A 140,827-nucleotide genomic window follows, 5' to 3' on the forward strand; every position below is an offset into this window, starting at 1 on the left:
CAAACGCTTCGAGGCCTAGGAGTGGCGACTAATCCCCATAGAAGTGCAATGGTATTAGATTGGAAGGATCCTGAAGGATGTGAAGGAACTATACAGCCATATGTATTGGATCATCTTCCCGTACATTTATGGGGATGAGATGTCCTAGATCAATTCGGTTTGACATTAACAAATAACATCAATCAAAATGCACCCACTATTATGGCTAGACAAGGTTTTAGGAAAGGAAAAAAATTAGAAAAACAAGAAAAAGGAATAGCAGCACCAATACAAATAGATCGAGGAACAGACAGGCATGGGTTGGATTTTCACAAAGGGCCACTGAGACAATAAAAATTACATGGAAATCAGAAAGACCAGTATGGGTTCCTCAGTGGCCCCTGACTAACGAAAAGATACAAGCAGCCTATGATCTGGTCAAACAACAATTAGCAGAAGGACACATACAACCTTCTGTATCTCCCCATAATACTCCCATTTTTGTCATCAAAAAGAAATCTGGTAAATGGAGATTATTGCAAGATTTAAGAGCCATTAATAATGAGATGGTTATTATGGGACCTGCTCAATTGGGGATTCCTCAATTGTCTGTTTTGCCAAAAACTTGGTATGTTTTAGTTATAGATATTAAAGATTTTTTTTTCAATTCCAATTCATCCTAAGGATAGTCCACGTTTTGCATTTACTATCCCTGCACTAAATCATGAAGGTCCTGATCAGAGATATGAATGGAAAGTACTCCCTCAAGGGATGGCTAACAGCCCAACTATGTGTCAAATTTATGTTAACAAAGTAATCCAGCCACTTAGAAATCAAAATCCTGAACTACAAATATTTCACTATATGGATGATGTGTTATTGGCACACAAAGCTAAAAACACATTGCTAGAATGTTATGCCACACTTACAAACTTATTAAAAAATTATAATCTAGAGATAGCAATAGATAAAGTGCAATTAAATTTTCCAATTAATTATTTAGGAGTTCTATTATCCTCAACCATGGTCCGTCCACCAAAAATTCAAATACGAGTAGATCAACTCAAATCACTTAATGACTTTCAAAAGTTATTAGGAGACATAAATTGGATAAGGCCTTATCTAGGTATTCCAACAGGAGAATTGGGACCTTTATTTGATATCCTAAAAGGTCCATCAGATCCAAATTCACCCCGAATGTTAACGCCTGAAGCAAGAAAGGCATTAAAAATCATTGAAACATATATGGAAAATATGCATTTGGATAGAATTGATATAAGTTTGCCTTTATTATTTATTGTACTACCAACAAAAAATATTCCTACAGGAGTATTTTGGCAAGAAGGTCCATTATTATGGATACATTTATCTTATTCTCCTAACACTATTCTTACTAGATATCCTGAGGCTGTAGGACAATTAATACTCAAAGGAATAAAAACAGCAAAGGCAGTGTTTGGAATTTCTCCCCATAAAATTATTACTCCATATACTATGAATCAAATTGATGAATTAGCTAATGAGTTAAATACTTGGGCAATAATAATGTGCAAATCTAATGTTTCATTTGATAACCACTTACCATCTAATCCTTTATTGTCTTTTTGGTCATCGCATCCTGTAATTTTTCCATAAATGACAAGAAAAACACCTATCATAAATGCTCCAAATATATTCACTGATGGGTCAAATAATGGTACAGCAGCAATAGTTACACCTGATCAAACTTTTACATTTTTAGTACCCAAACAATCAGCTCAAAAGGTAGAGCTTAATGCAGTATTACAAGCTTTTGTGATATTTAAAGATTCTGTATTTAATTTATTTTCCGATAGTATATTGTTAATGCTGTAGTATCCCTTGAAGATGCTGGTAGGATTTCCCCTTCCTCTACTGTTTTCTCTTTGCTTTCCACTATACAAAGTCTATTCTGGGACAGAAAAGATCCATTCTTTATAGGACATATCAGGGCACATACAGGATTGCCTGGAGCCCTTAGTTTGGGCAATGATTTAGCAGATAAAACTACACATGACATACATATTTTCTCTACACTAGAAGAAGCTATAAATTTTCATAAAAGGTTCCATGTCAATGCTAATACTTTACAAAAACGTTTTTAAATAACTAAGGAACAAGCTAGACAAATAATAAAACAATGTCAAAATTGTGTGACCTTTTTACCACAAGTTAATCTTGGAGTCAATCCTAGAGGTTTGATACTTAACCATATTTGGCAGATGGACATCACACACTTGCCAGAATTTGGAAAATTAAAATATTTGCATGTTACAGTTGATACTTCTTCTGGATTTTTGATGGGCTCCCTTCATGCCGGCGAAAAAACTAAAGATGTTATAGCTCATTGCTTACAAAATTTTGCCACTGTGGGCATTCCAAAACAGTTAAAAACAGATAATGCCCCTGGTTATACGTCTACTTCTTTTAAACAATTTTGCTCATCATTTGGCATTACTCATATAACAGGAATCCCATACAATCCACAGGGTCAAGGCATAGTTGAAAGAGCTCATCAAACTATTAAAATGTACTTATTAAAGCAAAAAGATGGAATTGGGAAGGGGTATATATTCCCCAAAGATAAACTTAAAATAACCCTTTTTACTCTAAACTTTTTAAATTTGGATTCATCAGGACTTAGTGCTGCAGAAAGGCATATGTGTCCAAAAAATGTACAAAAGCCCAGGGTACTTTGGAAAGATATTCTAACAGGACAATGAAAAGGTCCTGACCCAGTAATTGTCTGGAGTCTGGGGTCTGTTTGTGTGTTTCCACAGGAAGAACAACAGCCGATTTGGATTCCAGAGAGATTAACCAAGGTTCTGACCCAGTGATTGTCTGGAGTCGGGGGTCTGTTTGTGTGTTTCCACAGGAAGAACAGCAGCCGATTTGGATTCTGGAGAGATTAACTAAAGTTCTGACCCAGTGATTGTCTGGAGTCAGGGGTCTGTTTTTGTGTTTCCACAGGGAGAACAGCAACCGATTTGGATTCCAGAGAGATTAACTAAAGCGATTTCTACAGACCAAAAAGAAGATGATTTAGCTCAAATCCATAATAGCTGATATCCAAAACTCCAATTTGGCTATCCTTACATCTGCAACAGAACCAGGATGCTTTTTTCAATATCTATTTTATTATTGCCCTTTCCCATATCATGAAGTTCTATTTTATTTTTTTTGAGCTCATACAGACCTAGGTTAATGTTTTGCTGATCAGTTCTATTTTTTTTTGACTATAGAGTTTTTAAACATTGCAATAGAGATTTTACCTGTAAAAAGTTATAAGGCCTTTACTATTGTGTTATGTGTTGTATGTATTATATTATGTGTGCACACTTGTGTTTTGTGTTATATGTTTGAATGTACGTATGTCCAATGTACATATTTCTATATATCATATATGATGAGCGCTCATGAAAAGATGGATCCAAATATTTTTTTTTTTTATTCACGTGATTTAAATGGTTTAATTTAAATTGGGTAAATAACTGTTAAGAATTGTTTTAATATGTAAACAAAAAAGGATGTTAACAGATCTGTTTGTTTACTTTCACCTTTCCTTTTCATTATATTTAATAATTCTCTTCAAGACAATGTAAATTGTTAAGAAAATTGTTTTCTTTTAGTGCCTTCTGGAATGTTACATAATTTTTCTTTAGCCATTATTGCTGGAATTCCTATCTTCATCCCAGTGCCAGTGAAGACAAAGATAAAACTAATCTACAGCTTCTGCAATAGCCATCACTGAACTGCTTGCAGAACTTGCCTAGACTATGTGTCACTTGTATGCATTGTGAGCTCACTTGTATGCATTGTGAACTATCTGTTGGTGCATCGACTTGTGGTAGTGTTGGGGTATTTTTGCTGATGATGTCATCAGTGGTACAATTTTTCCAACAAGAGCCGTCAATTGGCTTGGTGTATCTTCCTCCCTTCTGCTTGTCATGATCGTTCAGCTATAATTTGGGGGCCAACAGAGGTAAGGCAAAGAACCTCACCGCCCTGCTGGTACAAAGACCTATCCACAGGTTGGCTGTATACTGGACCAGTAGTCAATGACGGGTAAGATCCAATTACAATGGTACCAACCTAAGACAGGAGGCTGATGCCCTGAGGTCAGCTCATCTGAAGACGGGTAAGGACCATATGTAGTATTGGACAACCTAAGGCAGGCATGGTCCCTAAGCCACATGCTTGTTATTTAAACAGAGAGGGGGAGATGTTGAGAGCCACAGCCAAAGGGGCCCCAGCAAACTTCCAGATGCCAGCAAACCTTCAGACTGCTGGCTGATGATTGGCTCACAGCGGCCCCAGCAACATCTAGCTGATTGGCTCCTCTGCCGTGATGTTCATTGGGCTGTTTCCCTGCCCTTTCAGACCACGGAGCTGCTCATTGGGGGACTTCTTTGGCTCTGCCCACACGACCCAGCCAATCGGCCTCAAGAGCAGGAGGATATTGGGAGGTGGTGAGGCTTGTGTTGGGGTGAGAGGCTTGTGGAAGCCGGTGGTGGCAGTTGGGCTCTGAGGGTTTTTCCCTGGAGCTGTTTTGTTTGGCGTTTGTAGTTCTAAAAATAAAGTTAGTTTCTTTTTGACAAGTGGCTCCTGATTTGTGCCAAGCCAGACTTCGGCACAGGTTAGAGACCTGTGTGTTTCCAGAGAAGTCCTCTCTCTCACCTGGAGAGCTGGCAAGCCCCCTCTCTGGGATCCCACCACCTGCCTCCGAGTCCCAACAGCCGTCACCTCATCTAGCCAGAAGAGGACTGGAGGAAGCCCGTGCGCTGCTGCCCAGCACAGTTAGACAGCCGGCTTCTCCAGGGTTTCTTAGAAATGGAGGCAAATCTTTCCTGGATCCAAAGACCAAACGTGGGCTCCTGTGTGAGTCCTGGAACCACAGAGGGAAGCCCAGAGTGAGGCTCCGCTGAGAGAGGAAGAAGGTTCTGGAAGTGCCACTGAGGGCCTGGGTGGACACAGGTTTAGAGTCAAGAGCAGCAGAAAGGCACCTGGCTCCAACTGGTTTCATCTTTAAAACATTTTACACTTTCTTTTAAGGAGTATTTTAAAATTTTAAATATTTAAAACATTTAGAAAATTACAGATAATAATGTAGTGTGTGTGTACATGTGTGTGTGTGTGTGTGTGTGTGTGTGTGTGTGTGTGTGTGTGTAGCTCTTTACCACCTATTTTAATTAAATAGATTAAATAGAGGGTAAAATTTTGCCTACTTCAGATATTTTTCAAGTCATTTTCAGTGTCTTTATTTCTAGTTTCTTTTTCTTTTGTTAAAACATTACAGATACAGGGGCTGAGGTTGTGGCTCAGTAGCACACTTGCCTGGCAGTGTGAGGCACTGGGTTCAATTCTCAGCACCACGTGTAAATAAATAAAGGTCAACAACTAAAAAAACAAACAAACAAAAAAAACCTATAGACAGAGCCATGGCTGTGGGCTTCAGTAGGATTCCCTGCACTGCTTTCCCTGGGTGGCTGTTGGAGACAGCTCCCACGTCCCCGTGTTTCTTGTGAGCAGAACCTTAGTTCTGAACTACCATTTTAAGGGTGTTTGCCCAGCAGTCAGTGGTAGCAACAGTGTCCCCTCTGAGCAGAGGCAGCTTTGCGTACCGTGTGCCGTCATAAAGACAGGCAAAGGGTGTGCGTTCTGGCAGTGCGTGGTAAAGCCTGGGATCTCACCACAGTGCACACCCTGAGCATGCAGAGCACCCACAGGACTGCCCTCAGCACCCCGATGCGGGAGGCCAAGGGACTGAGGCCAGGTGCAGCTCCGAGCCTCCACCCAGGAGTGCTGTCCTGTGGCTCCTGGGCAGGTGGGGGAAGGCTGACTGTCAGCCTGGAAGGGGGCAGCCTCAGGTCCTTCACTGTCCAGGAAGTGACTGCAGTCTTGGGTCGATGCTTACCATTGTCTTGTAAGCATCCTTGAACTATCCAGAGTGTGTCTCAGACTACCCATGGATGATATCACCCCAAATGTCATGTTGATACTGACTTTTGTGACTCACTGTGTTTTAAAACCACATCCATGTTTATAAACCTTGATATAGTTAATTTATTCTAATAATGTTTGAGTCATTAATGAGGTAGTTTTCATTTATGAACAGACCTTGTGTATTCCGAGTTCCCTTCCTAGGACAATCAGATCCCTTCTGTCCCCTCCTAGGACAATCAGATCCCTTCTGTCCCCTCCTAGGACAATCAGATCCCTTCTGTCCCTTCCTAGGACAATCAGATCCCTTCTGTCCCTTCCTAGGACAATCAGATCCCTTCTGTCCCTTCCTAGGACAATCAGATCACTTCTGTGCCCTCCTAGGACAATCAGATCCTTTCTGTCCCCTCCTAGGACAATCAGATCCCTTCTGTCCCTTTCTAGGACAATCAGATCCCTTCTGTCCCCTCCTAGGACAATCAGATCCCTTCTGTCCCTTCCTAGGACAATCAGATCCCTTCTGTCCCTTCCTAGGACAATCAGATCCCTTCTGTCCCCTCCTAGGACAATCAGATCCCTTCTGTCCCCTCCTAGGACAATCAGATCCCTTCTGTCCCTTCCTAGGACAATCAGATCCCTTCTGTCCCTTCCTAGGACAATCAGATCCCTTCTGTCCCCTCCTAGGACAATCAGATCACTTCTGTGCCCTCCTAGGACAATCAGATCCTTTCTGTCCCCTCCTAGGACAATCAGATCCCTTCTGTCCCCTCCTAGGACAATCAGATCCCTTCTGTCCCTTCCTAGGACAATCAGATCCCTTCTGTCCCCTCCTAGGACAATCAGATCACTTCTGTGCCCTCCTAGGACAATCAGATCCCTTCTGTCCCCTCCTAGGACAATCAGATCACTTCTGTGCCCTCCTAGGACAATCAGATCCTTTCTGTCCCCTCCTAGGACAATCAGATCCCTTCTGTCCCCTCCTAGGACAATCAGATCCCTTCTGTCCCTTCCTAGGACAATCAGATCCCTTCTGTCCCTTCCTAGGACAATCAGATCCCTTCTGTCCCCTCCTAGGACAATCAGATCACTTCTGTGCCCTCCTAGGACAATCAGATCCTTTCTGTCCCCTCCTAGGACAATCAGATCCCTTCTGTCCCCTCCTAGGACAATCAGATCCCTTCTGTCCCTTCCTAGGACAATCAGATCCCTTCTGTCCCCTCCTAGGACAATCAGATCACTTCTGTGCCCTCCTAGGACAATCAGATCCCTTCTGTCCCCTCCTAGGACAATCAGATCACTTCTGTGCCCTCCTAGGACAATCAGATCCTTTCTGTCCCCTCCTAGGACAATCAGATCCCTTCTGTCCCCTCCTAGGACAATCAGATCCCTTCTGTCCCTTCCTAGGACAATCAGATCCCTTCTGTCCCCTCCTAGGACAATCAGATCCCTTCTGTCCCCTCCTAGGACAATCAGATCCCTTCTGTCCCTTCCTAGGACAATCAGATCCCTTCTGTCCCCTCCTAGGACAATCAGATCACTTCTGTGCCCTCCTAGGACAATCAGATCCCTTCTGTCCCTTCCTAGGACAATCAGATCACTTCTGTGCCCTCCTAGGACAATCAGATCCTTTCTGTCCCCTCCTAGGACAATCAGATCCCTTCTGTCCCCTCCTAGGACAATCAGATCCCTTCTGTCCCTTCCTAGGACAATCAGATCCCTTCTGTCCCCTCCTAGGACAATCAGATCACTTCTGTGCCCTCCTAGGACAATCAGATCCCTTCTGTCCCCTCCTAGGACAATCAGATCACTTCTGTGCCCTCCTAGGACAATCAGATCCCTTCTGTCCCCTCCTAGGACAATCAGATCACTTCTGTGCCCTCCTAGGACAATCAGATCACTTCTGTCCCCTCTTAGGACAATCAGATCACTTCTGTTTTCTGTGTCTCCTGCTGCTGAGTGGCCGACCTTGCAGTGTCTGTGGGGTTTCTGCAGGACAGATACCTCCAGGGGAACTGGCTTGGACTAAGCCATTCAGCTTTCGTGGGTGTCCCTGCTCTGTGACTTGGCTGTCCTGACCTGGTGTCCCCTGCTCTCTGACTTGGCTGTCCTTACTTGGTGTCCCCTGCTCTGTGACTTGGCGGCCTGACCTGGTGTCCCCTGCTCTGTGACTTGGCTGTCCTGACCTGGTGTCCCCTGCTCTGTGACTTGGCTGTCCTTGATATCCCCTGCTCTGTGACTTGGCTGTCCTGACCTGGTGTCCCCTGCTCTGTGACTTGGCTGTCCTGACCTGGTGTCCCCTGCTCTGTGACTTGGCTGTCCTGACCTGGTGTCCCCTGCTCTGTGACTTGGCTGTCCTGACCTGGTGTCCCCTGCTGTGTGACTTGGCTGTCCTGACCTGGTGTCCCCTGCTGTGTGACTTGGCTGTCCTGACCTGGTGTCCCCTGCTGTGTGACTTGGCTGTCCTGACCTGGTGTCCCCTGCTCTGTGACTTGGCTGTCCTGACCTGGTGTCCCCTGTTCTGTGACTTGGCTGTCCTGACCTGGTGTCCACTGCTCTGTGACTTGGCTGTCCTGACCTGGTGTCCCCTGCTGTGTGACTTGGCTGTCCTGACCTGGTGTCCCCTGCTCTGTGACTTGGCTGTCCTGACATGCTGCCCGTCAGCCACACCCACTTCCAACCTGTAACGCCTTGCATCACTCAGGGCTAGTGTATTCTCAGTCTGAATGATAAAAGATGTCATCTGGCTGTTTTGGTTTCCATCTCAGGTGAGGCTGACTATCTTTTCATCGTTTCCTGACCAATGGTTCTTTCTTTTGAGAATCCTCTTCATGTTTTGTGCCCAGAGTGCTCATGAGTTCCCTGTCTGTCTTTACAGTTTGGGGGTGAAGTTTCTTTGCTGGAGGAGGTGAATCTAGTGTGAAGCTAATGAAACTCGGCTCTGGGGTTTCTTGCTTGTGTAGGTCTCCTCCAATACCCTGGGTGAAGGGCACTATAATGTTTAAATAACTGTATTTTTCTTAAAAATGCAAGTTGATTTTAGCACAGCTTGGTGGAGACCAGTTTTCTTTCCACTGCCAGGGATGCAGCTCCCCAGCCACCACAGTTTGCCTTACTTGGGTTTTCTCCTTGCTCTGGAAGCAGGAGGGCGAAGTCACTGCATCGCGCATGCTGGGTGGGTGTCTGGAGCCGCCGGCCCGCCTGGAGTGTGCTTCTGTAGCGGGCATCCTGTGTGCAGGCCGGCTTGGCCTGGCCCACCTGGGTGCTGGCCCCCTGCCTGGAAGGCTCCACGCTGCTTGCCTGGCTCCAACCCACCGGGGCCGGGGCCGCTGCTCCACCGCTCCATGGCTGCTGCTCCAGCGCACCGTGGCCGCTCCTTGGAGGGAGCAGTGGACCAGCTGCGGGGCTTGGCAGCCAGGGGGCCTGTTCTGCCATTCAGATGGCAGCACTTCTTGGCTGTGGAGGCCCGGTATCTTTCACCGACCGCACTGCCAGCAGAAGTGTGGAACTGGACTTCACCTCCACACTGGCCTTTCACTGGCTCCCTTTGTAACACCCCTTTGTGTTGGGTGATGGGTGTTTTGGAGTCTGGCTGAAGAACTGAGCTGGGCACTGAGCTGGATTTAGGGAAATGATATTCATGGTGTTGCTGGTCATTTCCTACTCCTTGCTGCTTCTCCCCCTGAGGAGCATCTTCCAGGGCTGCTCCTGCTCACAGTGTGAGACAAGGGGCCAGAGTCGGTGTTCTGGGGCAAACGTGCCCTGGGGCACACTGCCCTGGAACACTCTGGGTGAGAGAGAAGCAAGAGTGAAACGGACAGGCCCAGAGGCAGGAGAGGATTCTGTTGGATCCAGTCATCAGGTGTGCAGGTCTGAAGGAGAGAACTCCGTAATCAAATTGAAATGATCTCCTGCCAGCGAGATTCTCAATAAACAGCAAATATAGCTGTACTCGCAGCACGTGCCGCTTCTCTTTGATGGGGATGGTCAACACGGCGCTTTCCATTTTCTGAATTTGTCAGGCATAAATAGCAGTTGCACAAACAGCAAACGATGTAGATGGGGAAGAAACTGGGTACAATTTTCCAAAATTTGACAATTCTAGAAATTTACATGAAATGTAACCAGGTGTAAAGCAGAAATAAATTGTTCTAATATATATATATATATAATATTTTTTTTAGTTGTAGATGGACACAATACCTTTATTTTATTTGTTTTATCTTTATGTGGTGCCGAGGATCGAACCCAGTGTCTCATGCATGCTAGGCAAGCTCTACCACTGAGCCTCAGCCTGGGCCCCTGTTCTAAAATATTAATAGCAAAGAGGCCCACTGTTTTAGTCAGGTTTTTTTTTTTTTTTTTTTTTTTTAATTGATGTGACCAAAAAACCTGACAAGAACAAGGTAGATGAGGAAAAGTCTATTTGGCTCATGTCTCAGAGGTCCGGTCCATAGTCGGCCGCCCCACAGCTCTGGGCCCCGGGTGAGGCAGCACATCAGGGCACAAGGACATGGCAGAGGAAGGTGGCTCAGGACGTGGCCACCAGGAAGCAGAGAGAACTCCACGCATCAGGGCAAGAAACAAACCTCAAAGGCACCTCGGAGACCCACCTCCTGCAGCCACACCTGCCTGCCGCAGCCACCACCCAGGTGATCCCCTTCAGGGGGTTAATGCACTGATTAGGTCACAGCTCCCACCAATCATTCACCTCTGAACCTTCCTGCACTGTCTCCTGTGAGCTTTTGGGGGACGCCTCACGTCCAAACCGTAACACCCACCACACTAAATTCTGATCTGCCATGTTAGAGAAAAGACTAGATCATTGCTCTTGTTTCTGTAAAGAAAATAATGGTGGAAAAGTCATTTTGAAACAGTGAAGAGTTGCAGAGATGATCAGGGGCGACAGCCAAACACGCGGGCACTTTATGTCAATATTGTGTCATTTCTGGCAGCCAAGAATCCAGGCACTTTCCAGCCCCTCCTGCACCAGGGTGCCTCCAGGTAACTAAATTCTGGCCAGTAGGTGTGTACTGGCTCTTGGTCTGCTGTCACAAAGCCCCACAAACTGAGTGGCTTAAAACATCAGAATTCATTCTCCCATAGTCCTGAAATTAAGCCTTTGGCAGGAATAAGCTCTTTCTGAAGGATCTAGGGAGGAATTTCCCATCTTAATCCAGCATGACCTCATTTTAGCTAATTATATCTGCAAAGACCCTATTTCCAAAAAGGTCAGATTCTGAAGTTCTTGGAAGATATGAATTTGGGGACAGGGAACTCTTCAGCCCAGGTATAAGCAAACTTTCATATTTAACATGAAGGAAGTGCTCTTAAAGTGATGGGGGGTGGGATGGGGGGTATTCTAAGCCCTTCCCTTTACTTGTTGAGTGGAATGCAGATGTAATAACTGGAGTGTGTGCAATCGTCTTGAGCCAAGAAGTGGCGGCCACAACTTCAGGCTGGTGGAGTGACAGGACGGAAGCAGTGTGAGTTCACTCTCCTCCTTGAGCTAGCAAAGCATCTCACTTCTGGGCTTTGTTTACATAAAACAAAATAATCTTCTGTTCTGTCAGTTTTTTTTTCAGTTTTGTGTTATTTGTAGCAGCTGAATCTATTACAATGTTTTATAATGGATTGTTATTTTTTAAAAGGTAATTTAGCCGGGCTGGTGGCTCACACCTGTAATTCCAGTGGCTCTGGAGGCTGAGACAGGAGGATTTAAAGTTCAAAGCCAGCCTCAGTGACAGCGAGGTGCTAAGGAACTCCGTGAGACCCTGTCTCTAAATAAAATGCAAAACAGGGCTGGGGATGTGGCTCAGTGGTTGATGCCCCTTAGTTCAATCCCTGGTACCTCCCCAAATAAAGGTAATTTAGGTCACTTTACATAGACTTTGTGTGCTTGGGAAGCATCCCACTGTTAGTGCATGCTCTTGAGCATGATTCTGCAGCTTGCTGTGTCTCGTGACCGATTACTCACGGCTGACTGCTTACCTGGGTATTTGAGTGTGAGGGCATCTTCGGGGGGCTCTGTGACATTCCCTGGGGTGTGAGTCGTGGGAGTGTCCTTCCAACAGTGGCATTTGCTCCCGTTCTGCTCCTCTGACTCACACCAGCTCTCCAGCTCCCAGTGCTCCAAACGCACCACCTCAAGTTCAGTGGCACAAACCACCCCATTTATTGAGCTCGTGGATCTCACAGGTGAGAGTTCAGAAGGGGCTCCGGAGGGCTGGCGGTCTCGGCCCCACCACACTTCCACCTCAGCTGAGAAGCACCAGGCTGGGGTTGGGGCTGTCCCCGGCCGCCTCTTCCCACATGCCTCTGGGTGACACTGAAGGTCCCCAGGCACCTTGAGGCACTGCGCAGGCTCAGGGCCTGGGGCTGGGCTGCCTTCTCTTGCCTTGGAGGCCACATGGCCCCTCCTGCAGGGTCCCGGTCCTGGTGGGTGTGTGGAGGCTCCCCTCCTACCTTTCCACAGGGTGTGCTCACACCGTCAGAAGGCTGTGCTGTGGGAAGTGTTCTCCTGGCGTCATGAAACAATGACAATAAACAATTCCCTCAAACAGCCCAGGGCCATTGCCTTGTCTTGTCCCCCATTTGGAACCAACCCTAAATACACAGTCCCACCGAGGGATTGAAACTGAGCACCCTAAACACGCGCCCAGGCTGAGGTCTGAGACTCCGGGAGGGTGATCTTCCTGCTAGAGCCAGGAGGGAGGGAGCTCACGCACAGTCTTCTGCCTGCTGGTGGCTCCCCCCGGCTCATTTTTATTGCAACTTAAGAGTTTTTGAAAGCCCTGGATTTTAAATTGGCCTCAGTTTGTAAACAGCTCTCTCTTCCCCTGGGTGAAGCTCCCCAAGGGCAGGGTGTCTCGCCTTCATCTTCCCATCTCCAAGGACCTGGTGGGTAGCAGAGGCCCCGTGAGGCTTCTGCACTGCACTGAGCTCTTCTGTTGTGCGTCACGTTTCTCTCCTGTTTATCTAGAGTCCATTCACTTCTGCTGACCTCTTTATTCTGTGCTGGTCTTACTGTCAAAGTCATTTGTTGCTTTAAGACTCCTTGTGATTCCTGGAGACATAGGGCCATAAATATCTGATAAATTAATAATGTTAAGAGTCTATATGACTCCTGCATTTGCGACAAGGCCAGCATAAATATTTCACTGTAATGGACTTTAGCACTCCGGGGGAAGGCGTTTCCCAGTTCTGTGTCCCCACAGAGAGGTGCTTCTGGTATATCGTGTCTATCCAAATCAAAAAGAAAGAAAGAAACAGAACCACACACTGTCTGCTCTCCCTCCAGCGGATCCCCTAAAGACACAGAAAGTCTTGTCCAAGGACATGTCTCTGATTATGTGCGGGGCGCAGGGTTTTGGAGCTGTGCCCCTCAGTCCTGGCTGAGTGCTGTCTGTGATGGTCTCAGCAAAGCTGCAGGGTGCGTGTCATTTTTTGGTACAACTATGGACCTAAAAAGTGAAGCGTGGAGGATGAAGGAAGAGAGGAGAAACAAGCCACACAGAAGGTGCCTTTTAAATGAAATTTTACGGTCACTGAAGATGCACTTCCCCTTATTTATGGGAGGATCTTCAACATTTCCCAGCGTATCTCTGCCTCTCATCAGCCTCATAAAATATCTCCCATTGGTTCTGACCTGGTTGACTCTGAATTTCTTGTTCTAGTGGGGAAAACGGAAAAGATTACAAGGCTGATTGTCACGACAACTCCCCAAACCTCACTGTGGTCATTAGCTTAATCTTTGCCTCCGACTCTGACCTCTTCTGTGGGTTGTTGATTGAGCTGCAACCGTCAGCTCCCTGGATTTAACTCCCCTCCTCTTCATGTAACAATGTTAATAGTTATAGTGATAAACTACACCTGACGTCTGTATTGTGCGTTGGTGTTGATACACTTTCATGCTGTATTGAAAGCTGAGTGTGAGACGCCCATGGAGAACTGTCTGGACATCCTGGTCTTGCTGTCCTTGGACTGTGGCTGTGGTTTGCCCTCTCTGTCACTCTGCTGGTGCCATCTCCCTGAAGTCCCCGAGGACCCCTGTGCTCAAAACCCCCCATGGCGGGCCAAATCTCTAGGCCAAATCCCTTAGGATTCCCCAAGTTGAAAGCACATCCAGCAACCATTCCAGCTCAGTCTTCCCTGATTCTCCTGCGTGAAACTTGGCTCCAACCAACCCTCTGTACCTTTCCACAGGTTAGTCTGGCTCTCACTTTTCTCTTTGCATAGAACCAGCTCCTTTAAGGCTTTCCCAGTGAGACACTGTCTGACTTTTAAGGTCTCGCAGACGGTCGACTCCACGGCACTTCCGAGATGACAAGACAGGCCTTTCTCCGGCTCCTTTACCACACTGCTCATGGACTCTGGCTCTGATTCTAGAACTGGCTGATTTCGAAGGCATCTCACTTCCTCACTACTTCTATGTGACTGCTGGAGTAGACAGGGGCCCATCTCTTGTGGCTTCACCCTGTAGGAGCTGACTTTTCTCGAGTGACATCTTATTGGCTTGGGTTGGAAGGAGCCATCCTGTGTGCCACCCAGGCCCTCCAGTTTCCCACGGAGAGGGGCATTGTCTCTTTCTCCTTGGCTTTTAAAGAAGCTCCCAATACTGTCCAGTCCCTAGGAGAGGTGCTGGGTAGGAACTCTGCCAGCTCTCCTCCCTTTGCTTGCTTCTCCCCTAGGGAGATCAGCCATGACGGGCCCCTCTGGTCACATCAGGTGCACGTCACTGAGCCCCTCTGGGGCCTGGGGACTGTAACGGCCTCTTTGTATAAAAGCCCCAGATGTTTTTTCTCTTTCATTTCCCGTTAACCCCCTTTCTCCATCCCAGCTTCCTCAGGCTGAGAATGGAAACCAAGAATCTGCTCTGCCTTGCTCAGGAGAGGCCAGCAATCCACTGTCGCAACCTCTCTGGCTACCAAGCCTGGCCCAGTCTGGCTTGGTTCCTGTAAGTTCTTTTTTTTTTTTTTTTCCTTTTTATTTTCTATTTATACATGACAGTGGAATGCATCACAATTCTTTTACACATATAGAGCACATTTTTTCATATCTCTGGTTGTATACCAAGTATATTCACACCAATTCATGTCCTCACACCTGTACTTTGGATAATAATGATCATCGCATTCCACCATCATTAAAAACCCCATGCCCCTCCCACCCCTCTGCCCTATCTAGAGTTCATCTATTCCTCCCACGATCCTGCTCCCTATCCCACTATGAATCAGCCTCCTTATATCAAAGAAAACATTCAGCATTTGTTTCTTGGGGGATTGGCTAACTTTACTTAGCATTATCTTCTCTAACTCCATCCATTTACCTGCAAATGCCATGATTTTATTCTCTTTTATTGCTGAGAAATATTTCATTGTGTATATATGCCACTTTTTAAAAAATCCACTCATCTACTGAAGGGCATCTAGGTTGGTTCCGCAGTTTAGCTGTTGTGAATTGTGCTGCTATCAACATTGATGTGGCTGTGTCCCTGTAGTATGCTGTTTTAAGACCTCTGGGTATAGACTGAGGAGTGGGATAGCTGGATCAAATGGTGGTTTCATTCCTAATTTTCCAAGAAATCTCTATACTGCTGCACCAATTTGCAGTCCCACCAGCAGTTTAAGTCCCTATAAATTCCAAGCTTCCTAAAGGATGGGCCAGGTACAGGCAGGTTAGTTGCCTTCCCAGTTTTGGTCAAACAGCAGTTAAGTTCATTTTTTCTTTTCGTATAACTTTTTCCTAATTCTGATGTGGGCAGGCCCCTGCATCTAGCTGTTGGAACCATAGCAGAGGTGTGGCCTGGGTATTGATGACAAGGGGGTACCAACAAGAAAGGGCTCTGATAGGAATTTTTTCTGGTCTTGTTCTGTGGTCTTTATGTTCATGGATTTGGTTCTGCTGATTTTGGAACTCATTGCTGACACAGGTTCACTTAGGGTGGACGCAGTAAAGCCAGAGTTTTGAAGTAAAACTTGATTGCCCACTTCTGTTGCAGGTTACAGTCTACATAAGGTTAAAGGTTGCTGCAACTAGAAAATATTGCAGCTCTTAAAGGTGGGCCTTGCCCTCCGGTGTGGCATCAGACCCCATTAATTCAATGTCAAATTCTTTCTGAGTTTGAAAAATAAAACCCACAGACCAAAAATTGCAACTGTAAAAGGAGAATTTATTGAAGAACAGAAACAGACCTCTGAAAACTAAAGAAGGCAACAGGTTTTCTGTATGAGTAGGGCTTAGGGGTTTATATAGCACTTAACTCACTACTATTGGTCCAAACTTATGCTAATTAGGGTTTGAAAACGTACTAATGCTATTGGTCCAAATTTATGCTAATTAGGGTTAGGAAACCTACTAACACTATTGGTCAATTCTTGAGCCCCAAATTTCATTGAAGTCTACCCCATGCCCGTTTTCTCATGGTGGATCAGGAAGCGGGAGGCTGAGGTCCTGGGATGGGCCGATTGCTGCGCGGAGCGGGCTTCTTCAGTGCCCTGGCCTAATGGCTGAAGGGCGACAGGTTGGCGTGCTTTGGCTCCCCTTGGCCTGACTGGCCATTAAGGGCATGGCTGGCTGCTCCAGGCTGTGGGCTCTGACCCACCCTGGCCACCACTCCGATGCCCTTCTCAGCATGGACCAGCAGGCCGGCTGTGCAGCCTGGCAGGTGCGGAGCATGTCACCTGAGTCTTGTGGAGGGAAGCAAAGCCTCAGTCACCCTGCAGCTCACACAGGTTCGTTGTCACAAAAGCTGTAAGGATCCATCCCGCACGTGGAACCTGCCAAGCTGGAGTGGGTGGAGGCTGAGAGCCAGGACCGAGGCCAGCCAGGGCGCAAAGACCTGTCACCCGTGGCGCCCTGGCCCAGGCCTGGTGCGAACTCCTGCTCTGCCCAGAACCGCGGCTGTCAGAACTCACCATCCAGGACCTCAACCTCCAGGAAAGCTGGACTTGCAGGAGGCGGGGCGTGGGCGGAGCGGAGTGGAAGGCGGAGTCAAGGGTTAGCCAATCGCATTGCCACGTTTCCACTCCAACCCTAATCAGCATAAATTTGGGCCAATAGCGTTGGTTCGTTTTCAAGCCTTGATTAGCATAACTTTGGACCAATAGCGTCGACCCAAGAGCTATATAAACCCCTAGCGGAGGAGGGTATTTTCGTAGGGATTTGTTGTGAGGGTCTTTGGTCAAAGCTGGGGTTTTGCTTTATGGTATGGCAGATTATGTTTCTTTCGTGTTTGCCTTTCTCTGAGTGTGGAAGAAAGTTTGTGAGAGCGGCTGGCCCTTCCTGGAGGTGAAGGTTAGGCCTCCGGCTGTTGGGCAGGTCCAGTGTGGGGCCGAGTGCTGGGAAGAGCTGCGGCGCTGGAGAGCACCCCAAGGCCGGGGGCTGTCGCACTGGGGGGCTGACGCGCGGCAGCCGCCAGTCACGCAGCTGCAACTCTGGAAGTGTAATGGCTGCGCTCTGTGACCTGCCACACTGCGGAGCTGGAACAGTGGAGCCAGGCTGAGAGAGCCCTGTCACCGAGAGCTGGAGAGCTGTAAGGCTCTGAGAGCTGCCACCGAGCAACCATGGGTGAAGAATGGGTGAAGGTGGCGAAGAATTTCTCCCTTCCCGTGTGACACAGTAGGCATCCCCTGCTGTGATTACCTGCCCCCGGAACAGCCTGTCTTGGCTGTAGGGGCCTGTCACTTGAGCCTTTTAGCTGCTGTGAGTTGTGCTGCTGCGAACCTGGGTGTGTATTTTCTGAAACTGTCAGTTCTTTTAGGTATCTTCCCAGAAGCAGCATTGTTGAGTCACGTGATCCTTGTTCATTTTCTGAGGAAGTAGCAAACTGTGTCCACAGGAGTCGCCTCACTTTGCATTCCCACCAACAGTGCACCAGAGTCCAGTTTTTCTAGCATTTGTTTTCTTTTTTATTCTTGGAGCTAGGGATGGAACCAGGGCCACTTGCACAGCTCCCTGATCATCAGTGGTGTTGAGCACGTTAAGGACACCTGTCTCATCCTTGGAGGAAGGTCTCTGCGTGTCCTTTCCCCATTTTTGGACTGAGTGGCTTGGTTTTGGCTGCCAGGTTTACCTGGGCTCACGGTTGCTCTCTGTGTGCTGAAGGGAGTGGGTGCCACATCCAGAAGTCAGCGAAGGGGCCTTGCAGCCTGGGCCTTGTGGCCACATCTTCCTTTCTCGCTCTGAGGATCTCTTCTGTCCACAGGAAGGTCTTGGCCCTGAACAACCGGTCTCACAGGGAGGCCAGGCGGTGGCAGGACCACCACTCCACCCGAACACAGTCCTGGGAATGAAAAGGACTCCTGCTCTTGGCTTCTACGACAGCCCACCCCCATCTTTAATCTGGTTTGAGTTGAATTATTTTACTTGTCACCAAAGGGTCCTAAAACAGGAGTGAACCACTTTGTGTTGTACCTACACATAGTATGTAAAGGTAAAATTTCTAAGCTGATTCTAAGCTGCAAAAGCCTGAGTTAAAGTGTAAAAGACCGGGCATTGTAAAGCTTCTAAATGGCAAGGCCTGGGCTAAAAAGTAAAGACTAGGTATTGTTAAAATTCCTCTGCTACCCCCCGAACCTGTAATCTCTGTAGCTGTTAGGACAATGCTGGAAATGCCCAGTAAATATCTCCATTGATTTCCTGGTTGTTTAATAGCTAAGGGCTCCAGGTAGCATGGCACGTAAACATCTAGGCTCCAAAACCAATCAGTTTAAATGTGTACCCCGCTTAGGAATGACCAATCACCCCTGCCCAGATTGTTCCCGCCAATGAATGTACTAATCCCGTCTCAGAGTTGTTGTTCAATTTTCCCTTGCCTCATGATGATTTGTTCTGATGGATGCAAAGCCCACTGCCCTCTCCAGAAAGTGTACTTAAGCTCTGCTTGACCTCTGCTCTGGGCTCTGGGCTGCTCTCCCTTCTTGAGTGAGCACGGAGCCCCAGCGCGCTGGAATGGATCCCCAATAAATCCCCCTTGCCAATTGCATGAAGTCAGTCTCTTGTGTGGTCTCTTTCTCCGAAGCTCCGCCGGACCCTTACAGTAGACCTGTTTCTAAACACTTCACTTACATTACCTGGTGTAATCCTCTTAACAGGCCTGAAGCATGAAGACTGCTCTGATATTTTCACAGATTGAGGAAATGGAGAGACAAGTTACATGGTGGCAGAGCAGGGCATGAACCCAGGCTTCCAGACAGCCTGGCTCCTGAGCCTGTGGTCTCCTGTGCTGTTTCCCCAACTCTTAGGGGAAGTCAGGGTCGCTGAGGGAGCTGGTGTAGAGCTTGTTTACTGAACATGTGGAATGTGATGAGCTTCAGCTGTGCGGTCCTGCTCAGTTCTCACAACTGCTCTGTGACATAATGACCACCCTTATAGGCAAGGAAACGGAGAGATTAAGGAACTCAGATCAATACAGCTGGTAAACAGCTGAGCCAGAAAAAGACATTGGTGTGTGTGTCCCTGTGTCGTTAGGCCCACCCCTCACCCAGGGGAGGAATTCTGTCTATGACATCACAAAACAGTTCTGCAAACTATGTAACCATCCTGTCTTTCTCCCAGTGCAATTTGCTTGATTGTTTTGAACAACCATTAAAAATTTAAAAAATATATATTTAAGAATCAGGTGGGCAGTCCTACATGAGCAAATTAAAACTCAGTATAAATAGTACAGTGAAGGAGACTTTGCCAACCAGAAGCCACCGACTAGCCTCTAATAGGATCTTCCCTCTCTCACCACTCAAATGTATGTCTTTGGCTTCCTTCCGTGTCCCACCTGTGGAGGTGGCTGCCCAGCTGCGGCAGCAGAGCCCTGAACTTCTGGTTCTGATTGCTTCCTGATTCATAGGTCTTTCTTTGCTCCAGCAAGTTCTGTTGCATTTGCTGTGTCTGAAGATTTTCTTCTAATAACTTGTCCCCTGTGTGAATATGGCTCTTGGGCTTCCCCTGGTCTTCCATTCTTCCCGGGCACCTTTGGCCACCTCAGGTTTTCTTGGGTGACATGCTTTCCAGAATTTCCAGCAGTATGGCTCCTCTTCTTTTGTGTGGGAGCAGCAGAACGGAACGCAGCCCTGCACTCTGTGTTCGGTAGCACCGGCCCTCGCTGCTCCACCCTGGCCACTCCCCACCAGTGCCAACGCTGTTGGACCTGGTGATACAGAGGCCTGGGTTTCTTTGACCACTGCTGTTAAGCCAGGTTTCCACGTCTGGTATCTGTGTGGGCAACCTGAAAACAAAACAACAGAGCAAAACAAAAATCTTTAAGCCCACAGGGTTATCTTTGAGTGAAACCCTGCCCCATAGGGAGTTATCAAGCCTCCCCAGCAGATGCCACATGACATTTGTCCAGCACATCTCCCCGTCTTCTCATGCATTAACACAGATATCCACCAGGACGAAGATGAGGCCCTGAGAGTTGTGACCACCAGAAGCCACTTTCTTGGGAATGAGAGGCATTTTCTGCATTAAACCCCAGTTAAACTAGAAAATGAACTTTCTTGGACCTTCCTGCCCCTGCCTCTTCTCATGAGCTGAAATCCACAGCTTTACTATTTCAGGTTTTAAGAAGTCTTATGTGAGTGTCCCTAGTTTTGAGCACACATAACACACCAGGTGCCAGGCAGGTTTGACATCTTTCCCCTTCTGGTTGACAGAGTCCTCTGCAGCCCTTGCTTCTGGGAGGCCAGGCGTGGCACCTTAATGGTTTGCATTTCTGGGAGATTTTGGCGCTTGGGTCTTGAGGTGTCTTTCTCAGTAATTGTGGGTTAAGTACTCAGATCTCTGTAAGAGATTGTGGAGAGAGAGAAAATCACCTACTTTGTTTTTTTCTGCCTCTTGCTCCTCATGCCGTGTATTCAGGAGGGAAGGAGACCTTGTGGGTAGCAGGTGCAGGATTCAGGTGAAGGAAGAATCACCTGGGTCCCTGGGAGAGGCCTGGGGGTGGGATCTCTGGTCTGGCCCACGTGGCCATGGGATGCGGTGGCACACCAGGCCCTGGTCCGGGGCTCTGTGCCTGCCAGTGTGTGTGGTCAGCTTCCTGTAGTCAGAGCCCTGCATGCCCCATACCTTGTCACCAGTTCCCCCAACAGAGGCTGGACCTAGGATCCTGCATCCTCATTCTCCAGTTCTGTGACCTACTTGGTCCACATTGCACTGCCTCAGGATGAACACTAGGTGGCAGCAAAATCCCGCCTTGCCACATCCAGGTCTGCCGCAGAACCAAAAAAAAAAAAAAAAAAAACCAGTGATACTGCAGATTTTCCTTTTAGAGAAAGTGCTACCCATGCAAAACTGCAGCCACAGCACAAGTGAAATGTCGGGACCAGAGCTGCCTTATGTGTGGGATGAAAAACAAACAAACAAAAAACCCCAGCAAAACATCTCAGCCATCTTTTATGCAGCTTTTTTGAAGAGATTGTCATGTTTCTGTTTGGAACTGCGGAGCTTGACAGTTCCCTGTTAGAAGAGTGTGCAAGGAAACAGCTGTGTGTGTGTGTGTGTGTGTCTCGCAGTCCTGGGGATTGGATCCTGGGCCATCCTACCACTGAGCTACAACCCAACCCTTTTATTTTGAGACAGTCTTGCTAAGTTTCCTGCTGTTCTTGAACTTGAGATCCTATTGCTTCAGCCTCTCCAGTGTCCGGGATTACAGGTGTGGGTCACCACAGCCCAGCCAGAGGTGGTGGTTTCCTGAGGTCCCCTTCCGGCTGCTTGGGGTGAAAATGTGAAGATTTAAACACTGTTGCTCTGGAGGATTCGGTCCTACTTAGCATACAAGTTCTGATCTGTGATTAGGGCCTGAAAAAGTCAGTGAGAATCCTGTGGATAACACACGCACCCCAAACCTCAAGATGGGCCAGGGGAGAAGCTTTCTTTTTTTAAGTTGTTGATGGACATTATTTTATTTTTGTTCATTTATTTATATGTGGTGCTGAGGAATGAACCCAGTGCCTCACACACGCAAGGCAAGTGCTCTACCGCTGAGCCCCAGCCCCAGGCCCCAGTGGAGAAGCTTTCTGACAGTAGGATTATCATCAAAGGAGGAGGACTCCATCTGCTTCTAAGGCAGCCTCGAAGGCTGAGCCCGTTGACAACATAACCTTGTTATATTGCTGTGTCCTACAGGAAGAAAGAAAGTGAGTGGGAGACAGGCAGAGGGTGTGGTAGGGCCTGGAGCACCTTGGCCCATCTCCAGACAGCAGCAGGAGGCCAGCGGAACCCAGGAGTTAGTAAACCCTGCCCTCCATCCCTGCCCATCCCATCCCACAGGGCTTGTGTTTAGAAGGCTGTGGAAGTCCTCTAAGAAGCAAACCCATTTCCATTGAGGTAGTTACGCTTGAAAAAGTGGTCTTGCTGAGGAGTTGGGTTCTTCAGCTTGTTTGCTAGGTATTTATGGAGCTCCCGTGGCCCCAGGAAGCAGTTCAAACGGCCAGGGAGGCAAAACCCTAATCAGAGCACGGGTGGCCCCCTCTGATAGGTGCCTTTCCCCACTCTAGTCCTGAATTTCAAGGGCAGGAGAGAGCTGTCAAGTGTACAGTTGATAAGTGTACAGCTCTGTCTGGGTTGGCTTCCTCGCGTTTCAAGGTCTTCTGTGACTCACAGTGCAAGGGGAGTGTGGTCCTCTCACCCCTTGTCCTCTCTTCATAGCCTGGGCAGTGGGGTGAGACGAAGCCCCTGCTGTCCTGGAGAGCAGACCACTCAGCCCCAAGGTGCATCTTAGGCCTGCCTTTGTGGCGTGTGAAGATCCCCTGCAAACCCTGCTTCTTCAGGAAAACTTTGGCTAATGAACGAGAGTTGCTTAGTAATCAGTCTCCTAAATTCATGCACCAAATTCAATTTCTGCTTACCATGTGAAGGATTTCCTGGTGAATCTGGGTATTTACGCTAGGTTGCTCAGACTTTGCATTTTCTCTGTGCTCCTGGAATTGCTGTGTCGTGTCCTGCATTTCTGTTTGCCAAAGGGCAGGCAGGCAGGCGAGGAGCTTGGTAGGTGAGTAGTATTAAGTAAATCAACATATAAAATACAGTGTCGAAATTGTACGGGCATGGTGCTTTGTAACTTAGATTTCAGACCTAATTTGGCCTCTGCTGTAGTGAACCTGTGCTCCAGTCTAGGATCCTGCAGCTGCTAGGACATCATGCAGCTGCCCAGGCGAAGATCTTAGGGATGTTGAGCTCCTTCAGCCAGAACCCGCTGGAGCTGTGGCAGGAGCCAGCGTTTCTCCTCCTAGGCCCAAAGTGCCAGGTGCCCACTTCGGGCCTTCCCTCCTGCAATATGGCTCAGAACAGGAAGCGCCTGCCTCACTGCCACCCTCTGCCTGAGAGGGCTCAATGTCCGTTCTTACCTCTCTAGCTAGAGCCACCCTGATTATTGCCTGTATCATGTCTTTTTGGGGGGCATGTGTTTGGTGGGAGAAGACCTCAGAGCCAGTGTAGGCTCACCCCCTCTCTCCCTGAGGGCACCCCATCTCAGGCCCCCCATGTCCTGCATGCTGCTGCTCCCTGGTGATACAACCAACAACCTTTTGTGGCTTTCTGGACGGGAAGGAGAGTGCTGCTGCTTAGTGTAAGGCCAGCCTAGGGAGGAGGGATGACCATGTTGAAAGAGAACCGGTGCCTTCTCAGGAGCTGCGGGGGGCTGCGGAGACCCAGAGCTAGTAATGACCAGTCTCCAGGGGGAACCAGGTTTGGGCCGAAGAGTGTGATGCCCGGGGCATCTGCTGCAGGGCAGCTCCTCTCTGGGGCACGGATCTTCTCTGGGTAGCTTCACCGTCCAGGAGTTACACAAAATGAGAACTTAAACTTCATGCCAAAGAAATATAGGCCATGCGGACAAGTGTGGAGGTTTCTCAAAAAACTAAAAGCAGATGTCCAGCTGTCGGCTTCTGGGGAATCTCCAAAGAAAGGGAAATCAGCACGTCAAAGAGGCACCGGTACTCCCGTGTTCCTCCCAGCATCAGTAATGTTATGACCTTCGGTGGATGAGTGGATAGAGAAAACGGGGTGTGTGTGCCGTGGGATAGTGCAAACAAGGAGACCCTGCGCCTTGCAGCACTGCACTCGTCCTGGAGAGACATGGGCCAAGTGACATGGCCAGACCCAGAGAGGCACATGTACGGTCTCACAGGGAGACCCTGAAAGGGTCCATCTCACAGGGGCAGGGGAGGGTACACGAGGGGCGTGTAGTTTTAGTGACGCAGGAGCAGTGAGTTCTGGAGATCCACCCGGGAGACTGTGCCTTCAGTGGATGATGGATACTGTATTGTGTATTTGCAATTGCCAAGAAGGCGGAGCTTATGTGAAGCTCTCGTTACACACACACACACACACACACACACACACACACACACACACACACACACGGCAAAGTGTCAGAGGTCACAACCGAGGGGTGGGAGGGAACTTCAGGGGGTGCTGGGTACACGGTGACCCTGACAGCGGAGATGGTGTCACGATGTATGCTGATCCCTGAACTCTCTGAGATGTGCAGCTTTCTGTATGTTAAGCCATACCTCGATAATTAAAAAAAAATTAACGGGAGACTTTATCCCAAAGAACTTTACTGCCTCTTGCCTTCCTTGGCAATATATTTTTCTTTCTGTAAAAAAACAGACTTTTGAAGTGGCAAAGAAGGTACAGCAGGATTAAAGTAAATTTAATAAAATTATGATATTGTTTTTAGTTCTCTCACTTCGTAGGCTATATACGTATTTAATGACAATCAGTTTTTGTATTTTAAAATGTACTTTCATTTAATCTCATATTGAGCAATCGCCACATTTTCATAGTGTAGCCCATAATTTTGATGCCCGTGGGCCATTCTGTCTTGTTTCATTGTTGGAGGCCGCAATCGAGTCAAGATGGCGCCTGGCAGTTTGCCAGGAGGAGTGGTTTGCGAGGCAACGCCACGGAGCCATCAAGATGGTCGGGACTCCTTGTTGGCTGATTGCTGTATCTGTAGGGGAGCAATGCTATGATTGGATGATGCTGATTGAGTCAGGCTGTATGTAATCAGTTTGATATATATACCTCTGCTGTTCCGCAATAAAGCAGTTCCTGCTTCAACCTTCACAAGTTGCTTGTCACCTCCCGGTTATTTTGCGCAGCTGGACTGCAGCATTTCATATAGTGTTAGATTCAGGTATTCCGCCTACTGCCTCTCTGGATTCTGCCCTGCAACCTAACTTGCTGCGTGGACAGGCTGTGACCCTGAAACCTGGGGTAGTCCAGGTTCAGCCAGTCACAGGGGGTCAGCTCCTGGGGGCGCAGATCCAGCTGGATGTCTCTGCAATTCCTTACTCTGCACTTCCCTTCCCTTTCTCTGGCTATAAATATGACCTTCCCACATGGTGGGACAGGCCATTTTGGGCCCAGACTGCTGCCCAATGCTACATTAGCAAATAGAGTTAATTAAGAGCTGCACAATTAGATTTCTTTTCTGATTTTCTCTTTTAAAGGTACTAATGTTTTTTAAATCTTAAATAAGATTGTTGGACTTAACTTTTCTACAGATGTTTGAGTACATACCTGGGACTTTGCAAGGTATGCAAGGACTTGGACATTTATGCTACAAAGATTATTTTTGTGCCTGTAGATATTACAAACACATGCAGCTATGTGTTTTACTTAAGCCTATATATTCATATATAATTTTTTCCCTCTGTCCTCTTGATTTCTTCGGGTAAGTTCCTTGGAGTGAAATGAATGGATTGAAGATGTCAGTTTGTTATTGGCCCTTGCTTTACATTAATGATCCAGAATAACTGTACTGGTTTATGTCATGAGGAGCCATGAACGAGCACACTAGTTTTGCTGCAGTTCAACATTGGGTGTTACAATTTTTACCATTTTCCAAAGGTGCCATTTCATTTCCCACAAAGTCTTAAAAGTGGCCGATGAGAGCAGTTAGTGGCTGTTGTCAGTGACAGTCACATAAGGGCAGTGGCAGTGGCGTTTTAATTAGGTGATACATGTTTTTTTACTTCCTTTTTGCTGTTCTCCCCCATTGCAGGGGAAATATTCAATCATTGACTCAGCCATTGCCGTCCACCAAGTTCCTTGAAGACACACAGGCAGGGGGTGGGCAGCTGCTGGGGGGGGGTGGAGGCCCCCGTTGGACAGGAATTCAACACAGACCACACACTGAGCTGGGGAGGAGTCAGGTCTGGCACTAGCATGTGGCTTACCTGCCCATCCGGGCATCCAGGGTGCTGCCCGCAGCAGGAGCTCTGGAAGAAGAAGAGACATTAGACTTCTTGTTTAGGGAGAAGCAAAATAGGAGAAAGAGCCAGGAAGAGGGACTTCTAAAAAGTGCTGTGTGCATGGATCCAGAAATCCTCGCTGCCTAGGCAAGTCGATTCAAGATTCACAAACCAGTCTGCGCTTCTCTCCTGTCACCTTTGCCTGCTTTATCCCCCAGTGCAGCCCAGCTTCCTGCAAGCTCCCTTTCTCCGAGGGAGAGTGGAAAACAGGCCTCCACTCTCCACCCTGGCCAGGCGGTGGGGAGCCTGCTTGAGAAATGGGCAGAGATGACTCAGGGCTTTGCAGATAACAGCTGGGGACCACAGGAACTGCAGGCAGATAAGCCAAGGCCACTAAGCATTAAAAAACCCTCTTCTGAAGGAGATTGTATTTGAAATGGATGCACCGATCACTTCCTACAGGAAGAAAATATCACTTCCTACAGGAAGAAAATATAAGAAATTGGCTTCATTCTACCTTTTAAAACAGGCGACTAATTAGCAGGTTCAAGGAAATCTGTGGACATAGCACGTTGCCATTTCCGCCTGGCCTTTAGGAGTCTGGGCCGTGCTCTTGGTAGAGATGTGTCTAGCATGTAACGGATGCCCCCGCGGGCAGATGTGCCCAGCCCTGCTGGAAACAGGCCCCTTTCTGAGGTGTGGGGTGGTTTCTGGTTGAGGCAGAAGAATTGGTTTTGCCCTGCTCAGGAATTTTATCCATGACAGTCGAAGAAAGGAAGGTTTTTGTCATCAAGCCGATGAGACAAGGCTCCAAGGAAATCTAGTAACGGAGACGGAGATTTCAAAGCCGTTTGGAAGCCCGGCATTACAATGAGATGAAGAAATGTCAGTTGTCAGAAAAAGCCATTGTCTGAATCCAGACTGTTCGTGGCGGTGGGGGGGGGTGTCTGGGAATAAGAGCTCAGCTAAGGAGACAGTGAGAAGGCAGAGGCTTGGAGGGTCTAGAGAGAGGAGACACTTGCCTGACGAGGGCCGACATGCGCCAGGCTGGTGTCCCCTGCAGCCTGCCCCTGAGCGCTGTGGTCAGAGCAGACCTCCAGGATGGTAGGGGCTGGGAAGCAGCCATGCCCAGAATTCTGGGGTGCCTCATGGAAGAGCAAAGGTGAGAATGGGGGACTGTGAAAGTCACCTGCAAATCCTGGAGAGGATTTGATGAAGTGGGAGGCAGTGGTCCTGCGGGGCATCAAAAGCCAGGACTCGTTCCCAGCCCGCCTTCCCAGCCCGAGCTGCTCAGTTCACAGGAGTTCCTCTTCCTCTCCTTCCTTCCTGGATTGAACCCAGAGTGGAGGGAAGGGTGGGCTTCTCCCGAGAAGGCCACATTCCCGGTGAGAAGAAAATGCTGGACTCGGCGAGGGCGGGGTTGGAGCAACAGGGAGTGCGGCCTGCTGCCCTGGGTCCAGGTGCCAGGATGGCCGAGGCCCCCTGCTGCGATGGCCAGGAAGGGCTCTGGCCTGAGCTGGGCCTTGCACAGGAGAGGACGGCAGAGTTGGGAGGAAGCGCCTCAGGCAGATGAATAACCGGGTGCCGAGGACAAGCAGGAGGCCTGCTGAAGTGGCCAGAAGTGAAGTTGGGGTTGGGAACAACATGGGGACAAGGAGCCCCGTCCCACAACCCTTCTGGCCAGGATCTTGATTCTAACAGTCTCGGGGGCCACTGGAGACGTCTGGGAGGGAGGATGACACGGTCCAGTCACAGAGCTGGAAGAATCCAAGGAGAGCGCGAGAGCCAAACCCCTCACCTCGCAGCTAGGGACCTGAGCCAGGTGGGCAGAGATGGCTCCTCTGGGCTGTGGGTCTGGCAGCCCGCAGCACGCAGGTCTGCAATGCTTCTGCACCACGTGGCCCCCCGCCACGTCAAAGGGGCCTGTGCTTGGGGCACATCCCGGTTCTGGAGATAAAGCTCAGTCTGCTGGCTCTTTTCCCTCCTGCTGACACTCACCAACTCCATCCCAGTCTCTGCTGTCCTGGGGTTTGGACATCCTTGGAAGAGAAGCTTCCTCTGGGTGCTAAGTCCAAACCATGACTGTGTTCAGAATGACTGGGTAGCTGGCAATGAGGCTGAAGACTTGTTTACAGCCTGGACATTTGTTCCCGCATCAATTATTTATTGAGCACATATTAGGTAGTTGGCATTGTGGGCACAGAGAAGACAACGGGTAGTTCTTGGTATTGAAAATTAGAATTAGAATACGGCATGGTAAGTGCCACAAGGGAGGTAAAGATGGAGCTGTGGGGGAGAGGCCACTAGACCCACTGTGTGTGTGTGTGTGTGTGTGTGTGTGTGTGTGTAGGTCAGGGAGTGGGGAGGGCGGGAGGCAGGTGTACTCAGGTCTCTGCACCTGGCTCGGGCCACCTGAAGCACCGCGCTGACTGGGGGTTTGAGGGATGAGGCTGCAAAGTTCAGGGGAGCAGGTAGTGAAGGCACTTTCAGTCCCTTTCAGTCTTGGATTTTAAGTGGACGGTGGGGAGGAGCACACAGAATGCTCACTGTGCCAGGTGTCCTCAACCGGCCTTAAAGGAGCACTAAGGACAGCAACTACTATGAGAAACCAAGACTCAGGGTCACCCGGCAGGAATGGCAGAGTCAGGGTTGCAGGCCAGCCGCAGAGTCTGAGCCCTTGAGCTACCCTGGGCTGTGTGGCCTCACTCCAGGGCTTTACAGAGGTCTTAGAAAGGCCTCTGTTGGCCGCAGGGAGGGAGGACCTGGACCAGTGGGGGAAGTGGGCGGTGAGGGGCTGCATCCAAGAAAGGCAGGGCTGGACAAAATGCCGTGGTCTTCTGCCAGCCCCAGGGGCTGCTGCCGCTGACCGGAGGTGGAGTTGCTTCCCGCCTGGTGTGGACGGGTGCCTCTAGGCCCTGCCTGAGTGAGTGGACGGGGTGGGGGGCCCTAGCCCTGCCTGAGTGAGTGGACGAGGTGCCCTCTAGCCCTGCCTGAGTGAGTGGACGGGGTGTCCCCAAGCCCTGCCTGAGTGAGTGGACGGAGGGGGGGCCCTAGCCCTGCCTGAGTGAGTGGACAGGGTGCCCCCTAGCCCTGCCTGAGTGGACAGGGTGTCCCCAAGCCCTGCCTGAGTGAGTGGACGGGGGGGGCCCTAGCCCTGCCTGAGTGAGTGGACAGGGTGCCCCCTAGCCCTGCCTGAGTGAGTGGACAGGGTGCCCTCTGGCCCTGCCTGAGTGAGTGGACGGGTGCCTCCAGGCCCTGCCTGAGTGAGTGGACGGGGCGGGGAGGCCTAGCCCTGCCTGAGTGAGTGGACGGGGTGCCCCCTAGCCCTGCCTGAGTGAGTGTACAGGGGCCCCCTGGCCCCAGCGCTGAGGCTTTTTAGTGGCCGGGATAGATGCCCTGCCGAGGAGGTGCCAGAGGGCGTGGAAGAAGAGGGCTGTGATGGAAGCTCTGGATCTGGTCATTTGCAGGAAGCAAGGGTGGGTGGGCAGAGAAGCTGGGCTCAGAGCAGGAGGGGTTCCTTGGTGGACTCAAGGGAGGGAGGCTCGGGAGCATGGCCCAGTGCGGTGGGGCTGGGGAGAGGCCACGTCGGCGGTGGCCGGGGCAGTCAGGGAGGCCAGCCCTCGAGGGGGATCAGCTCTGTGCAGGGCGATAGTGGGCCTCAGGAGGGCGGCAGCCCTGCCCGCCAAGCCCCTCTGTGCTTGGCCTCTCTGAGGCTGCCCGTCCCTGACTTGCACTCGGCTCCCGGGCAGGGCCTCTGGGAGTCACTCAGGGAGGCAGTGGGCCTGGAGAAGACCCAGGGCAGGCGTGTCAGCCAGAGCCTGGCCTTTGCCCTGCAGGGCGCTGGCCGCTGCGGGAAAGGAAGAGGAAGGAAAAGCCCCAGGTGGCAGGGCGGGCTGGGAGGAGCTGAGGTCTGGGGTCTCTTAAGGCCTGTCACGGGGCTGAGCACGCAGCTCATGCTCAGTCCGCATGGGGGAGGGCCGCACGCAGGCCCCCAGCGCGTGCCAGGAAGTCCTGGGAGTCAGGGTGACAGCTGGGAGTCCCGAGGGACCCACAGGAGGGGTCAGGTGTAGAGAGTTCTGCAGCTGGAGCACCAGACTGGGTCCGAGTGGGGGCAGTTCCCTGTGCCTCCGGCCACTTCTGTCCTGGTGGGGAGCCTCTGGGTGTGCTTCCTTTGAAACACAAGTGGCCTGCTCTTTGGGTTGACAGCTCACCTTGCAGAAAAGCCCAGTGAGTGGGGGTGCAGTGGGGCCCACACTGCGGCTGTAATCCCCTCCCCCCGGCTGACTCATTCCTCAGGCAGACGGCGTCTTTCGTGGGAGCTGCTCTGCAGAGCTAGACCTGCTCCCTGAGCATTGAAGAATTACAGCCTGCTGACGGGCATGATTGTTCTAAATGTGTGTGTGTGTTTTTAACAGGATTTTATTCCTATTATCGATTTATTAATGAGTTTTTAAGAGGGATTAGCAGGTACACTGCAGAAAATTCTTTGCTTTTCTCCTCGGGTGCGGGGTCTGTTGGCTCTGAATCCTGAGCCCTGCAGATGGCCTGGTCTGGCTCTTGTGCCCCCCATGTCTGGGCTGGAGTCCTTCTGAAGGCTGCTGCCGTGGACCCAGAGTCTCTGGGTGTCCTCTGCAGCAGATGGCTTCGGCTGGAGCTGATGATTTAGCAGTTCCCAGGAGGCATTCCGGGTCGCTCATGGTCAGGTGTGTCAGAGCAGAGCCGGCAGCTGCTGCAGGATCCAGGCAACAGCAGGGCAGACCTGACGGGTGTCCTTTCCCAGGTGCCCAAGCTGTCAGGAGGCTGGGCAGGTGGAGTGCTCCCTGCTCTGTGTGGCCCCTCAGCCTGGCGCTGGCTTTGGTTCTGCTCCGTGGAGATGGCAAGCCCTTGGTTTCTAGCCATCTGCGGGCTGCAGAGCTCTGATAGTGTTGGCGGCTGCTGATAAAGCAGGAGGCATCCAGGTCAGTTGTGATGGTGTGGAAGTGAATGAGAGAGGCCCTGGGACAGCTTCTTTGGCTGTCAGGAGGCAGGTGCACAGTGCCCAGCTGGCCTGCTGCCCTGCTGCCCAGGGCACTTTGTAAGTTTGCTGAGTGCTGGCTGGAGAGGCAGGCCTGGCTTCAGAGGCCCCCCTTCTGTCCCTGAAGAATCTGACGAGATTGCTCAGAACACAGCTTCCTCAGACACAGGAGTCCTAAAGACCTAATGGGGTCCTTAGGAGAACTTAAAGGCACAGCATATAAAGAAAGCACTTGGCACCTAGTGGGTGAGACTTGGGGACTGTCAGAGGTGGGAGCTGGAGAGGCAACAGAGAAGGGGAGGGGGCTCGTCCGTTCTTGGGTAAGGGAGACCTGGGTTTGGGTCTGGGGCCAACATTTTGGCATTGATAGGATGGGAGTGCAGGCAGGGACAGTGTTTCTACAAGACGCGAATTATAACACAAAAAATGCTTCCTACTTCTCTAAGTCATGGGTTTGTTGGATGAAGTGAGACTCTCTGTGTGACAGTGCCTATCAACTGTAAGTTACCATGGAAACATTTTGACTAGGATGATCTTCCTCCCTGGAAACCTCAGTTCCCTGTCTGGTCCTCAACCCCTCCATCTCGGGGATATTTGACTTTTCAGAGAGATTCTAGGGGGAAAAGTCTGGATGAAGTCAGTGAAATGAACAGTGAGTGTGGAGGTACCAGGGTCTCTCGTGCCCAAGCACCGCGTGGAGGCTGAGGCCTGGGCCACCCGGCGGGAAGAGCAGTGCCCTGGCTCCTGTTGAGGCTGAGCCAGAGGCGGCAGGAGGCCCCCGGGGCTGCGTGAGCAGGGGCCACGCCTGGGGGCCAGGCCAGCCTGAGAGGGTGGGGGCCGAGGCGGGCTGTCAGTTCCTGGGTCTGCCCTTCCTCTGTCTGCTAACTGAAGGGCGCCCAGGAGGCCTCAGGCCTTGAAGAAGCAGACCTCCATGAAGGTTTCCAGCGCCCAGCGACCTAGTCACCACCAGGTGCTAGAGTTCACGCAGTCCAGGATCCACCTTGGACGTGCTCACCCCCAGGAGGAGGACGGAACCTTCTGGGAGACCACGGGGCTCACCCCTTCCCTCCTTCCAAGACATGGAACTGATGAAAGAGACACATCAAAGTTACTCCTTCATACCAATCAGTGCTCTGCCCCCAGACAGTGAGATTCCCGTCGCTCCGTATAAACCTTATGAATAAACTGAAAAGGGCACTGAGGGAAGAGTGAATGCCCTTGTTCCTGCACAGAGAAGCCTCCCCTCAAGCTGCTGGGAACACCCTCTTGTTTCTTAGGACCCCAGACCCGCTCTCCAGTGCCGATCAGCCCACCTGCAGCCTGCGCAGAGCAGGGCACGCCTTCTCTCTCAGAAGAGGAGAGCCAAGCTTCCACCTTTTACAAGACGGTGGTGAGAGACGTTTGATTCTCATGATTTAGTGAAAATGAGGGGAAAGAACTAAGGCAGCCTGCAGTTAGGGAAGAAGCACGGTCTCCAGGGAAACCACCGCGTGGGGCGCTGTGGGGTAGAGAGAAGCAGAAGGTGAATTTCAAGGGCTGTGTGGACCGCGGCAGTGCGCAGAGGCAGGAAGCACCTTGGCTCCTGTCCTGGAGGGTGCTGATCAATGACTGTGCTGGTTTGCTTAAAATCCTCATTGAGCGGCAGCTGGCTTAGAGCCTGACTTGTAACCACAGCAGAGGGTGTGGATTCCCCTGAAGATCTACCCCACCACAAGGTTCCCTGCCTTCACACCCAGCTTTAAGGAATCCCAACACAATGGTGCACAACAGTTCTGCAAGGCCCCAGGGGTGTGGAAGAGGGGGGAGGAGGCCTGGGAGCCTCTCCTGTCCAAGGAGAGGGCATGGTGCCGGGCAAGCAGAAGGGAGGAGAGATGAAGGACGGCCTGACCTCAGGGCTCCAGGCTCCAGCATGGGAGGAGAGTGGGCTCCCTCAGAAGTAGGGTGGAGAGGGGGCTGGGGGAAAGGAGGCCGGCACCCTGGCTCACCACCCCGGCTCACCAGGGGTTTCTGGAGGGACGGCAGAGCCCACTGGTAAGAGGTCAGGTGGAGGGGCAGACGTGGGCAACGGCTGCCAAACAGCACAATGGAGGTGTTGGGTCCAGGCAGCCCCCCTGGGTCCAGTCTGAGCCTTGCCTGGGGGCTTGGCCCTGGGTCCAGTCTGAGCCTTGCCTGGGGGCTTGGCCCTGGGTCTGTCCTTGGGCCTTGCCTGGGAGCTTGGCCACGGGGTCTGTCCTTGGACCTTGCCTGGGGGCTTGGCCCTGGGTCTGTCCTTGGGCCTTGCCTGGGGGCTTGGCCATGGGTCTGTCCTTGGACCTTGCCTGGGGGCTTGGCCATGGGTCTGTCCTTGGGCCTTGATTGGGGGCTTGGCCTTGGGGTCTCTCCTTGGGCCTTGCCTAAGGGCTTGGCCACGGGTCTGTCCTTGGGCCTTGCCTGAGGGCTTGGCCATGGGTCTGTCCTTGGACCTTGCCTGGGGGCTTGGCCATGGGTCTGTCCTTGGGCCTTGATTGGGGGCTTGGCCTTGGGGTCTCTCCTTGGGCCTTGCCTGAGGGCTTGGCCATGGGTCTGTCCTTGGGCCTTGCCTGGGGGCTTGGCCCTGGGTCTGTCCTTGGGCCTTGCCTGGGGGCTTGGCCCTGGGTCTGTCCTTGGGCCTTGCCTGGGGGCTTGGCCCTGGGTCTGTCCTTGGACCTTGCCTGGGGGCTTGGCCCTGGGTCTGTCCTTGGACCTTGATTGGGGGCTTGGCCTTGGGTCTGTCCTTGGACCTTGATTGGGGGCTTGGCCTTGGGGTCTCTCCTTGGGCCTTGCCTGGGGGCTTGGCCCTGGGTCTGTCCTTGGGCCTTGCCTGGGGGCTTGGCCTTGGGTCTGTCCTTGGGCCTTGATTGGGGGCTTGGCCCTGGGTCTGTCCTTGGGCCTTGCCTGGGGGCTTGGCCCTGGGTCTGTCCTTGGGCCTTGCCTGGGGGCTTGGCCCTGGGTCTGTCCTTGGACCTTGATTGGGGGCTTGGCCTTGGGTCTGTCCTTGGGCCTTGATTGGGGGCTTGGCCTTGGGGTCTCTCCTTGGGCCTTGATTGGGGGCTTGGCCATGGGTCTGTCCTTGGGCCTTGATTGGGGGCTTGGCCATGGGTCTCTCCTTGGGCCTTGATTGGGGGCTTGGCCATGGGTCTGTCCTTGGGCCTTGCCTGGGGGCTTGGCCATGGGTCTGTCCTTGGACCTTGCCTGGGGGCTTGGCCTTGGGTCTGTCCTTGGGCCTTGATTGGGGGCTTGGCCTTGGGGTCTCTCTTTGGGCCTTGATTGGGGGCTTGGCCATGGGTCTGTCCTTGGGCCTTGATTGGGGGCTTGGCTATGGGTCTCTCCTTGGGCCTTGATTGGGGGCTTGGCCATGGGTCTGTCCTTGGGCCTTGCCTGGGGGCTTGGCCTTGGGTCTGTCCTTGGGCCTTGATTGGGGGCTTGGCCTTGGGGTCTCTCTTTGGGCCTTGATTGGGGGCTTGGCCATGGGTCTCTCCTTGGACCTTGCCTGGGGGCTTGGCCATGGGTCTGTCCTTGGGCCTTGATTGGGAGCTTGGCCATGGGTCTGTCCTTGGACCTTGATTGGGGGCTTGGCCATGGGTCTGTTCTTGGACCTTGCCTGCGGGCTTGGCCATGGGTCTGTCCTTGGGCCTTGATTGGGGGCTTGGCCATGGGTCTCTCCTTGGGCCTTGCCTGGGGGCTTGGCCCTGGGTCTGTCCTTGGACCTTGCCTGGGGGCTTGGCCATGGGTCTGTCCTTGGGCCTTGATTGGGGGCTTGGCTCTGGGTCTGTCCTTGGGCCTTGCCTGGGGGCTTGGCCTTGGGTCTGTCCTTGGGCCTTGATTGGGGGCTTGGCCATGGGTCTCTATTTGGGCCTTTCCTGGGGGCTTGGCCATGGGTCTGTCCTTGGACCTTGCCTGGGGGCTTGGCCATGGGTCTCTCCTTGGACCTTGCTCAGGGGCTTGGCCCTGGGTCTGTCCTTGGCCCTGGGTCTGTCCTTGGAGCTTGCCTGGGGGCTTGGCTTGCTCACCTCACCCTATCTCAGGCTTCTCAGCCACCTAAGGTAATTTCCCAATATTTTTTTCCAGAAAATTGTCAAAATAACTGTACAGTACACAGTGATTAGGAGTGGACCCCCGCCCACCCCGGTGGCAAGAGGCACACTCATCAGCCTTGTCCCTCTGCATCAGCTCTCAAGGCCTTCACATTCTGGCCTCTTGCCTCCACTCCTTGGAGGTTTCCAAGTTGGGGCAGCACTGGCTCTGGACAGGGTGCTCCTCAGCAGAGTCACTCCACTGGACACTCCGTGGTCAGTGCCCACCAGCTCCTCCCAGCTCCTCCCAAAGTCCCGAGGTAGCCATGGCTTTGGGGATCCCCCTCAGTGCAGGGAGAGGAAAAGGAGACACACAGCTACGCTGCAGTGACCAGGCCCAGTCTTTGGACTCAGTGTAGAAGCCCTACTCCGCAGCAGCACGTGATTGTAAACGGTGCTTCACTGCGTTATAAAGGGTGCGTTTCTGTGTTTATTCTGAATGAACTCAGTTGTATTATGCAACTAACTAGCAAAAAATTGAGCTGCAGTTTCTCACCCTGGTCCCCTGCCCTCCAGGTTAGTTCTCTCTGGGATCTCACGTCTCCACCTCACATCACATCTCCACTCTTGTGTGTAAGTGTGGGGTTTTTCCTGCTTGATTGGTAGCCATCAGGAGAGCAAGAACTGCATCTGATTAATTTCCTTTTATAGCACTTAGCAGATGAAGTAGCAAGATAAGAGTTGATAATGTGACCCTACTGCCTCCTTCCATGGCCCAGGTGGCCTCAGTCAGAGGCATTTATTAATGTGAAGGCCTGGGGTAAGGAGAGGAGCTAATAGAATGTGTGTGGTGGTGGGGGGGAGGTAAAGGGCACTGGGAAGTTCTGTTTTTCTGGAAATGCCATTTATCAACTTCTTTATGGCAGAAAGGGATGGGGAGCACAATAGTAGTTAATTTAACACTGGCACGTAGTAAGATGCACTTTATGAAAATGTTTGGGACATTTCTTCCCGACCAATGTAGCTTTGGTTCTTTAGAAATATTGGGGATACCAAAGATACCTTAAAAACAGTCAAATTGGCTGAGCTTTTCAAAATCAAATAACTTAAAGCTAAATTGAAGGCTTTTTGGTAATGCAACAATGGTTGTGCTGGGTAGGGAGAAGCAGGATTCCTAGGAGTTAAGAAATGGATCTGTAGCCCTCCTACGTCACCTGCTAGTTTAATGAAAGACTATCATAGCAAACCAGTGGCCCTTGACTCCGCGCCTGAAAGCCATGTTATGACCAATTGGTCATATGGCTTAGAGAGGGGTCTCTTGGTCCCTTGTTAGGTCCTTTATAGGTGCTGTTACAAACCTCCAGTTTGCCCACTTCTGAGGTTTATTTCCCTTAAAAGTTGGAAAATGCCTTTTCATATTTAATTAGGGCACACAGCAATATCAGCACTTGAGCAGGGTGGACAACTTTAACAAACAACATTTTATTACTTTATTTTTATTTATTTTTTGGTACCAGGGATATAAGTCAGGGATGTTTAACCACTGAGCTACATCTCCACCCCTTTTTATTTTTTAATTTTGAGACAGGGTCACACTAAGTTGCGTAAGGGCCTCGCTAAGTTGCCGAGGCTGGCTTTGAACTTGTGATCCTCCTGCCTCAGCCTCCTGAACCCTCTGGAATTACAGGTATGTGTCTCTGCACCCAGCAAAAAACAAAACAGAACAGAACAGCATTAAACGGCATGGCTTTGAAATATATTAGAGTTGCGAAAGGAGAATCGACTATCACTGATAACTTATCTTACAGCATCATTGTAGACCCATGTGCCTCCCTGGCTCTCGCTGCTTTCTCAGCCACCGTGGTGTGTTTCCCCTTGACAAAGCTTGTTTGAACAGATTCCACCTTTGAGACCAAAATCTCTTGGCTCAGTGACTCAGTCGTTTTTGTCTGTGTTGCTAGGTTTGGATGTGGGGTGTCCCTGGAGAGCTCCTGCATTAGTGCAGGAATGTTCAGAGGTGTAATCTCATCAGTGGATTAATCCACTTGGTGGATTATGATTTGAATGCACTACTGGGTAGTAGCTGTGGCAAGGTGGGGGGGCTGGGGGAGGGAGGCCCGGGGGTGTGCTTTTGGGAATATATTTGGTCCCTGGCTCTTTCTCTCCCTGCTTCTCGGGTGCCATAAACTGGGTAGCTTTCCTCCACCGCGTCCTTCTGCCGTGGGGCCTGCCTGGTCTTGGCCCAGGTAATGGCCCAGCCGAGACCTCTGAAACTGTGAGTCAAAATAAACGTCTCCTTCCTTACCTTGCTCTTGTCAAGTACTTTGGTCACAACAAAAGCTGACCAACACAAGTGTCATGAATTCTTGAGAAAATTCTTGACAAAACCAGCCATGCCAAGGGACCTTACGCATCTTGTCTCGTTTTGGTCGAGACGTTTCTGTTCAGATCGACGGGTGGTGTCTCCTTCTGGATTCAGCCGTGCTGGCCTCTGGAACCTAGATCGTGGCCTGACTTTGCTGGGGGTCAGGCCACATAGGCCAGTACCACTGCTGCCACAGAGACACCTGGAAACGTCAGCTGCCTGCACAGGAGAGGCTTACTTCTGACTCAAAAAGCAGAGAGGACTGTGTTCAAGGTGGTGCCTTAGGGACCCAGGCCCCTTCCATCTTCCTGCCCTGCCGTGTCAACCCTAGGCCAGAGGAGGGGACAGAGGTGGCAGTGGCCTCCTTGTGCCCTGTAAACCCACGTCCTGCTCCCTTCTGTTGTGAGAACTGGCCACATGGGCCTGGACACAGGTTTGACTATGGGCAGAGCACTCCAAAGTGCATTCATCAAAGGCTTGGCCCAAAGGATGCTGTGTGACGGGTTGGGGCCTAGCCACTAGGGTGAGCCCTCACCGGGGACTGGGAACTGCCGCTTTCTTTCTCTCTGGGTTGAGACGTGACCGCTTGCTCCCACAGGAGCTCCTGCGTGGTCGCCTGGCACCTCACGGAGTCTCCAACCAATGGAATCTCCCAAATTTTGAGCTTCATCAAAATGTTCTCTTTAAAAAGTTGCCTCAAGTGTTTTGTTACCATGACAGAAATATAAAGGGGTTGCTGGGAAATGGGGTTGGCTGGTGAGTCAGAGCTCTCCATGATGGAAGGGGCTTGGGGATCCCCATATAGTCATGAGCCACCTAGCAGGGACACGGCAGGGAAGTCCGCGGTTGTGGGGACATCACAGAGTGCACTGTTGCTCAGATGCTGCGGTGTCACCAGAGACGGGATTGTGTGGGACCCCCTGCTGTGTGGACGGCTGGTTATGGGCTGCAGCATCCTCTGGTGGTGCATGACTAGCCCCGAGCAGCAGGCTGTGCTCAGAGACAGCTAACGGCCGCTCCAGGAGGGTGGGTGGGAAGAAGGGTGGCCAGAGAGACACAGAGTGTGGCACAGACTCCTCCCCAGTCTCCCTCTCCGATCCATTTTCTTTCCTGGAATCTCAGGACAAAGCCACAGGTAAATTCGGAGGCTGGGGAGCATTCCTGGCTGCCCAATGCTGGGTGACGATGCTGGGTGACGGATGCTGGGTCACGGATGCTGGGTGACGGGAGGAGGTGCGTTCACTGGGGCAGCCTCCCCTCTGTGGGGATGAGGAGGGGGAGGCCACGCTGCAGATCTGGAGAAGCCAGCGAATCAATAAGTCTGACAAAGCCAGGCCCACGACACCGAGGCCGCCTCTTTCCTGCGGAGGTGTGCTCCCTCGGTGACGGTGACGTGGAGGCAGCTGCGTTTCCCTGGCAACGTCACCTGATCCCAGCACTGTGGGCGCAGACACTGATTCCAGGGTTCTCTTCTTTAATGACAAAGAGCTAAAAATGAATTTCATTCCCAAAAAGCCACGGCCTATAAGGAGATACTATGCCGTGCTCATGCCCTCTGTAGGAGGAGACAGCTGGCAAGGTGGACAGTGCCGGGCCCTGAGGGCTGAGTGGGGACAGGGATGCTTCCCTTCCACCCAAGACCTGTGTCCCAGGAACAGGAGACCCTGTCTGCCCTCAGGCTCTCCACTGCCCTGTGCCACTGGAAGAGTGTCGCTGAACTATGTTGTCCATGCCTGGGACTCCCACTCTAGTCCTGGAGGGTTCTGGAAGGATTGAGCGGCACCACTGAGTGCCAGGGTGGTGGGCAGGGGAGAGCCCCCACTGAGTGCCCAGCCTTCAGGAGGGCTGCTGAGAAGTGTGGATTCCACCTGGGAAGCGGCTCCCGGGAGTCAGGGGCTGGGACTGGGCCCTGGCGGGCGGCCAGACCCACAGACCCACGGGGAGTGCTCCACGCCAACCCCGGTGCGCCACGGCCTGGCTGGGTGACCCTGGCCCACAGGACCTCATCGCTGAGCTTCAGGGTCTTGACAAGACGGCAGCAGGGTCCGCTGGGGGCGCTCCAGGGACGGCTCAGCACACTGTTGACCAGTCAGCTGCGCGAATCAAGGAAGGCGGTTTCTCCTCTCTAGAGTCGTCCTTAAGATGTCCCCAGTCCAGGACCGACATTGGCACAGGCCAAGCCTTTGCACACTAGAAACAATGCTCTGCCGGTGGCGCCTTCACGACGGGAGCGTGGTCTTCGTCCCCCGAGAGGAGAGGCAGAGGCCCGGCCTCCCGGTCAGCCTGCAGCAGGCCTGGCCATGCTGTTGGGGGCTCAGAGACAAAGCCCCAGCGCGGCACTGCGACATGCTCAGTGCTCTGAACTAGAGACACAGCCTCAAATCTGGGTCTCCCTCGCTGTCCCCGGCCTCTCCAGCACAGGCAGGGCTGTCCCCAGGTTCTCCTGCCCTGCCCAGGGGCAGCCCCTCCGGACGGGGAGGATGGACTGGCAGAGGAGGCCGCGAGTCAAGCCCACAGCCCCGCCTGGGCAGGCTGGGTCCCAGGCCTTGTCTGTCCTTCGCCGCCGTCACCCTGTCAAAGCCGCCGGCTAAGTTTTGTTTTCCTTGATAATTTTACATGAGAAGTTATAAAAGCTCTGGATGGTGTTAGCTGTCTCCAGAGAGAACCTGAGTCTGCTCCGGGCAGGCTGTGGTCTTGGTCTTGTTGGACTGAGATGATTCGGAGCCGCATTCCATTTTGTGGGGAGTCTGATGTATTTTACTTCCTGGAGTTGGCCCTTCCAGGGCACACGAGCCACCTAACGGTTCCCCAGAGACGTCCATGTCCCCATGTCCAGAACCTGGGAGTGGGCCCGTTACATGCAAAGGGGGTCAGAAGTTGCAGGCTGAATGACAGTGGCTCATCAGCTGGCCTGAGGAGATCGCTCTGGGGCTGGGGCTGCAGCTCAGTGGCAGAGCGCTTGCCTGGCCTGTGTGATGCAAGTCATGCCCTTGTTGGGGCCTCTTTTCCCTCCTTGGCACAGGGAGGGTCTCAGAAATGACCTCTGGCTCTTGCCAGCTGTACTTTGGGGCCAGCCCTGGGTTCTGGAGAGCACAGTGCAGTTGTTTGTGGGGTCTAGGAGGTGCCTGGAGGGGGCTTCTGTCACTCACTTCCATCTTGGTGAAATAAAGCCATTTATGTAGAAAATAATGTGAGAGCTCAGCTGCATGTTACGGGAGTATTGGGATGATTCAGAGCAGCAGACAGCCAAGATTCCAGTTTGGATCTAGTGAAATGAGAGCCCAACATGGTGAACACTTGTCGCTAAAAAATAATCACCTTGAGCCCAGTACTTTCTAGTCAGCATAGTTTGGTTAATTAATCCAAGATTAATCAGGAAAGTTAATTGAATTCATAGAACTTAATGAACTAACGTCATGATGGATCTAGGACCCCGAGGGAGCTGCAGGCAATCTATCTTTGGTTGTTTTTGCAAACTGTGATTTTGACCTGACAATTGAGTTTTTCTTTTCTTTTCTTTTTTTTTTTTTTTAATGCAGCATAGCAGCTAAATGAATGGCAGTCGTATCCAGATGAAATTAGTTGGTATTTTGCAAGCTCTGTAGTTCAGTTTGCTTTCTGGGAAGGGAGTCAAAAGAAAAAGTACTAAAAGCCCTTGATTATGTAAGCATTAGACCATAAGCAGGGGCTCCGCCAGGATTTCTCTTACACATCTTTGCTTCCCCAGTCTTCAGCACAGAGCTTGGTACAGAGTAGGTGATTAACTAACCGAGGGAATAAACGACTCTTTCATCCATCCATGCAATGTACATTCAATAAGCTACCCGCTCCAGGCCCTGTGGTATGAATTGGAACTAAGAGGTGAAAAGTGAGTTACAGCCCCTGACTTACAGGGTGGCTGTCCCCAACAAGTAATTGCACACAATTTGGTGTAGTAAAGGTCAGTGACAAGAATGGGAGAGGTTGTTGGGCACAGCAGGAAGGACAGAGAAGGACCACAGGAGCTTGGGGGTTCACAAAGCTGTGTCTTCAATAGGAGCAGACGCTGGCCTGGAAGAGACCGGAACCGCGTCGCTCGGGGAAGGGCGGGTGCGCAGCAGGGAGCCTGAGTGGTGAGCAGCCTCCTGGGCAAGCCGGGGCGAGGGTGGGGAGCTGGCGGGTGGGTCCAGCCTGACTTTGTGTGGACCTAATAGAAGGGTTGAAGGGTTTCAGGAGGGGAGTGTAGGGTGCACGTTTTAGGGAGGAATTCTTGTAAGCGAGTGGTGGGGGAGCTGCAGGGGAGAGCCTGGCAGAGATGCTGTAGTGAGAGGGCAGCGGGCAAGGAGGCTCCGCTGGACGGGAGGACCCAGTCCTGGTCAAGTTCATTTCTCTGAGCATCCTTTAATTCCACCTCGTAGGTTATTTTGAGTTTAAATGAGAAATGCCATGCCACAAGAATCTAGGTGTAAATATGAGCTGCTTATCATTCTCCCAGGGGCAGGCAGAGCTACGGGGAGAGGAGGAGGGACGGAGGGGACATCTGGGAGGTAGTTAGAAGGCCGAGGCTGCTGCTCCAGGAGCAGGTGGGCTGTGCCGGCAGCTGGGCCGTCTGCTCTGCTCCTGGAGATGAACTTCAGTGGGGCCTGGGCCGCTGGTCTTGGGCCAGCTCAGAGCCGTGGGCAGCAGAGAGGCTGTCTGGATGTGGCAGCTGCCCGGAGTGCCCACGAGCCTCACGGCCCTGTCCTGGCAGGGTCTGCCTCTGCGCTGTGGTGTGTGACATCCACTCCTCGTTCCTGAGCAGCAGAGCCCCGTGGGCCCCCGGGGCAGAGTGCAGACGTGATCCGCCTGGGAAGGAGCTCAGCACTGCAGATGAGCTCGTGTGAGCCCCAGCGGAACCCTGCCTACTACTGCTCTGGTCTGAACCCCACTATTAGTAATCTGATGGAGACAGGAATTTGGGGTTACAGAGAAAGAACGACATACTGAGCCTCAAAAGATCCCAGCACCTAGGGAAAAAGCAGCGAGCTTGAACTGTTGGAATGCAGCAGACCTCACCAACAAGCCAGATGTGGATCTTACAACCAGCAAGTCCTGAGCAATGGCGCCCCCTGTGGCCAGGTCCCAGCCAGCAAACCACCAGGCCCCAGCCAGGCGCAAGTGCAGAATTGAGCACTGGAGCCTGACTCCAGCCTGCCCCCTGCCACTGTCCCTCTAAACACTCTCAGGGTGCCGGTGCTCTCCCCTAACTGTGCATTCCTTGCTGGATCCCACAGCTTTCCACTCTGACAGCCCCCTGACCCTGGAGTGCATCTCTGCTTTCCTAAAGGGGTTTCTCTCTGTGCCTCTGACTTTTGCATCCTTAAGTCAATTTCTGTGATGTTTATCAAGAACCCCCTGGGTCCTGAGTTGAGGTCCCCCTCTCCTGGGACTCGTTGCACCTCCTCAGGTGACAGAATCACTTAGATTTAAAAGCTCTATGTCTCCATTGAATGCAAAACCGTCAGGGAAAGGTCTTATTATTAAAGGAAGGGTTAACAATTATAATGGAATAACATCAGCCAACATAGGTGGAGAACTGTTTGGTACCAGGCAATGTGATGGTACCTTTTATTCACTGCCTCATTTAATTTTCAAACAGTTCTGTAAGGTGATGTTGTTATGCATGCAGACATGCGGGTTCAGAGAAGTTAAGAAACTTGGCTAAACACACACAGCATGCATCTTTGGTAGCACTAGACAGAGAGAACTATGGTGAGAGAGGGAGAGTGAGAGCTGGAGAGAGGTGGATGTCTGAAGTGGGATGTTGGACAGGTGGTCCTGGAGTAGAGAGAAAAGGGGGCGTGTAGAACTGGCCAGGACTGGCCCTGCTTGCCTCCTAGTCATTGCATTTACAGGCCGGCCCTTCCCTGATTCTGCCAGCTCTCATCTTAGTCTGGAGGCACACGGGGCTCCTGAGACAGGTTGGGTGTGAGAGCTAAGACAGAACTAAGAGGGCTAAGAGATTTGGTCGTATCCATGCTCCTCCAGCCACAGTCACAGAGGCCAACAGATGCCCCGAGGGCGGGCTGGGCTCTGGTCTTCTCTGCCAGGCTCAGGGCCTGGCACTCGGCCCCACAGAGCCCTGCAAACCCTGCTGCCAGTGATGAAGGAGCCTGTGCGTGCAGGAGGGGCAGAGGAGAAGCCAACGCAGCCAAGCCTCAGGGTCTACCCGTGGCTGCTGGCCCACTGCAATCCCATCCCACATTCTGTTTCCAGCTGGGAAGTGGGCAGAGAAGACAAGACAGAGAAGGCACCCGGCCGTGGTTCAGGGTCACGGTGACACATGTTCCTCAGGGTCAGGTGGCTGGATGGTCTCCAAGGGGTGTGTGGTCCCAGCAGCCAGAGCGCCGGGGAGCAGGCAGCTGCTGCAGCTCTGAGAGGGCCTCAGAGAAGGCACTGGGGGGTCTGTGTGTGGCCCCGCGGGGACCTCTGACCTCGTGATCTTCTAGGGCCTCAGCTTACTCGGGTTGTGACATAGAGCAGGTGAAGAGTTTTCACGCTGTTCTGGGGAGACGTGAAGACCACGGAAAGGAATAACTTGTTCCCACGCCCGAGATGGCTGTGCGCGTCGTGCTGGGACGAAAGCGGTCACAGTGAGCCGTTCCTGAGGATCAGCACCTTCTAAGTGAGGGGATGGTGGCTAAAGACCTAAAAGAGATTTCTGCCTTGATGGGTAAACAATTTCGAGCCACAGCATGGTGACTTTGAGGGGTTAAGTGGTCAATCGTGTGCATGTACAGGGAATGGATTTTGGCCCAAACAAAATCGAGATGAACAATGTCATCGCCGGTCTTAAGTGGGACAGTCATTAAGGACGTGACGTGGCTTTCTCTGGTTGCATGGTGTCAGCACTCAACAGAGTCACAGGACAAAGTCACCTGTGCGACACGAGCCTGGTGTGACACGGGCCAGCTTCTCAGCATGACGCCCAGCTCCTGTTGTGGTCTGGGTCACTCTTACTGGGCGTCCTGTGTCCCTAGGCATGTCTTCCAACTTCTGTGAGCCTCTGTTCCGTCACCTGTGCGAGGGAGAACAGGAGTCCACGGCTGTCACACCCACGAGCGGGCAGCAGGTGCAGGTGGGTGTGTCTGGGAAGCCGTTGGCGCTGTCCTGCGTGTGGCAGGTCCTCCCTCCAGCTGTCCCCCCATGCAAACAAGCAGACCCGGGGCTCCGACATGGGAGGACAGGGGTGGCTTTCCCGTGGGCATGAGAGTTGTCCCACAGGCCACAGAGTTGAACCACGCTGAGGAAAAGGCGGGGCTCGGGCCAGTGTGTGGACTCACTGGGGACACTCCTCCGGGTAAGACGGGCACCTGGTGATCATCCGTGGCCTCCTTTGTGAGACTTGCTGCTGCCTGGCAGCCGTGACGTCTCATAAGACGTGGGTCAAACTTTATAATCGTGTCTTGCGCTCATTCCCATCCAGCCCACAGGAGGGAGTGGGTAGGGATCAGAACCACGAGTCTCTGAACCAGGTCTCTGCGGTTGGAGCCTTTTCTCTTCAAGGCTGTAACGCAGTGTCACTTGGTTTGGAGGGGAAGGCGTGTGGGCAGGGGTGGACGAAGGCTGGGGCTCGGCAAGGAAGGAGCGAGGCTGCACTTGTCACACACGTCCGACACCTTTTCCAACTAAGTTGTGCATTGGGATTCTTCCTGGGTGCTCGGGTTCCCTCTGGGTCTCGGGTGCCTATGACGGCAGGTGGTGGGGAGGCCCGGAGGCCCCCTGGGAGGCTCTGCCTGCAGTTAGATGACGGGGGCATCGACTCTCCCAGCTTGTAGCCTCCTAGGGGCAGTTCTGGAGAGAGGTGGCCTGGAGCCCAGTTCGGGTACACTCAGGGCTTGGGGCTGGCAACGCTGTGAGCACCTGGGACGCTCTTTTCCAGAGACCGCGGGGGCTGGTGTGGCAGAGGCACCTGAGCGCCAAGGCACCAGGCCCTTGTCTGATGTGCTAGAAGCTTCTGGAGAGTCGCGCAAGCTTTTCCCTTCTCATGTCCTCCATCTGAAATGTGTGGAGGACGCAGTGGGGTCTCTTCTCAGACGGGCCTGATCATCCCAGAGGCTGTGACGAAGTGGAGACAGGGAAACGGGAGGGCACGGGACAAGTGCCGGACACCCCAGGCTGCCGTGGCCATCTGGGCTGCTTGCAGGAGAGGAAGTGGCCGGAGATGCCACCTAGCAGGCGCCAGGGATGAGTGAGGGGTGGCAACCTGAGGCAGTATTGGGTGGTGGCTGGGACTCAGACCCAGGCCCTGCCGCCTGGGCACGTGGTCCCACCTGGGTGGTCACGGGGGTGACATGAGAGCGTGTGGGTGGCAGGCTGCTGTGCTGGGGACCCTGTGACAGCAGCACATGCATGGGCGTGATCGCTGGGTGTGAGGGGTGACCACGTGCACAGGAGACTCGACCCTTCTGTGTGCAAGACCCTCCCCAAGTCCCTCAAGCCCTAAACCACGCAGCCAGGAGGGAGGCACAAAGTCGTGACAGTGTTTGGGTTCATCACATGGAGGTGCTGACTTGTCTACGGTATAGAGGTTCCTTCAGGAAGGTGTGGCCCTTTCAGAGGGGGTTGGTCATGTTGAGTGAATTTCTTTTAGGGTGGCCTTAGAGGTGGTGGGCAAGGATGGCCATCCTTCATGTATTAATCCAGCAAACTCTTACCGAGCACGTGCCTGTGGCACGAGGAAGGCTAGGAGACGCGGATACAGCCGGGAGCAGACCAGTCTGCCCCGGAGGTGCCTGAGAATTAAGGGAGAAGACCCTACGAGAGCGCCTTTCGGGTGTCGAGTGAAGAGACAGATGCTGGGAGGACCGGCCCTGCCCTTGGCCAAAGGGCTGTGGAGCGAGGCCAGGAGGGAGCCCAGGGAGACAAAGGGGGCAGCACCCTGTTCGGGAGGGCCCGGGACAGGGGCCGCTCTGCACAGCTCACGGGGTTTGACCGCCCTCTGGCTCTCCATCATCCAGCACCCGCCTCTGCTCTGAGAAATGTCCACTCTTCAACCAGGACACAGCAAAGCCAGGCAGCCAGGGTCCCCAGGGTCACAGTGGGGTGAGGCAGAGGTGACCAGCTCCCACTGCCCTGTCCTGCCCCTGCCCCTGTCCTGGTGCGAGTGGGGCTGTTAGTGTGGGAGCCGGGTGGGGAGGGGCTGGGCACAGGGTCTGGCTCAGAGCACTGGAAACAGCCCTCGTTTGGCAGAGTGTGCGGTGACTCGGGTCTATTATCTCCACAGCTCACAGTTTCATGGGACATTTGTGCAGACGAGATTGATCAGCAGCGGGAGGAAAATAGCCGTTGCCTAGGCAACCAGCCGATGACTCATCCTGGCTTTGAAGCAGCCAAAGCCCTGAGACTGCAGTAATTTTCCGGATGCTCGGCCGCCCTCTCCCTCTCCCCCACCTCCATCCTTCACTGCCTTCTGCACACCCATGTCCCCAGGTCCCTTAACGCTGGTGGCCGCCCATGTGTCCTGTGCTCCCTGGGATGGTGCCACAGGCCCCCTCCCACCATCGTCTATGATGGGACCTGCCGCTCTCTGCTCTCTGGGTCTTGGGTGCCCGTGACTGCAGGTTGTGTGGGGGGGTGCTCTGTGGGGACAGTCTCAGCGATGGCCACACTGCACAGGCCCCACACTGCATGGGCTCCACACTGCACGGGCCCCACGCTGCACGGGCCCCACACTGCGGAGCCCTGTGACCTCTTTCAGGTCCTGCAGCAGCTCCCCCTCACTGAACCTGACCTAAGCTCAGCCTCTGTGTCAGTGGCCTGCAGCGTGCTCCCCCCGGAGACAGCTGGGCCAGGTTTTCCAGGCCCTTCTTAGGGACCCATCATGATCCTCTCTTAGGACATGTCCCCTCCCACGGCCTTTAGTTAATGAAGGACTAGGCCTGTGACCTCAAGACCCAAAGGAAGCGGATCTTGAATTAGCCCTCTGAGGGGCCAGGCAGCGGGGCGCAGGCGGCACCTCGGCCGAAGGCGACGTCCTTTGCCCAGCACCGTGCCGTTGCCCGTCCTGACTTGGAAAATCATGTTGGATGTGAGTGCCAAGCTCCTAATCCCATCTGACACGTGCAGCCCACACATGTGCGTGTGCACACGACACATCACATGTGGCACACACACTACATGCCACACACCATACATGACACACATACACCAATCCCCCACCACACACATGTGCACATACATACATACACACACCCCATGCATGTACACACAACAATCAACACAGAATACATACCACATACACACAGTACACGGCACACACCCTGCTTACCACACACTATACGTGACACACACCATGCCCACACACCACATGTGGGCACACACCACACACAATACATACCACACACACACACACCACAATGCCCCCACCACACAGGGCACCCCCACTCGGAGCACCCTGGCAGCTGGTGGAGGTCGGCGCCCCACCCTTCCTTCTGGGTGGCAGGTGTCCACGTGTGCTGACGTGGTCCTGGGGGGTAGCTGACCGTCAGAAGGTGCTGGAGCCCGGGAGAGGACAGGGTGCAGCTGCCCCAGGAGCTCACCCTCGGGTCCCTGGGTGGCCAGGTGCCTTTCTGTGAGCCCCGTGGCTCAGGCCTGTGACGTCTTTCCAACTGGTGCTCGCTCTGTCTGGCCTCACTGCCACTCTGCCTCGGGAACGACAGCCCCAAAGCCACCAGAGTCAGGCTGTGCCCACTCCCTGTGTCCCACCCAGCACATAGCTGTCCTCCTGGTTGCTGGCATGTTGGGGACCAGCCTGCCTTGGGCACCTCCTGGTCTGAGAAGCTGTGCGGCCCAGGGCGCACCCTCCAGCTCTCTGAACACTCAGGTAGGAAGCAGGAACCTCCTGTGGGCAGGACTGTTGGGTGGGGCTCCAACCCTCTGCCAAGGGCAGGCCGCCTTTGTACTGCGCCCGGTGGCGCTCCCCACGACGCCCGCAGGCTTGCCCAGGGGCGGCAGGTGCCGCTCTCACCCAGCGGCCCCCTGGGGTTTTGAACGCGTTTACAGATCACGTCTTTATTCACTCGGTTCCTCATTCAGCAGAGATGAGTTCGGTGCCTGTGCGCTCAGACCTGGGAGTGTTTCCAGAAGCAAAGGGCCGTGCCAGCACTGGGCCGTGCTCCTCGCGGAAGGCAGAACCCGCGGGCGCACAGGCCAGGGGGCTTTGCCAATGGGCAGGGGGGCTGGAGGGCAGGGAGCTGAGACTGCGAGGCAGGAGCTCTGAGCGGGGGGTGGCAGGTGGGACCAGGGGTGGCAGGGGGTCAGCAGGACGGAGGGGGGGGGTAGTGACAGGGAGGAGCTCTGGGCAGAGGGACTGGATGGAGGGGACGGTGCTCCTGAGAAGCAGGGCTCAGCTGAGCTGGGACAGGGAAGGAGCCCCAGGGTCTGTGAAGTGGCACAGGGTGCCGTGGGGGGCCCCAGGCCAGTGGCAGGTTGGCCCAGGTGCGGGAGCACGTGGTCCCTTCCCGTCTCCGCCTTTCCCCCTCCTGCCCGTCCTCCCCACATGCCCCTGTCCTCCTGAGCAGGGTGGGGAGCCACTGGTTATCTGCTCAGGAGCCACATGTCAAAGAGTCAGGTGAGGCGAGCCCTGCAGCCTGGACTGCTTTGACCTTGGTCTTGGCAGCAGTGTCCTGGTCTTCGTGGCCACGGTTGTGCTGCTGGTGTTGGTGGCTGTGGTCTGCTGCTTGTGTCCCTGGGGCCTGCTTTTCTGCCTCTCTTCTCAGGTTGGTCAGGGCCAGCGGCTGCCCCAGGACCACCTTGCCTCGGCTCCTGCTCTACCTCTGCCACGTGGCTGCCGTGGCCTTTGAGTGCCCGCCTGGGGCCCAGGAAGCTTGGCCTTCTGATCCCTGCTCCTGTGAGTCTTGCAAGCCGTTGGCTGTCGGCTGGTGCTCACTGTTTATGGGACCTTACGGAAGCTGAGGAAGGTGGCCTGGGCCTTCTGTTTCCCACCACAGAACAGAGCACATGGGAGGGGATGCGCCAGGGAACCCCGTATTCTGGGCAGCCAGACTTGGTTCTGGTTTAAGCCAATAGAAAGGATGAAGAGAGCCAGAAACCCCTGTCCTGCATGCCCGTGGCTTGCTGCAAAGCCCCATTTTCAAAGTCAAAAATCTGAACCCTTCCTCCCCAGCCACCTTGCATTTTTTCTTTACGATCTTCATCTTCGCCTGAGCAGATGGCCGCCTATAGCCATCTAGGGAGAAATTTACTTTTTTGGGTGAGGCAAAAGAGAAAAGCGTGTGTGGGGTATGGTCCAAAATAGGATTGCTGCTACTCTACTCTTCTAAGGACTGTGAGTGTTCTTCCCAGATCACTGGGAAGTCATTGAACATTTTTAGCAAGGGAGTGATAGATTTAGATTTGCATTTTTATAATAATCTGCTTGCTTCTGTAGAGAAATGGGTTGGATGGGGCATGGGTTACATGTCTACGGGTCGGCCAGCTGTTGGTGGTGGCAAAGGAGTAGAGGCAGGTGACAGAGGCACAGTGTGGAGAAGATCAGAAGCAGGTGCCAAGGAGTAGATGTCAAGACAGAAGGTTGGCTTCTGCTTCATATGGCTGCAGATATTTTATGAACATTTGCAGAGAGGGGGAATAGTAGGAGGTCAAGTTGTGAAGATGTCAAGTCCAGGAGGACATTTGTAATCAAGGTACCTCTGAGGGACACAGGTGGGCATGAGCAGCACGTGTTGGGATATTTGAGTCTGGGCCTGGGGAGCGTCATTGTGAGTGCGTATCTTGCCTGTTTGGCTGCTATGACAAAATGCCTAAGACTGGCAGCTGATAAACAAAAGACCTACTTCTCACAGTCCTGGAGCTGGACAGGTCAAGGCGGCCTGTCCCTGAGGGCTCACTTCCTGGTTCATAGACTGTGTCTTCAAGGTGGTCCTCCTGTGATGGAGGAGGGTAGGCAGCTCTCTGAGGACCTTTCATAAGGATGCTGTTATGGTCTGGATCAGAAACGTCCCCCAAACAGCCACAGGTTGAAGGTGTGGCCGCCAGTGCAGCAGTGTTCCGAGTGGGTCTTGGGGACGAGTGGATCACGAGAGCTCTGACCTCGAGGATGGAAGAGTCCACTTATGGATGCATAATCTGCTCGGTATTGGGAGGTGGTGGACACAGGAAGTGGGGCTGAGTGGAGGAAGTGGGTGGTTGTGGGTGTGTCCTGAGGGTGCCCTTGGTCCCCAGGCCCTGCCCCTGTTTCCAGCCCCTGTGAGGTGAGCCACTGAGCTCCATTCCAGGATGCCTCCAGCATGAGGCCGCGGGGCTCAGTGACCACCCACGAACCTCCGAAACCCAATACATCTTTCCTCCCACGAACCTGTCCTCCTCCAGCACTCTGTCCCAGTGACAGAAAGCTGACGAATGCTCTGCCTTCCCGGCCTCCTCGCCCCCATGGCCACCTTCCGAATCCTGTGAATTTCATTCTCTGGGTTTTGTGAGATAAGACCCAGAGAGAAGTTGGTGGTGAGCGGCTGGGTCCGGTGGCCACACTGGAGGGCATCACCGGCCATTTAGAGCCGAGACACAGAGCTGCCCCAGGCCACTCCATGGAAGTGGAGGAATCCAGCTTGCTGATTGGATTGTATGGATGTCCCCTGCTGTGGTCAGCTGTGGACACTCAGCTGCAAAGCCCAGCAGATACTCAGGCCCCACCTGCCAAGTACAGAATCGGGTTTTGTCTCAAACTCAGTTTCATCCTGAGAGGAGAAGCCCTTTCAGTGGTGTACAGGAGAGGGCAGGGGACCTTGAGGGGAGACGTGTGTCACTGGGGACCCTGGGAGTTGAGGGGGCTCCCATCCGGGGGTCTCCATTTTCATTGTCCTCTTGAGAGTGGATGGGGGACTGGTAGGACAGGCTTGGAGAGAGGGGCAAAGGTCTTGTTGCTGCCCAGGAGTGGGAAGACAGGTGGGTGGGGAGGTGGTCACTCTGCTGGGCCGTCTCCAACCTTGACCTTCTCTACTTTCTCCTCTGGTCTTTCTGCCTCTGATTTCTATCACCCACCGGTACCCAGGGTCTACGGGCTCTCCCCCCTGGGTTCCTCAGTCCAGCTTCCCACAGATAAACACCACTGTCCTGCATCTGAAGAAGTAAATCACCCATGGAATTAAAAAAAATCAAATATGACTTAAAATATAATTTTCCTCACTTTTCTGCAGCAAATTGAAGTCTTTGTCTTTAATTTCCTTCCTCCTTGTGGTCCAAACCAGGTGTGCTGTGGTTTTCTGTAGGTGGCCCTCTGCTAGGAGATTACGAGGGGCCAGGCTTGGAGCACAGCAAGCTCAGGATCCAGGAGGCAGCCAACATCACGGGAGTTGGCTGGTGTTGCAGGGCGAGGAGCTGACAGAGGAGCAGACAGAGATTTTTAAAAAATGTTGATTTCAAAGTATCTGAGAGCAAATGACCTTGTTTTGGTCTGGGTAGAAAATATTAAAATGAAAAAGTACAGATTGAGAAACGGAAGTGGCCTCTGCTAGTGACCGTCGCACGATGAGAGGCCACGGAACACAGCACGTTGGAGAGCCCTCCGTGACCACCTGCCTTCGTGAGGGTCTAGTGTCCCGTGAGAACACATCACCCCACTTCTTGGAGTGCAGCAGGATGGGGTATTCATAGAACTGAGTAGAATTTTCCTTGTAGCATTGAGATTAAAGTTCACTGCTGTGTCCAGAGCCGCCTCGGAGCCCATGGGTGCGGGTTGAGAGGACCATGATGAGTAGCTGGGCCGGTGGGACTTACAGGGGCTTCACAGCTGGGACACGGAGGAGGGCTGGGAGGCAGGGAGACCGACTTTTAGGGGATACTGTGGTTGGATAAGAAACAATTCCCTTCTCCCCAAAGCCATGGGGGTGCACCTCAAGAGAATGCCTGCAACCATGGAAATGACCACCCTGGGCCTCCTGCTGGAAGTTTCAGAGCTTTGGGGACATGAGGACATTGGATTGCTGGTGGCCACTGCACCTTGGAAATGATGACACACACACACACACACACACACACACACACACACACACACACTCATATGCAGAGGAGTGGGGGGACGGAGCTGGCCTATGTGATAAGTAAGCCGTTGTCAGAGTTCAATTTGGCTGCAGGTGACAAATCCTAAAGTAACAGTGTAGATTAAGTCAGGGCTCATTTCTCTACAAAAAACCCCATAGACTGGTCAGCAGGAAGGAATTCTAGCTCTAATGATGACAGGCCAGACAGCTGGGCCAGCCTGCACTGCTACTGAAACACCGGGGGACCCTCTCCTCAAAGCCATCCAAGTGCGAACAAGACGGAATGCCAGGCCGACGGGGAGCTGAGAGGCGGGAGCAGAGTGCTGGGAGGGGTGGGTTTCAGATTCCAAGGGGGGGTCGGTCAGGGGAGACCTCACTGAGAAGTTGACCTTTGAGCGGAGACTTCAAGGTGGTGGGAAGAAGATCACAGAAAAATGAGTAGCCAGGACCCCCTCACGTCTGACCTCAGCCTCTCCAGGTTCCCAGGGGTGATCTGAACCGTGAGGAAAGAAAGGGACGGGGAGAGAAAGGAAGGGGCAAAGTGGGGAGACCTTGGAGGGGCAAGGTGACCTTGGAGGCAGAAATAAGATTTGGGACTTTGATCTACTGGCTTGGTCTTGGCTCAGAAGAAGAGCGAAGCCATTGCTCATGATGAATTTTTATTTTATCAGTTAATCTGTGTTGGATTTCCTAGTCATTCATGCATTAAATTTCAGACTTCTCACAGATCTCTAATCCCATCATCTTTGCAGAATTATTTTCACTAATTTTTTTCTTTCTAGTCTCATCTATATGCATGGCTTTTTTCAATTCATAACAACCTCTGCCGAACCCAGACATGAGTCACACAGTTAGGCACATCCCTCCCGGTATCTCTGACGTAGCCTATGAGGAATGGCGATGGGCAGTCACCTCATCGGGCTCCTGAGGACATGGTGGGAGCAGGGGACCAGAGCAGGTCAGTCAGAAGCTGAGTCCTCAAAATGGAAGGCCCTGGGGTGTCACCAGGGTGAAGAGGCCAGTTTCCACCCTGTGCACCCACGCAGGTGTCTCCAGGGCCCCTGGTAGAGGGCACCGGGCTGTGGTGTAAAGGAAAAGAGGTCCAGGTTAAAAAAAACAACTTTACTAATTAGAAGTCACTTTACATCCCTCCACCCAGAGAGGGAAGCCTTAGTGGGATGAAGCTTCTTGAACAAAAACTTATTCTAAATATCTTCCCTAACTTTCAGTAAGTGTATACTCTCCACGGCAGGGTTGGGTTGGTTCTGGAGTTCAGAATGACGTAAGTCCCAGGCAGGAGACTGGGGGAGGAACATTTTCTTCTCCTCCGAGCTGCGTCTGCTGCATTCCCCAGTGGGCCTGAAGATGGAGCCGGTGGGCGTCCTCTGTCAGGGCAGCTCCTGACTTTTGGACCAGAGGGTGCGGCTCAGCTGCTGCTTCTCCACTGCAGATTTACCCAGCTTTCTGTGGCTCCGCTGTGTTTTCTGTTCTTTTCTCTCTGCCAGGATGATGGTGAATTTCAGACCAGACTCGGTTGCAAACCTCTCCCTGCCAGGGCCAGGAGACTCTGTGCATCCCATTTTCGTATCTGTCACATATTGTGATAGGTCGCTGGGTCCGGCAGGGTTCTGTGGCCGTCTCTGCAGGTTGAAGGGGCTCCCATGGGGGTAGGTGAGGAGTCCACACACAGGACAGGACTGAGAGACAGTGAGCTTGCCTTATGGAAATAAAGGCCAGCACCTCCCGTCTCAGACCGTAAAGTCCAAGGGCTGAGATGGAAGGTGCTGTGAGGGTGGGTCTGTCGTGCTGACCGGTGGACCAGCGTTGACCTCCAAGAAGAAGATCCTGAGAAGGGATAAGTGTGCAAGAAGAGAGAGAGGCAGAGAAAATGGGGAGGGGTGGGAAAGCTGGGGGAGTTGCTGATGAACTGCAGGTTCCCCCTCCAGGGAAGGTGGGAGGGAGGGGTGCTGGGTGGGGGGACTGCTGTGCAGCCTGAGGAGTGTGGAAGGCCGTGTGTCCTCTGGCAGAACAGGCAGCAGAACAGGCAGCAGAGGGCCATGTTTCCCATGGTGGGTCTGCCGCAGTGTCCCTGGGCTCTCACCCATGCCTGGAAGCTGCCCAGACAGAGTGGCCTCCTGTTAACATGCAGTGGATCCCAGACCTGTGGTGCTGGCCTCGTGGTCCACCATGCTGCTTGCATGTGGAGATTTGCAAGGTGCGTGCTCATGGTGGCCACGGAACCTTCAGGAATGGCCTTACTAGACCAAGAAGGGTATGGATATTGACCTTAGAAGGTACTGCCTGAGAATCGTGAGGAGACCAATTCTGTTCACCTGACCTCAGAGGAAGGAAGCCCAAGCGCCCAGGGCTGGGGTCAGGAGAGGCGTGAGGCTCTTCTGGCGGCACAGCGGGCGTCCTCCTGCCCTGGGACTTGAGCGTGGGCAGTGGGCGTTGTCTTGCCCTTGGTGAGGTGGGTAAATGGGAAAGTACAGCCCAATACATGGGCCGACTGGGAGGTCTTCCGGATCTGTAGTCAGGGATGTCCTGGGCCAGCACTGGTGTCCTGGGAACACTCCAGGTCACCAGCCAGGTCCTGGGCACGGCCTGGACCTCAGCGGCCTCAGGGTCCCACGAAGACTGCCTTCTCTTCTGCAGATGAGAGGCCAGCCACGCACTCTCCCTGGCCTGTAAAGATGGATGTCCTCTCCCGTCCTGCGATGGTGACGGCAGCTGTGTGTGGGAGAGGCAGCAGGCTGGGAATCGAGCGTACTCATGTTTGACTAAAAACTTTCACGTCTTTTTTTTCTGCTCCATCTTCTGCATTTCTGAAGCCCTGAGCTGTGATGTTTCTTCATGTGTGTGCCTCTGGCCCCAGACTGGATTGGTGGAGGGCAGGGGCCATGTCTCCCTCATCTGTTCCCCGGCATCTTACAGACCCCCCAGTGCACAGCTGGTGTGTGTGAACGTGGGGGTGACGGGGGCGATCAGCAGTTTGATTGCTAATCCATAACAGCATATCTCAGGATATTTTGGACTGCCTTTTGTAGGAAATATCTTGATTTTCCACTCCATTTTACCACGCACCTCCAACCTCCATGATCTTCTAAGTGGCAGGCATGTCAGCTGTGAAAAATAGGCCATTTTCTAAAGTGCTTTCTCCCCTGCAGCCGAGAAAGTTCTGGTGCCTGGGCAATGCGGAGCCTTGCTGCAGCGTCTGAGACAGCTGCCGTAGAGGCGGGGCGCAGACGCCCGCAGGAGAGGCTGCTGCCGAGCATACTGATGTGCTTGGTGGAGAAGGGGCGGCAGACTTGACTCTGTCGCATGTCCAAAGAGCAAGGCAAGCTCCACCCTCTGGGGCCTCTTTCATACGGTTAAGAAAAGCTGTCAGGGAGCAGGACCTGCCCTGTGTGGTCAGTGTGGTCTCCATGCCCGGGCAAGGTGCCCATTATGTCCAGGCAGCTGCCTCAGTACAGCCCTTTCCTCCTGTCTGCAGAGGAGCAGAAACAGGGCCACTCAGACGGAAAATGCACCCAGTCCTGCTAATCTGGACCCCATTCAACACTGATGTCACTGATGTTGGTGTTTAGATGGACCAACAAAATCTCTCTCTGATATTTGGAAATGTCATTCTGTTTGATTGGTTTTCTTCTTATTATTTTTTTGAAAAAAAAGGTCTCCTCTGGAAGGACTAAAATCATTAAAAATTTAAAATCTCTAACCTGTGACCCTGTCTTCCTTATGCCATAATATTGCCATCCGTTATCATACTGGTGACCATCCGTTATCGACTGTTTAACATATGTCCTAATATATATGTTTACCGCGTAACTCTGGGCTAAGTGCTTGAGAACATGGCCTCCTCTTATTGTCAGGACAATCTTGTAAGGAAGAAAGCGCTAACCCCTGCTTGCTCTAAAGGAAACTGGGCTCAGCCAGGCAGTGCACACCTTCGTCACTACCTGTGACCGCTCTCCTTGATACTGCTGCCTGGTGCTGAGCTCTGCCTCTGGGCCCTCTGTATTGCTCAGTGCCTGTTCTCTTCCCTCTTCCTTTTGGCAAAGCAAACGTGAGCTGGCGAAGGGCCTTGCTGGGCAGGCTGCTCCTCTGCATCCCTTGTTGTCCAGGGAACTGCAGTCTTTCTGGTGTAAAGGTAAAATTTCTAAGCTGTTTCTAAACTGCAAAGCCTGAGTTAAAGTGTAAAAGACTGGGCATTGTAAAGTTTCCAAGCTGCAGGGCCTGAGTTAAAAAGTGAAGGACCAGGTATTGTTAAAATCCTCTGTTAGGACAATACCCGAACTGCCCAGTAAATATTCCCACTGACTCCCTGGTTGTCTAATAACCTGGGATTCTGTGTAGTTTGTCACGTAGTCCTTTAGGCCCTAAAACCAATCAGTTTGAATGTGTACCCCACTTAGAAGTGACCAATCACCCCTACCCAGTCTGTTCCTGCCAATGAATGTGCTAATCATGTATGAGAGTTGTTGTTCAATTTTCCCGTGCCTCATGATGATTTGTTCTGATGTATGCAAAGCCCCCCACCCTCCCCCAAAAGTGTACTTAAGCTCTGCTTGACCTCTGCTCGGGGCTCTGGGCCGCTCTCCCTTCCTGAGTGAGCCTTGAGCCTCAGCGCACTGAATTGGATCCTAAATCAACTCCCTCCTGCTTATTGCATGAAGCCAGTCTCTTGTGGTCTCTTCCTCTGACGCTTTGCCGGACCCTTACACTGGCTCACACTGCGGGTTGGTGAGGAAGCTGGCACTGTGTCATCTTGTAAAACAGGTGGTGATTAGATGGAAATTCTCGAGACAGTACAGGCTCAAGGTGCACTGGGTTTTAGAGAGAATTGACCAGGAGGCTTTGCCACGTGTTCCAGGACAAGGGCTCCTATGGCAGGGCATTTCCTCTTGTCCTGCTCCCCCTGGGACACACTTGGCCCAAGTCCCAGGGGCCCTTCACGGAGTTCACTGGACACTGTGTGGTGCAGCCCTTCTGAGAGCATCTTCCCAAGCTCAGGTGGGTGGTGAGGAGGGCCCTCTGCTGGCCTGGACTGTGTCACTCCTGGACTGTGTCACAGACCAGGTGGAACATCAGGGACATCACTGTCTCTCTGGACCTCAGTTTCCTTATCTGTAAAATGGGGGCATTGATGGGCTGGGGTTGTGGCTCAGCGGTAGAGTGCTTGCCCAGCACGTGCAAGGCCCTGGGTTCAATGCTCAGCACCATGTAAAAACAAATAAAATAAAGGTATTGTGTCCACCTACAAGTAAAACATGAGTATTAAAAAAATGGGGGCATTGAAGTCCTGAGTGACTCTTTGGAGAGGAAGTTGGGGTTCCCAGGATGGAGGACACCATCCAGCTCTGGCAGGGACAGTCCCCTGGGCAGAGCTGTGACGCGCTGCAGTCATTCTCGTGTTCCAGTCACTGGGGTGTTGCTGCCTGTCTGACGTCAAAGGTCATCTTTGTGTTTTCTGAGGGATTGCTCGGCACTGGCTGGCCACCCAGGCACTGGCTGCTGGTTGCTGAGTTTGCAGGTGAATGCTTTGGTGGCCGGTGGCTGAGGGCTGGCCGCTGGGAGTGAGCCTGTCCCATGCTGCCCTTCGGGGCTCTCAGACTCCCAGTGAATTTGTGAAGTCTGGAGAAAAGTTGGGCTGCAGAGTGATTTCGGCATGATCCTCCTGACATTTCTCTTGTAACAGGTGCTAAAATGAACAAAAAGTAAAATGTCCAGGGGGAAAATTGCCTCCATTTGGAAATGCTTTTGAGGACTGTTGACTTGAGGTGGTGGAGGAGACGTTGGCCTGACGTGAGTTCCTTCTCAGACCCACTTTTCTCCCTCCAAGCATTTCTTTCTACATATTCCTCCTTTCCTTTCTGATGTCTGAGACGAAGAAAAGGCTATATTCCTTTTTTTAAAAACTGGGGATTGAACGAGGGGCACTTAACCACTGAGCCACATCCCAGCCCTTTTAGTCTAAGTATTTAGAGTCAGGGTCTTGCCAAGTTGCTGGGGCTGGCTTTGAACTTGGGATCTTCCTGCCTCAGCCTCCCCAGTCAGTGGGATACAGGCGAGCGCCACGGCGCCCAGTGTGGCTTTGTTCCTTTCTGAGCACAACACCTCCACCTGTTCTCTCAAATTCTTTTCCTGATTTTAAAAATGATACATGTTTAATGTAGAAGATTGGGAAAGGAAGGGGTATGTAAAAGAAGGAAATCCTGCTGCTCTTAATCCACCCCTGGAGACAGCTGCCGGGAGCACTGAGGTCTTTCTGATCTTTCTGGGCACATTTTTTAAATAACGCACTGGACTCCATCGCACAAGGCGGGAATCTGAACCACTTTAAAAGCTGACGCGCTGTCGAGGACGCTTTGCTGCCTCGGTGAAGCTCATCGGCCTGCAGTGGCTCCTGTCCCCTCCTCCGCGGTTGTCAGGGGACAGTGTCCTCACTGTGGCGGGGGCTGCACGTCTGAGCTGTCCTCCCCTCGCCTGGTGTCTAGGCTCGTCCCCGGCACTCTCACCCTTTCTCAGCCCCCGGGAGATGTGTCCCCCACCACACCTTCACCCTCCGTCCTCACAGCGTGGCCGCCCCTCTGTCTCGCGCCCTCTCGCATCTTCAGACACGGAGGGTGCTTCTTCTCTTGTCCCCAAGGGCTATGTCCAGTCCCTCTGCACTGGGCACTTCGTATTTTTGAACGTTCCCCATTTCAGTCCGTATTGTTTGTTGGTTTCAGAGCAATATACTCACCGTGTGCCCCCAGATTCTCAGGTTAAATTCTCAGGTTGAAATCCTGACCAATGTGATGGCACTTGGAGGGGAGCCGTAGGACGACTCTGGTCAGGAAGGCGGAGCCCTCTGGAGGGGACTGGTGCCTCAGGGAAGAGACCTGGGAGCTGGCTGCCTCCCCCCTCGCCCCCTGGGCCTGATGAGGATCCTCCCCAGCCGGGTTGGGCTTCCTCTGGCCCCTGGTGCACCCCACAGTGCTGCCTGAGGGGCCTGTGTGGCACCTGCATGTGCTGTGGTGGCCTCCCTCTGACCCAGTCACCCATGAGCGTGATGAATGCTCATCTCACCCACTGGTAAGTGTCAGGCCCAGCCCGTGGCCAGCACTGGACACTTGCAAGGTGACACTAAGCCATTGCCAGCTCTGCAGAGGTCGTTTAGCCCGTGGCTCATGCACAGAATGCTGCCCCCTGCTGTCCCCTTCCTCCACCCACCCCTGGGTGTGGTCCAGTGCATCCTGGGTGGAGGGACAGCCGCTTCCCTCATCCCCGCCAGTGTGGGAGTCCCTCGCTCTCCTGAGGAGCGGGGCCTTTCATTGATTTACACGTTGATCATCCTACGCCTCTGGGATGACTCCTACTCTCCAGCTCAAGGACACGAGGCTCAGCCTTAATTAGTCTTAATTACCTTTTTAAAGATTTTATCCCCAAATATAGTCACATCCTGAGGTACTGGGATCAGGACTTCAACATATGAATTCTGGATGACACAGTTCATAGCACAGTTCGATACTGTACAATTGAATGAAGTCTTCAAAGGGGCCTAGGTCAGTGAAGAAAAGCAAAGATCATAAAGAGATGTATCATCCTTCACGTGGACCTTTGGGAAAAGTATGAACCTCAAAATCCTCTTCAAACACCTGCCTGCCCCCTGCCTGCCTGTCTCTCCCCACAGTGGGGCAGCAGCATCTTGTTGCCCTGCCCGTCTCTCCCCACAGTGGGGCAGCAGCATCTTGTTGCCCTGCCCGTCTCTCCCCACAGTGGGGCAGCAGCATCTTGTTGCCCTGCTGCCCGTCTCTCCCCACAGTGGGGCAGCAGCATCTTGTTGCCCTGCCTGTCTCTCCCCACAGTGGGGCAGCAGCATCTTGTTGCCCTGCCCGTCTCTCCCCACAGTGGGGCAGCAGCATCTTGTTGTCCTGCCCGTCTCTCCCCACAGTGGGGCAGCAGCATCTTGTTGCCCTACTGCCCGTCTCTCCCCACAGTGGGGCATCAGCATCTTGTTGCCCTGCCCGTCTCTCCCCACAGTGGGGCAGCAGCATCTTGTTGCCCTGCTGCCCGTCTCTCCCCACAGTGGGGCAGCAGCATCTTGTTGTCCTGCCCGTCTCTCCCCACAGTGGGACATCAGCATCTTGTTGTCCTGCCCGTCTCTCCCCACAGTGGGGCAGCAGCATCTTGTTGCCCTGCTGCCCGTCTCTCCCCACAGTGGGGCAGCAGCATCTGTTGTCCTGCTGCCCGTCTCTCCCCACAGTGGGGCATCAGCATCTTGTTGCCCTGCCCGTCTCTCCCCACAGTGGGGCAGCAGCATCTTGTTGCCCTGCTGCCCGTCTCTCCCCACAGTGGGGCAGCAGCATCTTGTTGTCCTGCTGCCCGTCTCTCCCCACAGTGGGGCAGCAGCATCTGTTGTCCTGCTGCCCGTCTCTCCCCACAGTGGGGCATCAGCATCTTGTTGCCCTGCCCGTCTCTCCCCACAGTGGGGCATCAGCATCTTGTTGCCCTGCCCGTCTCTCCCCACAGTGGGGCAGCAGCATCTTGTTGCCCTGCTGCCCGTCTCTCCCCACAGTGGGACATCAGCATCTTGTTGCCCTGCCCGTCTCTCCCCACAGTGGGGCATCAGCATCTTGTTGCCCTGCCCGTCTCTCCCCACAGTGGGGCAGCAGCATCTTGTTGCCCTGCTGCCCGTCTCTCCCCACAGTGGGGCAGCAGCATCTTGTTGTCCTGCTGCCCGTCTCTCCCCACAGTGGGGCAGCAGCATCTTGTTGTCCTGCCCGTCTCTCCCCACAGTGGGGCAGCAGCATCTTGTTGCCCTGCCCGTCTCTCCCCACAGTGGGGCAGCAGCATCTTGTTGCCCTGCTGCCCGTCTCTCCCCACAGTGGGGCAGCAGCATCTTGTTGTCCTGCTGCCCGTCTCTCCCCACAGTGGGGCATCAGCATCTTGTTGTCCTGCTGCCCATCTCTCCCCACAGTGGGGCAGCAGCATCTTGTTGTCCTGCTGCCCGTCTCTCCCCACAGTGGGGCAGCAGCATCTTGTTGCCCTGCCCGGCTCTCCCCACAGTGGGGCAGCAGCATCTTGTTGCCCTGCCCGTCTCTCCCCACAGTGGGGCAGCAGCATCTTGTTGCCCTGCCCGTCTCTCCCCACAGTGGGGCATCAGCATCTTGTTGCCCTGCCCGTCTCTCCCCACAGTGGGGCAGCAGCATCTTGTTGCCCTGCTGCCCGTCTCTCCCCACAGTGGGACATCAGCATCTTGTTGCCCTGCCCGTCTCTCCCCACAGTGGGGCATCAGCATCTTGTTGCCCTGCCCGTCTCTCCCCACAGTGGGGCAGCAGCATCTTGTTGCCCTGCTGCCCGTCTCTCCCCACAGTGGGGCAGCAGCATCTTGTTGTCCTGCTGCCCGTCTCTCCCCACAGTGGGGCAGCAGCATCTTGTTGTCCTGCCCGTCTCTCCCCACAGTGGGGCAGCAGCATCTTGTTGCCCTGCCCGTCTCTCCCCACAGTGGGGCAGCAGCATCTTGTTGCCCTGCTGCCCGTCTCTCCCCACAGTGGGGCAGCAGCATCTTGTTGTCCTGCTGCCCGTCTCTCCCCACAGTGGGGCATCAGCATCTTGTTGTCCTGCTGCCCATCTCTCCCCACAGTGGGGCAGCAGCATCTTGTTGTCCTGCTGCCCGTCTCTCCCCACAGTGGGGCAGCAGCATCTTGTTGCCCTGCCCGGCTCTCCCCACAGTGGGGCAGCAGCATCTTGTTGCCCTGCCCGTCTCTCCCCACAGTGGGGCAGCAGCATCTTGTTGCCCTGCTGCCCGTCTATGAAAACCCGTGCCAGTGTCTGCAACCCTTCCCACTGCAGGGGAGTGTCTGATGAGCCCTTCAAGAGTTTGTCTCTGCTTTATGCTTCATTTTGAGAGAGGCGCAAGCCCTCAGCCGAGGAATCATCCTTTAAAGGAGTTCAGTGATCAGTCAAGGGAGGAAGAAAACCTCTCAAGTCCTTTTTCAGTACCGTAGACGTTACCTACCCCAACAGTCACTGATTGACAGGGACTCGGAGGCAAGACCTGCTGGATTAAAAATAAGATCCAGCTCCAAGGGCAGACAACTTGCAAAGAGTTCTCTAGGCCCGTTTTCACTTTCCTGTGGTACTAATACAGACGTCCCTCATTTTACTTTGACTGGCTTGATTGCAATTCACAAAAATGTTTATTTTTAAAATTTTTTTAAATTAAAGGTCTGTGGCAACCCTGCATTGAGCAAGTCTATGAACACCATTTTCCCAACAGCTCAGATGATTATTAGCGCCCCTGCTCCTTTTTTTTTTAAGCAATAAAGTACTTTTAAATTAAGGTGTGCACAATTTTTAGACATAATGTTATTGTGTACAACAGGCAACAATATATCATGAACACAAATTTAATGTTGACTAGGAAACCAAAAAGTCACGTGACTTGTAGAATATTCCTGTTCAGGGAAACGTGCTAAGAGGAACCATCTGAAAGGGGCAGTGGACCTTAGAGCTTTCCAGTGTCACTACCATTCCATCCACACCAGAAAGGACAGGGTTGATGTAGAAACGATTTCCAGCTCTAGAGATGTCTTCGTAGCCAAAGACGGAGATTCATCTAACTAAAGGTTTAAACCTGCACTTTTATGTTTGAGATTCATGATCCTCGTATATAAAATGGGTCAATATTTCACTTGTTATCGTTTTTAATGAAACAAGATAATAAAAGAGAAAGGATCTGTAAAGACTGTAGCACATAAATATCAGATTACTTTTTATGCCTTGTTAACCAAAACTCTTAAAAATCCTTATTAACATTTTAAACTTTTGAAAAGTAGAAAGAGAACAGTAAAATTAACCCCTATGTATCCAACACCTAGATTTAACAGTTGTTAATATTTTCCTCTATAATTCTTTTTTTTGCTAAAGAATTTGAAGTAAATTAGAATATTATGTTGATTAAATATTAAGCATAAATCTTTATAAAAGAACACATTCCCCTTTAACTACAAAAGCATTGAATCTAACAAAATGAGTATTTTCCCATCATCAGACCCAGGCCTACGTGCGGGCTCCCCGTGGTTCCAACAGCCTCTCACGCTGGGTTATTCAAACAAGATGCCCGTGGAAGTCCCTCATCCGCGAGCTCCTGCTTCCCGGTTGCAGCCCACCCCGGGGGCTGGTCTGCTGCAGATCCGAGGTTCTGCAGTGGGTCGGCCAGTCAACACGCAGGCTGCGCATCAGCTCTCCACTGAGTCGTGTCCCGCACCAGTTCAGGGGTGGGTTGAAGAGCCGCCCTGCCCTCTTCCCAGGGCATTCCCGCCTGCGCTCACAATGACTAGTGACATCCGTCCAGGGTGATGCACAGGCTGAAACCCTCATTTAGATGTGGACTCTAAAATAGAAGGGAGGAGCCCCGTGATACAGGGGCAGGGGAGGGGGAATGGGAGAGGTTGTCCCCCCTTGGCCAGAGAATGCAAAGTTGTGGTTAGACAAGATGAAGAACTGCCGGAGAGCCGACTTGCAGCATGAGGGTGATAGTTAACAGTACCACATTGTCGACTTGTAATTTGCTAAGAGGGTAGTTTTTTTTTTTTTAGTTTCATTTTTAATTGACAATTAATTGCATATGTTGATGGAGTACAAAGAGATATTTTGACATAAGTACATGTTGTGGGATGATCAAATCAGATTAGTGTCTATCACCTCAAATATTTACCACTCCTTGGTGGTGACGACGTTTATAACCCCCTCTTTTGGCTATTTTGAAACATTTGGTACATTGCATCGTGAAACAAGCCAGGACAGAGACAATACCATGTGACTTCTCTTACACACACAATCTACCAAGGTCCACTCGTGGAAGTAGCATGTGGTCACCAGAGGCTGGGCCAGGAGGGTGCGGACAGGCGGGGTGGGGCCAGGGTGCTGCTGGTAGTGGTACCAAGTCACAGCTAGCTGGGGGGATAAAGTCCGACATTCTGGGGCACGACAGCTTACTCTGCTTCATAAGGAGAGGGTAGACCTTAAATCTGACCGCCCGCCCCACACCCACACACAGGGGCCCTGTGTGCAGTTATGGGATGCGTCTGCTCATTAGCTGGATCGCGGCGATCACTTCACAGTGTACACACTGCCAACACCTTGCTGTGCGTCCCAGATATACACAGTTTTTATGTCAAAGATATCTCAATAAAGCGATTAAAAGATGAAAACTGCAATAGCAGGAGTTCCGCCAAATGAAATGTGCGTAAGAGAAGGGCTCGGGAGCTTGTGGACTCTCTGCAGGACTGGTTCAGCGCACTGGGGGCGTGCCGTCCTCCAGCCAGCGCAGGGCCTGGAAACCATCACTGGTGAGCAGGCTCCCCGCAGAGCACTAAGGCCACAGCGACCCCTTGGGATGTTCTCCTGCCTCCTGTTTGTCACAGGGAGGGTCACCAGGCCACCTCAGACCAGCAAGTGAAGCCCGGCAGTTGAGGACATGCTCAGCGTCCCCTAAGTCCGAGGGTGGGATCTAGAGCACAGTGACCTATCAGAGGTCCCCCAGGAGAGGGTGGAGGTGGACAAGGTGTCTGAGGGGTTTTGCAAGGACAGGCGAGGGGGTTGGATAGAAGCAGATTGGCCCTGGGGGGGTGCGCTGTGGGAGCTGGGTGCATTCGGGTGGGCTGGGAGTGGAGCTGCAGTGAGAGCAGTGGAGACCTCGACTCCACTCTGGGCGACTCTTGCTCTCCATTTCCTGTGTCTTGCTCAGACCCTCCTTAGATGGAACCCCCCTGGGGCCATGCTCCTGCCTCACACCTCCCTAGGGCTGACCTGCCTGTTATAAGCGCCCGGTGCAGACTTTTTACTTGTATCTGAGACACATACAGTGCTTCTTTAAAAAGTGGAAGCTTGCATATGTCTATCTTGGTTACAGAGGTCACCGTGTCCCTCAGAGCACAGTCTGAAAGGAAGCTACCTGGATGTGAAGTGTGAGATCTCAACATGCAAGGATAACAAGGAAAACCCACACACACAGAAGATCAAAAACAGGGACCCAGAGAAAAAGTCCCAAAGCCTGTGGATCCTCGCTATTGAGGAGAGCCAAGACGTGGGACTGTGGCTGGATCTTGGCAGGACAAGGCTCAGGAGACCTAGGGTGGGGGCGGGAGGGAAGCAGGACCTCGAGCCCTGGGAGGTGGCTGTGGGGGAAGGTGGGATGCCGTGGTCATTACCTTGCCCAAGATTCACCTGGCCCTATCCAGGCTTTGGGGATAGGCACAGGGCTGCATTCGGATCCCAGCTGCAGGGCCTTGGGGAAATTATGAAGCATTTCAAGTCAAAGTTTGTATTCTGTGTCATGTTAAGAATCCCACCTACTCTTCTTGGATGTTGCAGGAATTGTACCAGCGAGCAGAGAGTCCCCGGTATATAGTGACCATGCCACAGGGAGCATCTGTTGGTGTTGCCACCCTTGACCTCCAGGTGGGCCATCTTCCATCTGCACTGAGGGGTGCATTGCAGAGACCTGTGCTCCATGGGCCGTCACCTAGAGTGATGTAAATAGAGGGGACACAGGAATTCACTGTAGGATAAGGATTTTCAGTTACCTTCCATATAAAACAGTTCTCTGGTCTCTGCCCGTCTCCTAACCGTCTCTGTGCATGTGGAGGCTCAGAGCCCAGGCCTAGAGGCTGCACCTGGCTGCAGCCTCTTCAACTCCTAGATGCCAAAACCTTGCACAGCTCTGCCTGTTGCCGGCCCCACTCCCAGGTCAGTCCTGGACCCGGCCCTGGCTGGAGAGTCGTAGCAACAGTGCCCTGGGCTCAGGTCCAAAGTGTGTTCCCCACCTTCCTTGGCACCAAATGACCTTTTTGCTAAAGCAGATTTATTCCTATAGACGCAGAAAGCAGGACCCTGCGCTTTCCGGGGAGCGAGGTTTTCACCGCGGTGTTTGGCAGGTTCTGATTGTTGCCTGGGTGGCCCTGAGCAGGTGAGGGCAGGTCATGGTCTGCTCTCTAGGACCTGCTGCTGCTTCAGACTTCGGCTTACATGAGAATCGCCTTTGGGTTTCAGGTTCGGGGTCCCTGGTCTGGGGCAGCGTTTTTAATCATTTTGGATGACGATAGTGCAGGGATGCGACGTGGAGAGACAAGGAGGACCAGTTTGCCCAAGTCTGTCTGTGGAACTGGCTCTTTGGGAACTGGTTTTAGGGAGTTGATCAGGGCTGGGAAACACTGTCCTGAAGAATTAGGTGGTGGTTTTCTTATTTCTTATTTTTTTAGCATGGCTCCTGGGCCCCTGCTCGCCCACCCAGGTGTGTCACACCTGGAGGGCACCCCGCAGAAGTTGGGAGACACTAGACAAAGCCACACGTCTGGCCTCTTCTGCTATTCCCCGTCGGGGGATTGGGAAAGGAGGGCAGTTTGGTTTTGGTCCAGGCTGATGCGAGACGCTGTGGGAATCTAACAGGAGTCGGGGTTGGCAGGGCCAGGGATGCAGGGCGAGGAGGGGTCTGGCTCAACGTGGAGACCGTGGGTCCTGGTGGGGTGGGGTGGGAGCAGTGCCGTGGAGGTTCAGAGACGGGAAGTGAAGGCCCTCTGAACGCGAGCCCTGAGGAACCCCAACCTGGGAGGCGCCGAGAGGCCAGGGGCCAACAAAGGGAAGGCGGTGGACCTCGTGGTTGAGAGTCCACTGGTGGTGGCCACACCTGCCATCCCAGCCACTCAGGAGGCTGAGCAGGAGGAGGGCAGTTTCCAGGACAGATTGGGCAACTTAGCGAGGTCCTGCCTCAAAACAACAGCAACAACAACAGTCAAGAGGGCCTGTGGGTGTGGCTCGTGGTCCAGCACCCGTGGATCCAATCCCCGGTACCAAAAACAGCCACCTGGAGGCAGCCCGTGGTCGGGAGGTTGCTACATGAGAGAGGAAGGCTCAGGAATGAAGTGTGCCCAGGAGGCTGCAGGCCAGGGTCCAGTGTCCCATGTCACCTAGTGGTTGTGGTGACCAAGTCACAAAGTGCTCTGCAGGTCCTAGGCAGGGTTTCACAGTTCTGGTCCCTGAGGCCTGCTTGGTTTGGGCTTCCATCCCGACACCTGTGACCCAGGACACCATGTCTCTGAACAGGCGAGAGCCGTGTGCTTCGGCAGGGACTCAGGACTGAGTGGGCTCCACCTGGACCCTCATCTCCCTCCCCTCATCCCACTGGCCACCTGGGGTCCCCAGGCTCCGTGCCTGACTTGGCCTCCTAGGGAAGGCCCCGGAGAGCTGCACCCTCTTTTCTGTGGCGGAACTGTTCTACATCCAGAATGTCTATTTTAGATCCACGGATCGGCTCTCTCTGATGAGCGGTTCAGAACTTTGGGGCAGTGTTTGGGAAATGGCAGACTGAGAAGTGACAGCTGCCTCTCATCAGACACCCTGATTCCAGCTGCACTTGCAATTTGGGTTCCAGGAAGCTCTCAGCCAGGAAGGACTCATTCGCACACAGGACAGCCGAGACACGAAGTTCCACCAGCACTGCACTCAGTCCTTGATGAAGTTAGAGGAATTACGCGATTACACAACGGCTGCGGGAAAGGCCATGCCCAGACTTTTACTTACCATTTGGATTTGTTTTTTGAGGTATTGGGGATTGAACTCAGGGGCACTCGACCACTGAGCCGCATCCCCAGGTCTATTTTGTATTTTATTTAGAGACAGGGTCTCTCTGAGTTGCTTAGCACTTTGCTGTTGCTGAGGCTGGCTTTGAACTCGCAGTCCTCTCTCTCAGCCTCCCGAGGCTCTGGGATTACAGGCCTGTGCCACTGTGCCCAGCTTGTATTTGTTTTTGATGCTGATGATCAATTTAATGACTATTAATTGGCACTTCTTATGTCCAAATCCCTGTGTGGAGACAAAGATAAACAAGGTATGGCCCATGTTATCAGACGCTCAGGGGTGAAGAGATGCGCAGAGACAAGCTGATTATTTACCCTACAGGGAAATCTCATCAAGGCAAACAGTGACCTGGACACAGAGAAGGTGCGTGCGAATGACAGTGTGTGTGAGAGTAAGTGCATGTGATAGAGTGTGTGTGACTGTGAGTGTGTGAGTGTGTGTGTGTGTGTTTAGGGTGAGGTTGCCAGAGAGGGCCACAGCTGGAGCCAGAAGTGTCCACGGGACAGGTGACGGGGAAACTGGGTTGCAGGCTCGGGTGGTGTCTGCCAGGCAGAGTGGGTGCTCTCTGCCAGGCAGAGTGGAGGGAGCAAGCGCCCAGGGCAAAGCGCAGCGTGTCAGGTCCCGAGCCTGCTCCAAGTCAGGTGGGAGCAGGGGCCTGTGGGCTCTAGCTGCAGCTGTAGGCCGGTTGGAGTGGCAGGAGGCGCCAGCTCACCAGGGCTGCAGGGGGCGGAGGCTGCGGGAGGTTCTGGATGAGGATGCAGGAGCCAGAATCAGAGAAGGAAGGACGGGTCCCTAGACGGGGCAGTGAGGGAAGGACACTGGAGAAAGGGACGAGTCAAGACACAGCTGAGGCCCACATGCTGGATTCAGGAGAGGCCGGGGTTGGCCTAGGTGGCCTCTGAGGCCACGCTCTCATCTCTGTCTGTCCTCATCCCTGTCTAAAGCCTTTTAGAAATAATGACCCTGGCAGGTGTTTTTCCTCATGCCTGCTCTGCACATTGACCCTTGAAGACACCCAGAAAACCTCTTTCCCAGCCTCGTCTTACCGGTGAACCAAGGGCGGCGGCCTGTCCCCTGAACTCTGAGCCCAGCAGCTCCATGGTGGCCAAGAAGAAAGTTTGGGAGTAAGAGCAGGAAACACCCTACTGTGCAGAAAACTGAGAGGGAAGGGCCGTGTGGAAAGACCCAGCGTGGGAAAGAGCCGCCAGGACGTGAGTGGTGAGAGGCGGCCTGGGAGCCCTGCCTCCGGACAGGTGCAGGCGAGGGCACCTCCAGCAGCCAATCCTTCCTGCCTGCAGGGAGGAGCCTGGCAGCCCTGAGCTCTGCAGGAGAGGAGCGGGTAGCAGCAAAGAGCCTGGAGCACTGAGGTGCCTGGGGAGCAGAGGGCCTGTCCACTCCGCTGCCCCCGCGAGGGCCCTGGGCGTCCTGCAGGGGCTCGCTGGGCTGGAGTGGGCCCAGCTGCCGTGTGGGCTGACTCAGTCATTTACTTAGTGGCAGAGTCCAGGCCTCCTTCCTCTCCTTTTCCCTTGGCGTGAGTCACCCCATCTCCTGGCTCCGCCTCTTACATCTGTGACCTTGGCGGAGCTGCTTAACCTGCCTAAGGCTTCACTTTCCTTACCTGGAAAATGGTGATACCTCCTAACACAGCTGTGAAGGGTCAATGAAAGGGGCACAAGTAGTGTCTTTGCTCTACAGAGGAGCGCGGTGAGTGGTGGTCCTCTTCTCTTGGGGCTGGCGTGTCTTCTGCTCTTGGCTGGGTTGGCCCTGTCCTGTTAGCCTGGGGACCTGTGGCCTCAGCCACCTGGCTGCAGATGTTGGTAGCACATTCTGTAAACGTTGGGTGCTGTCACCCTGATCTCCTTGGAGGCCCCTGAGGAGAAGATATTCTGCTTCAGAACTTGACAGCGCGCATGCTCAGAGGACCCCCGCCTTGAGGATTTCAATCCTGAACTGAGCCCATCCAGGGAAGCTGCTAGAGTCTAAGAAAGCCTGACCCTGGGCTACAGAGGGCAGTCCTGAGGACCCAGGCTTCTCCTAGCCCAGGGCTGCGCTGCCATGATGACGGCCTTCTCTGAGCTGCGCACAGTCCCTGGCTTCAGAGGCCTTGCAACAGAGAGTTCTGTGGAAACCTGCCGTTTGTCAGGAGCTGTCCCTTGAGATTCATTTATTTATTTATTCATGCCACAGATATTTATTGAGAGTTTTCCTTTCTGTCAAGCACTGTAGCAGGCATTGGGATAAAAGGCTGAGCAAAATCGGGAATCATTTCTGTTCCTGAGAGCTCAGTGTTCACTGGAGAGCTGGCGGCCACTCGGGCGGTCATGCCCACACAGGTGGGTCTGCAGCGATGGCAGAGTGTGTCCAGGGATGGAGAGACCTCACCCGGCTGGGGAACCCGGAGAAGGGCCCCTGGGCTGAGAACTGAAGGGTGGGCAGGGGCCAGGCAGGCAGGGCTGGGTGGTGGGAAAGCTGTGGCATCCAGGGAGGCCTGAGCCAGGGAGGCCTGCAGTGGGGGCCAGGGAGTGTGGGGACTGGGCCCACGCGAGGCTGGAGAGGTGCCTGGAGCCAGGGTCCTGTTCTGCACCTCACCACGCTGAACAGGGAGAGGCGGATGCCCTTTAGGTCCCTGGGCCTCTTGCTCCAGTCCAGGGGCCTTGGCCGGGATAGCCCAGGGTTTGAAGGATGGTTCTGTGTCTCTGGGCCTGGAGACCAGGACGCTCCTCCCAGGTCTACTGCAGTGCTGGAGCCAGGATTTCAGTCTGTGGTTCCCCATCTCAAACCAAAGCAGCCCAGCTCCTGACCGCCCTGGGACAGTCAGTCTCCACAGGCTTCCTGGGTTGGCAGCGCTGCTTCAAGTCTAAGGCTCCCGTTTGCTCCACGAAGCCCTGGTGAGTCTCCCCAGGCCAGGGAGGATCTGTCCCATTTCTAAAGATCTCCACAAATGGAGCCTCCCTAATCCCGCCTTTCTTGCATTTTCTGGGATGAGAAGCTCCCACACTCCATCCTGTGCCTGTGGATCGAGCTCAGAATCCAGGGCTTCTGGGAGCCTCAGAGCTGAGGCATTTGGGATGCGGAGTGCATTGCAGGCACCGGCATTTAGCAACTCGACAGGGGCGATGAGCTGAGCTGGGGAGAGCTGGTTCCTTCGGTTGCCACAGAAACCAAAGCTGGATTTAGCATTAAATTACAGGGTAGACGCAGAGGGAGCTGAGCATCTGCCCACCATTGCTCTTTCCTTTTCCTTTCAAATTGAACCTTCTCAGCAAGCAGTGGCGGCTCCTGGTGAAGCTGTGGCACAGGGGTGTCTTGGGGCCCTGTCAAGGCGAGGACCCTCCCAGGCCTGGGTTCTGCCTAGAGCTGTGGTTTCCAGAACAGTGGCTCTTGAACACTTGCAAAGTGGCTTGTGCAGATTGAGATGTGCTTGAAAGGGAGCACCCGCGGGATCTCAAAGACTCAGCAAGGAAAACCAACCCACAGACAAACCCCAACAATGGAAGATATCTCCATGGTTGAGAAGCACTGGTCACACACCGAGTTGATGTCTTGGGTCCACTGAGCTAAATAGTTACAGTATTAACACTGGTTTTACCTGTTTCTTTTTAGTGTTTGTCATGTGGTTACTGGAACATTTTGGATTACGTGTGTGGCTCACAATAGATATTTCTTTTTCCTTGAGACTGGACCTCCCTGTGTGGCCCGGGCTGGTCTGAAACTCCCGAGTGCCAGCTCTTCTTCTGCCTGGCCTCCCAGGAGCTGGGGTCCCAGGGGTGCCTGGCTTCACCAGGGGCTCTTGCTGGACAGGGCCCATGCAGAGTGCACCCTGGAGGGCCTTTCAGATTCCTCCTTGAGGGTCAAAGTACTCAGTTCCCGGATAGCCCTGCTGGCTGCTGGTAACTCAAGCTGAGTCCTCTTCAGGAACAGCCTGTGGCTGGTGGGAGTTGCCCACCCTGAGCTGAATTCTATCTGTATGATGCAAATGGCTCATCAAGCACCAGCAGGGCTGGAGGCCACAAGGAGGCCACAAGCAGCTCAGACCCTTGGGTCACCACTGTGGTTTTCTTTCCTTCAACAGACACCCTGACTGCAGTGAAGGCTCTCTTATGACGAGCCTGTGGAGGAGGCAAAGGCCAAGTATGGCTCATAGATGGGCTAGTGTGTTGGACTGTTTTCCATGGCTATAACAATATTCCTTAGGCTGGACATCTTATAAAGAAAAGAAGTTTATTGAGCTCACAGTTTGGTAGGCTGACATTTCAGACAACATGGTGCTGCCTCTGGCAAGGGCTCTCTGGTTGTATGACCTCAGGGTGGATAACTTCAGGGCAGGAGTATGTGTGAGACAGAGAGATCACGTGGTAAGGCAAGACACCAGAGAGCAAGGAGGGCAGTTTTCTCTAACAGCCATTCTCATGGGAGCTAACTGGGGTCCCTTCTGAACAACATTAATCCCTTCGCAGGACAGTACCCCAATGACCTAATTCCCTTCCACTAGGCTTCACTGCCTGAAGATGCCACCACCTCCCAACACCTCCCCTGGGGACACATCCAGGCCACAGCAGCTGGTCTACACAGATGCAAACGAACTGTGTGACCTAAATCTCCACTGGGGGTGGCCCTTGAAGAGAGCCATGACAGGGGAATTCTCAACAGGTGGAACTTCGGGCCATAGACTTAGCTTCCAGTCTGTAGAGGAAGACGCGGATCAGAGATCTATACGGCTCCCAAGGAGCGAAGAGAGCTTGGGTGGTCGGTCAGGAGCTGGAAAGAAAAGAGGTAAAGAGGTAAGGTGCCCGGGGAGGACACGGATGGCCTTGGGGGCGAGGGCCAAGGGCTGAGTCTCTGTGTGGAGTGTCCATTCCCCCGAGAGCAGCCCTCCACAGAGGCACTGGGTGACCACGCAGACAGCAGGCCTCCGCCTGTCTTCAGCCATCCTGGTGTCTGAGCAGTGGGCATGTGACTTAGAGCAGCCCCGGGGCAGGATCGGGGTGACCCATGAGGTCCACACCACAGGAACCACCCCCGCAGGGGACCCCATCCCTCGAGTGGAATTCAGGGATCCCAGCGTCATGGGGTGAAAGTGGCAGTAGCCCTGCTGGCCAGCCCTCCCTGTGCCTCCCTGGTGGAATCGTGGGGACTCCCTGCTGGGTCCAGAGGACGGTCCCAGAGGTGGACGTTTCATCAGACTCTGAACCGCCCTCGCCATCTGCTTTCTCCTTCTTTCTTTTGTACTAAGAGAGCAACCGGAGGAAGGGGGTCATCATGCTGGCAGCCAGTGACCCTGGCACCAGGAGCAAAGAGCACTTTGCTATGTAAAAGGGGCAGAAGGAACGTGGCTGGCTTCAGGGGCTACTCTGGGGCGGCTCTTGGAATTTCCTGCCCAGTCAGAGGTGAGGGGATCAGGGCAGATAAGGCCAGCGGGAGGGGTGGTTGGGGCCCCAGGTGCTCAGGGATGGGGTGGGTCAAAGGAATCTAGAGCAGACAGTAGGGGAGGGGGCAGTGAGTGTCAGTTGATGGCACAGGTCAGACAGAGTTACGAGGTCGTCTTCTGGAAGTTCCCAGGTGTAGAAAGCACCAGAAGACGAAGCTGCTCCCGGAAGGGCCACCTTACCTGTGAAGCGGGTGACCTGGCTGGGGCAAAAGGCCTGGTGCCAGGTGCTGTGTCTGCTCAGATCTCCGGGTGGGGCCGGGGCGCTGTCCCAGCTGCTGGTGACTCACATCTGAGTCCCTTTCTCAGGGTGACTCTCCCATGACGGGGGCCTGGCAGAGCCACTTCAGTGAGTTAGAAGGTGGAGCTAGAAGGCCGGCTGCTTTGCCTCGCTGTGGGACATCTTGGGCCCCGCTTCCTGTCAGGGTCAACCTCTCACTTTTCCCAGTCTTGCCCCCTCACCCCACGACCGTGTTATTTCTGAGAGCACGCCCCTTACCCTGGCGGCATGCAAATCTCTCTCTGGGACTGAGTTCCTGGGCCACACCTATGCGTGACCCCCTACCCCCGACTATGGTGCGAGGCACGCAGACTCAGCCCTGAGAGCTCTGGGTTCTCCTCGGGGCCCTGCCTTCCGGGGTTGCCTGGCTGGCTGGGGTCTCCAGGCGTGAACGGGGAGAGCAGGAAAGGGGTTTGGATCAGGTGATCTAAGGCCACTTCCAGCTGCAACTTCCCGGGTGTTGAGATGGATGGGGTCGTGAGCTACAGGGAGCATTTCCAGGACCCCCGGGCAGCCTTCAGAATCCTCCACTTTACAGACACAGAAGCTAGGAGTTGGAGGGTTGGGTGGCTTCCTGTTGGCTGCCCTGCTGGGAAGTGGCAGGGCTGAGGTTTGGCCCCAGACACCAGTCTGGTACAGGGGTGTGTGCCCTTCACCACCCCAGGACCCCTGCGGGCAGTGACTGTGGGCCAGGTACAGAGGGGGGATTGGAAGTTGGCTGGAGGGTCCTGCTGCATGGCTCTGGGTTCTGCTGCCCAGCAGACCAGGCATGGAGTCACTGACCCTGATAAAGGGGACATTCTGTTACTGGCTCACCTTGGATTCCCAGGTCCTAGCCTTGGTTTTCAAACTTGAGTGTGCAGACCGTCACCCGAGATCTGGCTCAAGCAAGATTCAGTGGGTCTGGGGTGGGCTCCCCGAGATGCCGAGAGGCATCTCTAGGTGTTGATGCTGCTGCTCCGCTGATCACATTCTGAGTAGCAGCCCTCCAACTCCAGGGTGGGTGGGAAATGCCTGGGGCCTTATGGGAACTACCCCCAGCCCAGCACCCCGTTCAGTAGAGCAGGACAGGAATCTCCAAATCCTGACACACACTCAGGGAGGCTGAGGTAGCCTGCGAGGCTTCAGAACCTCGGTTCTGCAGCCATGACCTTCACAGTTGGAACCCACCTCTAGCTGACAACAGGCTGCACAGGGAGCACACAGAGGGGAGGCCCAGCTGACCCCAGGGTCACTGGGATGCCACCCCAGAGAGACACTGAGTGTGGGTGGGGCCTGCAGGACCTGGAAAGGACCCCTGGGACCTCTGGAGTCCAGCCTAAGTGGCGGTCCTTTTATAGGAACCGTCAAAGGTAGAAACAAAATGTGGTTCCTGGTGAAATGCGTTTTCCTGAGGAGGAGCTGCTTCCCCTCCTCAGTGATGGCGTGCACAGCCGCTTGGGAGCTGCACGGAAGCCATTGTTCGGTTGTCACTGCTCTGGCGACACCCGGGCCCGGCTTGCTCACTGCGGCGCTGAGGGCCTGCTGGAAAGGCCTCACTGCAGGCTCCTCAAGGCGCCCAGCTGGCCGCTCAGCACTCGGCCAGTGCTCTCCCGGCCCTTGGGGGGAGCGTGGGTCCTGCCGGGTGTCGTGGGAGGAGGCTCAGGCCACCTCCCAGCAGCTGCCTCTCTCCAGTACCCTCCCAGCCCTGCTCACGGCCAGCTGCCAGGCAGGTTTGCCGCCTCGGTCCATGGTGGGCTGGGCACGAGAGCCAGGTGGAACGTCCCTGCCAAACGTGCGGTCAGTAGATGCCCACGGGCAGCAGGCTGGTCTGTCAGAAGAAAAGCGGTGGACGGTGAAGGCAGGCGCTGTGGGCGGGACGGCCGTCTCAGCGGGCATGGCCTTCCCCAGGGCCCTCCGCACCAGGGACAGGGAGGCAGTGCCCCTGCAGACAGCCCAGCAGGAGCCGCACAGAAAAACATGGCCACTTCCTGGCTTTATGACCCTAGTGACACGTAGGTCGGTGGCGGAGGGCCAGAGCCTCAGCCTGGGGCCTGCAGGAGAGCCTGGGCGGGGGCTGGCTCCAGCCGGACACAGCACTGGCCCTGCTCTCTGGTGAGGGGAGTGGCCCAGAGGCCTGTGGCCGAAGCGCACTGGCTGGGGCCTGAGAGCACCATGGAGTCCAGGTTTCGTCCTGTGTCCACCTGTTTTTGCAGGAAAACGATGAGATGGCGGGACTTTTCCTCCCCTCCCCCACCCCCAGTCTTTTCTGCGCATCTTCCTTGTGGCACTTCCTGGCACTTTCCCAGACTGTCACACAGGGTCTGTTTTTTGGGCCCCTCTCCGTTTCCTTGAGGGTTTTGTCTTTTATATTCTCTGGTCACCAACAGCCTGTTGATGAAAGCACTTACTAAATAATTACCGAACCACAGAAGGCGGATCTGAGTTTTTCCATGGACAATACTGGGGACCAAGTGACAAGCAAGACCAGCCTGGGGTCCAGGCAGCTGGTGGGATGGTGAATGTCATGGCGACCGCCAGCCTCGGCCCACGCGTTTTACGGAACCTATTGTCTCATTCGATCCTCAATTAGACGAGGACTTTCCTGTGAGGAACACCTTGTTGTGCCCATTTTGCAGATGAGAAAAGAGAGGTTATGTGAATCCTGAATGCTGCGTTTGCTCCTGTAAGCTCCGCTCCCAGGGCCTGCGTCGGGGGGTGGGGGGCAGACCGGGGTCTCTGTTTACAGAGGGATCCTTTTTATCCTGTTTCAGAGAAATCTCAGGAAACTGTCAGCTGAAAACTCATGGTTATTTGCTATCTCATCCATTTATTGATAAGGTCAGAAGTAAATCCTTGGAACAGTAAGAGCTGATGTGATTTTGGTTGGGGGAGGAGGAGCAGCATTAGAGGATAAGAGGTGATGTTGGTCTCCTGGAATAGGACCCCAGGAGGCCGGTGGGTGGCAGCTTCAGGGCCAGGGCAGTGGATGTGATTTCTGAGGTTGGTGGGAGACTGCGAGGCTCACTGGCGGGCAGCCCTCCTGATGGCTGTGGGGATCAGGCAGGTCTGGGGCCTTCTTCCAGGGGACCTGGGCTTTTCAGTCAATGGCTATGCTACAAAGCTTGCTCAAAGAGAGGACCGTCACCAGGACCAGCATGCAGATCACAACCGAGAAGAAAATCTTGCTGCAAAATTTCTGCTGCAGGAGAGAGGGAAAGAGCTGAAATGCCCCAATCCCATCGGCCTTTGCTCCCCCCGGGGGAAGTGCTTGTGGGGTGCCTGGGCCTCTGTGCCACCTGGGTCCTGTCTCTCCCTTCAGCTCCTCAGTGGAACCTCAAGCCGCTTCAGGCCCTTTCCTGTTCTAAAACCCCACAGTCTGGAAGGAGGAGGTGGGCCACGCGGTCCTGCCAGGGTTTCCTAAGCGTCACGGGCTCACAGCCTCACGGGTGGTGATGGTGCCAATTTTACAGGTGCCCACATCAGTCTCTGCTCCCTGTGGAGCTCTGAGCCTCAAGCACAGAGCAGCTTAGAAAAAACATCCCTGCAGGTTTCAAAATCAGGGCACCGCGGGCCGAGAGTGTTCAGGACAGCAGGTGGCGCTGTCTCTCCTGGAACAGGCTGCCGTCCGCTCCTGCACAGGGAGGCCTGCAGGATGGTCTCTGCAGTCTGCAAGCCTCCAAAGTGACCAGGGCAAAACATCAGGTCAGGACTGCCTGCCAGGTGGAACTGTCCCCTCACCTGAACGCACCAGGAGCCTTCAGCTAGGCCTGGGCTGCAGCAGTGACCAAAGAGAGAGCTGGGGAGAAACAGTGGACTAGAGCAGAACAGAGCAAGCCCACGGAACCCCTTTGGTTTCAGTCACAGAGGCTCGTAGTGACCACACCCACTGAAAAAGGTCAGGCCACTTCAGCCTCCTGGGAACTGGCACTTCCCCCCAGAGCATCGGGTGGTACAGGTGCCCTCCACCTTCGTCTAGCTGGTAGGACGCAGCGTGCCCTTCTTCACAGCCTGCATCTTCTGGCTTCGGGGAGCATCTTCAACACCAAATTCCAGTGGAAAGAGAGAGGGCCAGCTCCTCCTCCCTGCCCAGGACCCAGGGCCCTGGAGACCTAGAGGTGACGGCAGAGGAGACCTGGGTGAGGGGAGGAGGTGGTCAGGGTTACACCCCTGCCTAAAGGCTTTGGCTGTTCATCAACCGTCAGCCATCAAACACTGCTTGAGCACCACTGCATGCAGCCAGGGGCTGGGGGTGTCACTGGAACTCCATGTAGTTTGCTCAAGGAGGTCCTTGTCTCCAGAAAATGGTCGGAGCCTATGATTCCCCTTTAACACCAAGGGACTCATGGGGGGCTCCCCTCCTCCCACCCACGTCAGGTTTGGCGGTCAGTCATCGAGGGGACGCTCTTCACACCGAGGGGCGCAGCTTTGCATTTACTCTGCCCCGGGGTCCAGAAGGACTGACGGAGGAGCGTGCTCTGACTCCCTGCCCAGGCTGCAGTGACGGGCCTGGCCCAGGGCTGAAGGGCAGCTGAGACAAGCAGCTCTTCTGCACGCGCATCAGCATCAGGCCGCGGAGGCTGCGGGGAGGCTGCAGCCCAGGCAGCTGCAGCGCCTGGGTGGATGCTGTGGGGTCCTTGCAGGGCCTGGCTGCCACCCCAGTGGAACCAGGCCAGGACTGGGGAGAGCACCGGCTGCAGGCGGTGCTGAGTCATCCTGCTGCCATGCTGCTTTGCAGGGCCACGGGGGCTCTTAAAGGGACAGTGATGCCGAGGAGAGCAAGGGGTGGTGCTCCCAGCCTGGTCCAGGCAGCAGCCACAAGTAGCTATTCCATGAGAATTCTTGGGAGGATTTGTTTTCTAATCAGCCCTGAAGGATGCAGCCTATTTGGAGAAGCTGCTTGGTCAGTATGTACGTATCATACATCTGTCAAGTTCCCAGCTCCTCTGTCTGCTCAGGTGATAAGGCAGAAATGAGAAATAAAAGATGGGCTTGCTCACCTGGGTTTTTAGGTGGCTGGCACAGACGTACTCTGTGCTGGGCACGGCTCTCTGCACTAGTGTATGGGATGTCACAGGAACACTCTACTTTGATTTTACTCTGCTGTCAGTCGGAGCCAGGCTCTGAACCCAGGTCAGCTCTTCACCACCAGGTGCTCTGCTGTGCAGGAGGCAGAACACACAGCGGTCCCCCCCCTCGGCGGGGTAGGGGAGCCATGCAGGGTGATGCCTGCTCAGGCAAAATCATGTTCCCAAGAAGCATTTGTGAGTCCAGAATTAACCCCGTCATCCAGTGTTGGGCAGCAGAAGTACCTAGCTCTGCTCAAGGTTAAGGGAATCCCGAGCCTGGGAGGGGCTTCCTGAGGAGGTCAGAGGCCAGGCTGAGCACCTGTCGGGACAGCAAGTGGGAGCTGGGGTGACGGAGCGGGCAGATGACCCCTGTGTCTCAGGCCATGCTGTTCCTGGAGCGGCTCTGGTTGCTGGGGAAGAGAATGAAACCTATTTATTTTTCCTCTTGGGGAATTGGGTTGTATTTATATGACCAATTAATCAACTTAGGAGCTTTTAGTAAAATAGGAAAGAGGGGAATTCCGAGGATCGGGAGGGCCCAGGGCCATCTTGTTCTGTCCTCGGTGAGTCCACGTCGGGGTTAAGAAGTCCGAGGGCCTCTTTGCCAGCTGATGCCCATCTTCTGTTCTCGTTTGGGGCTGCTGGAAGACATTCGTGTTGGGTGTCAGAACCTCCTGGGCTCCTCTGGCTTCAAGGATGGGTGACCATCTCAGGCAGCATGAGGACAAGGTCTCGCCTCCCTGGAGACTGAGGAAGCGCCTCTGCCTCTTGACTGCGGGGCGGATGCTCTTGGGGGACATGTGCCGGCTCTGACCAACCCCGTGCTCCCTGCACTCTCCAGGCGCTGACAGGGGCACGGATCCGGGCCGCACAGCGCCTTCCCTTCTCTGTTTGGCCACGCAGAGATTGACGCTGGCTGATTCCACATGGGTTCTGCCTGTAGTTGCTAACATTTTTGGATCTATGTCAAGGACCCTATAAGCTTTATCCAGTCGGCTGAGATAAAATGCAGATTTTAGAAGCTTAAAAATTGTGAGAAGACAGGATGAAGGAGATGGGGGAAGACGTCGTCTTGGGCAAACTCCGATTGGATCGTGAGAGGCAGTGAGTGAGTCGTGGAGCTTGAGGACCGGATCTGAGGCGGAGGCCAAGCTGGTTCTGGTCACTGTGGAGCAGGAGGTTTTCACGACAGCCAAGAAGAAAGAGACTTACTACCCCAGGCCTGAGAGAAACAGGGCTGGCACAGTTCTCCCCGGCCAGCGTTATTAAAGAGGTGGGTGGGTGGTTGACGTGGGCAAGAGGGAAGACGCTGAGCTGGTCAGGATGACCAGGCACAGCTGATGACCACCACGCTGCCTGGTCCAAGCTCAAGGGAGCACTGTGGCTTACTGCGTCGGGTCTGTTTCTTCTATTCAAGGGTCTCTATCCAGAAGAAGAGGTGGACCAGCTCACATGGGCACGGTGACCCCGCAGCACCTGTCCTCTCCCAAAAGACCCTGTGAAATAGGTCGCTGCAGAATACCAAGGGGAAGCCGACGGCCTGCCAGCTCACGATTTCATCAGAAGCCAGCTTCCCTGTGGGCCAGTGATGCCGACTCTCTCCGTGTGGTTAGATTTGCCCAGAAGCCCTGTCTCTGGGGGCTCTGCCAGGCTCATTTCCTGCTGCAACCGAGAGTGAGATCTCCATCCCCCAGTAGTTAGTTAGGAAATGACCCTGGGAATGGAGACGCGGACAAGACTGTCGCTTCTACAGAGCAGCTTGTGTCTCCTTCACATCTTCATCCTTAGTACCTAAAGGACGCCCAACTCATCACAGTGAGCCAATAATGTACATTTCTTGATGCATCTTAAGCAATTTGTGCTTTAGGATTAGACATGTGGAAGACAAAGATCTAAGAAAATGGTGTTCAATTTCTGTTGTTTTAGAAATGTTTACATATCACAAGATGTTTGCAGATTCCTGATGATCCTCAAGAAACCTGGGCTGAAGAATGTGGAGCATCAACAGTTTTCTCCCAGCTATAGAAGAAAAGGTAGTTCCTTGAGACAACTTATTCAGGTTTCAGTTCAAGAACTGCATAGTATGAAGAGAATGTTGGGACAATGTTCGCAAAACATGTTTTCTCAAAGGATGAGGTGGTCAGACGGACAAGAACTGTGTGCAGAAGGATGTACCCGGGCCGTCCAGGTCCTTGGATGTGTGCAGGGGTGGGTGGGGAGGCGCTGGAGTGCAGGGGAGGGGAGGCTGGAGGGGTTTAGCAAGGCAGCAGTGTCCTTCCATTTTCCTTTTACAGAGATGACCTTGGATGTGGTGCAGGAGAAAGGGAGGCAGCCTGGAACCAACTGCAGTAACCTGACTGAGGCAAGATAAGAACCTGGGGTGGGCGGGGGCAGGCAGTGCAGGGAGCAGGGAGCCTGGAAACATCAGGAATACACTCCCAGAGCTTATCAGTGGACTGGCAGAGAGGAGGAGTCCCCTGAGAAGACCATTCAGGGCTGAGGTCCTGGTTGCAAGTGACAACATTCTTTGAAGTATTTTTATCTTAGAAATTCATGCAAGTGGGTCCTTTGCATAACAATATGCCAATATTTGCATTTCTATGAAAATAACATTCAAAACCAGTTAAAAGACTTAATCTTCTTTCCAAAGCTCCGAGAAAATTGCTGATGCTTGACTCTTGAGGAGGATGCACCCTGGTCCTGGGGCTTCTGAAGCTCCCAGCAAGTGCCCTTTGAGAAGCCCGGAGTCTTCACAATCCGGCACCATCCTCTCTCAGTCTTCCCTTTGGCCCCACTGGACTGTCCACCGGCCTCCCAGACCCTGCGAGGATTCTGCTCCTCTAGTTTTGCAAACATTCAAAGTCTTTCTCAGTTCTCTGCCCTTCTCTTCATGGCCCGGCTGAGATATCCCCTCCTCCATACAGCCTTCCACGACCGTGTCTGACCTGCCATCTCCCACCCCTGAAATTCTGCCGACTTGTTTGTTTTCCTGCCTTTTGGAAATTTTTAAAAAATATTTTTTGTAGTTGTGTATGAACATGATGCCTTTATTTTATTTATTTATTACTATGCAGTGCTGAGGCTCAAACCCAGTGCCTCACATGTGCCAGGCAAGTGCTCTGCCCCTGAGCTACAGCCCCAGGCCTGCCTTTTGGAATCTAACCATAGATGAAATCATGAGTGAAAATTACTAAAAAAATCTTGTGGCTTTTATTATGGTGTTTCAAGGTTGTATGTCTTGTTTTTCCAAACACATTATAAATCCTAACAGATCAGGGACCGCGTCCTTGATGTTGCTCCTTGCTAGAGCACCTGGTTCAATAAATACTTTCGGAATAGATGGCGGTCATTCAGTACATAGAAAACAATGTGCAGCCAAACTGAAGAACTGACAGAACTTTCCTCCCCAGAATGCGTCTTTACACTGGTGTCTATTGCTGTTAAATGAAATGCTCCTTTTCCTCCAACAGTAAATCCAACTCTCAGGAGGTCAGCAATTTCCCCAGCTGACCAGAGTCATCTTGTCACAGGACGGGGGTCTGAGGAGGTCCTCCTGGTCACGGTCTAGGTAGATGTCCACCTTGGCGGAGAATTCCAGGCTGTGTTGGGAAGCCAGCGCTGCTGAGGTTATGAGCAAGCAGGCGGCAGAGCTCAGAGGAGGAGCAGGCGGTGGGGCCTTCCAGGGTGCGTCCTAGTCCTGCCCCGGGGCTTGGGCTCTCCTTTTCAAGAAACTCTGGGGGGGGGGCGTGGGAAGGCTCAGGAATGGGGAGGGGGGCGCCAGCGTGGTGCTCACACGCTGTTTACATGGTCTGGTCCTTCTGAGGGTCTTTGGGTGGACATTGTCTCCCCTGCTTGGCTAAGAGGCAACGTTTGAAATGTGCCCCTATTATAGGTTTTTAAAAACACATCTCCTTTGTTTAATCGAGTATAAAAATATAACGTCTAGCTAATAGTGCCACCAGTTAATCAATGCAGGGTCATAGTTATAGAAGAGCGGACTTGAGGCCACTTTAAGATTTATGGATTTCTCAGGAATTTAGAAATGACGGGCCTGGAAGAAAAATGGGCCTGGGGTAAAGTGGGAGGGACTCTGATGGGGAGATTTCACCGCCACAGCCTCTCTTTCCTTTGCCTTTCTGCCCGTCTCTGTTTCTTCCATTGGCTTCCGTCTCAGTGAAGTCCATAACTCTGAACCCCAACTCTTAATCAGCCTGCTCACTGGGTGCAGGATTGAAGGCCAAGGCTAGGGGAGGTGTGCCGGGAGAGGGCTTCCCCTGCAGAACTGCCGTCTCTCTCCCTGCAGCCCATCCTCCCTCGGCTCCTCTCCAGTCCTGCCACCCTTCACCCCAGGGCTCCTCTCCCAGGAGCGCGAGCCCTGGAGGCCTGTCTGCACCCCAGTCGGCTCCTCCTGGCGCGCACACAGGAGGAAAAAATGGAAGCTGCCGCAGAGGAGGGAGAAGGGGACCTTCTTTCGCTCCCTGAAGCTCTGAACCTGGTGGTCGTGGGATGAGAAAAAGGAGAAGAACAAAATGCCAAGAAGTTCCGGCAAGGTTCCTGATGCAAGAGACAGACGGACGGAGGGAAGTCAAATAAAAAGGCAGAAAGGCCAGGAGTCCACGGTGGGTCAGCCTGCTCCATGGGGTCAGCTCCGCGTTTCAGCTCCAGGACTTTGGATTCGGGGAACTGAGGGGGTCTTTAGAGGCTCTTTGAATCCACTTCTTTTACCTCATGCTGGCACCACTGCCGTCTGCTAGCGGGGCCCCGTCGTCTACGGGTCTCCACTTCCTGTGCTTTGAACTGGTGATTTCTCACCTGGTTTTCTGGGACCGCCCAATAACTGACCACAGGGGCTGAAGATGGCACAAACGTACCGTCCTGTGTCTGTGGGCCACATGTTGACCCCAGCCTCACCGGCTCACGGTCAAGGGCGTGGCAGGCCCTTGGGGAGAGGGTCCTGCCTTTGCCTCTCCCACCTTCTAAAGGCCACCGTGTGCCTTGGCTCCCGGCCCCTTCCTCAGTCCCCAAGCCAGCCACGTCACTGCTCCCGGCTCTGCTTTTCTCATCCATCTCCTCCTCGGATCTTCCATCCTGCCTCCTCCCACTCTCAAGGACCTTTGGGATTTCTCTGGGCCCAGCGGGGAGTCCAGCGTGATCTCCCTGTTTTCAGGGAGTTGAAGGGTTCCATTTGCAATCTTAGCTTCTCTTTGCCACAAGACGACACCGTCACAGCTTCTGGGGATTAGGAGGTAGACGTCTTTGCTGAGGGGCATTATTCTGCCCAGCACAATCCCTGGTGCCATTAGCAAAATCCCAGCGTCATGGGCCTTTCTTGGACCCCTGCGGGAGCCTGGGCTCTGGAGTCAGACTCTGCCTCCAGACTCTGCCTGGCCTGGTCCTGTCATGGGCCTGAGGAAGACTCCTGAGCTTGTCTTCGCCTCGGGATCCTTCTAAACGAGGAGGACTCTGATGGCGCCTGCCTCCCAGGGAGTGGTGGGGGTGAGACACACTTGGACATCACACACACAGTCAGCATTAGCCGTGTCGTCACTGTGAGCTAGTCACACCTCTGCTCTCCAGCCTCCCACCCTGCACCCTGAAGCCAGAGGATGCTCCTTATGCACGCGGCCATCCTGGCCCTCCTGACCCTGCCACCAGTCATGCTCGGACCTTTGCTGTCCAACCCTGTGTCCAGCCTCTCCCGGCGCTGAGTCGCATGGCCTGTGTGGAGTCCTCTGGACATGACAGACGTGGAAGTCTCCGTGCTTTGGCATGGAAGGCTTATTTGCCTGGGCTTCCCTCCTCCCTGGACTGTCCCACTTTCCTCGTCCCTCAGAGCCAGCTCTGCAGTCCAGGGCAGAGCTGATCAGCATCTCAGCTCTTCTGCCAGGGACCTGCCCCCTGGTCTCACCCCACTCCCTCCTCCCGGGACAGGGGCCGCACCAGCCGGGCAGCTTCTCACGGGCAACAAGCCCATTGTGCTGCCTGGAGCCTGGCACAAGGGGGTGGTCAGGGAAGCATGCGACGGCCCTGGGGTGGGAGCTGAGTTCTGAAATCTGTCAAAGCCGGTCCCATGCCTTCCCTGAGGTGTCTCCACCGCACTGCTAGAGGCGCTGATTCGCCCCAGGAGGGTCAGGGTTTTCATAACGGGAATGTAGCTTTTGACATCCAGGTAGAAAGCATTTTTAAAAAATCTTTTATTTATTTTTTAAAATGTCCCATAGTTTTGAAAAACAGGCTTTATGAGTGAGAGAGGAGTTTTCAAGACTTTCTAGCCCCTCTAGTGTCATTAAAGTTGAATGAGGTTGTTACGGTTTGGATGTGAGGTGTCCCCCAAAAGCTCACCTGTGACAGCGCAGGAAGGTTCCGAGGAGAAATGATGGGGACAAGCGAATCAGTGAATTAATCCCTGATGTGATTAACTGAGTGGTAACTGGAGGCAGAGCATTCGGCTGGAGGTGGGCATTGGGGGCGTGGTTTGGGGTATATATTTGCATCAGGTGAGTGGAGTTGCTCTTTTTCCAGGTCATCCTGTGAGCTGCTTCCCTCTGCCACACTCTTCCACCAAAATTTCCTGCCTCACCTCGAGCCCCAAGGAATGGAGCCTGCTGTCTATGGACGGAGCCCTCTGAAAGTGTGAGGCCCTAACTGAACGTTTCCTCCTCTGCAATTGTGCTGCTGGGGTCTTTAGTTACAGGGCAGAAAAGCTGACTAAGACAGAGGTCACGGGTTCTCCACAGGCTAGAGGGACACAGCTCTCTGCAGTTCCCTGGAGCGTGAGGTTGTGTGGCCCCAGAAGGAAGCTGGGCTGCAGGGAGGCTCCTTCTGAACCCTTGGGTCCTAAGGGACTCTGAGGGGAGGGGAAATGTGGGGGCAGGAGTCCTGGTCACCATTCCTGCAGACAGATGGAGGGGAAGCCTGTGCATTTCCCCGTGTTCCTTTTGGGATCTGGGAGGATGCTCCCTGCTTCATATAGGTGAGACATATCAGAGCTCAGTAAACTGGAGGTGCAGTTGGAGGAGACCCCGAGGGTAGCTTCCAGAGGTCTTGCCCTGCTCCCAGATGGAATGAGAGGAACCCAGATATTCTCTCTCTCGCCTTGTTGCCTGAAGTGAAAAGCAGGTGGTTGGGTTACCAACCACCCTCGTCGTCACCCAACCACCCTCTGGTGCAGGCTGTACGTAGGTCGTCTTGGCCACTAGGGATCATATGGGCATCACAGATCCCAAAATGCAGACCACAAAGGCCGAGCAGAGCTGGTGAGGGGCCAAGTCATCAGGGGCCTCCAGGCTCTGGGCAAGGCAGACTCTGAATCTGGCTCACTGCAGACTTTGGCTGTAGGCCTTGGAAGGAAGAGCTGATAGGGTGAACAAGAGGCACCCGTGAGGGGCTCATGAGACGTGAACACGCAGATCCGAGGCCCCTCCACTCACCACTGTCAACTCCCCCATACAGCAGACCCCATCTTGGTGCGTCTCTGAGAAGACAAGAGGAGAAGGACTGAGTGTAACCTGCCCAGACTTTCACAGTGGAAAGGAGGCTATTTTAAACCAGAACAATTGGTGCATCACGCACCGGCAGGCTGAATCCCTGCCCCTGCATTTTGTGACGGGGCTGGCAGCAAGGTCATCCTGGGCTGCATGTCAGATTCGATATGCCTCATGGAATTCCTCGATGCAGAAGCCTGAGCATCTGACAGCCTTTCTGTTTAGTCCCTAAGGATGGGAATGGCTTGCCTCTGTGGGCACCTCTGTCCAGAGTGTCTGATCAGCAGGTATCTCTGAAACCCGTTTTGCATGGAACTCAGGGCTTATTTGGGCCATGTAGGCCCCTCCTTGCTGATTTTGCTCTTGGTGTCTTTTTTTATCCTTTGCTGTCTAGAGGAAAAGTTCACAGCAAAATTAACTGGGGTTTTTAAAGCTTTTAAAAGCAGTCTAAAAAATGTCTCTAGTTTGCAGAAGGGTTATAATTCAAAATGTCCTTTGCAAGTGGGTTGCTTAGAACTCAGAAAAACCGTTTTCACTTGGAAATAGCTTACTTACCAGCAATTAGGTTCCTAGCCAAAGTATAACTCAAAACGAAGCTACATAGAATATATTTGAAATCAATGATTGAAGATTGTAATGGTACAGTGGCAAAGATTAAACAAAACAAGAATGAAATTACATAAACCACGTTCATTTTAAATGTTAGTCTTTGAGGAAAATGCATTTAATTAAAAAGTAGGAGAGTTGTACATGAAAATTTCAAAGAGGATTCTCAGCAGTTTTTAGAGCTTTACTGGCTCTTTTTTGAGCCTGATTTTCACTTGAAAGTCAACAGGTTTCCTTTTTCTTGTTATTGCTGTTTCAAAGGTATTGATCCGATGCATATTGACTGTGAAAATGGATTTTCCATTTTGGGGGCAGGGGAAGATGGAGAGAATTCCTGTTACGTGCAGGCTTGGATCCTTGTGGTTTGATATATCAGGAGACAGACAAGGTTTCTGCTTTTGAGAACTTTTCTTTCTTATGGAGGTATTCCCACAATAAACTAATAAAAATATCAGATAGTGATGAGTGCTTTGAAGAGAAAACCTGAAATAAGCCATTAGAATCTGGATACGATGGCAATAACAGCTCTCCTTAAAGGAGCTGCCTCCCCAAGGAAGGAAGGACCTGTGGATGCAGAGATGGGGGTGGAAGGATGCTCTGGGCAGAGGGCAGTGTGAGCAGCCCTGGGCACATTCAGGGAGCCACAGAAGGCCAGGGAGGGAGTGGGTGGCTCAGGGTCTGGGTAGGAGATGAGGTCAGTGAGACACGGCTGCCATTGAAAGGACTCTGGGTCTAAAGTGGGACTTTTCTGTGTGAAATTCTAAGTTTTTCCAAGAGAACTGAGGGAAAATTGAGTGCAGAAGAGGGAGCTAATGGCAAAAGGTGGGTATTGAGAGAGGAAGCATTTTTGTTGCATCTCTGAGAAATAAGTAGATGATAAAGAGACAGTAGGGGCAACCTCTCTGCTGGTTCTCGGTGTCCACTGTTCTTCACTGCATTGAACATGCAGAAAAAAAATTTTTTTCTGGTCAAACAACTTTTTACCTAGTGTTTACATTGTATTAGGTGTCGTAAATAGTCAAAAGATGATTTAAAGAATGTGGGGAGGTGTGCGGGTTTTGTGCATATACTGTGCTGTCTTACATAAGGACTTGGGCATCTGTGGATTTTGGTATCTGCAGCAGCGGGGTGTCTTTGAACTGACCCAGAGGGTACAGAGGGACAGCTGTCTGAAGGTGGTAGGGGTTATGTGATTCCAGAACTGACCACTAGATGGTGCATTTGGCCAGGGACAGCTTGGTTGCTTTGCAGAGCAAATCTCTGGTGGTGCCGGAACAGAGCAAAATTATAGAATTCCTTGGACTAAGAAAAACCTGTGCTTCAGTGGGCAACTTGTTATGAAATTGTGAAAATAATCCTAAGACAGATGGTAGTGAGAATTGTCATAGTCTACTCATTCCTTTGTTGTTTGGAGGAGACTGGTGGGTCTTTCTAGCTTCAGTATCTTTTTACAGGCTTGAAGAAGCACTTGTCCATGTGCTCTGGACAAGACCACCATCCTTCAGCATTCACTGTGTCAGTGGGAGAAGGGCCCAGAACTCTGGGTGCTCCCTCCAAGACTCCCACCTCCTCCAAGCCCAGACCTATGGGCCTTGATCCCATTTGATGTGAATCACCACAGAGTTCCAGGTGGGCTAGGTCACCCCTCAGCCTCAGACTGCCATCCCCAAAAGAGGTCTCTTCAGGGTGTGGCAGCCTGACCCCAGGCACGAGTCACCACAGCAGCCACCCTCCCTAGGATTCCCTGGAGTACTTGACATCTGCCACTATATCATACCTGGATCATATAGACGCCCAATAAGTGCCACCAAGGCAGGGGCCTCATCCGCTTTGTTCATGTCTGTGTTCCCAGAACCCAGGACAGTGACAAGCAGTGTTTAGTAAATACTTTTGGAGTGTTTAACGTTGCTTACTGTGAAGGCTGAGGGCTGAGCTAAGCAGGCCCAGGTGTGAGAAGTGGACCCAGGAAGGGATGGAGGCTCGGTACGTCCTCCGCTGCCGGCAGGCGCTGTTTCTCCCTTGGTCTTGAAGACTCGGTGGAGTTCCTGCTTCCTGTGTGGCTTGAATGACAGGTTTCACGGGATCCCTTAGCGCTCTGCAGTGTCTGGCGCATACCTACGGCTCTCAAGCTTTCAACCACGCTAGTTTTACCAGCTGAGAAAGGGGTTACCATGGAGATTGCACAATCTGATTCTCTGAGTGCCTAGGGACATGGCTCCGCCCCTGCTCAGACAGGGGGCTTTGGTTTGTGTCAGTTCTTTCATAACCTAGTACAGGGAGGTCCCTGTGATGTTGGAGCGACTCAGTTTGTATGGCTCCACAAGGCTGATGGCCGCTGCGCTCCTGCCCTGCCTCAGCAGGTCCCAAGAGGCCTGTGGGGAGCAGCCAGCCAGGGAAGGGTCTCCTCCTCCATAAGTTTTCCCACTCAGATGGTGAACCCCTTCGAGGGCAGGTCTGGGCTTGCCAATCTTGTAGAGCTTGGCCAGGCCCAGGTCAGTCGTTCCCCCCATCTCCAGCCCAGGGGGTGTGGGTGGTTCACTGAGTGGTGGCATGGCCCATACAGGCCTGTTGAAGACGTGGTTTCCAGGGGAGCCGCGCGGGCACAGGGCTGCTGCCAGAGGCCCTGCCTGGCCACGTGCTCTCTGCGTCTTGCCTTGCTGTGTTTGCTTGTGTTCTCTTCCACGCCCTGCACTTGAGAAGCGTTAAGTCAGAGCAGCTGGGTGGATCGCTTTAGAATATCTTTTATTTAATGTTTACTGAGACCCAGCAGGAAGAGTGCTACTTAAAAGCATGTAGGGCATGTCTATTTTTTCCCGGCATCTATAACTTATAGAAAGAGGCTGGATCACAGGTACGTGGGAACTTACTCGTTCCTTTTATGATCTAAACAGGCCTTTCATCCACCTTGTCTTTTCATGAAGAGACGGGCCTGGTCAGTATGTGGGTGGGTGGGACAGCAGAGCCGGCTCCGTGGGTGGTCTGACGTGTGATAGCTGTACTGTCCCTGGCCGTGGTTTAAACACTGCCATCGGGCTGTGGACACTGCTCTTCTCCCATGAACTTGCCCATTCCACTGCCCATTTGCCTTCCCACCAGGGGCGAGCCAAGGAAGCCAGGTAGACCACAAGTCAACTTGCTGGGACCTCAGCTAGGAGGACCTCACGCTCAGAGTGGCTGGGGAAGGGTCCCACTGAGTGGGAGCAATGCTGCTCTGCTTTGGGGATGACGATGGCCTCACCGTGGGACCCTTCTTCACATTACAGCCTCTGGAGGCGGGTGCGGGCATCCCTCCTGGAAGGGAATCCAGGCTGGTTTAGGAGTCAAACATGATGCTTCCAGCTTCTCCTGTCTGCATCTACGAGAAGAGAGAAACTGAACTGTAGCAGTGTTTGCTGTATGAATGGACAGTGAGTCATGTGTTAAAGTTGTAAGTAAAGATACTCCAAATGTTTCACTCATGGGGAAATTATCAAAAAGTTTGCAGACAGTGATTGATATGCATAATTACTAGCAGAAAATTCTTTGGGGTGTTGGATGTGTCTTTGAATTACATAGTGTTCAAAAAACAAAGATGTATTCATGAGGTAATTTTTATACCAACAAAATAGAAAAATCACAACTCAGGGCTTCGCAACCAGGAATATCACCTTAAAGATACAGTGTCAAGACAAGGTGTCAAGAAGGGAGTATAAAATGTCAGGGAAGGTAAATACATTGGCAGCCGTTGTGATTTGAGCATGGACCATGATGGAAGAGTGCCCGAGGATCGTGGGAAGCGGTAGCCAAATGGTCCAGTGAGGGGAGCCTCGGTGTCTTGTGCAGGGGACGCTGGTTAGTGGAGCCCCTGTGTCCTCACTGGGGGGTGACAGTGACAGCTGACTGCATAGTGCCGTGAGTGCCGCTGGCCCTGCTCTCTAGTTGACCATCTCTCCTTCTTACCCTCCAACGATCGGAAGGAGCCTCTGCCTGCCCAGGTAGAGCGTCTTCCCGGGGAGGAGACCAAATGTGGTGGGGGATTGAAGGTGAGCCATCCGCCCAGGCCGACTTCCCTCTGACCACTTTCTGCAGGTCCCTTGGGGCTGGACTCTGCAAGTAGGCCAAGCCTGCAGCCCGCCTGTCTGGCTGGAAAAGGTCAACATTCAACACAAACAAGCAAACCATCCATCCATCTTTTCAAGCCTGATTTCTACCTGAGTGGTCTTGGCCGTGACCTGAGGCTGGACACCCTCCTCCCGTTCCCCCAACCCGTCCACCCCAGGGGTGGAGGCAGGAGTGGAGCTGTGTCGCAGCACTCTCTAGCTCTGGGGGCTCTTCTCCTCCTTGAGGGGTGCTTGAGCAGGGAGGGAGTGCTCGAAGCTGCTCTGTGGGGTTCCCAGGACAGCCGAGGGACTGCTGGGGCCAGGGGAGGGAGGACCCGGCTCGGGCTGTGCCAAGGCCCGGGCAGCCGCTGCACCAGGTCACACGCTCACTGATGACTTCACACAGAGTGGCCCTGCAGGAGCTCGCCAGCCAGCACCAGGATGGGGCACTTTGCCCACTTTCCTGTGCTCTAGCTGATTTGCAAGATTTCACATTTATTCACTATTGACGTTCTCCTCAAATCCCTGGAGAGACTTTGAAATACACAAAAGCAGCTCTTGACTCCACTTCCATAGCCCGCCTGTCAGCACGAGGCTTGTTCTCTGCCCGTGGACGGTCTCTTTGGACACACGGCATTTACTGCAACCTCTCTGTCCTTGCAAGGTCACTGGGATGTCACTGCCTGGAAAGGTTTGGGAAACAGGGCTCTGCTTTCCACTTGCCCTCTCCCATCTACGTGGGGGCATCCAGTGCCTCCCCGAGGCAGATGCGGCCACAAGGAGGTGTCTAGGTGCCTTTGTTCAGCAAGGTTCGGCTGGTCCACTGAGGCTTCAACTGCAGCTTCTGACGGGGGACTACAGAAATCTCCACCTTCCACAGGAGTTTTAGGATATGAAAATACTAGAGCAGGTAATTGGCTGATTTGAGGGGGCCTGCAAACACAGACCAAGGGAAGCCAGAGCCGGGGAAGGGCTCCCACCTGGTAGGGAGGCCGCGGCTCAGGGAGGGCTGCAACATGGAAGGGAGGTGGTGGTTAGGAGGAGGGAGGCGTGTGTGTCCTGTCTGGTCTCGCCTCCTTTCTGGAATCTCAGCTGCTGTTGGTGATGCAGAACTTCTGAGAACTGTGGCCAAGACCCTGCATCCTGCTCCACTGGGGCTTGGTGAGGGGTCCAGGAGCTCTGTGGAGCAGGACAGGGAGCTGCTGGCCTGTTGCTGGCCTCAGGCTTGGTGGAGAATAGAGGAGGTAAAGAAGGCTGGAGGCTGCAGAGGCCTCCAGGCCTCCAGGCAGGGGTGGCCTCAGCCCGGCCACGGGGCTCATGTGTGGCTCTGCCTTCCTGCCCAGAGCCTCCGCCCAACCCCACAGAACTCTCCTCCTGCCTGGTCACTTCCTGCTCTGACGATGGCAGCACTGTACTGTCATTACCCTTGGGTTGCCATCCCCTCTCAGTGGACTCGGGTTTCCTGGGTGGGGACCTGGGCCGTCTTCCTTGATGTCTTCTTTGGCACGTGTTGGACACGCCATTGACATTTGTTGTAGGTTCAGTGAATGAGCAGGCCTGAGGGTGTGCAGCCTGTCACTCACCCCCTTCCCCAGACCTCGACCTGACTCCTTTCCCCAGGTCACTCCACGTGAGAGCCGCGCGGGGGCTCAGCTGGCCCTTGTGGAGGCTTTGCAGAACTGGGAGTGGGAAATTGTGTCCATTTTTGGAACAAATACGTAATTTGATCATGATGAACCAATGTCTTATCTTTATGACCCAAAGAAGTGTGACATCAAGAATAGGGATTGGGGGCTGGGATTGGGGCTCAGCGGTAGAGCGCTCGCCTAGCACGGGTGGGACCCGGGTTCGATCCTTAGCCACATGAAAATAAGGGCCTTGTGTGGTGTCCATCTACACCTAAAAATACAAAAAATGTTAAAAAAAAAAGTAGGGATTGGGGCTCAGCCGTAGCGCACTTGCCTGGCATATGTGAGGTTTGATTCTCAGCACCACATATAAATAAATAAAATAAAGGTCTATCAGCAACTAAAAGATCTCTCTCTCTCTCTCTCTCTCTCTCTCTCTCTCTCTCCCTCCCTCTCTCTCTCCCTCTCTCTCCCTCCCTCCCTCCTCTCTCTCTCTCTCTCTCTCTCTCTCTCTCTCTCTCTCTCTCTCTCTCTCTCTCTCTCTCTCTCTCCAGGACTTCATGGAAAGGCTGGGCCGAGAGCCCTGGGAGGCAGGGAGCTCTCTGGCCACTCGCAGTGGGTGCACGAGTCAGAGCCCAGACGGCATTTCCCTTCAAAGCAGTTCATCCACACTGCCTCACGGCTCTCGAGGGCTCTTGAAATATTTTCATTTCTTTGAATTAAATTTGCCTTTTTGGTAAAGCTCAGATGAACAGGACACGCACCAAGTCCAAGGGAGCCTTGGCTTTCCCACGAGAAAGGCCTGTGGACCCCACCAGGTCCTGTCAAGTGTCCCCTAGGCCGCCTTGCGTCTCCAACTGCCCTAATCTTACTGCCATGGCCACAACGCGGTGGTGTGGGCTGGCTTTTCTCTCCTCCTCTGGGCCATTTCCACTTCCTGCCTCCCTCCATCTTTATTCTAAAAGGAGACCCTTCCCAGAGCAAGTAGGAGTCCCCAGGACCACTTCCCTATGCGACCCACAGGGAAGTGACAACCTCTCCTGCAGATTTTCATGGGGGGCAAGGCTGGGGCAGAAATAAGTAGGAGGACCATACAAAGATGGCCCTTAATTCCAGGTTTCCTTTTAAGACTGACTAGAATCTGTTCATCCCCATAGAACCTGTGATCTCCTCTTACTCCTGAGGATGAGACTCCCACTCCTGTTCCCGGGACCCCACCCCTAACTTTTTCCTTAGGCATAGAGTGGAGGATAAATCTGAGATAGAGCAGTTGGAATAATAGCTGAAGTTCATCAAGAACCTCCTGATTACTAAGAACTATACGCAGTTCTTTTATATATATATAAAATCTTGTTTTTCTAGTTGTAGATGGGCAGCATGCCTTTATTTTATCTGTCCCATTTTTATGTGGTGCTAAGGATCCCACCCAGTGCCTCACCCATGCCAGACAAGTTCTCTGCCACTGAGCTACAGCCCCAGCCCCTGTGCTCAGTTCTTTACAGACCACTCATTCACTCTTCCAACTGAGCCTGTGAGGTACGTGCTCCTGTGGTCCTGTTTTACCAGTGCAGAAAACTGAGCCTTAGGGAGATAAATTACATGTTCAAGGTCCTCCCGTCACAAAGCGACGGGCCGGGGGTTTACATCTTGCTCCAAAGTCATATCAACTGACAGGCACCTCCCAGCAGATACTTAACCTCCAGCAAGTGCTTGGGTTTTGAGGCTGGGGAAATCCCCGTTTCACGGCTCACCAGAGTGAGTTATTACTGTCCACGTCCTTGCTGCTGGTTGAGTGCACAGGAAACAGTCTGCTTAATTCTCTGTGAGCCAGTTCTTGGAACTAAGTCTGATGAGCCTTGACTTGGGGCAGGAAGTGGTGTGGTTTTACCTGCTCAGGAAACAGTGACCGGGGCGAAATATTTGGCAAATTTTTCACTGTGGTGGGGAATTGGGGGCCTGGGGAAGTGCTTGGGCATCTTTGCATGCTGCTAAATATTTTTCTTCAATGTGATTTTTAGCGTCTGCATAGGATTTTGTTGTATGGTTGGAACCCAATTTCATCCCATGAAATCTAGGCAGTGGTGCAGTGACTGAGAACAGGAGGAATTTTATTTTGTTTAAAATTATTTTTATTGGTGCATTTTAATCGCACAGGAAAATGGCTTTCATTGTGGCATGTCTGTACATGCGACTCACATACCTTGACATTACCCACTCCCACGACCCTCCCTCGCCATCCTCTCCCACTCCCCTCATCCTCTTCCTCTTGTCTAGTAATCTGAGCAGGAGGAAGTTTAGAAAAGAGAAACTGAGGGTCAGGTCTCCAGTGCCAGCTCTCCCAGCTTTAGGAATCTGCTTGGGACTAGCTCTGTGTGGAGGTAACATATATGCCATGTACCGTGGTGTTTCTTGGTCTACCTTCAGCCCTGAAACCTCTCAGTTCTGTAGTCTTAGGGAAGGTCAATGATGCAGATTCCATTTCTCTTAAACCACCTACAGAAAATATGGGCTTCCTAATCCACTGAGGTCACCCTTATTTGTGACTTGGATCTGCTGAAGCCTTTACTGATGGAGAGAAGATGAAAGTCTAACAGCATTCCCAGCACACGCCAGTCATGAGAAGAACGTCCAGAATGTGAGCCGCCCTGGCCAAGTCTGAAAGGACAGCGTGTTCTGAAAGGCAACCTGACGGGTGAACCTGATCCTACCTACTTAAGAGAAGCACAGGGATCCGCTTTCCGAGGCAGAATGAGCTCACACGTATCCGATACACAGAACTGTCATTAATCAGAGCCACGTCCTACAACTGTGTCCGTGCACCTGGCCAACGCATTTCCTGTTTTGTTCCAGGTCCAAGATCTAATGGTGCAGAGGAGCCGTTGGAAACACCTAATCCCAGCTCCTCTTTCAGAACGGACAGTAGTGATGGCAGCTTTCAGGCGAGGGGAGGGGAAGCTGGCCTGGGAGAGGAGCTGTCTAACATTACCACCAAGTCCCCAGCCCTGGCACTCACCGGCCATGTGGTAGTACATGCTTGGACATGTTTTGTGAATAAGGCAAAGAATTGTCGGTGGAGTAGATCTGCGTTTGTCGATGGTCGGATTAATGCTTCAGGGGGACGTTGGCAGGGTACGGAGCACCCTCTGCTCTGGGTTGGGCTTGGACGCTCCTCAGCTTCTTAGCTTTACAGGTCGGGAGTTCCTAGGAGATCATCTTACTTCAGTTCTCCAAGGAGCAGAAGTGGCTGGAAGGAGGTGATGTCTAACGGGAAATTGGGGAAGGTGGGAGGGACAGCGACGGCTTGACCCTGCCGACAGGGACCCCGCTCGCTCGTCAGCAGCTCCTGAGCTGGGCTGGAAGCTGGGGGTGGGATGTGGCTGCCGAGTAGCGGATGACCTGGCTGACCCTGACTATTGACCGGCCTCTTGCAGTGGATCAGTGGGGAGCCTGGTGTTGAGATGCTCAGAATTCCACTGTGAGGCGAGATGGAGCGCCTTCCAGTCCGCCTCCTTTCCTGAGGACTGAGGACGGGAAGCTCCTAGTGGTGGGTTCGCCAAAGAGGAGAGAGGCTCGCGGCCTGTAGTTCCTGCTTTCTGCGGGACAGGTTGAATGAGACAGGGAAAAGAAGGTTTTCATTTCTCTTCTACCAAACTGAGTTGGCCCAAATTTCCATTCCTCCTTTCCCAAGCTGGAGTCTCCTCCATGATGAACCGCCACCAGAAGGTCTCACGTTGAGAAGGGGACCCCTCGCAAGTGATGGCACTTGGAACCCACCTTCTGGGCAGCTCAATGGGAGGAGCTCGGTATTTTAACAAGTTATTTGTGTCTAGTCTGGCATTAAGCTGGGGGCTTCCTCCTCAAGGCATTAATAACTCAAATAGTGCATTTTTATTCCAAAGGGGACTCAGGAGCTTACGAAATCCCAGACAGGCAGGTGTCAAAAGTGCCTTTAGATCCAGCAAGAGGCCAGTCTGAGATGGTATCTCTTGGCTGGGAGGAGGGAGGAGAAGCTGTGACCTCAGGGCAGCCTGATCGGTGGTGTCACTGAGGTGAGCCTGAGTCACTCTGGACCCCTTCCAGACCCCGCAGCGTGGGAACCGTCCAGAGCACAGCTTTGCAGCCAGACAGCTGACAAGCCACCTAGCTCCTCTGTCCCCAGTCTTCTCATCTGCAAGTGGGGGGACGCAGTGCACCTGCCCATGGGTTGTGGCACAGATTAAAGAAGTGAGCACCAGGCCCATGTGGAATCGTGGCCACCGTGTCTGAGAAGTGCTCGGTCTCCTTGTCCATGTGAGCTTGTGCATTCAGCTCGGTACTGAGAGTCTCCGACCTGAAACACGTGGTGGGACAAGTATTTCACAGGGTGATGGAAACTGTAATTGTCTGTGATGATGGGAGACAAGGGTAATGTAGACCGTGAGCACCCAAAGCACATGCCACACCTCGTCGAAGCCATATGGTCCAAGACCTTTCCCTAGTGTGCTCTTCTTAGAAGAAAATCAAAGTAATTAGAACTTTATTTCGTTTCCTGATCCTAGATGACTCTGTCATAGGTACCAACTGTCATTTAATAAAAACTCTGCAGCTCCAGGGAAATCGGGTAAACACCCCAATGATCCACTGATTCTTGATTCACACATCCTAACAATGATACACAACACAGGTTGGAGTGGATTGGATTCCTGTTATTTACCACTCATGCTGTAGGTAAAATGCCTTTCAAGACGGAAGCCACAATGTTTCCCACTCCCCCACTACAGGGACTGCTGTTCATGTGTTGGCCAATTTCAAAATGGCTGATCATGGTGTATCTTTTATGCCAGGTGCCGGGCTGGGCTCTAGGCTGGTGTCCTTCCAGAACAGAGGACAGGGAGACATGTACGTATATAACCCATGTAAGGTAAAAGTAGAAAATGTGAATTTGGGGCTGAGAGCCTTGAATTGGCGATTCCCTTTTGCAGTGCATGTTGATGAAAATAATTTGTTTAAACCAAAATATATCCCCAGGGCACCCATTTTGAAAGGACCCAGAACCAATCCTAATTTCAAGGCTGTCAGCAAGTTTCATATAGGCCGGGCTCACAGGACAAACAGGACCCGCCGGGAGGCTTGGAACAACACAGGCACCCTGTGAACAAGAGAGATTCAAGCTTGCCCGCCTGGCTCAGGGCTTTGCAATCGATTCAACGGCAGAGTTAAGTCTGAACCCCACATCTTGCCTTGCTTTGAAGTGAGGAATGCACTAATGGGTTTCCTTCCCCACCTGGGGAGGATACCTCCCCCTTGGTCCAGTCTAGTTTTTTCTCTGGCTGTACCCTAAGACAAAGCGAGCCCAGAGCAGTGTGGGACTCCCACTTGGAGTCTGAGCCCCAGGAGCTGCTGACAGTGCTTGAGGATTTTCCCAATGATGTTTTTTCACTCACACTCCAAGTTCTAGAGGGAACTGGCAGGTTCAATATTCAAGTCCCCGATTTTCTCCAGACCTTGGACCCCATTGTATCCCACTGTCTGTGGGAGAGTCCCTCCTGGAGAACTCACAAACCCTCAAACTCAGTTCACTGTGTTTAACCCCAAATCTTCCTCCCTTCCTGTGTGATGCCAGGAGGGACCCCCATGTTGCCAGGGTCTCTGTCTTACCTGCCATTGCCCTCTGATAAGTCACCAAATCAGGCTGCAGTTCTGGCCACCTCCTGAATCTGTCTCAGCCTCTTCACATCAAGTGATGGTCACACCAAAGCCTGGGGCACGGGAGGGCAGTATCTTACCCCCAGAGGGCCACGGCTCCCCTCATTCCTTAACTGGATTGGCTTTAATGTCCCCCACATCTGTTCTGTAAAATGGTACCTAAATAATAAATAAAAAGTTTGAAGAATAGAGATTGCCTGCATTCAAGGTGTACTATATAGATTTAATAAACATACGTGGCATCTGTATCTACATGTGTTTATTCACTAGTTGAGAGGTTGAGTCCCGAGAGAAGGAGCGAGGCGTCTAGAGGACATTGGCAGTCTACCCTCTTCCTTCATTCATAAAATCAAGCCAATGCCTGACGTGTGACAAAGACCTTCCACGCATTAGGGACACAGTGAGCCAAATGGACAGAGGACCCAGGCCGTCGTGTGAGCCTCAGAGCAGGGGTGGGGCATGCCGAAGATGAGGGGAGATGGAGCACGTCAGGTGGTGGCGAGTGGGGCGGGCCCAAACAGGACAGAGAAGCCCCGTGGGGAGTCCAGGGGGGCAGGGGTGGCGGGAGGTGCCTCTGAGAAGGTGACCTTGAGAGGAGACCTGGAGGAGGTGGATGAGCACAGGGGAGGGAGGGGTGCAGGCCACGGTGAGGGTGCTCAGCACCCCAGGCAGGAGGGTGCTCGGAGCACTTGAGCAGAACAAGGGGGTCATGGGGTCATACCAGGTCAGGCTGAGGACTGTTAGTGGGAGGGGCTCAGGAGGGTCACCAGGCTGGGAGGAGCCTTGGAGGCCACCGCCACCCTTTGGCTTTTCCTGAGAGTGGGGCCGGGCGACTTGAGACTTCCAGGTTGAGAAGCTGTGAATTTTGCAGGACAGAAGTGAGAGCTGCTCGTTGGGACTCTGGAGGGAGGAGGGGGTGGACAGGGGCATGATCAGTCTGTTGGTCCAACTGCATTTTCTAGCCAGTTTGTGCCCAGGCCCTCCCCCGCCACTGCAGGGGTTCTCAGCGAGTGGGCGAGCGAGCGTGTCCAGGTTCATGTCCACCTGCCGCCCCTCCTCTGCACCCCTCTTCCTACTGGCCCTGCCTGGTGAGGCCTGCTACCTTCCCTGGCTCAGGGGCCTCTGTCCCCTTGTCCTCACTCCTCGTCCCTGCGGGCATGCCGGCCTCCCCCTCTCCTCCAACCTCCCCACGGAATTGCTTCTGCCACTTCTCGGAGAGCAACCACCTTCTCAGTATTCCCTGGCACAAACCTCAGCCCCTGGCATGAAAAGTGGGTGGCCGGGCTTGTTAGACGGAACTCATTTCCTGAATCTGATGTCCCCGACCCCTCCTTGCTCCCTCGTATTTTATAATTATTTTTTCTTCTCCCCCATTCTCTTTATTTTTTCTCTTTCCTAAAAGCAAATGAGACAAAACAAATAAGCTTACTCAGGACAGATACTAAAATCATCAACTGCTGGAAAGGCCGAATGGCCTATTATTTCTCTTCTGTTTTCTTTCCCTCTTCTTTGCCTCAGGGGACCTGGGTTCCAGTCCTCACCTGCCAGGTTTATTACATTGGGTGAATTTCTTTGGGGGCTCCATGATCTTGTCTGTCAAACGGGGACACTGGTATACGTGACTCAGGGTCTTTTCATTTGTCTCGTAATAAGCTTTATAGAAACCCGAGGTATCACACTCCCTCTCTTGAGTTCACGGTTCTGTAACACAGAACCAGACAGACAGCAGGTTTGCTCCCTAATCCGATGCTGTCCCCATTTCCCTGACCTGCAAACCTATAATGAAGGGGCTCAGTAGTGGAGCACCCCTGGGTCCAGTCTCCAGTTCTTTCTCTCACAGACACACACCGAGAAAACGGGAAGCTGTTCTGTCAACAGCAAAGCACGGGGGGCACCTGGTGGTTTGTTATTCTCAAGAATAAGACCACCTAGCCCGGGTGGGTGGCCGCGCTGTTTCTCTGCCTGAGTCTCCCCTCCTAGGTTGAAAGACTGAAGTGCCCACGAGGTGAGCCGCTCTGGGAGCTGGCGGGACTGCCTGCTGATGGTGCTTGCTTTCTGTGAGAGCGAAGGCAAGGCCACGGGGGACGTTGGGCACACAGGGCGGACGGCACTCCTCTCTGCAGGTGGGCGGCACGTTCCCTGCTTCTCCCAACTAAGACACTCAGGCCACTCCAGGGAGCGGGGCTGCACGAAATCATCACAGACAGAGAGACCTTTTCCTTTGGGTCCTGTGATGGCTCCTCTGACGGTAGGGGTCCATGGAGACAGAGAGGGGGTGGGGGGGGAGAGAGGGAGAGAGAGCACCGAACCCTTTTGTTGGGGAGAAGCCTTTTAAATGGGGCAAGGGGTCAGGTTTTAGGGGGCTGAGTCCAGCTTGTGACGTCTGCTGTCAGCAGGTGGACTGACATCCAGGAAGGCCATGCCCAAGGGCAGAGCAAGAGACGGGGACACACAAACGACGTTTCCATGGAACATTCTTTCCCAAACAGGGCAAAGGGGTAATATCACTAAGGAACAACAGGTGAGCGGAGCTCCTGAAGACACGCCCTCTGCTTCCTGGGCTGGGACAAGGCCCAAGTCACCACGAAATGCAGTGACTGGTCAGAGCCTCTGGCTTCAGGATGGGAGGTGTGGGTCATTCGGAGTGCTCCCCACAGTGGGAGCGGCTTCGACTGGTTCCTAGTGTGTACTTACCAGGACCTGCCCACCAGCCGCGGCTCCCAGAGAGAGCGCCACCTGCTCAGTTCTCACATGGCTTTCAGTGTTCGAGATACAGTGCTGGTTGTCGAGGTACCCGGGGTCACCTCTCAGCCATTTAGGGGGCATCTTCCTTAGAAACGTAAATCCTTTCAGAAAGTATTTTGAGAAGGTAGATTGGTGCAATATGCCTATAGGGGCATTTGGTCTCTTCATCCCTCTTCCCAAATGACCACTAAGGACCATTCCTAAGAGTGGAATATACCTACATTTATTCCCTCACGTGTTGATAAAATAAATCAATGAGTAACATGCATCTTTGCAATTTTATTCTCTTTTCATAGAAGTTTTTCTGAGGAGCAGGAGGCACTGTGCTTAGTAAGGAAGGTCAATTTACACTCAGCTCTTTGCAAGTTAATGCTTCTGGGCCACCCATTGCACGTTGAAGTGCTGGTGACCCCCGATATTCAATCTCTTGTACTTTGAATGGAATGAATTGGAGAGAGCAGTCTCTCCAGTCTGTTGGGAAGCCAGGCCTCTTTTATTCCCAAACCTCTGACAGAGTGGAAACTTAGATAACCTGGAAAACGATGACTTTGCTTCTATAACTTTATTCTCACCTTGTGAAACTGGGCAGGGTGTGTCCAACCTGTTTCTTCCCATGGGGAACATGGAAAATGCCAGGGTGTTTACAAAGCACCTTAGCCCTTACAGGAGATGTTCTAATGCAAGTAATAAGAGGAAATCTTAGCTGCGGTGAGCCCTCTGGGGCTGCGTTGTCTAGGTGCATCAGACTCCTGTGATCACTTTATGTTTTGCAGATCAGAGCTCTAGCACAGTCGGGTTCAGTTAGATGAGCATCTCTCTGACGACGATACAATGATACTCTTGTTGGAGTTCTCTTCCCCAGTTCCTGGCTGATAGCTCTGTTCCCAAGGCAGGCCCTAGGAACCCTCACCCTCCTCCACCTTTCTGTTTTAGAAATTCTCTCACCTCTGGCCTGATGTTAGGCCCAGCACCCTCTTCAACCCAGAGGGGTTCTGTCCCATTGACACAGTCGGTCCCGACTGCCAAGCTGCACAGCTGCCTACTGGTCCCTGCCCAGAAGCAGCAGTGGAGTGGCAGAGTGGGGCCCGTGGGTTGGAGCACCTGTGGCAAGCATGGCCTTCGTCCTGTGGACCCACCATGCAGGCCTGGCCGTCCTGAAGTGCTGTGAGCCAAAGCACCCACCTGTCACCCTTTGGTGACTAGGTAGGACTGGGCATGATACGGTCGCCTGCTGCGGAAACCCACCCCACACAGTGGAGGAACCTGTGAGTACAGACAGACCAGGGCCCTCCTGCTTCCTGACCGGCCCAAAGAAATGGAAGTGGGGCAGACCTGAATGGGAGTCGGACACGAGAGTTGACAACAGCGTTAGTACTTCTCTGAGCCCTAATTAGCATAAGCTTGAACCAACGCATTGCTACTTTCTCACACCCTGGTTCACATAAGGTGGGACCAAGAGCAGTGAGCCAGGCACTGCATCAGCCGCCGGACAGGCTCCCTGGGCGGGAGAGCACCTGATGGAGGCTTTCTGCTGCAGGGCAAGGAGTCCTGTTGGTTCTCCCACGAGTCCTGTGCTCTCGCCCACTCCTGCTGCTCTGTGGACCTCCTTCTTCAAGTTCACAAGATGAGAAACCAGGAAGAAGGAACCGTCGAGAGCTGCTGGGGTCTGCGGCAACACTGGAGAGTGTTGAAGTTTCAGCGGCAGAGACTTGCAGAAGCAGTGAACTAAGTTCCACTTCAAAACTCCAGTTTCACCGATTCTGTGGTTTTCCTGTTCTCCCCCAAGGCTGCTGGCACTGACTGTTGACTCACACTGAGGTGTAAGAGCCTGTGTTGAGCCGTGTGAGCTGGCCTTTGTCCTGTTAGAGCGTGGGGGGCAGAGGGGGTGATGCATGCCAACTAATGTAATTGCGGCAGGGGTCTCGCAGTGACCTCAGGGTCGTGCAGACACTTAGAGACCCTTGCCATTTATTCCACTTCATGTCACGAAAATCTAGAAATAAGAGGCTCAGTGTACATAACCCACCCGGGGATGGTTGTCCAAAGGTGTCCTTCCCTTAGAAATCATACAGGAATCCCAAGGGAGGGGCAGAAAAGCAGGGAGAAAATGTCTCATTACCAGAGTCAACTTCTAGCATTTCCAAAGGAAACGGCTCCTGTGATGTTGTCCACCATGAAGGTCACATTAAAAGTAACTCACACAGACTTAGGAATTGAAGCTGCAGTGGCCAAGCTCATTTTCGGATTATCAGTCACCTGGGATTCACACCTCTTCCTCTCATGTCCAACTGCGAGCCCTTGTAACCGCTTCTCAGACTCTCCCGTGCTGCCTTCAGACCACTGATAGGCGCCCTGTCTTGTCCTGGGTCTTTACTTCGCCAACATAGAACAGCCTGGGGCCAGGGGACCTGGGCGGTCTCCCCCCTGGAACGCTGGAGTGGTGCATACTAGACTGACCCTGCCCCCATGCTAACAGGCCTCGCAGCCTGTGGAAGTGCCTCCTTCCCCTGAGAACCTGACTCCCTAGGCCCAAAGCCGTGCTTTGCTGGTGCTCCCCAGCAGCTCAGGAGCACTGGGACAGTCCCAGATCGCCACGGCACGAGGCTAAAGCAACTGCCCAGTGACTGGGAGACGTTAGCAGACGTCTGCGGAGAGGGTCTGGCAGGGGGTTCTCATTCCAGGAACGCCTTTCAGCAAGTTCCACTGGCCTCTGGGGCTCAGCCCTCCTGTGCACAGGGCAGGCTCTCGTTAAAGGCTCCATGTTAGTGAGCTCATGGGCTCCCGCAGTAAACCCTTGTGGGGGCTCTTCCATCAGCGTTGGCCCATACCTCAATCCATTTGTACCTCCTCTACTCCTCCTGAACGAGCACATTCCCTGCTCAGAGGTCCCGTGGGAAGTCCCACTCCTTGGCCATGACAAGCCTTTGCTCTTTGGGAACCACCCCTACCTCCCACAAAGGTTGAAATTCATGACCAACAGGATGGTTGGTTCAAGCTAAAGCATCCACCCAGAGGATGGACGGCTAGAGGCTGAGACGAACCTCACCCTCCAAGACCCAGCCCAGCTGCTCCGTGGATGGGCCTCCCTGGTCTGCCGCGACCTCACCAGCACTCAGTGCCCATCCTGTGACACGTCCACCCATCCCAGAGCTGGTGTTGCACGTTCACCAGCACGTACCTGCCTCTCTATACACGGGAGAGAACTGGGTTTGCTCAGCGCAGTGTCCATGCTAAAAAAAACTGGACTTGGGCCTGGGGATGTGGCTTAGGCGGTAGCACGCTCACCTGGCATGAGTGCGGCCCAGGTTCGATCCTCAGCACCACATACCAACAAAGATGTTGTGTCTGCCGAGAACTAAAATAAAAAAAAATTAAATATTAAAAAAAATTCTCTCTCTCTCTCTCTCTCAAAAAAAAAACCACAAAAAAACAAAAAAAACCAAAAAAACAAAACAAACGAACAAAACAAAACTAGACTCTCGTGCACTGTTGGTGGGAATGTAAAGTGACTCCTGTGGACACAGTTTGCTACTACCTCAGAAAATGAACAAGGATCATGTGACCCAACAATGCTGCTTCTGGGTAGATTCCTAAAAGAACTGACTCCCTACCCAGGTTCTTGTCAGCACAACTCACAGCTCACAGGTGAAAGCAAAACAAGTGCCCAGGATAGAACTGTAAGCGCGTATCATGTGTGATGCACAGTGTGGGTGCACACATGTGTCAGGACAGGGTGGAACAGCACTCGGCTTGAGGAAGGAACAACTTTCCCACACGCTACAGCATGAATGGAACTTGAGAACACTGGGCCCAGTGAAACCCGACAGTCACAAAAAACCTGCTTATGACCCCGTGTACATCCCGCAGCCCGGCAGCTCTCTGTCCATGGTCTTCCAGGTCAGAGCCCTATGGCCTGCTGCGGCTCTCACGGTCACAACATCCCCATGGTCACAACATCCCCATGGTCACAACATCCACAGCTCTCCAAAAAGTTCCATTGGGTTCAGTGAAAAGCAAAATGTGGAAAGAATGTGATTCAAGCATGAAGAATAAAAACCACCAGCCTCCCATTTCCAACAAAAGACCCCCGTGGCAGACTGCCGCTGAGACGTGCTGGGCTGGGTTTATATAGCACTTGGGTTAACGCTATGGGTCCTCATTTATGCTAATCGGGGTTTGAAAAAGAGCCAACGCTATTGGTCCAAATGTAGGCTAATTAGGGTTTGGAAAAGTACTGAGGATTGCTTCACCCTTGAGTGGGCCCGTCCATTCTGGTCTGTCCCCACGTCTGTTTTCCCACCTCCCGCCTGCAATCCCAGCTTCTCTAGAGGTTGAAGTTGGGAGGGGTGAATGCTCAGCGTGGGCAGTTCTGAGCTGCAGTGCTGTGTGGAGCAGGGGTTCGCACCAGACTGGAACAGGCCACCACAGGGTGACAGGTCTTTGCTCCCTGGCTTGCAGCCTCAGGCCCCCACCGGCATGGCAGGTTCCACACGCTGGAGCTCCGCTGCACGGCTTGGGGACAAGAGCTTGACTTCAGTTGGATGTGACCATTGAACTACATTATTACCATTTAATGCCACTGAACAATATGCTTTAAAATAACCAAACAGAAAACTATGCTATGTGTATCTTACTGCAATACAAGATAGCAAACTTAAAAAAAATAAAAACAACCAAACTTGTGCACAGTCAGGCAATGTACCCTTTCAACTTCTGCCTTGGAGAGGTGGTTCCTGTTTCTCACCTTTTACGTTTTTAAAATCTGAGCTAGCCCTAGCCCTGAGACATGCTTTGGCCATTAGAATAGGGTACAAGTGACAGTGTGCCCATTCTGGACTGGGACCTCCCGCTCTTGCTCTCCTGGACCTCTGCCTTGGTGTGAGAATGAGACCAGGCTGGCTTGCTGGAGAATGGGACCTCAGGGATAAGAGCCAAAGGGAGACCTGCAGAGAGCCAAATGACACCCGCTGGTCCCCAGCCACAGTGGTCAGAGCCTTCCATGTCCTCAGCTGTTCTCAGACCCAAATGAGCCCATCCAAGGCCAGAGCCACCCATTCAGCAACAGACTGGAGAACAAGGACAAGTGGCTGTTGTTTGGGGATGCTTCGTTGCACAGTTTCTGTGACAGAGATAGTTGATGTCACCAGGTATGGTATAGCAGCCCTCAGACCCTGAAGACATTCGGTTCCTACCTCCCCAACACCAACGGCATGAGTGTCCTTCAGAAACCGAAGCCCTTCATAACCACATATGGCCCAAGAACCATGGGAGAAGCCAGGGGACAGGCCAAGGGACAGAGCAGCTGCAGGCCCACACACTGCCTCAGTCCAAGGCATAAACCATGGACTACAGAACCTGTGGGAGCTGCAGAGTGACTCGGCTTTGCTTCCCTCCGTAAGACCCAGGTGACACGCTCCCCAGCTGCCAAGCTGCACAGCGGCAGAGAAGCGGGGGGTGCAGTGGAGTGGCTGCCGGGGTGGGCCAGAGGACCAGCAGCAAGTGCAGCAGGAGCCTGGTGGAGGTGCCCTTGCCTGGGCACTGTGCCCACGCCTGCTGCAGAAGCTGCTCCTGGCAGCCCCTGGGACCTCACCCTGCCACTTCCGGACCTGCCAGGAGACAATGGAAGTGGGGCAGACTTGAATGAAGGTTGGGACTCAGCATTGGCCAATAGCTTAATATGTTTCTAAACCCTAATTAGCATAAATTTGGACCAATAAGGTTAGCAGTTTCCAAACCCTAATTAGCATGTTTGGACTAATAGCAGTGATCCACGTGCTACGTAAACCCCTAAGCACACTCGAGGGAGAAAACCTGCTATTTGGTTCCCTTGTGGACTGTAAGAGTTTTGTTCCTATCTTTCAATAAACCCCGCTCTTACGCTCAGTTGGTTTGTGGATTGGTTTGAATCCACAAGATAAGAAGCCGGAAAGAAGAAGGTGAGGTCGAGTGCCCGGGGTCTGCCATAGCCCTGGGAGCATGACCCATGAGTAAGAACTGCCACTTTTCTTGGCTGAAGAAGCCTGCAATCTTCTGTAGTCCCCATTTCCAGAGGAGGACAAGCTCCAGGGTGTTTGCCAGCAGAGTGGGGAACCGTTTTATCTCTGAACTGTGCTTTAACCATCCCTGGAGGGAAGACTGCAGCTCTGAGGCCAAGAAGAATATGCATTAACAGGCCGGCGAGCCGGCTCCTCCAGTGCTCAGCAATCATTCCTGTAAACGCAGTCCCCGGGAAAACCAGGGCAGGCGGCAGGGCTCTGGATGGCTGAGCCTGGGGAGGTTCCCAGGGGCGCTGTGCTGGGGAGAGCGGAAGCTCGTATCAATTCTCTGCACTTTGTAACATCCTTTATGACCAAGCAGTGATTGTGAGCTTTCCTGCCTGAGTTCTGTGAGAAGTCTGAGCCTGTGATGGAGGGGAGGGTGTCATGGGAACTCTGATTTATAACTGGTGGCTCAGAGGCACAGGCAGAAATCACCCTGGCTTGGGAGTGACGTCTCAAGGTGGGGCAGTGCTGGGACTGAGCCCCTAACCTGTGGGATCTGATTCTTCAGGTAGATGGTGCCACAGTGGATTATGGGGTACCTGATTGCTGGCAGGGGGTGGGAGTGCTCACACTTCTTAGGGGTGCAGAGTCTCCTGTGTTGTGTGGGAGGGTGTACAGGGGAGACAAGCAATTTATTTTTTCTAGATCCAAATCTTCAGAAATTGTTTTGTTTTAAAAAAATGAGTCCTCAAAGATGATGTGATCATGAAAAGTAAGATTGGCCAGTTTCCTGAGATACTTGAGTGGCTTGAAGAGAAACATTTTTCGGGGAAAAAAGCAGGAAAGCTATTGAGTTGACCATTTCTGTGAATAAACAGTCATGTTTGTTAATAAATTCTCCAGCCCACTTGTCAGCAGAGACACAGACTGCCCCGGAGAAGAACTCCGAGCTCGACTGCCGAGGCAGCACACATTTTATAGCAAGAACCGAAGGCTCAGCAGGATCGAGAGAGCTAGCCACGGGGAACCCAGCACCTGTGCACATTTTATATTTGAGAAGAAAATGCAAAAGAACTAATTAATACTACATAATTATGTTGAGGAGACATGAATAGGGTGAGTTCTTTAACTCTGGAAAATGAATTCTGATTACTACTAATCTCTTCAATAGTCCTCTTGTAATTCTGTAGAGTGAGGCTCTTCTGCATGATGATTCTGTGTCCCTGTGAGGTCACAGAATCCCAAGATTAGAGCTGAAAGGGTCCTGACAGATTACCAGACAAACCCCTCTGTCCCACAGATGAGGAAACAAGGGTTCACAGAGGCCCTCTCCAAAATTCATTTAATGTAAGGTACAAAGTGTTTATTTGTTAGTCCCACAAGTATTTATCACATGCCGACTGTATGTATTGATAACCTCCTTTTGGTCAGGTACTCCAAAATGCACAGGTGATGGATAATAGAAATCAGACAGAATAGGAGAGAGCTCATGTAAGCATATAACTACAGCACAGTAAACTGTGTTTCGTGAACTGTGAGAAATGGAGGGACCCACTGCTCCTGGCCTAAGAAATAGCCTAGAACAGCATTTCCTGACATTGGCTCCATGAAATGCAATGATCTACACCATTAGGGGTCTCCAGGGAGAATGCTCTTGGCAATATAAGGTTAAAATGCAGAATGACTTACTTCTTGAAGACTCACAGTGCTCCTCACTGTGCTCCAGAGGTTCTGTGGTTAAAAAGTGCTTCATGAATTTATCTGAGCTTGGAAATGTCCCCAGTCGGACCTTCTTCTTTTGTTTTTCTTCTCCCTCTCCCTCTCCTCCTTTTCTGGTGGAGTGTTGCTGGTATCTCACAGAATATTCGTGTTCTACAGGACTCTTGGGCAACTCTGAGGGATGCGTGGACCATCTCCCCGTCGGTGGCTGGGCTCCATTAGCTGAGCGAGCAGTGTCTCAGGAGTCGGCTCATGGGGTTTACTGCAGGTCCAAACCACGATGGGAGGGAACATCATGGTGAATTAATGACATCTCTTCTTTACACATGTAGAGTATCAAAGCTATCATGAATATAAATCCGAGAAAATTTATTATTAACCAGAAGTAATTTGAGATGTCAGATAACAAACAATTGCTTCCTGTTTTGCTCCAATTGATCTGCTTGCCTGGGGGAAGAAATAATCCAGGATAAGGTTTCAGAGCAAACACATGTTTGGGGAAATTCTATTTGCTGCCAAGAAATGTGGCTAAGCCCCTGAGTGTAAAAGTCCTCCATTTCAGTGAAAGTTAGAGACGGCAGTGCTGCTGTCTCCAGACATCCTGTCAACATCAGAGCTACCCATCATCCCTGGGGCAGTCAATCACCCATCTTGTTTTTTTTTTTTTTTCCTGAAAATTTCATTGAGTTCAGAATGACTGCAATGCATCTTTTCATACTGTTTAACTGAATTTATTATCTGCTACTGGCACGTGTCCTGGTATATTCAATATATAAGTGATACGTTGTATATACATTTCTGCAGCCTTCCGAAAGTGCTGCATTGCAGCAGTGATGTTCCTGAGATGGTGCTGGGGGAGCTGACGGATTGCCAGCCTGTGCAGCTCTGGAAATCAAGCCCTTGGCTTTACTCCTACACGGCCCCACGCGGCTGCAGCTTACTTTCTCATCTCTGTGGTCTTTGCCATCAGTTGTCGATGGCCAGTAAAACCTGTTAGTCGGTATGGATATCCCACACAGAGGTCTGGAAGAAAACCCTCGTGTGTTCAGATCCCAGCTTTGCTGTAGCTGTCTCCAGAAAAGGTCCCTGTTCCCCAGGACTGGGCCCAGGCCCTGCTATCTGCCCCCTCTCCCTGCCTCCCGGCTTCCCCGTCTGGCCCTGGCGGCTCATCTTGCGGTCTCCTAGAGCCCCCAGCTCTTTCTCTGACCTCTCTTAGTAGAAGTCTCCACATCAACTTTGCTGGTCCTGAGTGTTCTTCTTGGTGATGGCACTTGCCTTGTCATACTGCCTGTGTCCCCCTCGATGGGTAATGCATTAGGTGAGAAGGGGGGCCATGATGCTCCTCTTGTTCATTGTGGGACCCCAACAGCCAACACAGAGCCTGAATCCCAGACACAGACACCATGAAGCGCTCTCCCTCCCCACAAGTCACGTGCCTGGACTTCTTCCAACCCAGGTCTACGTTCTGCTCCTCCAACAAGCTTCTGGAATCTTCTTAGCACCCAGGGCCTCAGGTCCCCAGGACACAGGCGCAAGTGTGCTAGCCAGGCCAACGATCCTGGGATCCCAGCTTTTCTGTTTGAACTTACTGTGTTGTCCCCCAACAAACCCAGAGTGAGCGAGAGGGTGTGGGCTCAGCAACCCTCGTCCCTGACTCCCTTTATTCATCTGCCAGCTGTTAGTTCAAGTCCTCTTCCTCCACCTCTTTATAACTTTATCTTCTGCATAATAGCTTTATGTCTTTTTGAGGTTATGGGTTGCCTTGTGGTTTTGTCTTCAGTTTATTTCTTTAAGCGTAACTTACATGTTCTAGACCACCTTGTGATCCTAAGGAGTGTCTTATAAGCCCTCTGGAGATGGGCTCAAGGCTCAGTTCAAAAGCACTAGGACTGTCAGCATTGACTTATGTAGAAGATGTCCTATATTCTCAACTTTTAAAATGTTTTATTTTTAATTGACTAATAATTATAAATACTTGTGGGCTACCATGTGATTTTTGATACATTGTATGGTGGTCAGATCAGAATAATTAACATATTCATTACCTCAAAGGTTGGTCATTTCTCTGTGGTAAAACTTTCAAGGTTCTTCTATTTCAAAATATACAGTAATTATTATTGCCTCTATTCACTCTCCTGTGCATAGAACACCAGAATTCACTCCTCCTGCCTCCCTGAGACTCTGGATCAACCCCTCTGCCTCCCCTCTTCCCATGCCCTTAGGCCCTGGTGACCAGGCTTCTGCTCTCTACTTCTGACTCCACATACAAGGGAGGTGCTGTTCAGCCACTAGAAGAGATGAGATCAGTCATTGGTGGTGACATGGGCAGACCTGGCTGGTGTTGTATTCAATGAAATACAGGCACAGAAAGAAACAACGTTAGGTCTTCCTTACACTCCCAGTTCTTGATCTGTTTTTGAATCACCCTTGGATAGGGAGCCACCGTAAAGACAGCACTGTAAATGTTACGGCCACCACAGCTTCTGATGACAACCTGAGTATTCCCGAGTTTGCTTCCTGCCAAGCTCTCTGCTGAACCCTCTCCCTGCACTGTCTCATTTAGACTTCATACTAAATAAACTTACTCAGGTAAGTAGTGTCCTCCTTCACAGGCAAGGAAACAGAGAGGTTAAGTGACGTGCACAAGACCACAGATTTGGCAGGCGGCAAACGCAGGTTTGTATTTGGGTAGTTGATGTTATGGCTGATCCTTTTAATTACTGACCTTATTTCAGGAGAGGCTGTGCTGGAAACCGCCCACGTCCCATCATGGGGGAATGTCCTGGACCATCCGTGTGCCCGGACCCGCCTCCAAAGAGCTATCAGTGTCCTTTCTGCAGAGCAGGGAGTGGCCCTCGGTGACAGGGGACAGACTCTGTTTCCATGCTGTACCTGTTCCCACGTCAGATACCAAACGATCCCTCTGTTCCTGGCTGCTCTCTCCTCTCAGTGGCAGACCAAGAAATGTTGGGGCCACCTCTTTCTCCCTGACCCTGCACATTCAATCCAATGGGAAGTCCATTTCAAAACCCAGAATTGGACCACTTCATCCTGGGCCTTGGGGCCTTTAGCCTGGAGTGTGGAGCTGGCCTGCGTGGATCCAGCCCTCCGCTCCCCTCTCCCGCCCTCCTTAGGCTCTTGTGACCCCACAGGGCTTTTTATCGACCCAGCAGCAGTCTTTATAGTGGGAATGGGTCACTCCATCTCCAAACCTAGCCTGCAAGGCCCTTCCTGGCCGCCCGCGCCGCCCGCTCCCTGCTCCCACCTTCCTGTGTCCTTTCTCTGCCCCGAGTGGCTCTTCCCTGCCCTCAGCTGGGTCACGCTGCTCAACCTGAGGACCTGCACTGTGGCACGGCTGTCGCCCTGATCCGCTCCCCGCAAGTCTTTCTCCAGGAATCTCCACGCTGCACTCTTACCCCAGGTTTGCACAGCAGCTTGCCAGGGTCCGCCTCGTGTAAAAGCGCGACTTCCCTGGACCTCCAGCCCCTCTCTGTTCCTCCACCTGTGGCAGGCCGGGTGTGCTTATTCCTGTCATCTGTCTCTCCCCACCGGGATATAAGCTCTGGGAGGGCCAGGGGTTGGTGCCTGTGTACTAGCGTGTTCCTTGTGCCCAGAACAATCCTGACCATCGACTGCTTGCTTGTCACCGTCGCTCTCTCTGCAGCACAGCACCCGCAGTGTTGCAGAGCAGGACTTCAGGGCGGACCGTGTTTCCGACTTGAAGATCATGCTGTCTTCAGGATTCAAAGATGTTCCAGATCCTCTGGTCTGAAGAGCCATGGGCTGGTCCGGCCTTCCCCTGGCTTTAACCCGACCCCTGTTGTCACTTGTGCACCTGACTCTTTGTCACGGGAGTGAAGGTGCAGGCTTGGCTGCCGTCACTACCCCTGGAGCTTAGGTTTTCCCCTGGTCTCACACCAGTCTCTCCAGCAATGCCCCACTGCCTGGGGGGCTTGGCCGCACGGATGCCTGGCCTGGAGCCCCCAGGGTCCTCTGCCAGGCCCTGGTGGCCAGTCTGGGGTCAGACCTGGGGCTGGGCCATCACCCTGCAAACCTGGTTTGGTTTCTCTTCTGTTGTCTCCTTTTCTGCTTCTTTGCAGTGTTTCTCCATTGATTTGACATTTTCTATGAAAAGCCCTTGGTGTTCCTTGGAATGGGACCTCTCACCAGGTTCTCACGATGCTCACGGATGTTGACCAGCCCTTTCCCGTGCCCACCCCCAGGCGGCACCTTGTAGTTGGCAACCCCGGGAAGACCTGTGGCTCTCTCTGCTGCTGAGGTCGCTCCGGACACATAGCCGCCTGTGCTCGGTCAGTCCATTCAGACTCTTCAGAGGGGCCATTTGGAAGTCCTCGAGTCCTCAAAGTCAAGTGGTCCCCTCGGCTCTACCTAATTCTCATAATTATCTTTTCAAATAGCTTCAGTAGAATTTCTACACAGAACGATGATGGCAAATGATTCACACACTGGAGAGACTCTTCCCAGTCCATGATGCTTAGTGGAGTGATCAGGGCTCTGCCCAGACGGACCTGAATCTGAAGCTCCCTCCGCATTTCCAAGCTTCCAGTGCAGCTCCCTGCCGTACCTCTGGGAACGCCGTCCTCAGGCTTTCAAGCGTGGCAAGGCCCCTGGCAGGGTCACTGTGCTGCGGGAGGGAGGGCATGGTGCCAGCAGAGGACCCAGCTGTTCCTTGGTCCTCCCAGTGCCGGCTGCAGCCTCCCTCCCACTTTCTGCTCAACCCCGGGGCCTTTGCTGTTTTCATGGATACCCGGGCAGATAGCCTGCTCTCCCCTGTTTCAGTGGAGGGGTTTCCCCTTAGGGAGGGCTGGTTGTCTTTCTCTTCCTTTAAAAACGGCAAAGCAAACAGGACACAGCCCTGTGTTCAGTGTAAAGAGCAGGAGACTCACCATGGGGCCACTTATCTTTTTTATTTTTTTGGCTTTTTTTCTATTAACCCAGCAGAATCCCAGATTGACCCTCCAAACACATCTTTTGTTGTTACCTTCATTCATCTTTCAGTCTCTCACTGATCTCTACCGCGTGCTTAGGGAGAGAGAATCTGTGAAAGGGAAGGATGAAGGGGCTTTGCAGAGATGATTTCTTCTCCTTAATGTTCCTCCATTCCCTTGGCAACCGAATTACCCTGAAAATGAACTTTTATTATGAAACCCATGGAAGCAGAAAGTCTAAAACAGCACTCAAGACGGCTGTTGGAAGAATGCTCGTGGTAAGCTGTGCTAGAATCCTTCTGAAATATGGGCCAGGTCAGCTGCATAAACACCGGAGACAAGACTTTTAGGCACTCAATGTTACTCATAAAACATTAAGAAGTATTTAGAGTGGTTTTTAAAATTTAGTACAAATGACAAATTGAAAAATAAGCCAAATGGTAGCATGAATTTAATTTCTATATTTAGTGTTGAAAAATCAGAAATCCCTTGGCTAGGGATTATGGAAAATTTAGGTTTGGGGCCAAAAAGGTTGAAGTTACTTTGGTGTTAAATTATCCAAATGAGGTCGAGAATGTTCTAAATGTGGAGGGAAAATGTCATTACTGTTTTTTATTACAGCACCAGAGTGGATGCTTTCTGGTATTTTATATGCTAATTATTTCCTTTCCTTGGTCTAATGGAATGTGAGAAAGTTCTCCATCTGAACACTTTCTTGATAGAATGAAGTCGACCAGCTTGCATAATCTTTCTTTTTATCTTCTTAGTGTGTATACTAAGATCAGGAAGGAGAGATTTTTAAAAAGTAGTAATAGAAATTTGAGGTCTTTGGAGCAGGAATGATAGTTTTTTAACTGTTGCATAATTTAAGAATTTAAGGAAAACACGGGGAATGATTTTAAGAAAAAAATGTATTTTCAAGTTCTTAGAGTGCTGACAGCGATGGGTTAATTACCTATTGTCTCTGCCATTAAAGCAGCTCTCTAAGGACTCAGGGCCTTCCTCTGTGTGTGGACGGGAGCAGGGAGCAGCGTTTCCACAAGGACCTTCCCGCACGGCTGGAGTCTCTCTTGGTGCAGTGCGGGCAGAGAGCAGCCTGGGGCCCCGCCCTGCTCGCGGAAGGCCTGCGCTAAACCACTTCAGTTTCTGTGGTTTCCAGGGAAACTCAGCGTTGATGTGAGAAGCCGACGTCGTCCCTGGCGCCAACAGGCTTCTCCTATCCGTAGGGGACGGGGACGGGGACGGGGACGGATTTATCTCCTCCCCCAGCTCCTGCTTGGTTCTGCAGCCAGGGTCAGGAGCTCTCGAAGGTTTTCTCACACACTTTCTCGTTCTGCACCAAATTCCCACGTTTTAACAATTGGCTCGAGAAGGATAGAAAATACCATACAACTTGCCTTTAAAAGCCTGCATTTATTCTTTTTGCTTGTGTTTTTCAAAAACAGATTCCATCTTTAGGGTCGTGGCTGAGACAAAGTTGTTTAAGCCCAACTTTCCCTTTTTGATGTCTCTGAGAAAGGTGGTTTCAGAGGCTTTAAAGTAATAATGCATCCAGAAAGAACATTTAGGTAACTTTTCCAGTAGCTCTATTTATGTATTGAATATAAATTCTTCTCTATTAAAATCTGTATTAGGCAATAATCCAACTGTACCGCCATGTACGCCTTTGTATTCAATTAAGGAAATTGCTTAATTTCATTGTAAAGGTAAAATTTCCAAGCTGATTCTAAGCCGCAGAGCCTGAGTTAAAGTGTAAAAGACCAGGCATCCTAAAGTTTCCAAAGTGCAGGGATTGGGTTAAAAAGTAAAAGACTGGGTATTGTTAGAGTCCCTCTGCTACCCCCAAAACCTGTATTCCCTGTAGCTGTTAGGACAATACTGGAACTGCCCAGTAAATATTTCCACTGACTTTCTGGTTGTTTAATAGCTAAGGGTTCCGAGTTATTGGCACGTAGGCATTGCAGGACCTAAACCAATCAGTTTGAATGTGTACCCCACCTAGGAGCACCAATCACTCCTGCCCTGATTGTTCCCGCCAATGTATGCACTAATCCTGACTCAGGGTTGTTGTTCAATTTTCCCACGCCTCATGATGATTTGTTCTGATGTATGCAAAGCCCCCCACCCTCTCCAAAAAGTGTCCTTAAGCTCCGCTTGAACTCTGCTCTGGGCTCTGAGCCGCTCTCCCTTCTTGAGTGGGCACAGAGTCCCAGCGCGCTGGAACAGGATCCTCAATAAACTTCCCCCCTGCGATTGCATGAAGTCAGTCTCTTGTGTGGTTTCTCCCCTCCGTCGCTCCGCTGCACCCCAACATCATGAGTTTACTGACCAGCTGGACTGTCCAACAGGGAAATCCCTGCTGCTCTCAGTGAGTGTCTTACGCCTGTGGACACAGGCAGGGGCTGGCGAGCAAGGCCGGCAGCAGGGCAGGATGGCCAACGGCAGGGATAGTGACAGAACCAAATCAGGAGAACACTTCTTTTGGTCACTATTTATTTATTTTTTTAAATAAAGCAACATTTTCTTCTAGAAACACTACTGTGCTGCAACAAGAGGACTCCACTGGGGTCAGACCCTAGAACTCTTTCCATTTCTCAGCAAACCCGTGACCCAACCTTGAGCAAGTTGGTTATCCACGTAAGCCTCCACTTAGTGTAATTAATTCTGATCTCAGTTCTGACGGGGCAGAATATGTCTCCTGCTGTGGTCCCCTCCCCCGATGTGCACTGTTTTTCTTAGGGTCTGCTCCATGTGATCCCCACCTATCTCTGCTCAGGTTTGCAGACAGGGAATAGGCTGAAGTGTCTCCCTGTGTGACCTTCATCCTGTCTGTTTCACTAGAGAAATACAAGACCACAGAGATCAGAACTTGGAACTTGGTGGGCATGATGCTGAGAAGCTGAGTTAGCTGCTTTTTAACACTGTCTCTCAGACGTGCAAGTATTTGTCGAGTCCTTGCACTGTGCCGAGCTAGGTACCCAGTGCCCGCATTCGGGACGCTGTTAGAAAGAAGGTCGTGGTCTCTTTGCAGGGTGTGCAGTCCACCTGGAGGTGAGGTCACGTGGGGCCTGCCCCTCCCTGCATCTGGGTGAGCTCTCGGCCTGGAGAGGCCGTTGCTGACGGCTTCCATCAAGTGACACCAGGACATGCCCTCCTTCCCTGGAGGTGGGGGTTGTCAGGTCCTGGATGCTGGGGGTTGGGCTGTGGTGCTGTGTGGAGCAGGCACCCCCACTGGGCCGAGCCTGGGCCCCAGCAGTGCAACAGGCAGGGCGCCCGAGCTTGCCCGGGCCTTCGCTCGCCGCGCCTCAGGCCAGTGCTGGCACAGTGGGCTCCACAGGGCCACATCCCTGCTTGCTGCCCACCACACTGCCCCTCCAGGACAAGGGCTTGGTATCAAAAGGATATGTGCTGCCACACCAGGTTTCAGACTCATCGCAAGGCCCTTTCCTAAAAGAAGGGGTAGCTCAGTGCCTGCGTTCTGAGGCCAGGCACTGCACTTCAAAGCGGGCTCCAGACCTGAGCCTTCCCTGACTTTGCAGTTGGGCTGTTCCCGTTGGCGTCTGGATGCCCCAGAGGCCGTGGCTGAAGGCCTGGTTAAGAGCCTGGTTAAGATGCTACTGGGAGGCGGTGGAACCTTCCAAGGTGGACCTGGTGGGAGGAAGCCCGGTCCCTAGGCCCTGCCCTGGAGCTGGGATCCTTGCCCGTCCCCTCTCCCTGGGCTTCCCAGCTGCCGCAAGGTGAGCGAGCCTTTTCTATCATGAGCGTCTGCCGTATGTTCTGTGCTCCCGGAGCCCAAGCACCCTGGATGGAAACCTCTGAACCTTCCGTGTTGTAAGTTGATTACTGGAGTATGGCGTCACAGTGAGGGAAAGCTAACACATGGATAGACAATAACTTGGCTTTTATTTCTGGAATTAAAAAAGTCGTGATTTTGATGGTTAATGAAACTCAGTCCCTCACTGAAAACAGAGCAGCTGTCCCCTTTTGCCTGGGGATCTCATGTTGGTAAAGCAGGAGCTGGTGAAGGAGGTCAGCTCTGGGTTCTCTTCATCTCCAAGAGTCCTTCTCAGACTGAAGCAAAGGGCCTCCAGGGTGGCACAGGCCTGAGAATTCCGGGAAGTGCCACCCGCTGGGCAGGTACAGGAGAAAAGCCAGTCGAGGCTCCGCTCCAGGGGGTGGACAGATGCACTGGGCTGTCTCTTAGCAATTGGCTGAAGCTCCTTCGGTGTTTGATTGCACCTGTCGCACGACCCAGCTGTTTGGGGAAGACATCGTCATGTTTTCCTCTGAAGCGTCTGTTGCTGTTTTCAGCTGATGGTGTGCAGCCTCCGCGTCTCCTTGGGCGTCACTAGGCTCTGTCGCTGGCTGGTGTTGATGAGGCCACTCTGTGGCTCAGTTCTGACTAGTTGGTTTGCACTCAGAGCTTGACTCTTCCTCGGGGGGCAATGTCCTCAACACCTCGGAGCCAACACATGTGCTGCTGCTCCCTGTATTGCTGCTCCTGGGGCAAAAGTCCCCTGGGGGGAGCTAGGGACCCTCTCTCCTACAGGAAGAGCAGGCCACTGAGGTAGTGTTGACTTGAATTCTAAAGTACTGCTTAAGTGGGCGAGATCGCATCTGTGGGCAAGGCAGCGGGCCAACCCTGCCCCCTCTCTGGTTTGCTCATTTGTTTTGGGGGTGAACTGGTACATATCACATAACCCTAGGTCCTTGTTGGCTAATCTCTAAAATCAGGGTCAGAGTTTCTCAATCTTTTCACTAAGTTGCCTTTAATGGGAAAGAGTAAGATCCCGGGGAATCTCCCTGTCTGATGGTGCCGAGTGGTTCACAGTCCTGTCTACCTACAGCGGGTGAACATCCTTTCTTTCTCCCGCCCCTCGGTCCCATGCACAGCCTGCTTCAAATGTCCTTTTCCCTGCGGCTTTCCAAGTCCCTCTCCCTGGTCTGGCCTCTGTGCTGAGCCTCTGTGCTGCCCACGCTCTTGCTTGGATTCTGTGTTTACCACTGTGTCTCCTCCCTGGATGACGTGTTTCTGGAAGGTAGGCATGATCTCCTCTTCATCTTGACTTCCTTCCCACGCCCCCATTCTTCCCATACCTAGCTCAGACTCTTGTGCATCTCATGTTCCCGTTAGATTTTGTGGAAGTAAAAAATAAATTTCACCACCATGGGGTTCAGGAAGAGAGTATGTTGGAACAACAGAAATCCATCTGAATTGCTAGAAAGTTAACTATGAGAATGTCCCCGTTGGTCCTCCACCATGACCATACCTTGTTTTATTATGTAATATTGAAGCCTTCAGAGTTCATAAGGTCTTTTTCATATGATTGTATTTCATTCTTAAAGGGGGTCCCTCACGTTGCAATATAATTGTGAAGTCAACCCCTTAGAGTTAGCACACACCCCACAAATTTAGGATACCGTCCCCAACAAGGCTGCCTGAGCTTCAGATACCAGGCCCCACTTCAGGGGTCACCAGGCCACCTGCTGTTCTGGCCAGCTGTCTGCACAGTCCCCCTAGCACAACTCACAGGCAAGGGTCATGATGTTTTCGCTTCTTTCCTCCCTGGGGATTCCGCCTGGTTCTGGACCACTTTCTCTAGGCCACTTCTGTAGGTGGGATGTCCACACAGCCCTCACACGGTCACCCACTGTCCACGTGAGGAAACTAGGCGAAGAGATGTGCGCAGCCTTTCCAGGCCCTCTCAGTAGCAGGTCTGGTCTTCAAACCCTGGCAGCCAGATGCCCAGTCTGTGCCTTGCACCACCTCACTCAACTGCCTGGCTTAAGCAGAGGAACTTCATCTTTCACGACAGGTTTGATCTCTGGCTTTGTTCCAAGGCTCGCGTGACCTCACTCAAGGCACATGCAGACTGCCAGCTCATTGTCCTGTGAACAGGTGCAGGGACCCTTCCTCAGTGCAGTGCCCCAGGACAGGAGACGCAGGCTCTCGGCTCACGCCCGCTTCCTCTTCTCCCTGGGTGGGAAGGGCACTGAGCGGGCTCCGAGTGTCCTCCTGGGCACCCACACTCAGCAGTGGGAGTGCAGACAGGCTGGGATCTTCCAGAAGAGCCACCCACAGAAGTGACCTCTGCATGTCACCCCGCGAGGAGCTGGCTGTCACTCCTCAGTGTGACGCCATGGTGTACCCACGTCACTTTAGGGAAGAGTAGGCCTTTTTTTTATTTTTTATTTTTTTGTTTTTTTTTTAATTAAGACTTTCAAGAAAGTGCTCTGCGGTGACTGGAAAGCCTGACTTGTCACCTCAGTGCAGTGTGTCACTGTCCGGGACCGTTTCTCTGTCTGTTCTGCTGTGCCCTCAGCTCTGCAGCAGCGGGACTGGGCAGGGACTGTGGGCAGGGCCGGGGACATGGCTTTCTCCAGCAAGCCCAGGCGCGGTGCGGTCATTTCCACCCCACGCCCTGTGCTGCTCAGAGGCTGGTGCTCCAGGGGCCTTTTCTGAAAGTCGGCCTTCTGGGGGTTTCCTGCCACCTAGAGGATTGCCAGTGAGGGAGATTCTTGACCCTGAAGGCCAGGTTCAATTCTGGGCTGGATCTGTGGGGTTTCCGTGTCCCTCCCAGTAAACGGCTGTGGACCTCTGATGGACCCCTTGGTCTGCTTGGTTTGCAGCTTCTGCTTGACGGTGGTTGCTAGGTACTAACAGGAGCTCCCTGGGAGCAGGGCCTCATGCCTTCCTCCTTTCTTTGCTGGGGGCCTGGATTCTTGCTGGGTCCCTGCACGACTGACGTCTAACAGATGACTGTGGAGGGGAGTGTGCATGCTCTCCTGCCTGCCTTCCTTCTTGTATATTTGCATGTTTCCAGAACATTCTACGGTCTATCTTGGTGACTGGTCCTGAGGTTTTCCTTTACTTCCTCTCCCCAACACCAAGACAGTCTGGCAGACTGGAAATAAAAGTGAGTTTGGGACCAGACGGGCCTGGTTGGAGTGCTGATTCTGCTATTGACCTCTTGCTGTGACTCTGGGCAAGTGGATCACCATCTCTGGGTCCCAGTTTTCTGGCAGTAAAATCCAGACTGCTGCTGCTAGCCCACAGCACCTTTGTGTGAATTACAAGAGGAAGTCCCTGTGGCCTCGAGCCCTTAGCCTGAGGGGCTGAGGGTGGCCTGGCTGCCCTGCTGGTTCATCCCACGAGACCATTCACGCAGCTCTTAAAGGACCTTGCTCCTAGGGCTGTGTGAGAGCCTGGTTGTTAGGGTCTGTAAACAAGCCAGGATGGCGCCTGGCATTTTGCCAGAGGGAGTGGTTTGTGAAGTCACGCCAGCGAGCCATTAAGTGTGGAGATTCCTTATTGGTTGACTGCTGTATCTAGTTTATGTTAAGATAAGCTGTGTGGAATGTATAGATACCCCTCCTGTCCTACAATAAACGGCTCCCACTCCTGCTGTATCGATCTACACAAGTTGTTCATCACCCCCCGGTTATTTTGCTGCAGCTGGACTGCGGCACCTGGTGGAATGCAGGGAGTGAAAGTGCTTTATTCTGGGTGCCCAACATGAAAATGATCCCATGTAACTTGCACTGTACGTCCACCTTTCCTCCCACCAACCTCGACTCCTGCTAACCCCGCCTCTCCCTGTCCCCCACTCTGGGAGAATCCTGATGGCCCTGAGTCATGAGCAGAGCTTGTGGTGGAGTCCCATGTCCCACTTCCACCTGTGTCCCCACCTGTGTCCCCACTTCAGAGCCCGGTGACCTCATTCTCCCTCCCTTGCCTTCTCCTGCTCCTAAATAAATCTGCTTCTGGAAAGGAGTTGTTCTCAGTAGCTGGAGCCTCATCTTCTCTCTGACTGTGGACTAGTAGACTTTCTGGCTCCTGGAGACGGCTCTGGCACTAGTAAGTACACGCGGGGGCTGTTTGGGAAATGCAGAGCATTCCTGGGCCACGAGGCAGGTGCTGCTTTTGAGACATGGGCAGATCTGCAGATGGAGCCCTAGCAAGGCCTCTACCTTAGTGCCCAAAACAGATCCTTCAAGGACCCTCTCAATGTATGACATTCTGATAATCGTATCTAAACCAGACCCTCCAATAAACCAATGGACATTAGAAAAAGTGACTTGCACACCACCGTCCCCTGGGTCCAGACGGATCCCGTCACTGAGCCCACATGGGCCTCGTTGGTCCCTCCCTTCCTTTTTGTTCTGCCCCCTCCTGCTGACACTAAGAGAACAGTGAGGATTGCTCACATCTCTGTCCTCAAAGCTCTTGTTGCAAAATATAGGAGAGAGTAGGAGGAAAGAAGATGCTAATTTCAACCAGCTCCTCGGTTTGCCCCAAATCCCAAGCAGGAGCCACACAGAAGCTCACAGGGACAGAGGTTGTGTATGTTTAGAATTCCCCAGATGTCCCCAGAATCTTGGGTTGAAGGATTGCTAATGGTAGAAGAAAGTGCAGAACTTTCTGCCTTGGTGACTGACCGTTAGCTGGGGTTTTAGATGTTGAGGGTCCCCGGGGACAAAGCAAATCAGAGATAAGAAAAAGTTAACTATCTGGCACTTAGCCATTTTCATACCTTTTTGGGGTTAGTTTATTGTTAAGTATGACAGTGACTGAGTACTGGGTCATGAGGGTAGGTGGTCTGGACTTGAATCTTGTCTCTGCCCACTCTGTAGCTGTGGACAGGGTCAAGCGAAGTAATGCAGATAAAATCCGGGTACAGTACCCAGCACGTCGACAAGGTGCTCACATTGTCAGCTGGCTGTTGCTACCTGAAATGACAGTGACGCCACAGGGCTTCCCTGCCACCTGAGGGAGGCTCCTGGGAAACAGTTTCCTGTCGAGTTCGGCCCCAGGTCTCTGTCTGTGGTGCCGCAGGGCGGGTTCTGGCTCAGCCAGGGGACTCCAGTCTGCAGACTGGGACTCAGTTCTGAATCTGCCTTCCTTAGCCTCTGGTCCTGGACACTTCATCTAAGAGATCCTTGCCTCTGGGAATGGAGGTGATTGACCGTATGCTCCCGTCTAGCTACAAAGCCCTGGGATCATTGGTTCCCGCTGGGTATCTCTGGCTCAAGGAAGTGGCTGTCTGGACTCTGATCCAGATGAAGCCGTGGCTTGCTGGTGGGGCTGGGAGGCTGGGCTTGCTGCTCCTCTCCTGCCGCTCAGTCCCATTTGTCCCATCGGGTGGAGCCAGCGGAGCCAGGAGCTGTCGGCTTGGCCTTCCACCACTTGCCCGGCAGGTGGTTCTGCAACCCGGTTCAGCCCAGAAGTCAGCCTCACGGTGGCCACCTCTTCCAGACAGGGAGGCCAGAGGCCCGGCCAGTGCTGCTGGTGCCCGCCTCTCCTGTTTCGCAGATCTTGGGAGTCCAGGTGCTAGTGAATTCCAGACGTCTGACTGACTCCCAAGCTGCGCTCTTTGGAGCACTGCATCTCTAAGGCTTCTTTCCATTTAAAGGCTCCGGCGGTTAGTCCATGGCGATAAGTCAGTCCGTGGGTGTTGGGTTGTGTGAAAATTAGTTGGTGTAGAATAATTTTCTGTGAAACAGAAATAAGGCAGCAGGTAACTGAGTAGGAGCCTGAGAGTCACTCATGATTAGGAGTTGCTCCACTCCAGCGTCAAATGGACCCAAGGAAGTCCTGGTCACACAGTGACACATGGTGAAGGGATGGGTGGTTTGGGGTGGTGTCTGGGGCACGGAGAAGGTCACTGGAGAGGAAGGTAGCGTGTGGCCCTGACTTGTGCTGCCCCAAACTCCCTCCCCAGGCAACGCCTGATGCTCTCCTCTAAGTTCCCTCCAAGAAGAAACTGCAGCAACTAGGCGTGGCACTGCTGCAAGTGGGCAGCCCCAAGAAGGACAGAGTGGACCGTGGGGGCCATTAGGATCAGTGTCACAGTTCCATGCCACTAAGGACTGTCATAGGATCTCTGGGCACACTCAGCAGGATCAGAGAGCCCCGTGGCACCGGCTTTGGAGATCATGTCTTCAGAGGGGTAAGCACGTGGTTTTCTTGTCCATCTGGCTCAGAAATCACTCCCAAACTGGTCATCACGGTTCTCATCTGCTCCTGGGACCTTGAGAGATGAAGGGTCTCAGGTAAAGAGTGACACACCTTTGGGCAGTGGTTGCCCCCAGAACACGCGGCTCTGAGCCTCAGTGTGCCCACAACATAAAGAGAACCCATGGGTTTGCAAAGACCACTTACCTTTTAAGGTTTGAGTTTGACTCACTTAAAATCCATTTTATGTGCCTTTCTTAAGATTTCTGTAGTTCCACAAAGGAGTTTATGTTTCACGATTATCTCTAACTCTGAGCTTCTGCTGCCATTGCAAAGTCTAGCTTCTAGACCATTCTCCATGTTCGGTTGCTGTTCCACACGGTCAGTGTGTCTAGGAAGCTCAGCCTGTCCACATGTGTGTACAGCCCTGTGCGGGGAGCAATGGAGTACGCACAGCTTTGCTGACCACTGTCTACTACTCAGGAACCCACTCTGCAGCGACTCCACGACTCCTGGGTCTCTTCCTCAGAGAACAGCTCCCGCTTTGGTATTTTGTTTTTCATAGAAACTTCTTTTTATCTTCACCAATCAGTAGGAACTTACTGAGAACCTGCTACACTTTCTAACCTCGTATAAGTGAATTATTATGTGCTACCCAATATTGAAGTTTTCATGACATTTTTATCCCTACTTTTTATTTGATCTAAGCAGGCTCACATCATTTTGGGTGAGTACAATTTAAATGCTCATTTCTGCTACATGATATTTCTATAGAGTTTCTAGAAACTCAGCCCCAATTTTCAGTTTGTCTCTGGAGGACAATATTATTACTTTTTGCACTGCTCAGAACCCAGCTGAGAACAAACTGAGTTGAAAGCTTAAAATAGCCCAATGTCCTTCCCAACGTGAGTCAGGCAGGGAAAGTCTGAATCTCAAGGGTTATTATGGTCAGAAAAGGGGTAAATGGCGCACTCCTCTGAACAGTGCTTGCAGCTCTGTAGGCCACGTAGCCTCTGCAGGGCTGAGAGAGGGCTGACCTCTACAGCAGGGCCACCGTGTGACCTCATGTGGCCTGCTGGGCCCCCGTCCCCAGGCCTGCCCTCTATCCTGCTGGTGAGGAAAGAGACAGATGTCCAAAATCTACGATGAGAGAGGGCTGGGTGGGGTAGGACCTCATCACCTCAATCGGTCCAGACAGTCCTCTGCACGGGAAGGCAAGGTCACTTTCTCATCAGATATCTGCACCAGCTCGGGAATGGACCAGGGCAGTGTGGGGTGAGAAGGACGCCCAGGGCAAAGGGCCATTCTCACCTCGGTGGGGTGTGGAGAGTTGGGGCGGGTGGGCTGAGCAGCAGGAGCAGTCTGGGGTGTGACGGGACTGTCTGGGAGCTGGTGACTGTCCCCTGCAGCAGGCTGTGCGGTGCAAGGAGGAACTGTGAGTATGGTGCAGGGCGAGGCTGGGGGAGCTCGCCGCAGCCTGTCATGATTTGTTGGGAGGTCTGATCACGCCAAGGTCACGGAGCAACCACACATGTGAAAAGTGACTCAAGCCACAGACCAAGTAACCTGCAGACCCTGTGGGGAGCTTCAGTGTATGGAGTGGGACTTTCCTCTGCATGTTACGTCCCCTCTCATGACTCAGTACGCAGAGGTCCCCACCCGTCAGCCGCTGAGATTTCCTCCCGGGGACTTACTGCTATGGTGACGCCATTCCACACTCATCTGTCCACAAAAGCCAGGTCCTATCTCATACCCTGGGCAGCTTTAGTGACCATTAGGTGAAGGAGTGCGTGAATGAAATAAGTGTCCACTGGCTGAGGTAACTGGGTGGGTGGGTGGGGAGTGACCATGGACCCCAGCCTCACAGCAGCTCATAGGCAGTGGTGGACAGTGCCCATGATGGGAGGTGCAGTGAGCATGGAGTGCGAGGAGGAGGCTCACAGAGATGGCAACGAGCATGGCTGGTCCACAGTGGTCAGTCACAAGACCACAGACAAAATGCTGCTTCACTCCTCACCATGGAACAGTGGGGTATGCAGTGGAGATTATTATTTCTTTTTTACAGAGGGGGAATCTCAATCAGAAATGGTCTGAGATCTGCCCAGAGTGGTGGTGTCCACTCTCCTCCAGTGCACTGATTTCTCAGTCCTTGGGAACCACGTCTTTGTCTCACGGTGTGAGGGATATCGGGCGTGGGACAGCCTTCGGGGGGGAGCCCAGAGTGAGGGAAGCCTCTGCTGCTGGGCTCCTAGGATCCAGGAGTCACGGCACCAGGCACTTCAGCGCCACAGTGAACTCCGTCACCTCCTCCCAGTCCTTACTTCATGGACGAGGAAACGGAGGCTGCCCTGCCCACTGGCACACAACTCCTCCATGCCAGAGGGCCCAGCTGTCCTACAGCCTGTCTGAGCGTCCTGTGCAGTGGGTTCTAGTGTCATCTGCCATCGGGAAATCGGGCCTAGGAGGTTAAGATGGTCAGGGAACTTGGCAGTGATTCCAACAGGGACAGCTGGGACTTAACCTTGTGCTGCTGACCATCGACACCCAGACCTTGGCTGCTCTTGGTCTCCCAAGTCTTTAAAAATGGTGTCAGAAGCTGTTGCTGGGGAATAGGGACAGCATCATGGTGCAGAAAGCTGTCTGACAGGAGCTAACGTCTGACTTCAGAAGACACACGCTCAAGGTTCTTGTGCAACATTATGGCTCCTGTTTGCCTTTATGTAGCAGGTAGTGGGCAGTTAACAGTGAGGCTTAGAATGTAGACTTTGGGGGCCTAACTATTGCTAGTCTGTTTTGTGAGGCTTATTGATAATGTATCAATAACAGCTTCTCTTGCTCATAAAAGCAGCAGTGACATTTTGGAAGTCCTTTCTTTCAATTGCTAGAAATGATAGTTTAAGTCTGAATAATATTTGGGAGAGTCCTGAAAGTATTTTTGAGGTTTTAATTTATTGTAGAGAAAGGAATGACCAAATTTGACATGGATCAACAATTCAAAAATTTGCAAGTCGAAATTCAAATTGATTCTTAGATCCATTCGATCAAAATTTAAAATGTCTGTTCTGCCTTCCTTTGTCTGACTGGTGGAGACACTGAGAATCAGAAAAAGGGCTGTGAGCTGGCACCTGTCACCCCTTCCTCCTCCCCACAGCTTTCAAAGCTGCGACCCAGTTCTTAAGATCTCGATTATTCCTTAAAAATTTATGTTTTAGGGTCAGAAGAAGGTGACAGCCACAGCACCGGACCCTCTTATTGGACTGCCTGTCCTCCCCACTGATCTGCTGGCCCTGGTGGGAGACCGGGAGGGCCAGCGCCGGAGACCGGGAGGGCCAACGCCAGCGCCCTGTGCTGCTCCAGGGCTCAGGGCTCACTCCCGGTTCCGGCCACGGCCCTGCCTTCTCTCCCCCGAGCTGCAGTCTAGTTCATAGCCTTATTTCCACTCAGCGGTTCCAGGCTGCTGCTGGTGACGCACCTAACATCAATGGGTCGGCCCCCTTTCCCAGTGACCCCTTGTCCCACAGCGAGTCACAGGGTGCACAGAGGACCCTGTGGAAGGACCCTAGTGGAAGGCACAGGCGGGAGGAGGGCCGTCAGCAGAGTGAGGAGCAGACTTCTGCACTCTCGCCCGCTCTCCCCATCGCTCCTCATCTCCACCCACAGGGGACCTGGCTCAGCTGTGTCGGCTCAGAACCCTCCGGCAGCGTGGACCAGGAACACCCAGAGCTGTGGCTTCCTGTGCTGGCTCCGTTTCGGTTTCTGTTCCTTGGGCAGAGCGGGTGTGGTGACCCCCACTTGGAGTGGGGAAAGCGGGAAGCCATGGGGGGTCTGGAAAGCAAGGAGGGCTCCCTCCTCCTCCTGAGGCCAGGCCCCGGGAGGCTCCTCCTTCCCCTCCTCGGGTCCCCCCAGGCAGGAGGGCAGCAGGCCTGCTCCAGGGCTCTGGGGCTTCGCAGCAGCCAGCCGTGGGTGTGACCAAGTGAAGAGTACTTGCCTGTGTGAGTGATGTGACCCCGGGGGAAAGAACAAGGACACCACCGTCACTCGACAGGCTCCCTGTCACCCACCCAAACTCTTCTATTTTAATCTCACAGTCCCAGCCTTCAGGCCCCTAGCAAATGCCACCAAGCTGTCCCCAACGCCCCCTGTTCTCTTCTGTGACCTTTCAGGCACCCTCTGGGCGGGGCCTTCAAGTAGTGGGTGGGCGAATGATGCTGGGAGGTGGGACAGGACGTTCAGGGGCCTGGAAACCATGTCAGTATTTGCTTAAAATAGTCTTCAAAAAGCATTCTCCTTCCGAATTTCCATAAAAATGATGTGGGAAATCTCCATGTTAACATCTGGAGAGGGAAGTGAATGGAAGTGGAGGCCAAGTCCAAGAAGCTGTGAACCAGAGGTGTGTTTCTCTCTGTCCAGCAAGGACGCTTCCACTGACCCCTCCACTTGGTCTCCAAATCAGCCCCAAACGTGATGAAGAAGATTGCCCCTAGATAAGTGCTCTTTGCCTTGACAGGTTGCCTGGGTGGACGGGCGACACCTGGGCTGGCTTGACTTCTCCCCGAGATCAGTGGTGCAGCCCGGGCTCTGAGGCGGAGAAGTGCCCGAGAGAAGGCGCAGGAGTGACCTCCGAGGCTGCGGGGCCACCGGCCCCTCCTCCCTGATGCCCCAGAGACCTCCCGGTTCTCCACAGGACGGAGTTTGTCCTGAAATCAGAGGAGCTGAGTGTCTGTCAGTCCTGGGGTGGAGCGCACCTGGGGACTGTCTCTGGGAATTGGCAGAAGCCATGGAGAGAGCTCTGAGATGACAAAGGCTGTGGAGTTCGAGGCTTTAACCTGGACCTGGGTGGCAGAGGGACAGGGGGCCCCGAGGACATGGGGCCAGAGGAGGAGAGTGATCTGGCTGTTGGGAGGGACTGGTGGATGTGGTGGTGACTGCACCACAGTTAGGTCAGCCCTGCTTCCCTTCCAGGCTATCTCCCTGCAGAGGCTGAATGCGTATGGTGTCCCCAAAGGCCGTGCATCATGGCTGTACCTGGAGGCAGTATGTGGAGGTGGCATGGAGAAGTTGGTGCCCTGTGGGAGGGCCTCAAGGCCATCAGATGCGGGCCCCAGGCTGTTGTCCCTCGCTGCTCCCTGGCTCCTGCAGGAACCTTTGCTCTGAGTAGGGAGCTCGTGGATATGAGTATTTATTCTCTGTACTCTTTACCAAATTGCAAATATTTTCTTTGAAAAGAAAATATATATTAAGAGGGACACAATTACCATGTTTACTTTTCCTCAGCTGAAGGTGTGAGCCAGCAAGTGGGCATTAGCCATGACCAGATCCCCAGGGCCCTTCCTCCTGTGTGAGTGGACAAGGTCCACAACCAGCGTGGTGGGGAGTCGGACCAGTGGCCTCCCCCAGGCTGAGCACCAGGCCTCTGCGCTCTGCCCAAGCTGCAGGGAGGCCTTCAGGAACATCCGGAGCCTTCCAGGGTCCTCAAGGGTGGGAGAGGAGGCCGAGGCTTGGCCCGTGTGGGCTGAGCACCCGCTGCAGGCCACCTCCCCGGTCCCCTCCAGTTCACCACATTTCCTCTGTGCCCATCACATCCTGTCAGCTGCGATGGTGGGTTCCGTCCTTGTGTGATCAAGGACGTCTTGCACCAGGCATGCAGACGGCTGGGGAAGTGTATATAAAAGGGTACAAGGAACAGGATGTCTGGAGGAGCTGAGGGCCGGCTGAGAAGGGACTCTCATACCTGAGAGGGGGTGTTTCCTCTGAAGATGGACAACCCCAGGAGGCTGAGGCTGCTCTACCCAGCAGACTGCTCTACCCCGTTTCTCTGTCTGGGTCAGGTGTGGCACTGTGGGTGCTGACTTGCACTTTCATGTGGCACCCAGCGGCAGAGCGCGACGAGGGCCACTTTCACTTTGATAGCAGCTTTACTCCAGCCCCAGGCAGGTGGGGCAGCTGAACATCTGGGCAGAGCTCTGTGCTGGTGAGTGCCATGTCCCTGGCGGCCAGCCATTGGTCTCAGGGGGTGCTCAGCGGGAAGGTGACGCATGCCCAGGGGAGGGCTCTTCCTGAACCCAGCCTCGGGTTCCCATCTCTTGAGAATTTCTGAGAACCCCGGTGGCTGTCCTTGTTGCAGAGCTCCTGGACCTGGATGACCACTCCTCTGGGGTTGTCCCCCCTGGATAGCAGCACCTCCTGGCCCCCTGCCACCCTGGTCATGACCTCCTCTGTCTTCCCTGTCAAGGCTCCTGGGAGGAGTAAGGGGTGTGGATGCCCTTGAAACAGGGCTCTGTGTGTCCCCCCAGGGGACTGGGCAGGGTGGTGGGGCAGGGAGGGTAGATGGGCGGGCTGTGTGCTGAGGTGCTCAGGCCCTCTCGGGGCTCCTCAGTGAACACTGGGTACGGGATGAGAAGGCAGGTAGGGCGAGTAGGGGCTGGAAGGATGGGGTCAGGGTCTCCAGCCGGTGGGAGAGGAGGTGAGTGGACCCAGCTTCCAGCCATCTCTAGGTGCAGTTGGCACAGCGGCAGGACTGTAGGAACTCCTGAGCTTGTTATGCCCACACTCAGTACTTCCCCCTAAATCTAAGGCCACTCTCATGGGTCCCTATTGCCGCAGTCTGGCTGGGCACAGAATCACGAGCCACCACACACCTTGTAGATTCAAACAGCAATTCTTTATTCCCGAGCTCACACCTGCACTCTACAAACACGTTCTGGGGAAATCCAAGTTCTGCCACCAAATTCACGTACTCCACCAGGCTTTGAATCCCAAATACTTTCTGAATCCCAGGAGAACTCAACGGGAACTCAGGCAGCAGGATACGCCTTATTCCCAGCAGGAATAACCTTAAACCTGGAACCTCCCTAAACCCAGATTGTCCTAAACCGGGACCGCCCTAAACCCCAAGGAGCGGGATACTCCCTAAAACCTGCAGGATACACCCTAAACCTGGATCCGCCCTAATCCAGTAGGATCCTCCTTAAACCTGGATCCACCCTGGTCCTTGAGCAGGGTCACCTTTCTCAAGCATACATGCAATGTCAAGTCCATTTCCACGAGTCCTTCCTCTAAGCAACATGGGGTACGCTGGCAAGGAAATTTCGATGCATCATTCCTACTTGGCAATGGCTCTCAGCACCCTATGGGGGGAAAAAGCCGGGGGCAGAGCCCCTCTCACAGAGCCAAGCCAGAGCAAGACTGGCCGTGTGCAGTCGTGCGTGGTCAAGCCTCTGTGGCCACTGGGCCGTGCGCTTGGTTACGGGTGTGTGCATGGGTCGCCTGGGCTCTCCTCCTGCAAGAGTGGGCAGGGGGCACACGGAGTCAGGCCACTTCCCTGACTCCACGTCCTTGGGTTCTACACCTGGTAGGGCTGACTTACCTGCTGCCTCGCAGTTCTGGGGTTGTGCCTCAAACTTGGAGACATTGACGGGTGACAGCGTTCATGCCCACCGCGGTCTCCCGCCACCGCCATGGCGGTTCCTGGCAGGATGAAAGAAGGGCGCGCACAGGGCTGGAGGGAGCCGGGAGGCCCTGCGCCCACCTTCCTCTCCCCCAGCTCCTGGTCCTGCACACTCCCAGACTGTCCTGGAAGACAGGCTTCCCGCAGCTCAAGTCGGCCATCAGTCATGGAATTGAACCCGGGGTGCTTACGGTTGGGCTGCATCCTTGGTCCTTCTCAATTTTCATCCTGAGTTGGGGTCTCTCTAAGTTGTCGAGGCTGCCCTTCTGGAACTTGCCATCCTCCTGCCTCAGCCTCCTGAGTCGCTAGGATTACGGGTGTGTGCCAAATAAGGGGAAATCTGCTTCCTCACGTTTTCAACTCTTTGGATTTGATTCTATCCTAAGGACCTTCAAGAGACACAGTCAACATAACCCCCCTGGAATTCAATCAGGGCTTCTGGCTGGTGGAAATTGTGATGTTCCCCTTCACAGCAGTCTCGTGGACGCCTTTGGGGCTACCGTTGCAGGTTCAGCAGAGCTAGAAGGACAGTAAAGGGCTGTAGAACACAGCAGGACCTACGAGACCCAGGGCCCTGAAGAGCCTCTGGAGGATTTTCAGAACCCCCAAGTCAATGCCCGCCTGCTGTGCCAGACGCGATTCAGGGGCTGGGCCTGCAGCGCACACATGGCTCTGACCTGCCTGGTGGAGCAGAACTTCCTGAGTATCCTCCTAAAGAACAACAATCAGAAGAGTAGACAAGAAGTTTCTGGAAAGTGAAAAGCCACTTTCTGGAAAACACTGGGTGGAAGGAACAGGGCAGTGAGAGAGGGGCAGAGCGTGGTTTCTCTGTAGCTCTGGAAAGCTCTAGTTAATCAGGTCAGACTTTCTCTCTGGTGGAGCTGGAGACTGAGCCAGGGCCTGCTGAACACCAGGCCAGAGCTCAACACTGCTGCCCCTCAGAGTTTTCAAATGAGCCATTTATATGTTATAGTCCCTTTCCCCACTCCAGTCACAAAGACATTCTCCTTCCGTCCGTCCGTCCTCCCTCCCTCCATGTCCTTTTTCTAACTGTGATTCTGTGCTTTCTGTTGCTCTCTTGTTCTTTCCTAAATCAGGACAGTGGCATTTTTATTACTATGGCTTTGTCATTTGTTTTAATATTTAATAGGGCAAATTTTCCCTATTTTCATTTTCTGAAATTGCATGAGCTATCAGTGAATATCTTTGAGACAAACACATTTAAAAATTAGTTCAGAAAATTTCTTCCCAAAATTCTTGGGAGATTCCTACTGGAATTTGAATACTAGATTAATGTGGAGAAAATTGACATTGTTACACTGTGTGTCATCTGTTTCATAAATACTTGTCTTTTGTGCCATTAATAAATATCCATTTTGCATTAAAGCGATGTGGACACATTGTATCCATAACATGAGAGCAGAATGCACAATGCTCATCAGTCTTTAAGATAAACCCCGACACTTGGAGGAGCTGTTGTGCCCTGTCCGGTAGCTCTCTTCCCACAAGACCTCCTCTGGAGCCTTGGTGGCACCATGGGGGAGCACTGGCCTTATGCGTTTTCCTGCAAGATGACTCTCCTGCCCGAGTGGCCCCGTGTGTGGGTGCTGGATTCCCCGTGCTTGGGTTTGCGTTCCTAACCACTCATTATCAGCTGCCCAGCTTGGCAGGCGTCTTCACCTTTGCTGGTCCTTCCCTTGGTCAGGAGTAGCCAGAGAACAAGACACTCTGTGCCGAATGCTCACCAGAGCTGGCACACAGAGGAGGAGCTTAGTGAAAGCCAGCATCAATTTTAGGCTAGACTTGCTGCGCTCCAGCACCCAGCACGTGGGAACCTGTGTGTGTGCATGGGTAGATACTGTAACAGAAACCGAGAGAAAGAATTTTCCCCATCAAATACCAAATGACCCTTGGGGGCAACAACAGTCTAAAGCTATTCTTTATTCTCTCCAAGATGCTTAACTATTAACAAGAAAATCAAATGCAGGAGGGTGGATGACACACACCCTGAAGACCTGAAACCGGCTCCCGGCCCAGCGCAGGCCCCTGGCGCGGGAGGGAGCTGGAGAGCCTCCGGGGACAACCAGGGGGCTTCAGCTACCTCCACAGTGGCAGGCAGAGGGGAGGCGGGCCCAGGGCGGGGGAAGGGCAGGGCCTGCCAGCAGCCTTCAGCACCGGGCTCCAGCAGGGGCTGAAGCCACAGGAAGGAGGGTCGAGGGCGCTTGATCATGAAGTGAAGCTGCAGCCGGGCAGGAAACCACAGGCCTGATAGGGAACAGGCAGCGGGGACTCCAGTCGGTGGCAGGGGCTGCTCTGCAGGAAGCTGGGTTTATTAAATTATCTCAAAGCCAGTGCCCTCATCCCCTGACGCGGGACTCTGAGGAGACCTTCGAATAAATACCCAGAGTTAAACCAGATGCTCCTCCGCAGAAGCTGAAGGAGGTGGGGGAGAGCTCAGCCTGGAGATGAGTTTCCTTTCAATTTCAGATCAATAGTGGATTTTTATATTGTTAAAACAGAAGTGAAGCTAATTTATGTTTCATTTCTACTTATAAAAAGCACTTTCACTGGGAAAGTCTGATTATTATGGACACTAAGATATCAGTTATCATTTCTTCCCCTTACTCCTACCAGGAACTGGGTAACCACAAACCTGGGGGAAGTCGAAGGTTGGGAGCACAGAGAAGCAGTTTCTGAGAGACGTGCCTTTGCGGGTGCCAACTGTTAGGAGGACAGCAGTGGACACGGTCAACGCACTGGGCATTATCCTAATTGTCAGATTCCCCAGTGGCTCCTTCCCACCAGCACGCACCCTTGACCAGTGCTCCCACCTGAGGAGCAGAGTAAGCCAAGCACCCTGTCCCGACCTCTCCCGACCCACTTCCACCCTCAGCCGCGATCCTCCTTCTCTTCAACCTCTGCGGAGACCCGTGGGAGGCCACTGCAGTCTAGGACTCTTCTCTTTAAGAAGCTGTCTACACTGGCTGTCTCCACACCTCCTCCCAGACCTTCTCTGTCTACACTGGCTGTCTCCACACCTCCTCCCAGACCTTCTCTGTCTACACTGGCTGTCTCCACACCTCCTCCCAGACCTTCTCTCTCTACACTGGCTGTCTCCACACCTTCTCCAGACCTTCTCTGTCTACACTGGCTGTATCCACACCTCTTCCCAGACCTTCTCTGTCTACTCTGTCTCCACACCTTCTCCCAGACCTTCTCTGTCTACACTGGCTGTCTCCACACCTTCTCCCAGACCTTCTCTGTCTACACTGCCTATCTCCACACCTCCTCCCAGACCTTCTCTGTCTACACTGGCTGTCTCTACACCTCCTACCAGACCTTGTCTGTCTACACTGGCTGTCTCCACACCTCCTCCTAGACCTTCTCTGTCTACACTGCCTATCTCCACACCTCCTCCCAGACCTTCTCTGTCTACACTGGCTGTCTCCACACCTCCTCCCAGACCTTCTCTGTCTACACTGGCTGTGTCCACACCTCCTCCCAGACCTTCTCTGTCTACACTGGCTGTCTCCACACCTCCTCCCAGACCTTCTCTGTCTACACTGGCTGTCTCCACACCTTCTCCAGATCTTCTCTGTCTACACTGGCTGTCTCCACACCTTCTCCCAGACCTTCTCTGTCTACACTGGCTGTCTCCACACCTCCTCCCAGACCTTCTCTGTCTACACTGGCTGTCTCCACACCTCCTCCCAGACCTTCTCTGTCTACACTGGCTGTCTCCACACCTCCTCCAGACCTTCTCGAACCCTCTGCACTGACTGCTCCACTTCCTTGCTATCCTCCTCCGTCTTCTCCCAGTTTGTGGAACTTCTCCAGGTCCCTCCTTGGACCTCTGTCACTCTTATCACCTCTGGGCCTCACCCGTCTCTGTTTTAATGCCACGTGTATTCTGATGACTCCAATGACTATTTCCAGGCTGAACTCCTGAACTGTGTATCTGCCATGTCCATTTGGTCCTCTGCTAAGCATGTCAAGCTTACCATGTCCAGCACGGAGCTCCCAGTGTTCTCCCAGAGCCAGTTACTCCTCCATGGCCCCCAGTTAACAGCAATGCTGTTCTTGCAGGGCCACGTCCTGAGCTGTCCCTCTCTGCTCCTCTCAGTTGGTCAGCAGACCCTGTCAGCCCTGCCTCTGAAATACAGCTGACATTTGAGGCTGCTCTCGGTACTGTCACCGTGCTGGTCCCACCCACCACCCTCTCCCCCACCAGCCTCCCCACTGGTCTCCCTGTGTCCGTGGGCAGCACGACAGCCAGACTGGCCTATGGCAGCCCGGTCAGCTTGTGCTGTACCTGCTCGCACCCTGCTCCGCTGACCTCATTTCCCACTGAGTAAAGGGTGAGTCTCGGAGGTCGGGGCCTGGATGCTTCCTGCTTCTCCCTGTCTTCGTCGTCTACCCTGCTTCTCCGCAGACCAGCTGCGGTGGACGTCTTGACTGTGTCTTGAGGGCACCAGACACTGCCTGCCCCAGGCCTGTGCACCTGCTGCGCCCTGCCAGCCTGCAGAGCTCGTCCCTCCATAGCTGCATGCACCCCCCACTCACTTCAGTGATTGCCCTAAAGCCCTCTTATCAACGAGGCCTCTTTCCAGCATCCTAATTAAAATTGCACCCCCCCCCATCCTGTGGTGTTCACTTCCTGGTGTGTTATTCAATCCTGTCTGTCGTCTTTCTTTCCCCCAGAATGACTGCTGTACGGAGTCACGGATCTTGCTTTGTTCAATCTTGGAGCCACGGTTCTTAGAACAATGGGGAAACGCTGTAGGTCTGGATCCATAGTTGTTTCACAGATGAGTGAACATAAGTGTGGGCAAGGGCACGTCTCCCCACAGAGCTCTCTTCCACCACTGTCCTTCCAAGTGCACATTTGGAAGGGATTCCGTCATCCTCTGAGTTGAATGATTTTTCCTTCTTAGCCACAGCACTACTGCCATCTTTAGCCAACAGGATTTTCAGTTACTGGGAAATGGCAGTAATAACTGTAGCTGTGCATTTTAACCAGTTGCTCCATGAGTGCTCATGGGTAGCAAGAGCTGGCTATCAGCAGAGGCTGAATTGTTACTAGAAGAGAGAGAGATTGGGGGCAAATAGCTCTATTATTTACCAACTGTGTGACTCTGGGCAGTTACGGAATCTCTCTGGACCTAACTAGAGACAGTGTCACACACTTCTCTGAGCTGCTGAAGGCTGTGTGTTCAATGTGTGCATGAGTTCAGACCTTGTCCTGCTGTCATCAGCATAGAATGACTTCATGAGAAAGAACAGTTATCGTAGCCTTAATACGTCTGTACACTTTTGCAAGCATCACCGGTACTGCTCCCGTTATTCCCTGCGTGGGTAGGAGTGAGCCTGTATCCATGGGGAGAGTGACACACAAGGATAGCACTTGAACAGGTGGGACCTGTCTTAACTGCTCCGTGGCTGACTCGAGGGCGGAGCTGGCCAGACCCAGCGGTGAGTTTGGCAGGCTGGCTGACAGCTGTGCCCCCTGATTTCATGACCACTCTGCTTTACATGTGGCTCCCAGACACTTGGAGGTTAAAAGTCACAGTCTGGTGTAACAGGAGGGGCCTTGTCCCCTGACCTCTTCCTACCTCTGCCGTCTACATCCCCCCAACCAGCTGGCCCGTCCACTCTCACTCTTGGTCTCCCCATCTTCTCTGTGCCATCGGCTTCCTCCCTGGGATGTGGACGCACCTTCCTTCCTGTGTCACCTGACAGGTCCTCACTTGTCCTTGGAGACTCATCTCGGGGTTACTCCTGGGGTTCCCTCTTTTCCACCCCTACAGGAGGAGATGCCCCGTTTCCGAGCGCCCACAAAGCCCTTTGCTACTTCAGTTCCTGTATCACGACTCTGTGTTACAGCTGCTCCTCAGCTCATCCCTTGTCCCGGGATGTCACGGGGCCTTGACCTGATGGATGCTCAATGGAATGTGGTCGTGTGACTGAGTGAAGCGCAGCACTTGTTGTCAGTTATGAGGTGAGAGGGCAAAGCCATTTCAATCTCCATTTCAAAGCCATTTCACGGACAAGGAACTGGGGTATACAGAATATTGAGACGCGTAACCGCACCTGGCACACTAGCCCTCAGGCCCCTCAGCCCCTCGGGGTCGATCCGATGCTTCAGAGGGTTCAAGGGACATCCCAGCTAGCCTGAGGCCAGAGGATGAGAGGGACCTCCCGTCACAGGTACAGCCCAAGCCCCACCCAGCAGGGCCACGGGCAGGACCCACGGAAGCCGCAGCCATCAGGAGGGTGAGTGGGCAAAGGGGAAATGGCTGGCTTTGCTCCACAGCACATGGTACACCCAGATCACATTGCGGTGGAGCGCACCATGGGTCTGTGACGGGGCATCACAAGGAGAGTCACCGTGTGACCCGGGTGTCGTAAATGGAACAGGGTCAGCTTTTCCTGTCTCACGGCTGCTCACTGGGACCCCCACTTCTCTCAAGGCCTGCCCTGTGCAGGGCCCCCCGCAGCCTTCCAGCTCCGTGCTGCCGGGGTCCCACGCCCGGGGATCTCCAGATAACCCTGGCTTCTCGCCTGGAAAGTCTAATGAGTAAGATTTCAAGTCAGCCCCGGGAGGGCTGAGAAAGCCGGGGGCCGGGCGGTGGAGCCTCTGCCTCGCACTCTCCTCCACCGACACTTTCAAAATAGCAACCGTTTCCTCCCGCTCAGCCTGCCCCTGGCCAGCGGGCTTTCAGGTGGTCTACCACAGCGGGCCCCCTGGGTGACGGCACAGAGGCCCCAGCCCTCCCCCCGCATCCCCACAGGCAGGAAAGTCACCTCAGCTGGCCAGCAGGAGAGGAAGTGGAACCAAGGGCACAGCCCAGGAAGCCACAGGTCACCAGGGCCGGTCTAAATGCTGATGGAGCAGTGGAGAGGACGGATGGTGTGGAAACTTCTGGATCCTCCACTCGGGGTCCCGCTGCCTCCTGCCTCTGAGCCTGCCACCGGCACAGCACCTGGCCTCTGGCGGTCTCTCAAATGTCACGTCCATCATTGAGTCAGGGAAGGGGAGAACACAAGCTCGTCCCCAGGAGGTGGCCGGGTGCTTGCTAGCGTAGGAAGAGCAGAGAGGAAGTAACTTGGGGTGAGCAGGAGGTGAAGGAATAACGGAAGTGTACTTCCAGGCAGCTGCTGCGATGGCCGCAGAGTTTGCAGTACACACCATCACTCAGCAGATGCCATCTGGAGATATTTTATGTCACAATGAAGACCTAACTGGGGCAGGGGACCATGTCAGGGGTCTTGGGCTTGGATACTGAGAGACAGTGCCATGGCTGCTCAGGCAGGGCCCTGGCCCTCACAGGTAGAGCAACCTGGAGGTGTAGTCAAGGGAGGGTGACCGGCCGCAGGGACGGCATGCGGAGCCCTGAGTCAGCAGCGTCCTGGGTGCCACTGATCCCTGTGGGAGAAGCCAGGTGCTGGACAGTGGCCCCCGAGGTTCTGCGTGAAGTGAAGACTGGGCGAGTTAATTCTCTGCCTCCTGTTTGAGGGGACCCAGGGTTGACTTTTGAGAGGAGCTGGCCGATGCTGGAGGTTCTGAAGCCCCGTCCACCTGCCTCTGCGCCCCACCTCCGTGGCACTGTCACCTGGGTCCTCCCTGGAGTGGGCTTCCAGACGGCCTCGCTCTCGCGGAGAAGGAAAGGGCCCTGTGGCCGGTCATTAGCTGAATCTCAGTAAGTTCCGGAATGTGCCTTTGTGATCCAAGCTCTCAGGCTTGACTCGGATGAGCTAGTTCTGTCAGACACTTGTGTCTGCCTGGTTCCACTCTGATTTTCTGAAGACCACCTCCACCACCCTAGAGAGGTGTTTGCGAAGGGCAGCCAGGTTCTCGTGGTCAGTTCTCCCCTGTGACAGGTTCGATACGGGAACGGGCATTTCATTCAGTGTCCCCTAGGAACTTCCGAGTGGGCCTAAGGATTCCAGTGTGGCTGGGACCTTGAAGAGACCCAGTGGAGTCCAGGTGGCGGTGATGTACCGCGTGTCCTGTGTCCAGGCAAAGGAGTCTACCCTGCTGGGAGGGGACCTGGGCTGGAGAGAGAAGCCAAGCCACCTGGGGTCTCTCAGCTGCTCCCGGCCCGGGAGCTGCTCTGCTCGGTGACTGCCTTATAGCAATCCCTCCTCTCTAAACTGGTCCCAGATGTCCTGTTACCGCAACCTGGACAGCAACTGTCAATCCCTGTGGCTTCAGGGGCAGAGGTCTCGGCCTCTGTTCTGAGCCACATTCCATCACCCTGGAGAGTGTCCTTAGGTCAGGCTCCCGTGGCATTAACAGCTGCAGGCAGCGTGTAGGATCAGAAGAGCGCAGCCCCTTTGGGATTCAAAGTGTGTGGGTGCTTGATGAAGACGTCCCCTTCCTTGTATTCTAAAGTAAAACCAAGCAAGACACTTGACTTAATAGGATTTTTTTTCCAAGAAGAAAAGACGTTAGGGATTCCAAGTTAACATCCCAAGACGGATCAGATTGTAGAAATGCTGAAGCTGAGAATCAGGCCCGAGGGAAAGGCCCACAGTGCATGGTAAGGCCCCAGGGCGGCCCAGGCACCTCACACTGTCCTTGGTTTCCACGGAGGGCACCGTCACCCTGTGCAGGATCCAGTCCAGAGACGTTCCAGGACCAGGACTCAAAGCCAGCCACCATCTGTCTTTTCCCTCCTCCATGAATCCTTCCTTACAAAGCTTTTTGAAGATGCTCCAGGAAGACAAGGAGGGTAAAGGAAGAAAGGGGCCGATGTGGGCCCCGTGAGACAGTGGGTCTAACTCCCGACAGCAGGAGTGGGATCCCGCCACAACCCTGGGAAGCAGGGCTCAGGGGAGGGCTCCTGCCTGGGCAGAGGGCAGCTCTTGGCCAAGAAAGCCAGCGTTGGTGGTTGTTTGCCCATGAGACGAGTGACATTTAAAAGAAAGGTCAGTCAAAAGCTCCAAGGAAAACAGATCCTGAACCAAGAAAGGAGTGAAATAATTAAGTATCACCTGGATCTGCAGTCGCAAGGCTTTAATGTTCCCAAGAATATAGCCTTTAATTATTTTTTCACATTGAAATAATAAATAAAGCTTAATATTCAGATTCTTTAGTGTGCAAAATCATTTTAGACATCTTAAATAACAAAGACAGATTACTGGAAGGTTCTACATGCATCTGTTTTCTGTTGATATGGCAAAATACCTGAAGCTGGACAGTGTGTAAAGAAGAGAGGTCTATCTGGCTCCCAGTCTTGAGGCTCAAGAGCGAGTTGCTGCCATCAGCCTAGCTCTGGTGAGGACCTCATGGAGATGAAATCAGCCGTGGGGCTTGTGTGGGAACCAGGGATCGTCTCTCAACACAGGGAGCCGGAGAGCTGTCCAGGGGCCAGGGTTGCTTTTTCCTTTTCTTTAGTTTGAATATCCATATATATCTTCACAGATGATATAGTCCTATGTGTTTCTATAGAGAGGAGTATACCTTAATGGCAACCAAACTCCTGCTCAGACATCTCTCTTTATATATATTTATTACACAATCATAAACTGTAACTGAAACAAATTGTAAACATGCATCTCAAAATAAAAACAACTATATACAAATTTATATCCATTTAAATATTTCCATGTG

The 140,827-nt window shown here is 53.1% G+C and overlaps 5 long non-coding RNA genes across 9 annotated transcripts; 3 read left to right on the top strand and 2 right to left on the bottom strand.

Annotated features, from left to right (window-relative positions):
• Positions 1-24,653: 24,653 nt before the first annotated feature.
• On the bottom strand, positions 24,654-26,438 carry LOC144367003 (uncharacterized). 2 transcript variants are annotated; one of them, XR_013426216.1, is made up of 3 exons: positions 26,302-26,438; positions 26,115-26,156; positions 24,654-24,883 (listed from the first exon to the last, which is right to left on the bottom strand). It is a non-coding gene; the product is annotated as an uncharacterized LOC144367003 (long non-coding RNA). The 2 variants fall into 2 exon arrangements; XR_013426215.1 differs by having other exon boundaries at positions 26,115-26,428.
• A 10,883-nt stretch (positions 26,439-37,321) lies between these two features.
• LOC120887313 (uncharacterized) lies at positions 37,322-97,837 on the top strand. Of its 2 annotated transcripts, XR_013426331.1 has the most exons (4): positions 37,322-38,674; positions 85,456-85,566; positions 97,554-97,608; positions 97,738-97,837. It is a non-coding gene; the product is annotated as an uncharacterized LOC120887313 (long non-coding RNA). The 2 variants fall into 2 exon arrangements; XR_013426330.1 differs by having other exon boundaries at positions 97,554-97,782.
• LOC120887406 (uncharacterized) lies at positions 42,077-47,458 on the top strand. The gene is made up of 2 exons (XR_013426327.1): positions 42,077-44,635; positions 46,784-47,458. It is a non-coding gene; the product is annotated as an uncharacterized LOC120887406 (long non-coding RNA).
• Positions 94,843-109,330, bottom strand: LOC120887314 (uncharacterized). 2 transcript variants are annotated; one of them, XR_013426328.1, is made up of 4 exons: positions 108,831-109,330; positions 104,446-104,515; positions 98,368-98,574; positions 94,844-97,858 (listed from the first exon to the last, which is right to left on the bottom strand). It is a non-coding gene; the product is annotated as an uncharacterized LOC120887314 (long non-coding RNA). The 2 variants fall into 2 exon arrangements; XR_005730510.2 differs by having other exon boundaries at positions 94,843-98,574; positions 108,831-109,327.
• On the top strand, positions 100,709-116,067 carry LOC120887312 (uncharacterized). 2 transcript variants are annotated; one of them, XR_013426329.1, is made up of 4 exons: positions 100,709-112,281; positions 112,525-113,170; positions 113,279-114,087; positions 114,786-116,067. It is a non-coding gene; the product is annotated as an uncharacterized LOC120887312 (long non-coding RNA). The 2 variants fall into 2 exon arrangements; XR_005730506.2 differs by having other exon boundaries at positions 100,712-113,170.
• The last annotated feature ends 24,760 nt before the right edge of the window (positions 116,068-140,827 follow it).

The sequence above is a fragment of the Ictidomys tridecemlineatus genome, chromosome 10, assembly GCF_052094955.1.
Source record: "Ictidomys tridecemlineatus isolate mIctTri1 chromosome 10, mIctTri1.hap1, whole genome shotgun sequence".
NCBI lineage: Eukaryota > Metazoa > Chordata > Mammalia > Rodentia > Sciuridae > Ictidomys > Ictidomys tridecemlineatus.